We start from the raw sequence: 127,541 nt of genomic DNA, 5'->3' as shown, positions 1-127,541 counted from the left end.
GAAATCACTGGGCGCCTAAAAATCTTCGTAAGTTAGTCTCAGGTCTCTTCCCTACCAGATGGATTAAAATAAATAAGGGAGATTTTGTGAGGGTTTTTTTCCCATTTTTCTGTTGTTAAGGACAGCAGGATTGTAAATCATCCTTTTCTGTGGGAGCAATTGAACCTGGTTCGAATACAGCAGAAATATGCAAACTAGATGAATGTCATTTTGCCTACTACTGTTTCTAGGGCCCAAAATACATTGGACAGGATTTGAGGTCTCAACAGCAGCAAATTTTTTTTTTTCAGAATAACTTTTTTTGGAGTTGACAGTAGTGTTGTGTCCTTTTCAGTTTGACAGTCAGTCTCATCCACATTTAATGCTTTTGAAAGATGAATGCATAACCTTCAATTACTAAAAGCAGAAATCAAAATAAACCAGGTTTCAAGTTTAATCCATTATGCTTTTCCCCATGTTTTCTTGATTGGAATGAGAGTGTTTCCTAGGAGACTTAGAGGTGAGTTTGCATTCTTTTCCTTGAGAAAGTTGCATGAAGCATCCTCTGTTTTCACATGCTTGTCATGCTAAGTATAATAAAGAAAATCTTGTGAATTTTTCCCAGATGGGTAGAATTGGATGCTTAGATTTGGATAAAGCAAAGGAAGAGAGCCTAATTCACCAGCTGAAGACTGATGAGTTGGCATAAAAACTAGATGAGTCCTTTTGTGGGTTGAGCTAGAGTATGTCCGTGCAAACTCCTAACCGCTGGTTCTCAGGACTATGAATTGTGGGGAATATAAGATTCTAGCTTTTTACTTCATGTTTTTCTGGTTAATTGTGCAAAAAGTTGTCCTTTTAGAAATATCAGCCTGTCCTCCTTGCTATTGTATGTCATATTAGAATATAAATATATAAATAATTTCAGAACATTTTCTATGACTTTTTTTGTGGGTTTTTTTTCTGTTGCTAAGGTGATTACTTAGTGAATGCATTTAATTGATTTTGTTCATCCATAATTGTATGGCCACAGATAAATCCAAGCAGCAAGGCACCAAATCAGAAGTCTGCATTGAGTAGTGATCTGTTTCTTGATATGCTCAATTAAGACCAAATAAAATATGCCAACAGACAATGTAATTCCTTTAAGGAGTATTTCTAGCTTGAGTGGTAACATGCTTTTACATCTATATGATTTACTGTCCCACTCTGTCTGTGTAATCCTCTAGTTCATGCTCTTTACACATGGCAGTTACCAGACCACAAATGTATTTTCAGGCTGAACCTTTCACCCTTTTTTTGCTGTAGGAAAAACGATTGTATCCCTCCTTTTGGTGTTTCAGGGAATCCTGATAATGATTAAATTGCCTCTTGAGATTCCTATACTACCAGTTTCTAGCATATCTGTAAAAGAATATTCTTAGCATCAGTTCTATTTAATTATTCAGGGTATTTAACCTAATTGTGAACGAGGAAAAAAAGTCACTTGGTAAGGTTTTGGGGCCTTTATCCTGCTGCTGAGTGCACACATATGTGCTCCTGGACATAAAGAGCTCGGAGACTGAGAACAAGGTACCAGGGTTACCCCATGTGTTTGCAGTACCTTGACCTGGGAGTGGAGGTTTGATGAACCACCCCTCCACAGCAGGAAGCACCAAAGGGAAAACATGGGCAGATGCTGGCACTGTGGTGTTTGGGCTTCTCCTCATGTCAGATAAGGGGCTCTGTGTGGTGGTGCAGGCTGCTGGAGCCGTGCTGGATAATGCCTGTGGGGAGTTAAACCATCCACAGGGATTCTCTCCTGGTTTCATTCTTCTAGCACTTAGATGAAGCTGCTAAACTGAGCAATATTAGTGGTGGGCAAGGAAATTCCCTGTGCCACAGGCTCCAGCACACAGCTCTAACAAGCCTGCTCTGTATTTCTGGCTGTATTTATTTTGAATTTGCTGCTCAATTTTAATGACTGAATAGATCTCAAAGTTGGAACAAATCTGCAAGTGACAGGACCCTCAAGGTGCCCCAGAGCTTCAGCAGCAGTGCTCATCCATGGCCTCTCAGCTGCCAGCTGGCTCCCAGGTGGCCCAGGGGCAGGGTAGGGGGGGACATGACACCCACCAGCAGGGACTGGAGACCCTCTGGGACCTGCAGTGGGAGCGTGTGCCGTGCATTGGCAGGGCAGGAGTGCACACAGCTGCAGGAGGCTGGCCCTTCACCAGGCAGCCTCCATATGTACATCTTTCTCCCCCTTCTCCAAAAATTAATACACCCAAAAGTAGTTTAGCTGCAGGGATGCACTGTAGATTTCCTTAGTTTAAATGAAGTGGATCAGGGACTATATCCCCGGCTGGGGTTAAACAGGCCATATATTGTTGCCTGCCTTTTTACATCTGGGAATAAGCTAGTTGCTTGTTAATGGTACCTAGCAAGTGAGAGAAGAAAAGTGGCCTTAAGCCTGACTCTGGCAAGGAGAAAAATCAAATGGAAAATATGCATTTTTAATACGCCACTGGGTAAGTATATAATAGAACAACATTCGTTGTAACCTGATATCCCTCAGGAATGAGGGAAAAGCTGACTGCTTGCTCCACTGAGCCAAAAAAATAAGAAAACATGTAAGTGCAAGTGTGCAGTCAGCAGCATAAGGAATAACGCTTCAGAAAGCTGAGAGCAAAGCTGGAGTTCTGAATGTTAAAAGCCTAACAGTTTTACATAGAAACACAACTTATTATTGGTAACCTCTTTGTAGGGATGTCTTCAGTGACCTGAAGAAAGTCCATATCCTTGGCATTTATCCAGCCACCGGATAGCTGTTGTGGCAGAATCTAAGGAAGTACTTCATGTTAGCCATCTTCTGATTTCTTGCTGGAAACTAAACATTTTGGATGTAAAAATATAATTCATTACAATAACCAGAATGTATTTCCTAGGGCCGATGTGGTGTTTTCAGAGGTCTGATGTCTTATCAAGGCCTGTAGAGGAGCAGCATATTGCATTTCATTTGAATATCACTCAGCATATACAACAGCTTGGAAAAGCAATCCTGCATGACCTTCAGGCACCTGGCAGAGTACATTTTTGGCACAGCAGGTGGAGAATGAGGCATCCAGCTCCTGTGGCTGATGATGTGCATGGGTTCCCATCCAGAGTGTGCTGGAGCTGTACTGCTTCCTGTCCAGCTGTGAGTGCCATGCCACTGGGAATAGCTGGTGAGCAAAGGGCCACAGCCCTTGGGATGTCAGTACAGCAGCTGAATGCTTGCACTTCCCTGGGGAAAGGGCAGGGCTGCTATGAGGTGAAGACCTGTGCATTGAAAATATGCTCCCCTAATGAACAGAAAGTTCCTGCAATTATTTGGAAGGAGGCTGTACAAGTGTCATTTTTGAAAGACAATGATAGAAATTACAGTTGCAGGGAATTGCAGATGTTCTGTGAAAAGAAATATACAAGCCTAAAATTGCTCCCTGGGAAATAAAGTAAGTCTTCAAAATTTTCAGATGTCTTGATTTTCTGCAGCACTTTTCTAGGCAACATTCAAAAGTGGATTAGCAAGTTGTAAGTATGTAGGCTGATTCCTGGCTATAGGAATTAGACAGAAATATTACTCTTTCAGCTCTTCCCAGGACAGCCTGGGCCTCTCTTCTCCCCAAGGTGCTCTGGGGTCTGCACGTGACAAAGGCTTCTGCAGAGACTCCTTCAGCAACCAGACCATTTCAGGTGAGGGGAGTCATGTGGCTCCTGTCCCAGCATTGCCTCCCTACCCTTGGCTGAGCTGTCTGTGGGTAGTGCTCAGGGTTCATGTCTGTTTGTGCCTCGGAGGGAAGCTTGTCTCTAACTGGGCACCCACGCCTGCCACCCCTGAAGAAGCATCCCACATTTACACATGACGTTTGACTTCAGTGGTGATGGAGCTGGGCCTCTGGAGAGGACTTCAGTACCCTGTATTGCAGAAGTGCCATGAGATGCTCCACTCCTGCCTAGATTTTACTGCTCTGCAGTGTAAGTATCCAGAAAGGACTGTTCATGCTGTGGCTTGAGTATGGGAGCCATGAGCTTTCTTGTCCTCATGTCATTTGAGTTGTACTGCTCTAAGTAACCTGTCACCCACACCACTGCTGCCCATGCAGCCTGGGTGCAAGGCAGTGCTTCTCTTCATCCCACATTAAAACCACCCTTGACATGAATACTGTTAAATGCCAATGCTTTGGGGTGGTCAGGAAGGCTTTGTAATAGCACCCCTTGTCCTCAGGGAGGGATTTATTTTCTCCTTTGTTATACTGTGGCTTTTTTTTCCCTAAATGAGGAAAGAGCTAGGTGCTGGAGGAGAGCACTTGGTGACAAGCTGGTGGCTGCAGCCACACAAGTTTTCAGCAGATAGGTGAGCCAAGAGGTCAGGCCATGCCCAGAGGAGATCCCTCCTCATGGCAACTCTCACACAGCAGGCAGGGAACCTGGCTGCAGTTGGAGAGCCTGACCTGCATGTGCATCACGATGCCCTGGCACTGAGCTGGGCAGCAACCAGATCCCTGGATTCTTTGGGCAGGTTAAAAAAAAGGTGGCCTTATGTCTGTGGCATGAAAAATCCCTGGTACTTCACAGACTGTGCACATTACATTGTTTTGGGTTACCTAAATTTCCCTCTCAGTTTTGGATGGAAGTGAAACTCTTATGTGCTGTCAAAACTGGCAGGGGAGTGGTGGAGGGGGGAGGAGAATTTTGCACGGCAACATCTTTTTTTCAAACAGATTATTCAATCAAGTAACTGCAACTCACAGGTTTCCAGTTGCTCCCCTAACTGCCCTCTGGCCGGTACTATGAAAGAAATAAACACATTCAACTTCTTTTTGTGAAAAGAGAACATCTGTGACCCATTATCATAGGATGTGGAGGCAATCTTGGAAGCACAGCTCTGGCAAATTTGCCATTCAATTCTCCAGGAGTTTGGCATTGCTGTTCTCTTCTATTTCATCAGCATGTTTATTTTTGTTATAGTAACACTTCAGGACTTAAAAAAATAGCTGCAGCAATAGTTTATAGTGTTTTAGTAAGCTTCTAACAGTACTGTTTCCAATTTGGTTGTATTTTTAAATGTGTTTTACTTTTGTGCTATGTTTTTTCAATGTCATCAATGCGTCTTCCTCCCTTAAGAGCATCTGCACACATGTGGAAGTGCTGCATTCTTGACAGCTGTGCTTTTTTCTGACGTGCTGTGGCACTAAACTGATTCTGGTTGCTTTACACTTTGTCCAGGCTTCACCCCTTTAAGCTCAAATTTTCCATGCCCGTTATCTGCCTCCAACTAGTTTATGTTCATTATTTTCAATTGCAGTGAAAAATGGCTCCACTGGGCTGAGGACTGAGGTTAAATAAGATGACATTTTACCCCCAGTAAAACCTTCTACAGCTATCAAAATTGAAAATTAGGCACATGGTAACTCTGCTGTGGCTCACACCGTGTCCTTTTCCAGCCCATCAAGCTTTGCCTGCAGCTGTGCCCCCATGAAGTGCTGTGGTCTTAGGAATGAGATGCAGCCTGCGAGACGCGACATGGCTCTGAGTGCTGCTGAGGTGTGCCCAGCCATAACTGAACAGCATTTGTCATGCTGTGAAATCCTATTTTACTGTTTTATTTCTAAACCTGCTCAGGCACCATGGCTTTTTTACAAAGCTGGTATTTATTACACCTGTTTGCTACAGACTGTCCTTTCAATCTACTTATAGGCATCCTGTTTTTACATGGATCATTGCCATTTTTGTGGGGGTCTCCCTCTCCTCATCATTTTCCCTGGTGATCAGGAGCATTGGGGGTTTTCCCAGGGAAGCCTGACAAGGCAGGAATGGGAACTTCATGCCACTGCAGCCCAAGAATACCTGTAACCTTCACCACCTGAGTGAGGTGGCATGGGTAGGGTGGATGCTTATTTTTGGGATTCAAGAGGATTTTCTCCTCTCGCCTTGAGATGTTACCAATGCAGTTTCTCACTGTGGTTATGCAAACTGCATGCCCTTGCCTAGAAATGGTGACAAACAGTGTTGTACATTGAAAAATGAGTGCCTCTTTGGGAAACCAGTTTTACTGATGCCTGTTTTACTGCTCTTTCCCTTTGCTCGTAGGTAATGTAGTTCTGCATTAAATGCTGCCTTTTGAACAGCCCTGGGATGTGCAAACCACGTAGAACAAAAGCTGGGCATCTTGTGGAAGCATGGCTGCTGCATCCTGCCTTGTTTTTATTGTGTGTGCTCTAGCTGTTATTTTCTTTTATTCATAACAGCTTAGAAACACACATATCAATGGCTTAGAAATCATTCCAGAATGAGAGAATAAATATGCAAAGGTACAAATCTCAAAGGCAGAAAAAAATTTAGAATGCTTTTCTTCCCTTTAGTCCAGGCATGACATTCAGTGGTAAAAACTCAATGTGCACCCCAGATTTTCTGTTCCCCCTCCTCTTTTGTGCCTAGGTACTGCCAGGCTCTCAGAGCAGCGTGTCATGTTTTCTACATGATGCCATCACTTCAAACCATGCAGTGAACTCATGGGTTTAGGGAGTCCAGCGTCATTGTCTCTGAAGCTTTCAAAGCTTCGCTTTAGTTTAAATGCCTCTTTAAGCACAGACAATGCTCCAGCAGGCTTGCTGAAACTAAATGAAGCTTATAAAGCTTTGAACGCTATTGTAACATGGTGGGTCCCGCAGGAGACTGCAAAATCCTGCTGTGTGCAAGGATCCACCACGCTTTCAAGTGGATGCAGTGTATGTGCTAAAAAATGTAGGCAGAGCAGGGCAAGGAAAGGACAGAGCACATCAGCATATTTTTTTAATTACCTAGCATTTGATTGATACCACAATGGTAACAGTACTTTTAACAATAAAAATATTTACTATCCTTTCTTCTTCAGTACACAGAGGAGTTTGGGATATATATATATATATATATATATATATATATATATATATATATATATATATGTATGCATGTATGTATGTATACTTGAGATTCCAGAGCAAGTGGGGGTTTTTTTAATAGATCACTTAACCATTCTGCTTTTCTTGTCAATATTTCAGAAGCTGCACCATTCAAATAACTTAATATTGTTCTATGTTCATCAAACCTTCTGTGTGATCATATAGATGCTTCCTTTACCATGCAGATTTTTTCAATCAAAAATGCATGAGAAGAGGGAAAATGAAAAAAAAATAGGCCAGGTAAGTACCCTAGTTTTCTGTCTGTGTTTAATCACAACCTAGAAAGTCAAAGCGAGCTGGCAAAAATTCTGCTTAGAAACAAGATGTTTGTTTTCCGCAGTAACGAGTGCGGTGTCATTAACAGCTTATTGGGGCAGTGCCGCTGCCTGTTCGCTCTCCCGTCCTCAAAGAGGCGATGGATGGGCTGCTGACCCAGATCGGACGCGTAAGACGAGAGCGATTCCTCCCTGACAAGCCCCAGCAGAGACAACTGGTCATTAATTGTAAAAATTCTGCCAGCGTGTGGTTTTAGAAACAATTTGTACTTCTTTAATTACTCTGCCAGGGCAGGCTTTGTCCCAGACACTCTTATCAGGCTGAATTAGTCTTTAAAAGAATTAGGCTCAGCCCAGCTCGAGCTGCACTCACAATCTTCGCTAAGAATCTTTGCTCGGAATGGGGGGGCGAGGGGGAGCGTGCAGTGGTGGAGCGCATGACAGTAATTGTCACCAGAAGGAAGAGAGAAACTCTTGTTCCCGTACTGTTTTATTATTCTAATGATGCAGAGGGGCCCTGGCGGAGATGGCAGCCCCGCTCTGCTGGGAGCTACACAAACATTGAGCTGGAGGGAGAGTGCCTGCTCCCAGAACGCCGGCTGGCTAAGCAAGGCAGCGGGGCCAATGCCAGGGAGAAAAGGGAGGGCTGCTTATCTTCAGCTGTCCCGCGGGCAGCCGAGCAGACTTTTATGGCTGTACCCTGCCAGATTCTCTCTCGCTAATTTTTTTTCCCCTTCCTGTGCATTCAGCCATGCGCTGGCCTTTGGGGATCACACAGGTGTGCGCTCAGGTTTGAAGGACCTGGCTGTCCTTGTGTGGGACGGAGCCCTTGGTGAATGCCCTGGTCGCCCAGCAGGGGTGTTTGGGGAAAGGCCGTCATTTGGGGCGGAATGAGCTAGCTGGGCGAGGAGATGACCCAAGGCAAGACGTTATCACCTCTCGATCTCTCTTTGGGATTTGTAGTCTTATCAGGGGGAACTGCCCAGTGCTGCACTTGCTGATAGGGCTGGCCCCGGGCGTGGGGATGTGTAGCCATGGGGCCGATAACAGGAACTTGGCAAGGGAGGGAGGCCACTGGGGAGGAGGACAGGCCCTGAGCTCCACTGGAGCCTGATGCAGACCCTAGGATGGGCATATCAGCTCATGCCAGTGGGGCTGGTTTCCCTGCTGGGGATGGCAAGGTGAAGGTAACACTGCAGAGTGAGCTGACCACTTTCTTGGGGCTTTTAAAAGGAAAATATACCCCCTTCAGTGCATACTGCCTCTCAAACTGCACCTAATTGAAATACCTAAATATGCTCAATTTATGTGGAGCATTGACTGCATGTGGTGCAATACATGGCTGCAAATGATATGATTGCATACTATAAAGTCTTCTGCTGGGCTCAGTTCCCCCAGAAATTAATTTTGCCTAGTGTTTCTGTAAAGTCTCACATCTTTTTTGAAAGGTAAGTAACTATTCCCATGTTGCAAGTAATAGGGATTTGTAATGGCATTTAGGGCTGGATTAATTTCTGTGTGCTTTATGATTTGCAGAAGTTTACAGCACTATTTCCAGACTGCTGTAGGTAAAATTTAGCTCCTTTTCCTTGTAGTTCAAGGGCAAGGCAAACAGTAAAAATAAATATTTCAGCAGCATATCCTACTCCTGAAAAAACAAGTCAAAGATTTTAAAGTACAACAGCGCAGGGAGTTGTTTTGCATGAATACTAAGTATGTCTACAGCCTCAAAAAAATCTTCTCTAGCTGGAAAACAGCATCATCAATAGGTCTGTGAGCTTCGAAGAGCAGTGTCATGTTTGCAGAGAGCAGGAGGTGCTGCACCAGGTTCACAAGCTGGACCATGCCCCACTAGTGCATCATCCAACAAGTTCCTCATCCAAATGTTTTAACAATTGTTTGCTTTGCCCTGTTTGCTTTGCCCGGTGAGTGGGGTGAATCCATTCGCTCCAGATTAGTCAGTATTTTCTGAGGAACAGAAGAGTACCCTGGTAGCCCATCAAAGAGGGCCAGCAGGGACTTGCCAGGCAGCCTTTGTTTCCCCTTTCACACCAAGCTCCTTCTCACCCGTAGGTCTGCAGTCAGACTAGAGGAGCGAAGTTGGTCTAAAATGGAGTATTTCCACATACATGGCATGAGGTACATCTCATCTCATCTCATCTCATCTCATCTCATCTCATCTCATCTCATCTCATCTCATCTCACACCAGAGGAAGAGTCTCAGGTATATTTTGCTGGTAAAGGGATGCACAGAGGCACAGGAGCAGCAATGTAATTAGGCTGCCTGCTCCCCTCTGATGCCTGTTACACAAGTATCTCCCCATACAATCACATCATGGCCCTGATTTCCTCCCAGTCCTGCCCATTGCATCTAAAAAAGCCTCCAGAAAGCGAAGTGTTCTGCTGTTCAGATTGGTAAAAGCGGCTCTACCATGACTGTAGAAAGCCTTGCTTCCCCTGCTCCCCAGCCCTTTCCAAAGCTGCAAACATATATCCCTTGCTTTACACAGAGCAAGGGGGAACCATTTCCAGGGTGAGTCTTGTCCCAACCTGGACTGCAGCTCAAGCCAACTCTCTCACTTGACATTTTTAAACCTGCTTAGCTAAACCAAGACTGTCTAGGAGTTTCCCTTTAAACCCCAAGCTGTATCTTGCCAGACCCCTTCCTGCAGGCACTGAAAATGGAGTTGACTTTCAGACAGGCAAAAAATCATCAACTCATGCTGGCACAACTTTTTAAAAACTTATCAGGAAAAGCTACTAAGTTAAAATAATATTACTCTACAGCTCAAACGACTACTCCAACTGGAACCAGTAGTTGCAGAAGCAATGGGAACTGTTCCCTACTGAATGCACAGCACGTTCATGGTGCCATGCAGCCCCTGGGTGGGGTTGTCATATAATGAGGAGGTACTCTCTTTTTCTCTAAAGCAGGTACTCAGGCACCTGTCCAAGCATAGACACATGTTAGTCGACACAGAAACATCCAACCATTCCTATTTTGAAAGGCTGTGTTTCTCTGCCAGCCCTGGGGTGCTCTGGGGCACAGGTGCAGGGGTGCCACAGTGTTCCTCTGCCCATGTGTGGGAAAGCCCAGGCAATGAGGTTAAAGACACAGGGGGACAGCGTGGAAAACAAAAGACCTGTCTAACCATTAGGGAGCAGGAAAAAGAGGAGGATAGGGGCAGGAGACAAGGCTGCATTGCCAGCTGTACTTTGGTGGTTGTGCAACATCAAATGCCAAAGTGTTCTTTAGGAAGAGAGTGGGCACTTCTTTGTGGAGACCCACCTGCATCTGCAGTCAAACCTGAATGGCCTCTGGGTGGGAAAAGCTTTTCCAAGCACTGAGCAGAAAGGACATTGGGCAGGTGACCCACCACTGCTGGGGACCAAGGTCCCAAATGTCCTCATGTGTTGTCTCAGTTCAGGACTAAAAATGGTTTTTGTAATTTCTTTAGCTTTATTTATGAGCCTTTGCTGACCGAGTCCCATGCTGCCAGTGTTTGTGTGAGTTACTATGTATGACTGGTAAGGGGAGAACCAGATGCAATCTGGGGCCCGTGCAAACCTTGTTAGCAGAGTATTTGCTTTATTTTTTCTCCTTGAGGTTTGCAGAACTAGTTTAACAACTGTTTTTTCCCATAATTAAGGCATCTGAGGGGGCTTTTTTTTTTAGCAGAAAAGACTTTTAAAAAAGCACTTTAAAATGAAATTAGAGGGTATGTGAAATACATGTTAAAACCTTGTGACCCTCACAAAAATCTCTGGGCTCTGTTCTACACTTCTGTTTTGCGAACACTGTGTAATTCCTTGAGAGATCCAACAGGCACCTGAAGAGTTGCTTAAGACCAAAACACTGTTGCTTAAGAACAGCAGCAGCGACCCTAAACATATAGTGCTGCCAAGCAGTGAAGGAATACTGAGGCAGATTAACCGGACTGGTGGCACTGGAAGAGGCTGCCCTCCCTAGAGACCTGCAAAACCCATCTGGAGGAGTTCCTGTGTCACCTGCTCCAGATGACCTTGCCTCGGCAAGGGGTCGACTCTATGATGTGCAGAGATTCCTTCCGGTCCTAGCGATCGTCTGATAACGATCCTGTGCAACAGGACCACCAGATCGGGGACTTTGTCTTCCCCCCTACCACGCGCCCCCGCCTTCCTCGCTGCGCTCTCCCCTCCCCCTTCGCGCGGCATCCTGGTTCCTTCCCTTCGCACTTATCGTGCTTTTTTGGTTCTAAAAATCACCGGGGAGAGCCGGGCCCCGGCGCGGTGACATCCCACACGGGCCTAAGGGCGGGCGGGGTGTAGGGCAGCTCGCGGTCCGACCGCACGGCCGAACTACACAAAACCGATCCGTCTTTCCCACAACGCCTCTCTCGCCTCCCTGTTGCTTTGCGGGGGACTCGGCTGCGGCGCCTCCAGGAGCGGCGGGACGGCCGCGCTCCTGCCGGGCCATGTGCGCGGCTGGGGCGGGGCGGGGCGGGGCGGGCGCAGCCGCGCTGAGGCGGGGGCGGTGCCCGGTGCCGCCGCCGCCCGCCCCGCCCCAGCCGCAGCTCGGCGCGGCGCGGCTCGGCATGGCGGGGCTGCGCTTCCCGCAGCACGGCGGCTACTGCCGCGCGGCCGCGGCCATGAACCTCCTGCTCGGCGTCTTCCACGTCCTCCTGCCCTGCTTTCGGCCCGGGGAGGCGCAGGGACAAGGTGAGAGCGCCGGCGGGGCAAAGCGGGGCGGGGATGCCGGCACTGCCCGCTCCGGGCTTGAGAGCGGAGCCGCCGCCCCCGTCGCCGTCCCTCGGGCGGCTGCCGCGGTGGCAGCCCGGGGACACAAATGGGGCCGGGACGCGGTTCAACTCTCCCCTCGACTCCGGTTCCCTTCCTCCCGGCCCCGCGGTACCCGCCGGCCCACGCGTCTCTGCCGGGCCGCCGCCTGCGGGCTCCGGCCGCCCGCCCCCTGCCCATCCGCGCTTTCTCTCTCTCTGCCCCCGCAGCCATCGAGCCCATCCCCGGCGTGGTGGAGCTGTGGCAAGCCGAGGAAGGGGAGCTCCTGCTGCCCGCCCAGGTGAGGGGCGCGGGGGGGGGGGGGGCGCGGAGGGCCCGGGGCCGTTGCGGGCGGTGCGGGGGTGTTGGGGCCCGGCGGGCGGGCGCGGGGCCGGCGGGGCGGGGGCGGCCTCGCTCGCCGCTGCTGTCACGGCGCAGCCCCGGCCCCGCGGGCCCCCAGCCTGGCCAGCGGCGTGCTGCTTCGGCTTCATTTATTTTCTGTTTGGGGTCCCCCCCCTTTAATTATTTATTTATTTTAAACTAGTGCTTTTGGGGTCGGAACGCACTAGACGGGCCTGTCGTGAATATGCATATATTTATATCTCAGGCCTGCTCAGGTGAAGCCATTTTCCCCCCCTCAAATGACACATCATTTATGGTGCCGTTCCTCTCATTCTAGCGCATTTTGTTTTTGTCTTGTTTAGCCGCTTTCGTTGGGCAGTAACAAGATGTGATAAATTCTGTGCTGGCGAGAGGAGCCAATATGGTACAATGCCCGGCGGGGCTGGTGAGCGAGGAGGGGCGCTGGGAGCGGGGTCTGGAGTTTATGGCATTTGAGGCAGTCATTTAACTCGCACTGATGGACTCTGCCATATGTTGAGCTCGGCCTTCTAGACTTCCAGGCACCAGGCTCATAAACGGGAAGAAGCAGTCCTTAGGGACATCATCTTATATGAGGGGCAAAACTGGGTAATTTATTTGTCTTCAGCCCATATATCATTCTCTGTTTAGTGCTCAGCCACTGACACTCATTAATGTAAGGAAAAATAGCAGAAGTGCTGTTTCTTAGCTAGCTAACAATTGATGCTGCTTCCCAGCACCCAGCATTTTGTACTGTGGTGTTATGAAGTGTTATCTATTGTATGTCCAAATGATTTTATAAGATACATTTGTTGTGCTGTTGAGATTTTGCCTGTTGCAGATGTGGTAGTAGCTAAGGGGAGGTGTAGAGTCGCTGTGCAGAGATGCTTGAGGAGCACAGCCTTGTGCATCTGCGTTCTTTACAGTGGAGATGTTAAGATGCATTAGATGTAGAACTGTGTAATGTAGTCATTTTTAGTTGCTTCTCATAGCGAAGCTGCAATTGAGTGATGATGTGATGTTTACTTCCTGAGGAGATTAGGTCCTCTTGGAAAACACTTTGTTCTTGAGCATCCTCATAAAAATATGCTTTAGCTTGGCTAAAGAAAAACCAGGCATAAATGACCCGTGAATTTGGCATAGTTGAGCATATGGTCTCGCTCAGTTCTTGCAGCAGTGAAGACAAAGCTGAGGCTGCTGTTCCTCCATCATTTCTGTAGAGGTTACAGGCAGGAAAGAAAGAAGTCTTCTGGCTTCAGTTGTGATGGAGTGAGAAGTAAATCACAATAGGCTTGCTGATTTAGGAGGTTTAAAGTCAGATGAGCTGGTCTCTGAGTACTGGTGGTGCATTGACTGGTTTGCATGGGTTTTCCCCTCTGAGCTTGAGGACTACAGCAGCATCTGATGCATGAGTGCCTACTCAAGCTGAACGGAAGGACTGGGCTCCTCAAACAGGTTTTAAGACAAAAATTTGGTTACAGGCTCTGATGCTTACTCTTTTGTTTCCATCCAAATGTGGATTTGGGCTTTACCCAGCCCTTGTTGGGCTTTAGCCCTGTGGCCACATTTGAAACCACTTTTTCCATTTGTTGTGGTGAGGAGGAAAAGAGGTTTCCCAAAGTCCCTGTGGATGTGGCGAGGGACCCTTTCAGCACCTCTTTTATGGAGCGGTGGCACTGGTGCACAGTGGCTGGTCATGGCTTTTCCCTGGATGCCCAAGGAGTCGAGGGCTGCCCATCCAGCCACAAATACCTCTGGCTGGTATTTGTGAGGTCCTAAAGAAGTGTCAACATCGTTGCCCTCCTGGGTGACTGCTGGGATGGTGAGGGGCATCAGTGGAGAAGCCAGCATCAGTTCCTGAGATGTGGAAAGTCGCTACATCTGTTAACATCTGCTTGCCCTTTGTTAGAGAGATGTTTAAACTTGCAAGAGGTTTATTGCTTGTTGATCACGTTTCACTTTAAAAAATGGTCTCACCTACTACTGCTGCAAGGAGGTTTTCCATGTTCTCTTTCTTGCAAGAACAGAATTTTTCAGTTAAACCCTTGATGAGGATTGTTGCCCAGTGTTCATGTATCACAGCAGTGGTGATGTGATGGTGAGGGTGTAGTAACAGGGAGAACGTCCTTGCTTTTGAGTGGTTAATAAATGTTGTTTGGTAGGGAATATCCAAGAGTTGCTTCATTCCCATGTTTGAAGATGGGTTTTGATGAAGACTTTGGGAAGAGGATTGTTCTGGCCCCTTGATTTTGTTTTTCCTGCTTCTTTTTGGAGGGAGTGTGGCACCAATGAGGATTTTACCTGCAGAAGTGAAAAATCCAGGGAAGGAACTGTGCACAATCCTCTGCCAAAGCACCTCCCTCCAACTGCTTTCAGCAGGAAAATGGATTAGGTTGCCCTGTCTGCCAGCCCTTTAGCCTGTTTCTGGCGAGTTACCAATGCTGTCTGTTGGACGTTTTTCTCTTTCTGTCATGGCTTTACACTATTATCTTATTTTCCATGCATCATCAACTGCCTGCCTGTGACAGAGCAGTTTTGAACATTCCTTGCTGCCTGCAGAATTTGAGGATGAAAGTTGGGTGGATTGGTAACCCATTCAGCCATCCGGTTGCCTGCGCATGCTTTTGTTCCAGGAGCATGTAGCGAATAAAGACATCACGTTAAGGGGTGAGGGAGGGGAAACAAAGCGTTTTAATATTTGTAATTGCTTTCTAGGCCTTTCACAGCATTGCTTTGTCTACGTGAACTGCATGAATTTGCATGCTGGAGCGCAGCCGCCCAGGGCCCCCGTGCCTCCACCCCGCCTGGTTGTTCTACCTTCTGTTTCCTCTTGCTTCCCTTTCATTGTTTGTGCTTCTCGTGTGCCCCCTCCCAGCTTCCCTCTTATACGTATTTGTGCTTTTCCTTTTTTCTCCTCCCCTCAAGCTTGTGGGATTTTGATTCTGGCTTCCTCTGAAGGCTGCAGAGCTGTTTGGGGATGGCTCAACTACTGCTCCTGCTCCGCAGCCGAGCCCGAAGGGTGCCCGGAGCGCTGCAGTTGGTGACAGTGTGCGTGGGCTCGCGTGCTGGGGCTGAGGGGGAGCTGGCTGTATCTAGCCTGCTGACTGTCTTCCACTGGTCTGCTGCTTCCTCCAGCATTTCAATGTTTCTTCCTGGATTCCCTTTTTAGCTCTGAGACCAGCTGGTTTTTCCCAGTCGGATGCGGTGGCTGTATTCCCTTGTGCCCGTTTCTTCTTTCTTGTTGAAGGTGGTGTGAAGCGTGGAGTAACCACGGAGCACCCACTGGCCTTGCTCTCCTTCTCCTTGCTCTTAACCTCCCTTTCGTAGCATATGTCCCTGGGATGGGCAGCTGGATTTTTCTTTGAAAACCAGTGGGATTTTGACATGGAAAATCTTGAGTGTGAGAGACTTGATTAGAGCAGTTGTGGTTTTTATAGGTCCCTTATAATTTTGTGGTTTTGCATGTTTGTTTGCAACTTGTTAATACATACTCAAGTAAAATGCTTGAGAGAAAAGCTCCTTTATGTGAGACTTGACACCCAAGCCGTTCACTACTAAAGGCTGAAAAAGCTCCAGATATTTACAGCCAGGTTGTAGCACTTCAGTGCAAAGCTGAAGGGCAGTTAGTTATGTTTTAAACATAACATATACATACAAGTGTAGGAAAGAAATACAAATGGCAATTGTTGTTCAAGGCTTCCACCACTTAAAAGAGGTATCAGAGAGTGATAGTTGTGTGTTTCTGTCTGTGAGAAACCATGTAGGTGGTTACTGGGAGCATTTGAAGGCAGGGGCAGGCGGGTTGGGTACCTGCAGAGCGCTTTCACTTTGGCCCCTTCAGTTTGGAGGGAGGGACTACCTTAAAATGAAGGTTAATGTTTTAGTTCTTGTTATCACAGCTGAAAATGACAGCAAGTCATCAAAGTCAGTGTGTACCAAAACTGTATTTTGGTGTCAGTGCAGTGCTTGACTGATGTGATGGGTTTTCTGCTGTTCCTGTGTGTCACATGTAGGAGATGAGCAAGATGTTTCCTTAGAGGAACACCTTGTGTACGTTTCAGTTTGGTTGCATATTCTAAGGAGATTACAATAACTTCTTGTTTCACTTTACTGTGACATTGTTTCAGGTGTTTGAATTTTAGAGGAAGATACAGCAGTGTTTACTGTATCATAGTTGTTATAGGCACTGAACAAATACAGAACTGCTGGCTGAGTTTTCATTAAAAGGCTCTGCTCAGGTTTGAAAGATGTTATTTTTCTCTTTTCCCAAGTAGTAGGAGCTTGTCTTCAGTTTCTGTTCTTCAGTGCAGCTCAGGGGCTAATAAGGTTAATTGTTCTGCTGGTTTTGAAAGCTGATGAAGACCTTGATCTTACGTATATTCATCAGAGATAGGGGCACTGCAGTGTGGCATTAACGAGCCCATGGGCTGTGCACAAATTAGTTGTACAGAGTCACCTACTTCAAAGCAGGGTTTGTCTGAAGACACACAGTTTGTGTGAAAGTCTGAGACAGGCTTGGAGTGGGAATTGTGTTCCTCTTTGGGCTTTTAAAAGGCTTCTCCAGACTACCAGCTGAGCTTCTGGATGGTGCTGATAGGACTTGGGGCTGGATGGCCATGCAGATTATGCAGTAGCTGTCAGCTCAGACTCTTGAGACTTGTGTGACACAAGAGGGGTGCTTTCAGGGGCTTTCCAACAAAGATAAGCACCTGCCCCATATTCAGGATACTGTTAGGAGGAAGGGAATTTTTTTCTTCTTATAGGTAGACTGTTGGGAACTGCATTTTGACTTTGAGGAGGTCTTGCTGCTTTCCTTCCCCCTGTAGTCCTGTAGTTTGAGAATACTAGTTTCAGTGTAAACCTTCATGCACATGTAGCCTGGATCACACAGAGGAGTGAAGACAGGAGAAAGCTGAACATTGAGGTCTGTGTGTGATCAGAGTTGAAGGTGATTTTTAATTTTGTTTTCCTTGCACAGTTGAGATGTGCTGTGGCTGCACTGTAGACTGGGAAGTTTGCTTCATTGTTGCTTGGTGAAAAGTGAAGAGGAGAAATAGTAAGGTGGCTAGTGTTAAGGGTGAGCACAGAGTAATGACACAGACCCAGGTTTCTGATGCCTGGCAGATGCTAAGCCATTTAAAGGAGGAACTAAGTTATTTAAAATGAGGATAGGTTGCTATCTGGCCGTGGCAGAGGCGCTGTTTCTGGAGAAGGTGGATAAGGAGTCCTCTAGTTCTGCTTGGTATTGTACTGAGGTCCTAAAAATACAAAAGGAGCTTGGAGAAGCTGGAAAATGTGATGGGTTTGTATCATGCCATCCTGGTTAAGTCTAGCAGACAGGCTTTGCAAGGTCTCTAGAGGAGATGGCTGGGTCTTCATGGGGGCCAGGTGCTGGGACCTCTAGGTAGATCTGAGCTGAAGAGCTTTGTTGTGTCCTGCAGATCCTGGACAATTAGCATGGTGTTTCTGACCTCTGGGCAGACATACAGAAAGATTGTCAAGTCCTCAAATTAATTTGTACTTCCCTGTCAATCTTGTTCCAGATTTGGTTATGTTATGGTGGAGGCTGTGCTGCTTCTCTTGTATGAGCTGCTTGTGACAAAAGATGGAAGTTCAGATGTGTCTGGTAGCTTTTGGCAAGATCTGTATTATATTATCCATAAGGTCATTATTTTAGACACAATAATTATTAGCATTAATGTTAGCATTCAGCATATTTGCTGCCAGAGTGTGGTTGTAGTTTTTCCTCGCTACATGAAGCTCAGATCTTCAGAAATCCTGCTGTCTGTCCCATTCAGTAGGCAGGTAGGACTGCCTGATGTGCTTAACATCTGAAGCCTGTAGAAAGATGTTTTGTGTTTACAGGTGTTTTTTTTTTTCCAGTATGTGGTGAAAATAGGTAAAGTCAAAGCTGGTGGCTTGGGGCCTGTTCCGTGATATGCTTACGTGGGAAACATGTAGGAGGGGTGGTGGAAAGTACAGCCTTTTAATTTTAAAAGATTTTTTTCCCCTTACCTTTTCATTACTAAGGTCTCTAGTTTGTAGAGTTTGTAGAACCATCACCTGCAGAAGCAGAAGCTGGGCAAGCTCACCAGCTGTTCCTGGCAGGATGACTGTGACCTCCTCCTGAAAAATGTTAATTGCCCTAAAGTTGTCCCTGGTTTCATCAGCAGGGGTTGAGTGGCTGTAACACACTTCATTTTGAGTTGTACCTAAAGCTTTCCTGGAGATCTTGGCCAGTTCAGAGTAGCTACCTCCTTGTTTTACATGGATTTCCTGCAGGGAGCTCATTGAACCAACACTTGAGTTCATTTCTGTAGACAGCTCAAGGTGGTTAGTGGTGAACTCCAAGCTGACACAATTCAGCTGCATGTCTTAAAAATTACCTGAGTGCAGCAGCTGAGCTAAGATGATGTGTTCAGAGCTTCTGCTCTCTTTGCTTTCTGTACATTCTGCTAATCAGTGATAAGATCTGGGTTTGTGACCTCACCTGTGCCAGTTGGAATGTGGTACTCTGCTTTTGGCATTGACAGGTGATCTGCATTTCAAGGCATTCTGCATCCTATTTCCCCAAGTACTGGCTATTGAAATTTACTATGGGGCAGAAAATTTGAAAGTAGAGGAAATAGTCTTTCTGTAGTTTCAGGGTAATTGTTGGCTTTAGATTCTGTGTGTGAGAGGATTTTGTACAGATGCATAAATGGAAAATGAGTCTGTTCGGTCAGCGTTTGGGAAGAGCCAGCAGAGTACCTAGGTTAAGTCACCATTTATCCTTTGCAAGATGAGCTAAAACCTCAAATGGGATGTCCATCAACCACCTTACCTGACTTGTAAAGGAGTTATAGGAATTCTAAGTTTCTGAATTTGTTTTGCTAACAAGTCACATGAAAATCCATCTGTGATGGAGTTAAAGTGGTATATATGTCCAGTGTAGCATGTTGCTGTTCTGAGATTCTTACACAGTATTTTCTCTGTTTGTCAGGCTGATTCGGAGGAGGATGTGGAAGAGCATCCACAAGAGCAAAGGTAAGCTAAACTCAAATGGAAGCAAGAGCATTGAAGTTCATTTTGATTTTTGCTTTAGGAAATACCAAAGTGTAATTAGGGCAGACTACTAAAACATTACTTTTTTCTCCTGCCTGTTAAATAGTTCTTTATTACTTGAGTTCTTACAATTTTCTCAACTTAATGTTAATATTGATTTATTAGCAAAACCAGAAAACCTGTGCTCTGCATATGCAAGTACAAAATACCTTCCTGCATCTTTTTCTCCTAATCCTGTCTCTAAGATGAATTTACTTCTCATTGCTTTCACACAAAAAATTAAATGTTTATTAATTGTTTTGTTGTATATTTTGTAATTAATTTTTTAAGGCAAGGAACAGTGGTCCATTACAAAATTTGTAAATGTAAGCAGTCTTGGAGTGCTAATTTGCACCAAGGCAAGGAAAGAGGTGAGGGAAATTTAAAGCCAAAGGTTTATTAATGTGTTGCTATGGAACAATAAATATTCTACCCTTATGTCTTGAAATCAGATACATAATGAAGCTCTTCAAAACTATAGTCACAACTCTGTGGTTTCTGTTAATATCAGGCCTTCTGTTTGGAAGGGATGGGTAAATAGCATCACAGATAATTTTTTAAAGATGCATTTTGTTTCCTCTGAGCGTCCAGGTTAAAATGCTTGGACATCTACCAGTGAAACACTTCCTTCCTTTGGTATGTGTTAATGTGGTTACAGCTTTCAGTACCATGCCAGCCAGAAAGATCATAAGACTTAAAACAAACATGTGGAACAGCACTGTTTTCTGATGGCAGCAGTCAGCCACAAATGCTATTCTCATTTATCTCCAGTCTTTGCCTCTTGCTCTCTTAGTTCTGAGAGCAAACAGATCTGATAACACACAAGACTTGGGAGCTGGCAGAAGGAGTAAGCCTGGGGAGTGGGATGGTTATGATGGGTCTGTCTTGCACTGCAATGCTTCTTCACATGGCTTTTCCCCTTGCTGCCCCATTGGGAGCCTTCTCATCTGAGCCCAGCATCACATTAAGGCTCCTGTGCCTCATCTCCGTGGGAATTACAAAGATGGTTTGGAAACAGGATGTGAGAATTACTGTGGCTGCTGACAGCTGGTGCTGATTACTTGTGCTTGCCTAAGTGCACCAATTCCTACCTGCAGAGGGGATTTTTTTTTTTCTTACCTCCTCTTGTGAAAAGAAGGGTAAAATACTGAAAGCTGCATTTCACTGCACAAATACAGAAGTTTCTGATTTTTCTTTTCATCTGGGAACTGTTATGTTTTGGATGCAGAATTTTTACTGTGTAACTTTATTACCTGCATGCTTTCTTTATTGAGAGGTAGTCAGAAGGAAGCAGTCTCTAGTGCTGTGCTTAAGTTTGTTTCTGATTGTTTCCTTAGTTGTCAGAGAGATGTAATTTAGATGGAAAAAAATTCTCTTCTTGCCTATTTTTCTCTGGAGGTGGATGGGGTAATTGGCTACTATGGCAATAATAAAAATATTGAAAATAATTAGTTCTTGAGACTCAGAGAGGAAAAAGTGATAGGTGATTTGACTGGGGTTTTTTTTACATCATTCAGGTGCTTAAATTTTTTTTTCTAGTAATTATTAATTTTCAAAAATGAATTTGTTTTTTGGGAGTAAAGTTTGTAGAGGTTCACTTGCATGGTGGAAACATCCTTCTGTTGTCATACTGAAATGCTTCAGGAAACTTGCCTGAACAAATCCTGGCTTGTGTGCATCTTCTAAACTATTTTGGTTTGCTGCTGTATGTAAACACATACATAGACCTGTGTGCGCTTTACAAACGGAAGGAATGTTATAGTGTGGACTTCACGAAAAAGAGGCAGCAAAGATACCTTGGAAATATTAGAATTTCTTAGTTTATTTCTGGATTAATTTTCATTCCTGTAGCTTACATTGCTATATGGTGAAATCATGGGGATTTCCTTTTCCTGTAGCAGCAAAACCTGAAGCTTGCAGCATCTTCATCTCATTGTCTGACTGCATGCCCTGGGGAAATCAGCTGAAGCTACTGTAATTTGATGTGAAGCCCCAAGAAGCAAAGCACCTTAATGTACGGGATAAGCAGAGGTTAAAGGAGATAGAGAAATCAGAAATTTCCCCAGAGATGAGGGGAGTATAGAGAGTTCATAATCTTGGTGTATAAAGGAGAAAGTCTCTTTCAAAAACATTGTTTTATTCAGTTTTTGATTCTAGGTTAGTGGGTTCCTTGGGAGCCTGTTAACCTACTTTGAAAAAAGCAAACACAACAAAAGCAGTGAAGTATTAACAGTGTGTTAACGGACTTCCTGTGCATGTGCCTCATCAGATCTTCCTTTTGGGGTGGTCTTCTTGGTTTGCTGCTCTTGTGGCAAGTGCACAAGGGAGATGAATGTGGTCTTACCGTTTCTACCTTAGGTTTAGCTTTAACAAATAGAGAAATTTGCATGGAGGTGAAAGACATTGTCAAAATAGTAATTTTTGTGAAGAGCTACTTCAGAGGTGAATGAGAAATGGTTGATTAGGTCCATAGGTTTGCAGCTGCCCTGAGCAAGGAGATCATTATCAACTCCTTAATTTCCACCCTATGATTCCTGCTATTCTGATTGCTTGGATGCTTCCACGGGTTCCTTCATGCTGTTTTGTGTCTCTCTGGATCAGATTCTGAAATAAGAAATGCAGCATAGTAGACACTTGAGTACTGCTTCAGGCCACAGACTTTAACACAATTAAAGTCATGTGTATTTGTACTAGCCTGTCAAAAAGCTTTGAGTTTCCTTAAAAACCTTTTCTTACATTTGAAAGCTAGGAGTAAAAAGATGCCTTTCATAACAGTCAATGACAGATGTTGACAAGAAAAGGTTTTGTTGTTGTGTTTCGAGGTTAGTTTTTTGTTTTTGTTTGTTTGTTTGTTTGTTTTGTTTTGGGGTTTTTGTACACCTGCCCCTTAATCCAGGTGATTTTGGTTGCCACAACTGGCAGTTACAAATTTTGAAGGTTTAGATTCTTGCTAAAGCAGCAAAATGAGTCAGGACCCAAGGGAATGGCCTGAAGTTGTGTAGGGAGGTTTAGGTTGGATATTAGAAAAAAGGTTTTTCAGTTTTTCTTGTTGGCCACTGGAACAGGCTCCCCCAGGAAGTGGTCAGAGCTTCAAGCCTGACAGAGTTCAAGAAGTGTTTGGACAGTGCCCTCAGGCACCTGGTGTGGGTCTTGGGAATGGTTCTATGCAGGGCCAGGAGTTGGACTTGATGATCCTTGTGGGCCCCTTCCAACTCAGGATATTCTATGAAATGCAGAAGTCTGGCACAAATAAAGAGACAGTACTGTCAGGTGACGTGCACAAATGATGCTATCAAAATTTTTAGCTTTCTTCTTCAAGGAAGTAGACTTGGACTACAAAAAAAAAAATTTCATGTGTATGTCATTATTAGTACTTGGATTTTGAGGACTTCTGGAGAAAGACCTTTGAGAATGCAGTTTTGCAGCTGGGCAAATTAAGGAATATTTGCACCAGAATAAACTGCTGTACTCAAGTGGAGCACACGTTCTTAATATGTGATGCACAGTGATTGTCTACGAGAAGGGAAATCCAAATCCATAAAATACTAGAAGTATGGAATGAAATTAGCCAGGAAGAGGACATTTTCCAGCCTTTTCCTATGGCAGGGCATACTTTGCTTAGAGTTGATGGGTATCAAGTGCTAGGAAAATTCCAAGTGTGATGCATTTGGCTCAGTCGGGCATTTCTGTTGAACCTTTGCCTTTGATCTCTGGAGAGCATTTGACCCTGTGGGCTGGAGCTGCTTGGAGCAGTAGGTGGTATTGGCTCCCAGTGGGCTCCTGCTAGGGTGTCAGTGCAGCCTGGGAGTGACAGCTGATGCCCAGCACTTTGACCTCTCCTGATTGCTTGGTGGAATTACTCCTAATCCTGTTGTTTTTGCTGTGCCTGTGAAATAGTGCTCCAGATATGGAGGAGAAATTGAAGGTAGAGGTAGCAAGGGAGCAGCTTAGTAGCTGCCTGAGAGAGAGCAAAGCAATGGAGGTGCACAGACTGCAGAATTGCTAGGGGGTTTAGGGAATACTGAGGAGATGGAGTTACAGTGTTTGTTTCAGGAAGAATCCGGAGTGGCAGTGGGAGAACGAGCCTCCTGTGCATTTTGAGACTGTACATTGCAATTCCTCCCTGGCCACAGCTTTGTCTCTAGCCAAGAGGCACAAATGAGCTCTGGCACTGTGGATGGAGTATTAAGACACTTCAGAGGTGACTCATCCTTCCAAAAAGCCTGTGGTCTTAGTGCCATCGTTTTTGACAGTCCCAATTAGAAAGTAGTGGCGTGGGACTAGTGGTATGCCTGTGTGCCAGATAACTAGCTTGGGTGGTGGCTATGGCAGGAAAAAAAAAGATTGAAAAATAAGTTAGGATCAACCAGATTTTCTTTTTCCTTCTGCTTTTTTTAACTGAAATGACTAAAAATTGGTTTTGTGCCAGCAGAAATGTATGAATATTAAAAACAAAGGTTTATGTTGTATTTATTTTTAAATATTTTCTATTAAAATCAAAATCAAAGTGAGTATGCATTGAGAAAGTGTTTCAAAATGAAAAGTTGAAAAGTAGTTCTGAGAGTGTCAGTGAGTGCTTAAGATGTCTGAGAGGAACCATCTTAATATTTTCAACCTAAACTTGTATGGAGTACCACTGATCATTTAGACTGTGATTAAACTTACCCCAAAAGTAAATTTAACTACATGAAGACTTTTTCTAGAATATATGCTTGGTCTTAACTTGTAATAGTATATATATATATATATATATATATATATATATATATATATATATATATATAAATAAGCTGCTTTTATTAAGAGTTTAGTGTTTTTAAAATTTTTTCTTTTGCAAAACAAGCAAAAATCCATGTGTGTATTAATAAAGAAAAGAAAAAGTGGAGTTTCTTGGGAAAAAGCTTTTTAGTCCCATTACTGTACTTGCATAAGGTACAATTTCTGCAGTATGCACAGAATGTATGTTTCTAGTGGTTAGCACTAAAACCTTCTTCAATACTGGCAAACTTTTGTTTTTAATTGATAATCATGGCTGTTGTATCCCACTTCCACTTTGTCTAGATCATCAAGGGACTACTAATTTTAAGTTTTACTGGATGCCTAAAGAAATGAAATTTACCTAATCCGTAGAAGTAAGGGAGGAGAATTAAGATGGACACACCCACCTATAACACTTGGGTAAAAATCCCTAAGGAAACACCTGTAGGGAACACAAGGTATTGTGAAACTGGACTAAAAGTATTTTACTGAAAAGAATTGCAAGAAGTCAGTGAAATTGGAGGTTCTCTTGTAGATGAAGAAACAGATAGTTCCTTCCATAGTAATCAGTGTTATTCTTTCTCTCCTTCCTTATGCCTCTGCCAGGCACAGCTAGGGTGGCAGGCTGAACTCCTGCTGCTTTAATTGTTTATCTCTGTTTTATGTGGCAGTTGATTTACTGATGAACTTTGCCTTGCTGAACTTTGTATTAGATGCTGTTAGGAACAGCTCTTCATGTGGGCATTGCTTCTTCCAAAATACCTGTCCTTTTACAGAATTATATTGCTTGCCTGATGGTACAAGGAACCATCAAAAAATGTGCTTTGTTTTTTTCCCTGGGACATTGCATGGCAGTGCTGTGTGCTGTGTGTTTCTTTATTTCTAAATTGTTTTCAGACATTTCATAAATGAGACAAATTGCCCAGGCCAGCTGTACAGTGTTCCATACCAAACTGAGGAGGTGACCCTGTGGCTTTCTCTGATCATGAGATAATGGCACATGGCAGTCTTGCACTTGTTTGCAAAGAAATGTCAAACTTCTGTCCTCAGTGTAGGTCCTACTTGACCTTGATGGAAATACTTTAAAGGTGATGTGTGGCCATATTTAATTACTCTGAGACTTGCTGTTGCAGTCCCACTCATCATCAAAATCTTGTCTGTTTGCATTGAACAAACTGCTGGAATGTATATTTCTCTCACTTTTGCCCACTCTCTTGGGCTGGAGGATGTTAATGGCTGGACCAGACACTCTTTGATCTATGTTAGCTTGTATGCCATCTAAAATAGACTTTCTCATCTGTGGGTGACAACTTGGCTTTGAGAAATGAAGGCAATCTTGGTATGGAAGTTGCCAGTTGGCATTTCTGCCTTTGTTTGGCTCATGATGCCTTGAAAAGCCACACAGGCTTCTATGGAAACACCAGTTTCTATACTGGTAAAAATAGCAGGCTGGGGCTGTGAGGTCATTGTTTGCACAGGGATTAGTGTGTATGGAGAAATTGTGTTTGTGGATATGTGCTACTGGAGGAAACTTTCTCACGTGTAATGATCTGTTTTAAAAGGACAGACTATACGTTTTGGTGCCCTATGTAGTTATTTCTTTGTCTTCTTCTGTTAATAATGTCTTCACTTTCTGTTCTCTGTATTTTCTGCAGATCTCTTGCATACTGTCTTACGGAATCTCTACTTTTTTTTTTTAACTTCTGTCTCAGCCATGCCTGAAATGGTTGTAGTGTCTGTACTGCCAGAGGAAGAGGATGTCTTGCACTCGGTGGCCTGGTGCTCTCCCTTGCCTTGTGCAGCCCTACAAGTTCTCTGGATTAGAAGAATTTGTTTTATTGCCAGGTTAACATTTACTTGTGATCATTCTCTGGTTGGTTTCCCTGTTGCTCTTTGGCAGCATCAGCTGAAAACGTGCACGTAAGTTCTCCCTCAGTGTCTACAGGCTGTTGTGTGGGACGGGTGCCCTGTGTCACCTGCAGGATGTCATCTCTGTTCTGTTTGTCTCACGCTGGTGTGGCACTGCTCCGGACCTTGTGGCATCTTTTTGCTCTTTCCTCAGTCCTTCAGACCTGCCTCTTCCTGCCCCTGCCTTTTGGGCAGACTGGGAATGGATGGTTGTGTGGTGGTACCTGTGCCAGGGCTGCTCCCTTACCTGCAGCGCAGGAGGAGCTGGGGAGGAGCCCAGCCAGATCTGCACTTCTGCTCACTGTTGGTGAGATGAGCAGGCCAGTCCTCAAAAGTGTGGGGCTGAGATGGACAGCTTCTTGTGTGTTAGGAGTAACACCTTCAAGTCAGTGGCTGTGGAGTGGGAGTGGGGCAAAGCACTTGCACTGGGATGATGGATAGCCTGGGGGACAGCTCCTGGGTTTTGGGTGGATGGTGTGGAGAATCACACAGTGGCAGCACTGTGTGAACAGTTGCTAGCTGGTGCACGCACGTGCACATCATTTGGTTTTTTGGGGTTTTTTTTTTTTTTTTTTTGGCACTTGGTAAGCTCCCCCCAGCCTATGTTTTGGGATAGAGCCCACCCAGAATGCATGCCCTTTAGAGTTAGGACAAGCCTGGTCTGAGCAGGTGGGACAAGGGCATATAGTGTCTTATTTCCCATTGTGTTTGGTTCAGTACTGGCTGCAGAGCTGTGTGAGAGCAGAGGCAGATCTCGGGGCACAGCCTGTTGGTGCAGTCATTCAGCAGACACATGGGGAAGGTGAGCTTTTAATGCCAGGCCAGTTGCATGCTGCTATGGCTCTGCAAGTCTGCTTGGGAACATGGCATTTTTCTTGTTAAACTTAACCTGATTTGTTTTGAAAAAGGGGATGTTGGGACACATTTTGTGTGTTTAGAGAAGAGGGAAAGAAAAGCAAAAGTAAACAGCTGCTGTGGCGTGTTTGTTCATGTTCGTTTGTAAACTTGGTGTCCCCGTAGCCTGTACTTGCTGCTTGTTTAATATAAGTAGTTCAGAATAGGAACTTTCTTATTATGCTTCTACTTTTACATTTTAATACACTGGTAATGGATTTCAGATGTCTGTTAACCTCAGGCTAATCCTTCTGATTTGTGGGCAGTGGGCCACAAAGGATTTAGCTTTTGGTCTGTGTGTTTATTATAAATAAATTATTTTCACCTCCATAATAGCTGTTGCTTAGTTGCCTATAAGAAGACTTAATTTGCAGTAATTTTACCATTTTGCAGTTAAGCAACAGACATCTGGAATTGTAGACCAGTGTCAGCAGTCTGAAAATTGACACAATATAAGAATTTAGCTTCACCACTTTTCTACTCTTGCAGATTGGCAAATTGTGACAAAATAGAAGAAAACCTAAACAACAGTTTGCTCACTTGTAGGAATTTATGTGCAGTCTGCTTCTGAATGACCAACCTCATTACTCTCATTTGATTATTATAAGCAGAGCATGAAAGCTCTTGAAATCTATCTAATGTAGTAATAAAGAGCTATAGGCACACTTGTTACCTGACTTTCATCTTTGTGGATACTCAAAGGTGACACAAGCCTAGCTTTTAATGACTCGCGTATTTTTTTTTTGACAAGGAAAGGTCCTCTAGGAAAGCGGTGCTCATGCCCTGGCTGTGGCTCTGACTGCATGACTTGTGGGCACATGGATGAAGGAGCCTTTTCAGTAGTTTAGGTGTTTGCCATAGTATAGTGGTAGTTATAAATAGTTGTAAGTTCAAAACATATGTTGTCTTTAGACATCATTCTTTATCCACTTTCTTCAGTATGTGCTTTGGGAAGAGACTTTTTCTTTTTGGTGGTTATTGCAAAATACCCAACTCCCTTTTTCATCAGGAGAGAAAGGCCCCATCCACTTCAGGGAGGGGAACAGTATATATCAAATATTATACTTGCATGTGACAATGGTGTGTATTAACTCTTTTGCAGAGTTCTGAGTACTCACCACAAATATTTGCTTTGTATTTGTAGAAGTTTGCTTTCATCAAATAAGCTAGTCACCTGGGAGAAACATGTGATCATTGTGAATAATTTAGGTGTCTGCTTGTTGTCTCAGGGGTCCACCATTCTGTGTTGTGTCCAGGCTGCCAACTGAGATAAGGAGGATAGAGGGCAAAGCTGTGGTATTAATTGTCACCTTATTTTTTTCTCCACCTCCTGGCCCCAAAGTGGTGTACAAATAAAGTTGAGGGGTTTTTGTTGTTGTTGTGTTTTTGGTTTTTTTTTTTTTTTTTTTTTGTTTTTTTTTATTTGTCTTGTACCTTTTAGAAATAGCAATGGAAATATAATTAGGCAAGGATAACTCAGGATATTTTGTGCGTGTGTACAAAATAGACCTTACTTTCTGTAGAACAATTTGACTTTATATAAACACGGGAATTTCTCACACACAGAAGCAGCTTTTTTTGCTCAGAATTATGAGGAGAAGAAGAAGGAAAAACAATTTCTTAGAGGAAGGTGAGAAGTAGGCCTCTGTTCTTATTTTTACTGAAGTTCTTATCTTCCATGTCTGCTTCAAGATACTGTTGCAGAGCTCTAGCTAGTTGTTTACCATCTGACCCACCTGCTTACCAGAACTCTGCAGATGGCAAAATCAAGAAATTTAAAGTCCAAAATAATGCTTCTAGTTACTGCCTGATAAAAACCAACTTCAGCTTTAAAACTTTGTGAGGACACATGAAGAAGCTGTAAAGACTTGGAAATAATAATAAGAAAGATGGTGTGTCCTGTTCAGTGCTATCAGAAGTATGGGCTGTGTTGTTGTTTGTTGTTTCGGAGTTGGATTTTATGAAAAAGAAAAAGTTCTGTTTAAAATGTTTGTTTGTAACAGCATGTTCTGTGAGGAAATATGAGAAATGCAGAAAACAACTCAATATTTATTAAGCCTAAAACATTTTTTGGCCAATGCGATGGTGCCAAAAAAAAGTAACATGGTTGCACTTGCATTATGAAAGAGCTTGCTCCCTTTGCAGTGCTAAGATTTGAAGCTGGTCTGGCCTTTGGAGACACTTGCACATCAATAGCATGATAATTTGACGCACATGAAAATGCTTGGGAAGACATTAAGAAGCCTGAGTTTTAAAAATATGTGTGTGTGTGTGTATGAAAAAACAGTGACCTCAGGCCCAAATTGTTCTGGTATAGATTTTTGCTAACTCTTTTGCATGTATAAATCGTTGTATATTGCTTTTGAGTTTTTAAAATTGCTATTCATTATTTTAATGTTTCTCTCTGTATCCTATTTATTTTCTTTGAGACAGTGAAGCATAATTCTGTTGTTGCATATGCACCTCTCAAAACAAAAAGTTAACTTTGAATTGGATAGGGAGTCTCAGCTTTACAAAGTAGATAGAGATAAATGATGACTATCTGCCCTGTTGGTAGCACATTTACATTTATCTCATGAGGAGAATTTCCCAGCTTTTTTAAATCATGTGAATGTTGATATCTGATCTAGTAGAAATTGAATAATCTCTCTTTTTTTACTCTTCTTTGTTGTACTCTGAGACCCCTGAATTCTGCCATGTTCCAACAGTTTCCCCTCCTGAATTAATGGAAGGCTTGATTGAAAAGCTTTTGAGAGTTCCAGGAGAGGATCCAAAAGGGAATTGTTATAGAGACTCAGATTTCTAGGAGTTCTGGGGACTGGCTTTGAGTCACTGTCAGTGCTCCTGTTGACTCCTGCACACTTCTTTCAGAGCTGACAGTGGCTGTCAAGGAGTGAATCCAAATGTTAATACTTAACACTTTTTAAAGTTTGTTGGTGCTGAGGTCTGACTTTTCTTGTGAAGCTGCTTCAATTATTTCTGTGATTTCTGGTTATTATCAAAAGCAAATTGAAAAGATAATCACAGAATAATCTGGTATCCTGCTTCCTGCTGGTATTCTTTTTCTAGTGAGTGTTTCCAAAAAGCTCCTCTGTGGGCAGCATATGGGGTTGGTGACATGAGGCAACTCTTTGCAGTCCTTCAGCTGCAGGTATTTGTTTCTTATCAGTGAGGACAGGAACAGGTTCAGCAGCCATGTGTGAGACAAAATTCAGTTCAAACATGTGTGTGCACTTCAATGCCATCTCCTGGCATTTGTTGGAGCAATGTGTTGTGCTGCCAGTTGGGAATGCACTTGGAACAAAGTGGGACTTTGGAGACTTGTTTGACTCTGAGCCAGCAGTCTCAGTATGATGTTTAGCACTGGAGAGAGAAAAAACAGATGCATGCTTGTTTTTTTATTATTTGTGAGGAGGATCCTTTGAATGGCTTCCAAGGTCTTGAGGTTCCTGCATGTTGTGCTGCCTTTTTACTCCACGGCTGTAGCGCGCTTGGACGAGAGGTGCAGTTTACACAAACAATTGAAATCGCACGTGCACTGGATTTTTTAGGCTCTCGGACTTCCTTGTGGCTTGTGTCAGCACGCCAAAGTGCACCATGTTCTCAAGGCTTTTCTGGGTGGGAATATGTGGAAGCTGTCAATTACTCCTCTGTTCCAGGCCGGCGGTTCATAAACAGGTGTGGTCTGTGGGGACATTTCCCTCATTTAAAACCCATCATTTTCACTTACACTTCAGTGTTAGCTGTTGTCATTGCACAACACAGCTGAATCCTGAGAGAGTTGAATGATAAAAAGCTAAACTAGTTGAATTCTACTGAATTATCTGACAATACAGTTGATAAATTTTCTTGGATGATAAATCACAGTGATTCATTAATAAAACGGTTGCATTTGGTAGAAAATAAAGTGTAATTTTAAAGTTTAAAGTAATTACTTGACTACTTCTTGGGGTATGAAGATGTGCATTGCATGAAATGTCACAGTAGTAGGTACGAGGTGTCATCCTGAAAGATTTGGTTGCTTTTGCAGTAGTTAATAATGCAGAAATTATTGTGTGAAGTTGTTTGCTCTCTGCTTGAAGAGTAGGGACAATCTTACAAGGATTATTAAAAGGGTTCAAAATTGAAATATAAAAGGTTTGTCTTTTTACCTTAGAACTCTACCAAAGTTATTGACAAGTGACTGTCATCATGCACAGAGCTGGACACTCATGGTTTTGGTGCAGTCAGGGCATCAAGCACTAGGTCCTGGCTGAAGCAATGCCATACAGGTCAGCCCCTGCACCATGCAGTAGCTTCAAATGCTGAGCATTTTGGAGTAGTGATGCTGTCACTGTACCTGAGTGCTGCCCAGTGCGATGGTTGCACTGGTGTCCTGATATTAAATCTCTGGATGGAGGGGCAGTGGGGTTTTGCTCTGGGGTGTGGCAGGAGGACAGGGGTGGTTTTGTTTCCCCTCATTAAGTTCTCACTGTCTGGCTAGGTGCCTGTCAGTGTTTGTCTTGCAGCAAACTACACTATGAGGTTGCACTGAGTGCAGTTTGTTCCCCTTTTTGTCCCCTCTGAGCTCATCAGTTTGTGTTCTTTGGGGGCAGAGGCTGTGGCTGCACCTTGGGTCCCACTGGACTTCCTGCTGCAGAAACAAAAGGCACTCTGCAACCACCAGACCTTTCCCTGGGAGTGCTGCTCACAGGTCACATCTGCTTTGGTGCATAGGGCTCTCCTCTTTAGACTGATTCTTCTTACCAAAGCTCAGAGCAGTGTGTTGGGTAAGACAAAACTCAGCTGAAACAGGATGCCACCATCCATGCATGGTTGCCTGGCTGTGGGGAGAGAGGCTGGCCAGCCAGCAAGTTGCACATGGCACTGGAAACTGCTTGGATGTGATGCTGAACATGACTGGGCCAGAATTTGGCAGCAGGGGAAGGACGGGGTGTAATTGCCGGAAAGGCAAAGGCAGGGGCAAAGCATGGTGACAAGTGAAAAAACACTACAGACTGTGAACAGAACAAAGCAAGGCAAAAAGCCGTGCCCTGATAAAAACACCAAGTGAACAAAGATACCGGTAGGTAGGGAGCAAATGAGAGCTTGCTCATTTCAAGTGATTGGCAAAACTGATAAGGGACAACAGCAGATTTCAATCTTAATAATGAAGAGAAAGATACACAATAACAAAAGGGAAGTGAAATGAGAGAAAGGAGGGAGTGAGTGATTCATAACTGTGTGCACCTTGGGTAGCCACCACCTCCGTTCACGTCAAATGATTTTAAGGGTCTCTGCAAAACAGAAACAAGTCTCTTGGCTGTGGCTGGCAGATGTGTGCAACAGTCCTGCTGCACACTGACTTGGTGTCAGCTATTATGCAGTCAGTGAGTCAGGCCTCACTAGTGACATTGTAGGTCACCTCTCAGATTTTGCCTTCATAAATTTAAGTTGCATTGTCCTATCGATTGCAGTTGTGGTTAGCATTTTAAAGTTAAGGTGTCTGCATGTCAATAAATGTACAACAGTAAAGACCTGAACACAGAGATGCTAAGTACACTAACCATGTGTAAGAAAAAATTGTGTAATTCTTGGTTTGTTTTGTTGTTTTGGTTTTTTTTTTTTTTTTTAATGAAACTAGAAGAACAAGAAGCAATGTGCTGCCTTTGGCAAGCGAGCAGCCCTGTCATATATTGTAGAATAAGTTTTGCAGTTCCTTACTGTGTTGTGGATTTAACATGCCTGCTCAGTTTTTGTGCCTGCCTGCTGGTGCTGTGGGCCATGTACATCTCTGGTTTGTGTCTAAATCTTGATTCCTGGCAACTGAAGAAGGGCAGAGAGCTGAAGGGCCTGTACTTGACCGACTCCTTGACCCGTGCTTTACGTGCTTTGTTGCTATTAACTGCCTTTCTTCAATAGCTATTGTCTGATTTCTGTCCTGGTGTGTTCTGTCCTTCACTGGAAGCCTTTGCTGCACGCCTGCTGCCTGCAGCTCCCGAGGTGCCTGCTGCCTGCTTAGGTATTTCTGTGGCCCATCGCTGACCCAGTTTCTGCAGCGTTTAAACTGCCCTTTTCAAAAGGGGACATTTCTGGCCTTTGTGAGCGTTCTCAGTGTTGCTGGGATAATGTGGCTGATCCCGCAGATGCGGGTAGTCACTTTAAAACAAACACACACCCCTGCCCTGGTCCCCATGCTTTCAGTCTTGCTTGGATTTTTTTTCTCTCCTTGTAAATAAAAACAATTATTCATGCTTTCTGGTCATTGAAGCGATGGGCTGTGTTTTGTTGTTTCTGAAACAATCACTGAAACGTTTGCTGTGCAGGGAGGGCAGGGCAGTGCCCAGCCATACAGAGTGTACGCTTCCAGATTTTAAGATGAGGACCTTTGCCTTTATACCCAAGCTGAAGAAGCTTGTTTGAGACTTGGAAAACTTCAGGTTGTCCCATGTCATCTGTGACTTTCCCATGCTGCCTGACTTGGAGGTTAAGCCGTTCTGGGTGTGCATACTGGTTTGGGGACAATGACACTTGGCTTGAACATGCAGATCTTCTTTATTTTCCCTTTAACCACTGAAAGCTTGCAAGCTGTGGAAGGGTAAGATCAAGTGTTGAAAATGTGACTTTGTGGTAACTGCAAATCCACATTACCTACTGCTGGCCATGGTTTGGGGCAGCACCTTAAGTTTCTTTATTTCCTCTATTTTTGCCACATTCGTGCCAAAAGCCACATCTTCCAACTTTACATGATTGAAGATCTGCCTTACAAAGCCATATTGCTCCTTTTTTTGTGTAAATTATTGCCATTGAGTGACAGAAGAAGCCTCTTCAGAGGCTGGACGCACTTTGCTGATTTTTGTCTTGCTCTTGTATGTCCATCCACATATCCAAATGCTCCAATAAGAAGGGGCAAAGTGCTGTGTGTGAGTCCTGCTCCTCAGTCCACCTCAGCTGCTCCTCTGCTGATGAGAAGCCCCTCTGGCTTCAGTGGGACCTTCGTGTGTGTTCCCATGTGGGACCATGGCATCAATTTGCTTATCTTGAAGAGCAAGAAGTGTTGAGAGATGAATGGCCAAGACCAGTTAAATACACCTTTGGGCTGCAGAGGGATCTTTTTCGTGTCTGGAGGAGCTTTTCCTCTCGTGGGCAGCTTGAGAAACCCCATGTTTCTTCTGCATGCAGAAGCAAAGTGCATCTTTTACTGCAGTGGAGGCAGATGTCTGGTTAGAGGCTTGTCAAGGAACTAAAAATAGCTTTAGTAGTGCTTTGCCTTTGGTTTCACAGGTGAACATTTCCAGTTGGTGAGCTCTGATTAGCTTCCTAGCTTTGAAATAAAGGACTAAATGCAAGAGTCTAGGGGAGGTAGAGTTTTAATATTGTACTTGATTGCAAGTACATTTTTAGAGGGTATAAAATAATCAAAAGCTGACTTCCTGCTGGTTTTTTTCTGCTAATTTTCCTCCCTTTCCTCAGAGCTATCCTGCTGAAGGAAACAAATGTTAACTTGTGGACTTTAGGTGCCCCTTACTGGAATTCAGAGCCATAACATACCTGAGGTTTCTTTGGTGGTAGACATTTTGTTAATAAACCTGTGAAGCAGGCTGTGTTTCATATGGTTCTGTGTTGTATAATAGCAGAATGCTGCAGCATTTTGTACATCAGAAGAAATTGGCTGAGAGCATGTGCTGTGCATTGGTTTCAACAGATCCCAGATGTTTTGTAAGGACCCAATGGTTTCTGTGATAAGTGTTGCAATTACTAATCCTGGTAATGCCAATTTTTTGTTGTTTTTTTGCCAGTTTGAATTTTCTGGTATAAATTTTTTCATATCTGTGTGTTTCCTTTAACAGCATAATCTAGTGAACCATAAATACACAATAGTACTTAGGAGTAGGTCAAAAACACACCGTGAGCATGCTTGTTTTTATTAATAGCACTAAGTCATGGGGCTGTCTTTCCGTTTTGCACACCCCAAAGCAGAGTGATGAGTGACACAAGGCAGGAGAGCTCAGCAAGCTGCACTTTTCAAAAGGGGCAGCCTAGGAAATTGTGCAGGCTCTCCGCAGTGGTGTCCTGTCACCTTGGGGGTTTACAGGCTTTAGGTGAAAAAGTGTGACACTGTGCAGTGTCTGACACTGTGCAGGATTCCCTTTTCTTTGTCTGACTGCAGGAGGGGATGTAGTTTGAAATATAACCAGAGTTTTGTATGGGAAGCTAGAAGAGAAAAGCTCTTTGTTTGAGAGTAGGTTTATGACTGGGCTGTTGAAGCATAGAGATGATGAAAATGCACAGTGCTATCAGTTAATAAATGCCAGTGAACAAAAAAATTGTCTGCATATTTTTATTGCTATTTTAAGAGGTTCTTCATAAGGTTCTGTATGTTGTGTCCTATCTAAAAAGAATTCCACACATCACATATGGCATAGATTCAATGAATTAGTGCACCAGAACAGAAAGCTTCACCAAAGGATGCCGAAACATTTGGAGGGGGCCTAAAGAGGATGTAGCACATCCCAACTGGGAGGGGTGGAAAACAAGAACAAGAGAGTGATGCTCCTGTGAGAGTGTTGGTGGTTTGGGGTTGAAACTCCTTTTTCACTGTTGGTATTTGGCTAGTGACTTTAACTTTTCATCCTGAAGATTGGTAGTGGCCCCTGGAGTGTGAGGGAGCAGCTTAGTTTCCTTGGCATGCATAGGATGTCTGTGTGACCACAGCTTCCCCCTGCAGCACCACACTTGCAGTACCTTACAGAAAAGTGTAGCCTTGCTTCTTCTCCATATATTTTTATTTGCATCATATTTTCACATTCATGTAGTACAGCTTGTGAAAATGCTTTTCAATTACATGAGAAATTGTGTATTTTTTAGGAAACTTATGCAGTTTAAATTTGTGGTAACAAATTTGAAGCACTTGGAGATGCTTCAGAAAGTCTTGTATGAAGTTCCATCTGCTAGAGGAGATAATTAAGTTTTTAATAAATTCGTCAGTCAATAGTGGCAATAACTTCTGTCCTTATAAAACTGAAACATAGCCCTGAGAAAGCTTGTCTTGGTCTATTACTCAAGCAAGTGGTTTGGTAAAAGGATTTTGCAAGTGGTGCATGGTTTTAAGGTTTTGAGGGACTTCCCCAGCATGTTTGTAAAATAAATTACTGCCAGTAGAGTGAAACTGTATATTGGAGTGTTTGCTTTTTTTGCATTTGTAGCATTTAACGCTGCCTTTTAACGTGCTTGGAGATAACTTATGCAGTTTTCCATACTGAGCTCATTTTGGTTGTCTGTCTTCATACTGGCTAAAACAAGGCATGGTATTGAATGCTCCTGGGTAAATTGCTATTCTTAAAGGTTGATGCTCAAAGATTATACTTTGTTTTTAAAAATTTGGGCTGAAATTCACAAAAGAGGAAAAAATGCAAAGTCCAGATTGATGCTTTCCACTATTGGGGTACTTTTGTAGCTTTGAGATGTGATTTTAGTGACTTTTCTGTAACTTCTTTTGAGGGAAACTGGTATCAGATGCACTGTCCAGATCAACAGGAATAAATTAAAAGCAGAAGTTACTACTTTTTAAAGTCCTAAGTCTGAGTTTTCTTGTGTTTGCTTAGTTTCCTTTTTAGTTAGCATTCTTTTTTTCTTTTCCCAGGGAGGAGCAAGGCAAGGGGAAGGATTGTGGGATTTTTGGCACTTAAAGGGTTCAGTGCAAACGTTTCCTATGGGCTGTTGAGATCCATGCTGTCCTACAGGCCTTTCCTTATAAAAAAGAAACTAAAAGGCTTGGATTAATGTAGAAACAGCAAAAGGCAGCTCCAGTAGGAAGATTATCACTCTTAATTACTGTAGGAAGATTATCACTTCTTAATTACTAAGCAGGTCAAGCTTATCAGTGACCACAGAGCTCTTTGATGCATTTTGCTGAACTGCTGCAACTTAAAATGGTTTCTCTCAAGATAGAAATTTTTGGCTGTGCTTGATGTAGAAAAAGGAAATGGTTGGGTGCAGTGAAATTTGACAAGAATGTGACTTCCTATTGCTGTGAGCTTTGCAGCCCCACAGTGCTTCCTGTCGATGCATCCTTCTTTTCTCAAGGCAAGTGCCAGATTCTCAGGGCTGGAGGAAAACTAGTTTCCCTGGCATGTGGAAATTAAACACTTGAAGGAGGAAGGGTTACTACTTACTTGACAGAAGCTGGCCCTTTGCTCTTCAGCTTGGAGAGAGTTTTTGAGTAAAACTGGATGTGCTTGATGAAATGAATTTTTATTTTTACTGTTAAAAACAGAGTTGCAGTTGGTATGTTTAAAAAGGTGAGGTCACTTGGATCTCTTCCTTCTCTACTAGTAATTGGTCTGTAGGCATGCTGCAGGGAAAGCAAATAGGTTCATTGTTACTTTTGTGGGAATTAATTTAATTGAGGCAGGTGCGATAGAATTTGCTTCTTCTGAAATACCTGCCTCTTGTTTTGTTCAGTTTGTAGTTATGTTAATACTGGCCTGTGCTTGAAAACTGCCCTTCCCACTAAAATTTTCTGCTGTCATTTTGCCATTGCAATGACAGAAATAAAGGCTTTGCTACCTAGTAAGTAAAAATAATTGTGTTCTTCTTAGGTAAAAGGCAGGTGGGTTTGTGGCCTATCTCCTGACTTTTTAAAGGTTCTTTTATCCTGCCTCTTTCATGGGGCTGTGCTGTGAATTTTGACTGCTTTCAATAAAAGGCTTTGAAAACTGTGGGTAGGGAAGAGTCATTTAAATTTCATGGTATTTCAGCTCAAGGCTTGCATTAGTGCTTTGGTTTTTGCCAGAGGAGGCAGCATGCTGACACTGTGGAAGCCTTTTCTCTAGGTACTTCCCCATGCACCCTTTCTCTAGGGTTCGTGGTTTCAAAGTGTCTGAAAAAGGCTCTGAGCAGCACATCTCACTTGAAAATGTTTTATTTTCAGTTCAGAGATGCTGGGCAGGAGTGTGGCTGGAGGACCTGATCTTTCAGAGATGTGGAGACTGATAGCTTCTCTTGTAGAGGTTTTGAGTTTTGTGAGAGTTGGGCAGTGTTCTTCAAAAAGCAGCCATTTCTGTACATGAATTAAATAGGACAGGGTGCTTCAGCTTTGGCTGCCCTTATTCATTGTAGTTAATGGAGTAAGGTGGGCAAAAATTAACATCTCAGCAATTATTTATGATCTTAGTGGCAGTTTTTTAAGAACAAACCTGTGTTACATAGGCAGTCTAAATGTTCTGAGGGTTTTTTTTGAGGGTTTGGCAACTAGAGGGTCAGCAAATTATGCAAAAAAGTGAATTTGGCTAAAAAATTTTGATGTTTAAAAAGGAAAAAAAATTAGCATGAGCTGGTTTTGTGATTTTTGGTTTTATTTTGCAAACTCACGGGCTAGAAGCAGTCTTCAGAGAGACATGAAAATGCAGTAATTTCATTAAAACCTCATAAGTCCAGGACCTGGTAAAGACAAAACATCAAGAATACCAAGGCTCCTGATGGAGCCAAAACTGTGTGTTTGTGTTGGGCAAGTGGCTCTTTTAATTTGTCTTGGGAAGAACTTAAAAAAGAAAAGAGTGCATTATATAGTTTTAATTTTAATGGAAGATTGCTGATTTCTTTGAAAAAGATAAATTGTAAAGAAGCTTATAAAAGAGAAAAGCAAGCTAAAGATTTTATTTGAGAGCAGTTATCAGAGTTTACCTCATGAAATATTGCAGAATGTAAATGTAGTTGTTGAATTATATGAAGCCAAAAATAAAATGAAGGTGGATGTTCTGCCTGGCAGGATATTTGGGATTTGCTGGCAGCAGTAGAGGTGCTTCAGAGGAAAATGTGTTTGATGTGCATTTTGAACTAGTGGGCCCTGGACAGGCATCCAGAACAAGTAGCTTGGTTGCTGTCTGTCCAAGATGTCTAAAATGTCCGTGGTCCCCCTGGAATATCTCTAGTGAGTTGCTTGAAATTCGGGTAAGTAAAGAATTCCAAAGAAGCAATTTCAGAAAATAATTTCAAATGAATTCAAGTAATTGTGAATTAACGTCTTAATTTACTACAGATTTCAGTTATTTCAAAAGTTGGGGATTGATTTATGGTAGGGAGTAATTCCATTTTGCTCTTAAACACACTTTATTGTGCTGCTCCTGCTACTAAAATGCAAACCACAGGTGCAGCTGGGGAAGAAAGCCTTTTCTTTTCACCAAGATGTTCTCTGTAGCACTTTGTCCCTCACTGATCATCATCTCCCCTAGATTTCTTTACAAGTCTTAATCTCAGTTTTATTGTGGTCTGTATTTAAATTCTTTGGAGTTAGTTGTGAGGCTAGAGAGATAAGCCAGTTTTTTTTAATCTGTGTCCTCCCATTTACACCCCATTGAGAAATGTGGCTTTAAGGCCTATCGGGTGAGATACTCTTGAGTTTGATCATTGCAGTTTTTGTTGTTTTGTACCGAATGAAACTGAAGCACTGCTGGCTTAGGTAAATGCTGTGCAAATGGTTTGTGTAAATGCTATTGCAGAACTTGGTAGAAAAGGGGAGGAGCACAGGCAGTGAGAGGAGAGAAGGTTGCCCAGGAAGGTGACCCATGGCTGTGGAAACACCAGCGCCAGAGGATGGAGCAGAGCAGGTGGCTGGAGCAGAGCAATGCATGAGGGACCAGGTGGAAGTATGGAAGTAGTAACAAAATGGTTTCTGCTTTACACAGGCTAGGCTTACCTACCTTTTTACTTCACTGCCTTTGTAAATAAGTCATCCGCTCATTGAAACTTTTGTGGGCAGGTCTTAGCTATATGTTGCTTTTCCAACTTCAGTAGTTTAAGAAATAAAAAAGAAAGAAAATGTTGATAGACTTGCCTTCCTCCTTAAATTATGCCATAAATTATGGGATTTGTTTTTAGAGAGCTTGTCTCATCCATTTCACTGGTTTCTTCTGGTTTAGCTGTCCTTGCCTATTTTCCTGTAGCACAAACATGCAAAACAGCAGGTATACATGCACATGTTAGTTGCCAGATAACACTGTTTTGGCCTTTCCTGCTTTCCACAGTCTGGGATTCAGTCCTTGATGCATGCAGTGTGCTTCATAGGAAATAAAGGCAACCATCCTTCTTACAGAATTATAGAATGGACCAGAAGGGACCTCAGTCTACTTCAAATATCCCTGCTGTGGCAGTGACAGTTCTACTAGACTGGATTGCTCAGAGCCCCTGTCCAGCCTGGCTTTGAACACTTCCAGGGACAGGGCACCCACAACTTCCCCTGGGCAATGCGTTGCAGTGCCTCATTACCCTCACAGTCAAAAAAGAAAATTTCTTCCAGAAGAAGCACAGCTCTCTGGTAAAGCATGTAAGTGAATTCCTAGTGATGGGTTACAAATCCCAAGCATTCAGAAGCAGTGAGTCAGTCCTCCCTGTCTTCCTAAAAAATGCAGTGCTAAAAATAAGGGAGCCTTTGGGACCTCTAGGTTTCCAGCATTCAAAATTCTCATTTGGTCATTCTTTTTCTTTAAAAAGTAAAAAAAATCTAGAGAGACTGAATGATTCATGTATTGTCACAGGTTGGTACAGGGCTTCAGGAGAAGTCCTGTAAGTCTCTGGAGCTGAGGGTGGCAAGTGTGCCTGCTCTTCCCCACGTGCCAAAGCCCCACAGGGACACACCATGTATAGCTTGGCCATGAGCAGTGCAGGGTTATTGCAAGCTGGACAATTTCCTGGTTTCTGAGGACTCTTTCTGTCTCTAGGAAGGAAGTTAAGGTTACAAAAAATTCATAATTTAAAAACCGTTCCTGTTTCTGGTTTTGGCAGAGTTCAGAGTTGCCTTGATAGTAAACTCAAGTTTTAATTTTGTATTTCCAAACAATTTCATGATCTCTTTCAAAGGCACTGTGTGTCTCTCAGGAGCTGCACTGTAATGTTCCTAATACTGATAGCTGCTTTTACTACCTTTGGTAAAGGAGAAGTTGAGAGAAGGGAGGGATTAGGGATATGATGAACCAAAGCTTTGCATTAGCTCTGCATAACACTTTGATTCAGCTGCTTTTTCTATTTCTATATCTATTACCCCTTAATTACCTCTTTTCATTTGTCAGAATAATTTTTTTGCATCAGCTGCAGTCAGCATGATTAAAAGTATCTGTGTTTGATTGTTTCCCTATGTGTTCCATTCTGTGTTTTCTTTATCACATGTAGTTTAGAGGAATTGATGTAAAATTAGTCAGTAAAGAGAGGTTTTATTTCATTTTCTCTATTTCAGCTTGCATAAAAAAAGTACTTTCCTGTACAATACATACATGCTTTCACATCTCAAAACCTCGTCTTGTGGGTTCATTAACATGACTGCACTGGTCATGCAAAGTGCTAAAATGCTCAACATAAGTAAAATTTTACTTTTATCAATATACTGAGAAATAAACCACCTGTACTGCCTAAACAGATACACTCAAAAAGGACCTCTTGTGTGTTCAAGAATCCAGTCCTTTTTGCCTGCTGCTTCCAAGAAAACCCCACAGCCATAAAGCAAAAGGCCTGACAATAAAATGCCTTGCCCTGACTTGCTTTTTTCAGCATGTGCTGTTAACAAAGCATACAAAAAGGAAGGAAGAAGAAAGGGAACCAAGTAGCATTTGTGATTATTTTCAACTACAGACGTTCCTATCTGAATCATCAGATAATATGCATGCTAAGATAGTATAAAGTAATCAATTAAAGAATTAAAGATACAAGGAAGACATAAAAGAGCTAATAGAAAAAAAAGCAACATTGGGATAAATGTCCTTCCAGGAAATGTCCTTCACTTTTTGTCAAATGCAGCTTATTCTGCAGATTGAGTATTTTATGTGTATAATCAGATGAATTAACTCAGTTTTAAAATTACATTTAAAATAAAGGCAAAACAAACAAAAAACCCCAATGCAATCTCCAGCAATTTATTGAGATGGATCTGCTCTTTTGTTTGGATTTTTTAGGAGAAATATTTCTCTTGTGATTTTGACCAGTGAAATAGGAACAAATCTCCTGTGAAAAAAGATCTGTTTCTGTTGGAATTTGGGAGAAGCATAAGGCTTTTGCTTATTTTAAACAAATGTTTGTAATATACATTGCATAAAAATATTAGGCTTTGGGACTGTAAATACTGACCTGGTTGTTTACCTGTATTTACTTAATACATCACAGCCTAACAGAACTGAAAGAAGCAAGGGCAAAACAATATCAATGCTGTATTTATCAGTGCTCTCAGCATCCCTATATTAGCATCTCCTTTTGATAGTCCCAAACCAACAGGACACCAAAACGTTCTTTCCTGAATCAAGAAACACTGTGAAAGGCTGGAGCTTCTCCATGTTCAAACACCTCTGGGGCTTCTTAGTGGAGGGAATATGGTAGCTTAACATTTTACAGCTCATGCACCTTTTAAAAAACAACAAAAAAATTCCCCCAAAAATGCTGCCCTAGAGTTATGTGTTCCTCTGCTTGCACAAGTGATTAATGGTGCTTGCATTCCTCCATCCTGCTCTTCTCCCCTGGTGTCACCCCTCTTCCTTACCCTACCTCCCCTCCAGCCCACTTTTTTCAGTTCCATGTCCACCTTTCTCCCTGGTAGGCATTCCTGATGGTTGTGTGCACATTTGGATTTCTCTCTCTCTCCTGGGTGTTTTCTGCAAGCGAGGGTGATGACCTGAAGTTTTTGTGGGCTCACCCTCACCTTTCCTGCCAGAACCTGTCCCCAGAGCCTCCTGGTGCTCTGGGTGACCATATGGTGCCCTCCTCAGTTTTTCTTACTCTTTTTTCCTGGAAATGGATAGTTCAGGGTGTCAGGGTTTTAGATATATTGTGTGGATGGAGAGGAAGAGGGGCATTGCACTGGTGGGCTGGGAATTGATAATAGCACCATTTAAACTAGAATTTTGATGCATACCGACCGTTCAAAGTAATTGCCAAGAATTTCCTTGCCCTCCTCTGTTTCTTCCTCCTCCAGTTCACTCATGCTTAAAAGTATCCTCTGAAATGTTGGAATTGAACTGCTCTATCAAAATCTGCCATTCAGAAGATGCTGTTCAACTGGTCTGCCAAAAAGAGATGCCATGGAACATGGGGACCAGCTTTGTTAGATGACATGCTGAATGGGATGCTAGCAGATTTTTAAAGCACTGAAAGAGTAAAACTGGAAACTGGACCTTTTCTGTTGTGAAGAGGCCTGTTTCTCCACACTTGTTGTTTCAAGACTTCCATTCTTAGGCAGATATTTCTGTCTCTCCCAAGCCTGTGACATTTTCATGAAAGGATCCATGTACTTTTTTTGGACACATCATCTGTAGTTAAAAGAGCAATTTTGGGCATAATTTGAGGTGAATCTATTGGTAAGATGATGTTCTTAGAGAAAAAAAAGTAGGTTTTTTTTTGTTAGAAGTGACTTCAAATTTTAAATGTCTAAGTAAATTGCCTTGGTGTTTATTTCAGTGTCAGATTCCCCACAGAGCTCTGAATTGTGTTTGGAACATGGGGATGCAGAATGGTGTTCTGCCAGCTTCCAGCTGCCTTTTAGAGACAGAAACTGGAGAAGTGCACTTCTAATGTAGATGGGCCTGTCTCTTTCTCTGTACAGTGGTGCACTTCAAAGCACGTCCTAGTTGTTCGATTGTCATGAGCAGAATGTTCTCCTGCCTGTTCCCATTATTCCAACCTGTCATCTTTTCCCTTGAGGGGAAAAAAACCCAACCCAAAGCAGTGGTAGTTCTCTTTCTACCAGTTCTGTTGTTGAAGAAACTCAGCTCTCAGGTTATGTTTTGGCACTGCTTTGGGGCCTCTGATGAATGGTGCAGCTGCCCTGGAGCTGGACGGTGGGCTGGGTGATGGGCATGGTGCCACAGGAATGTGGCTGTGCTGCTTTCTGGGCCAGGCTGGAGCTTGAAGTGACTTGGCAGCTTTTGTGGGGTGCAGAGCAGAAGCTGGATGTCTTGTAATCACAGGACCATTCCTGGTCAAGCGGTGTGCAGGGATGCTCCAAAGTTATCTCGGTGCTCAGGAGCCTGCTCAGAACCTGCACAGGTCATTAACTGAGTCTTGGCTTCAGCCATGCAAGGTCCAGGCTGCCATCTCCAGAAGGAATAAATGGCACCCCTGGGATCTTCCTGCTGCTACTCTTACAGGGATTTTCCCTTTTTTTTTTGACTAGTAGAAGGTTGGCTGAACAGCAATACAGTGCATTTTTAAGAGCCAGTGCTACAGCATGGCCATGTTCACCTAGACCAAATTAAGTGCAGTCTCCAACATCCACTGCTGCATTTGCACCCAGCTGGTGCATTTGGTACCTATTGCAAAGAGCAAGAATTGAGAGGGAAAGAGCTGATGCTGCTAGAATTCCTCATAAGGAGGACAAGTCTTGGAGAGCTATTGCCAATTACATGAATTGGCAGAGAGAAGCACTCAACTTCTTGCTGTTGTCAGGAAAGATTTTTCTGGTGGGAAGAGGTATTTCAGCAGTACCTGTAAGATGTTGTGGTGAGGTTCCAGGTCATATTGTAGTGCATTAACCAGTGGCTTAACTTTTATTCTGCTGTTCATGTGTATGCATACAATAAAAGGATTTGAGGGCCTTTAAGAAACATGTCTTCCTCAAATCTGTGGCTTTTACTACAATAGTAATTTTAATTTGTATGTGTTACAACAGTACTCAGACTTAACTTCTGAGTATGTACCTGAGGCTGAATTTTGGAAGGGGAAGAAGGTGCTGGCTGTGGCAGTGTTTCTAGGAATGGAGCAAGAGTGGGCTGCTGCAGAGACAAGGTGGTTGGAAGGAGGCTGTCACTAGCACCTCCTCAGGAATGCTACTTGGATATATTGCATTCTGCCTGCTACACTAGTGAGAGAATTCTCTCCATCCTATGATTCTATGTTTTTATAAAAGTTGTGGGTTTTCATAATAATAAGTATTATTTTTCCTGACTGGTAATAAATTATGATGTCTGTTGCTTTAGAATATCACAGCAGGATTTTGTACACAGTAAGAGATATTAAAGGTGTAATGTCACAGAACTACATTTTAAAATTGGGAACCAATTGACTGTACTACCACAAATTATGCAAAGCAGCTGGATACCTAATGAGACCACAGTCCATCTCTCCCTTCTTTGACTCATCCTTGCTAGGATGCTTATTAGCATCATCCAGTAAAGATGAAACTGGTTCTGGCTATTCAACATGCAGACTGCTTCTGGGGAAGCTTTTAACAGGGTGCCACTGGGTATGCAGATAAAATAAAAAATGCTAGGCTTGTTTTTTATCACTGTGGTTTTTGGGACTTGTGGAAGACAAATTTTAATTGAGAAAATGATGAAGATATCATGGAATTTCTATGTTACAGAGTATTGAGTAATGTTGAAATAAGCTAAAAATGTCCTAGAACTAATAGGAACTTTACTGTGACTTTTTGTAGGGCAAAGGAAAGATGATGGTATATGTGCTTCACAGTATTTTTTATTCTGTTCTGCATAGAAGAAGCAAGCTGGCTTTTACATTACAGTTACAGCTATATAAGCACTTCTTCTATCTCTGCTTTTGCCCAAGCTGCTATTTACTTCTCTACCTCTACATCTCTCAGGTGGGCTTGTCCCAGTGCTTCCATAGATATTTAATTGGCGAGTAATCTGTTCCATGCTGACGTAATTTTCATTCCTCAGGACTCTTCCCAGTTGTTTTCCCTCTGCAGTCCACTGCACAGCCCCATAAACAGGTGCCAGCATGGCTGTGGAGACCTGTGCAAGGAAGGAAGCTTCAGAATAGAAGGAGTTAAGAGCCTGCAATGTATCTTCCTTCCCTGCAGATTGTAGCATCATGCCCACTAAATATTAATTGTGGCTTCTTTTCCCTTTTTTTCAGCTTCTCAGCAAAAATGCCTCCAAATGGGAAGGCCTTACATTTTCACCCATCAGTTCTGCATTTTGGAATGCAGTGAGTATCCTACATGATTGTTATTTTGGTTAATAATGAGGTGTGGAGGAACAGCTACACTGGGCTCCATTTGGGTAAAAAGCATTAGCTGGGATCATGCCACTATCTGAAAAACAGAGAAGTAGTAATTGCCACAGAGCTGGAAGTACATTTCTTGCCTTGCAGTGTTTTGTAAGTTAAAATCAACATAGTTCTGAGAAGGAGGAAAAGATAATTGGCAATATAATACATTCTGGATGTACATTTCAGGTGATTCTGCATGGATGTCAAATAATTGCTTCATGCTGGTTGTTCATTTTTGAAAGATTGCCTTTCTAGTGGAGGAAGGACTTGTTTTTTGCCTCTTAATTCAGATAACAAAATCCAGTCCCAAGCAAAACATACTGGTAGAATAAATGAGGTTTTTCTTAGTTGTCTTTTAAGAAAACTTTAAAAATTGTTCTTAAGTGATAATGAGACTTTGATCTCTCAGTAACCAAAAAGAAACACAGTCTCCTTGTGAGTAAAAGGAATACTTCAGAGGATGCACTGGAGGAATGTCTGAGATGTTGGGGTTTAGGGTGTACTAGCTAAAGCAAAAGCCTCAAGACAATCATTGCTTTAGCTGACAAAACAAGACTTCAGTTATTTAAATATTTTTATCCAAAACTTTGTGCTTTGTAAGGGTTTTTTTTTTTTTTTAAACTTCTAGTTACTCCAGTGAGTTTTGGCCAAGTGTACCCCACATCCCAGTGTTACATATTTGCCTTTGTATACTAAAGGCAAAATTTGTTTGGTGTGTTTCCAGAGATAAATTACAAGTAGGTAACTGTTGCAGATGAACATGTTTTAGGGTAATCTCTGTTGTTCCTTTCATGTGCTTATAAAGTGAATCATTTATCTTTTTTTTTTTCTCCTGCTTTAGGTTACTGGGGATACCCAGAGCTAAAATGCTGCATGCCTACAACCCTAGTAGAGATAGAGATGTTGTAGTCAATTCAGTGTTTACAGCTACTAGACAGTTTCATGTGTCTCCCGCTCATAGCCGGGTGAGTGTTGATTTACTTTTGGAAAGTATGTAATGGCCAAGTGCCAAGCCTTCCTGCTTCCTCTGGCATGAGCTCTTCATTCTGTGTTTTTGTGCTTTTTTGTAGGACCTCCAACTCTTTTTCTGTTTTGCTAGTGGTTTTTTTGTTCACTTCTACTTAGACTTGTTTGGGAGAAGCCATCCAAAACCTACAGTAGGAAATGTGTTTGACAGTAACAGAGGAGGAGAAGAATTTTTCAGTGTTAGAGAGGCTGTTTAAATCACATTCTGCTTTAAGCAGCATTATGCAGTAATCCACAGGCATGTGGGTGTTCTACAGCCCTGAATTTTCAGTCTTTTGAACAGTCTTGCATATTTGTCAGAAAAACCTGCAGTGAAATGTTTTATGTATTTTGCATTGCAGTAATGGGCATAATTGCCTTTATGATCTAAGACCATTATTTCAACTCTGATTTTTTTTAACAATATAATGCATGTTAAGAATGAATTGCTGTGGTCTCAATTGGATGAAGCCCAGTTTTTATCCTCTGCTGATGTGCAAAGGGGTTTTATTATGTTTTCATCTTATTTTTGCTTTTACTATAGCTGAGTGGCTATTACTGTGCAGACATAAATGTCATTGTTATTCCACAGTTACTGAGAGTGTTGCCCAAGTTCAGCTTGGCTGATTTGCCTGTGTATCACAGGGGCACTGATTCACTTTGCAATAGCCATCTCTCTCTGTGTGGGGAGGTGTCTGTGTGCATTCACAGGCTGTCCGTGCTGCAGGGTTAATATCCAAAAAGAAGCCTTGGCTGGTGAGGCCCCATGCTAGCTGAGAAACTCCAGCCATAACTTGGCAGGCTGCTGTGTAATCTCAGCTCTTTGTAGTAAGAGTTGAGAGTTGTACACAGATGAATCTTCTCAGTGCTGAGGTTCTGCTTAGTGGGATTGGCAGATGGGGATGTACATGTGGAAGTGTCCTCTGGGCCCTGTGACTGAGTGGGGAGTGTGTGATCACTGGCACCAAGCAAGCAAGCAAGCTTCTTTGTGCTCTCTGCAGGTGATTCCAGCCATGGGAAAGATATCTTTCAGAGTACTCTTCCTGCCCACAGAAGAAGGCAGCATTGAAAGCTCATTATTTATAAATACCTCATCTCATGGAGTTCTTTCATATCAGGTAACTGCTCTTATTTTTCATATCAGGGAACTGCTCTTATTTTTAGCTTGAGTTTTGGATTTTCTTGTGTTTTAAAAATTGGTTTTCATAATTTTAGGGACTTTGAAAGTTAATTGAATTCCTGATACGGATCAGGTGGGGTAATGTTCCCAATTCATCCCTTTTACCAGATCATGCTAGTGTCATGATCACATACATGTATGTGGTTAAACTTACTGCTGTTAGTGGGGCCAGTTGAGGTGGTAAAACCAAGTGTATTTGTATGTGTGTACTTAAAAGATCATGGTTTAATTGGTTTCATATATTAGTGTAGTCTAGACTGCACTGTGCTGGAATACATTTGTTGGGAAAAACCCACAAGGAATTATTTAAGGTGGTTTTCAGCTACTCTGCAGGATTTTATGTAAACACATTGGGGATGTAGCATAAGGTTAGAGGTTTAGGCCCATAAAACATGAAAGTTGAAGTAATGTTTGTGCCTTAAAGCTGTCTGTTTTCTGAATAACTGGTGAATTTAAGAAGGTCTTCAGCTTTTAAAAAATTTTTAAGGGACACTATATACTCAATTCTTGGATTTTATTATTTTGAAGAAAAATCTTAACTCTGAAATTAGTGATTTAAAAAGAATGACAGTTTTAATCAATCATCAAACTATTTCATTCCTATACTTTGATCTTGTACTGGAAAACAAAGCTCCTTAAATAAAAGCTTAGGTAAGTTCAGTTGAAATACTTGGGATTTTAATACAAATGTTGCAGTTATCTAGTATTTATTAGAGGTAATGCCACATTTGGCAGGAACATATCAAGGATGAGGAAAAAGTGCATTTTAGAGTGATTGACCTTTTCTTTTTGACATCTCACCCTTCTCTGTGCCCTTAATTTACTGCCCAGTCAGCTCAGCCTTTTATCAACACGTTGCAGGGAAGCAATTGTCAGTGCCTCCTCAAAATCAGTTTGTTTCCTGTCGGACTGCTGCAAAAATCAGTAGCAGGCTGGTTTTCCTGGACATTTTCACCAGCTACCTGAGACATAGCAAGTAGCTGTCCATGTTTTCAGCTCACATTAGGTTTAGGAGTCAAAAGGAGGCATGACTTGAGTGTTTGATGCACAGTTACAGTGCTCTTGAGAGCCCCAAAGCTTTGAAACATCTGATGTTTCTAATGCATTTGTTCGAGAGTATGTTCAGAAGAATCACCCAAATGGAGACAAGGCACCACTGTATTCTAAATACCTCAATTAAAAAGAAAAAAAGGCATATTCCTTTTGTTTTGGTATTTTCTATCTGTAGTCAGAGATCCTCAGTGAGCATAAAATGCATTTTATTATCCTCTTAATTAAAAATACGTGGATTTTTCCTCTTAAAAAACAACAAATATATGCATACAAGTGAAAAGCCCAAAGTAATTTTAGTTAGCCCCTGATGATCCCCTGCCTCCTTGATCTCTCTTGGCTCCACACCCCTCAGTTATTGTGCATCTCCTTGTCAATAAATTAATCTTGGTGGAGCAAAATATAAATGCAGTAGAGCCATCCAAATTACAACTCTTACAATGTTCTGAAAACTGCAGTCTTTAAAAACCAAAATAATGAAAAAATATTTTACTCAATTTTTAAGGCAGAGCCATTGAATTCAATATTCAGTGGGACTAGTAACAAAGTTTTCTTAGAAATTTCCTCTTTCCTAAATGGTGATAGATGTATTGTAATTGCCTGGAGAATAGTAGGAGAATGTAGGTGCTTCGTTTTTGAGATAACCTGATGTCCTGCTAGTGAGTACTTTGTTTGTCTTTGTAATAGTGCCTGAATGAGTGATGATTCTTAAGTGCCATTATGTCTATGATAACTTTTTACGTTGGAACTTTATGTTTATTGTCCTTTAAAAGAATTTAATGTGAAAAACTGATCTGTTTTTGGGAAGATTGTTGTCATTAGCAATGTAGTTTTGGAAGCTGCTGTTAAAACTGAAATTCTAGATATTGATGTAATGACCTTTTTCTTTTAATACCAGGTTTTTGGAACAGGAAGTCTGGTGTCTTCTCCAGAAGAACTTAAAGTACAGCTAGCAAATGCCTACTTACTGCTTCCACAGATTCAGAACATCCAGGCATCACACACACTGGTACAGTATACATTGTGAGGGGAGAAACCCAAGTCTGTTTAACCACAAAGATTTTTGACCTCAGGTTGTGAGGATGCAAGGAACATTAGCAAAAAATCCGAGTACCAGTGACCGCAGGAGAGAGATTGCAAGATGCAGGGTTACTGTGATAGCTGCTTCATGAGACAGTCTTTGGCATTTAAACTATTCACACTTGTTGTTCTTCGTGCCCCTATGGTGGGGTACCCTCTAAACTGTGCTGACAAAACTATTTGTGAGGCTCTGCTCTGACTGAACTAGAGAATTGGTCTGCCCTAAACAAAAAAATTAACTTTATACCATAAAATTGAGAAGGATGGGAAGGTGTATTGGTTTGTTCTGTTTTTCACTTCTGGCCAGTTCCCCATGCGAGTTTCCAGCAGGGTTACACCAACAATTAGCCACAGTTAAAAAGCATGGTGTGCTGCATGGATGAGACTGGGAGCTGGGAGTCAGGCTGCAGCATCCCCTCCTGCCCCTCCTCCCCTCCAGTGCTGAAGATACCAGCTTTGCTTACTGGGAGCAAAGGAGCTCTGGAGAGCACAGCCAGCTGAATTTATGAGATGTAAATACTGGAGTTGAAAGAAGTTTAATGATTTCTGTCATTTGGTTGCAGTTGCAGATATTTTCATAGTCTTCCAGTCCATACAGAACCTCTCAAGTGAATAACTAATCTGAAAAACTGATCTTTCAGATTTCCTGTTGTATTATACACAGACATTGTTTTTCCAAAAACATACTTAGAATACCTTAGCATGTAACAAAATGTAATACTTTATCTAAATGTAAGCTGCGTTAATTGCCTTTGTGATGCCTTCTGTTCTGAGAAAAAACACCAGCACAGATTATATTTTTCAATCTGCTGTGTATATATTAGGTCAATCTTACCTCTATCCAATGTTAGTGCACAGTTTCTTTCTCTCCCTTTCTTTTCCTCCATACCAGTCTCTTCCCTGTAGTTGCACAGTTGCACTTGCTTGTGGACAAACAAAGACAGACTCTTGGAAAGGAAGCAAAAGTCTTCAGGTTTTGTAATTTGGGGTGCTAGAGGTAGAACTGAGAAGGGTTTTTTTTTTTATGCTGTTAATGTCTGCTTCTTCATATCTAGCTCAATGGGTTGTTGTCAGGTAGAATCTGAAAGTTGCATACATGCTCTTTTACAGTTCATTCTGAATTCCAGAGTGGAGGAGCTATGGGCTACATTTGACATTTTTCTCACTGTAGAATGACAAACATTATCCTATGTTTTATTTGTATGGAGTACAAGTTTGAGGTCATGTTTAGCAGTGCAGCATGATACCACCTGGCACTAATCTTGTAGGACATGAGGTGGGAGAGAGCATTGACTCAATATTCCAAGCTCTGGGTGTAGTTTTTCTGTGCTGTGTTGTAATTAAGGTAACACTCTTCACTGCATGTTATCAATTTGAGCAGCAGTGGGATGGGCTCCTCAGCTGTTGAAGATTATAGATCTAAATATTGGACAGGAGTTTATGGTTTGAGTTTGAGTTCCTCTCAGAAGAATGTTTCTCTACAGCTAGCTGTCCTCTCCAGAAGTGCCTTTTTTCAATTCATCTCCCTTACATTCTCATCCAGATCTCATTTAAAAAAAGGTATGTTTTGTCCAGTTTATATTTTAAGCTCAGAAGATGTGGAAGGAAGAGAGGTTGATGAGGTTTGAGTGAGTGACTACACAAGGGCAAGCTGAATAACTATTACACGTAGAATGGAGTCTTGTCGTGAAAAAGCATTTAAAACAAACCAGTCATACTCACTTAGTCATATGCACATTTCTTTTCCCCTGTTTATTTTTAACTGACATAAAATATCTATTTTAATAAATTCAGGACAGCATGAGCCTCATTTGCACATCCCTTTTCACCTTGGGATGATTGAGTTCTAACCTTGCATGACAGCTTTTAGTTTGAAACATGGAAGGTGTCCTTACCTCTGAAGTCCACTTATACTGCTTGGAAACCTCAGACAGAGCGCTCCATGCTGTGTGTCTGTATTTTGCCTTCTATTTTAAAGGTGGTTGTGTTTAAATTGTTAATTGACATCCTTGGTCATCAAGGCCAAAAAATCTTTGACATCATTTAGTCCCATTATGTGCTAGGTAGAGTGACTTACCAGAATTGCTGGAGGCCTTGTTACCCCAAATACTTACTTTGATGGTTGGAAACCTACACCTGACTTCCAATTTAAATTGCTTTGTGGCCATTTTATATATAGAGATGCACATTTAATTTATGTAACTTATCCTGCTTCTGACACTTAGAAGTGTTTGTAGGTGGCATCAGAACTTTCACTTTGTCAAGCTGAAGTGTCCATGCTCTGTAGCATCTTTGGTAATGGGCTGTCCATTTCTTCACCAAATTGACCACCCCTTTTGGAGCTTCTTCAATTTGAAACTATTTTGAAGGTCAAGGCCAGAATTGTAAATAGGGAATATGGGTAAAAATTCTGCCACTATAGGCTGTTTGTGTTGGAAATATAACATATACCTGGGGATTACAGATGGAAGTTTACGGTAATGTTTCCATTGGAAATACAATGTGCGACAGGTTTGTGTTTGAATTTTTTGTTGAAAATGAACTCCCATGGATTTTGTGTGTTGTCTTTATCTTTTAATGGGCAAAGCACAAGGGCCTTTCTTTTTTCTTCTTCGTTCCCGCGTATTTTTTAGCAGAAACTTTTGTGCTTAATAAGAAAAGAAAAAAGCAAACTTGCCTTTCTTACTGTTGAATGTCTCCATCTTTCTGTGACCCTTTTCAACGTTTGAGCTTTTGAAGGGTTGGGATTGGCATGCTCTGCCTGTGCTCCTGGATCCCAGGATTTCTGGGTTTGTGGCTCACTTGTTGGGAGGAAGAAGAGCGGTGTCCCACAGTGTGAATCCGTTGTACATCCACGTGGCCACTCAGCAGTGGCTAGTTACCACTAAGCCGTGACAGATGGTGCAGCCCATATAGGTCATCTTTGTTTACGCAGCTTCTGGGTGTAGTCTTTGCTATAGTTGCCTGGTTTTTGGCATTGTTTAGTATTTGGACAGCACTAAGAGGGTAGCTACATCACTGCCTGGCTGTGTTCAGGATGGTGGAAATGTCAGGGGAGGAGTGGCATGCAGGGTGGAAGGTCTTATCGTAGGAGACACACAGATACCGCTTTGCTGACTGCCCAGAGGAGGTCAAAGTTTATGAACTGACAGCTTGGGAAATACTGCAAGTACTGGCAGAAATGTAGCACTCCTTAAGCTATGTTTTGCTCTGGTGGGCAGAGGATCATAGAAGCAAACATGTCCAAGTGTGGTGCTTGGGTGTGGAGAGGGAAGGAAGGAAGACAGTAGAGCTTTCTTGGTGTGCTATCCTGATAACTGCCTGCAAAAAACTGATGAAACTCTGCTGAATCATTATTACAGGGACAGCTTATTAACACCATTCAGAATAGAAATACCACTTTAGGGCCAGGGATTGTCCAGGACAGGAACTTTGAGGGATCAGCCTACAGGAAGAAGAGGAGGTTTGTTCTTTTTCAGTGAGACTGTAGACAAACTCCAGGAAGTGATTTGAACTCTACAGTCCTGGTAATGATGCAAGAATATATCCAAAAATCTTCGAGACCATTTGTGTGGTTTCTGTCAGTTGTCTTTGTTCATATAGGATTTGTGGGTGCTGAGTATGTGTGTACATTCAAGTACGTATGCCCGAGTACCTAATACAAAATAGAGGCACCAGGTAATTAAGTGGCAGTGCTTTGCAGAGCTCTCTCTGAGATTTCCCTGCTGTGCCTCTCCTTTTTAATTTGCCCCTGGTGCAAGCACTGGCTGCATAACTCAGCTCTCTGCTCTGATTCATTAGCAGTGGTGTTTACAGTATAAATGGAGTGATTGCACTGCTGGGAGATGGTCCTGGATTTGTCTGTTTGGAAACTCTGCCTCTGACAGTGTTTCCTTCTCAGATGCATTATCTTCTCTTTAGGGTTAACTCAGAGCCATCCTGCTGGTGCTGTAAGATATTGGGCATATCAGTTATGCATTATTGTTTGCCTTAGAGAAATGCAAATCCATTTCCTGTTCTGAAGATAGCCTCACAAAGAAATAAAAATTTCTCTTAGAAAACAGATCAACAGCAAATATACCCCAGTAGCATTATTTCCCCCTCTGTACATTTGAAACTTCAATTTTAAGGACAGCAGTTCTCATCTTAGATCTATGCCAGGTCAAGAAAAACAAAGACTGGAAAAATACAATCTAGCTGATTTTTTTAATATGGATGTGGGGTCTTAAGTTACTTTAAATGACAGTAGTGTTTTTCAAAGAAGCACTGAAAAGGGAACTTTAAGCATCAGGTTTTATCTGATCAGAAAATGACCTCCAAAGTTTTAATTTTATTGCCTTGTTAAAACTCCACTAGCAGCCATGTGTTTGTTTTTTTGGTTTTTTTTTTTTTTTTCCTGCTCTCACAATTTGATACAGACAAAACATCTGTAAAAGAAGAAAAGACGTTGCAGGGGTTTGAGCCCCCAGAAAGCTGTGCTGGGGACTGTGTTTGACTGTGTTTGAGTTGCCACTAACCACATTTACAGGGGCTAGGTCGCCCTCTTGTGTGAAGCCTCAGTCATTTTGGTATGAAATCCTGTTGAATTTGGAATGCAAATATTGGCTTCCTTTTGGCAGTGCTTTTATAAAACTGGACCCCATGAAATGCCACACATGTGCTGAATCTCTCTACTCATGTGCCTGTCCTATTTTTCCTGTACTAAAAAGGCATGAAATAGGATGCTAGATACCTTCAAAAATTTCTTCAGTTTTGCTTTTCACCATCAAATTATTGAAATTGTTTAAAGTCAGTTTCATCAACACCTTCAAAAACCTGAACCTGCAGATACCCTACTCAGATATATCAGTATCACAAGAGAACAGAGGGTGGGGGTTCCACATTAGCCTCAAAATTAGCTTGACATTTGGCTGTAAGAAAGGCACTGACAGAGTGACAGGTCTGCCATTCTGATTCTGGCTTTTTTTGTTATTTTGTTTTTTTTTTAAATTTAATTCAGAATTGAGATATACTGGCTATGCAGCTTGTGCCAGTAATTTGGCAGTGCAGATTTCCAGATAGCTTTCATGGACTATACTGGGCTTTGTTAGTGCTGTTGCCCCATTAGATTTATGAGTGCTTTACAAACTGCCACAGTCAATGTCATCTTTTATTTTATTTTCTTTTCCTATTCTAGTGAATAAAAAGGCAAAACAAGTATTTTCTGTCTGTCCATTTTGGCATGAAGCCTGTGTATCAGACCACATCCAAGAAGCATTATGTCCTTGGCCTAGATACTGTATTTCAGTGTCCAATCAGCAAAGAAAATACACAGAAAACAAGGAAACAAGCTTTTATATTGCACACAAAGGCCCTGTTGAATACAGGTTTTTTGGTATAAGAAAATTTGTAAGAGTACTCATGCAGATGCTGTATAAATATTTAATAATCAAGTGTAATAATAGTTTGATAAGTAGGTAGATATTGATGGAGTGTTGAGATTCAGAGACTGATTGCTGAACTATTGTACAGAGTAATTGTATTCATTAAAAAAATTCCTTACATTGCTATGTTACATATATGAGGATTGCTATGTTACATATATGAGGAAGCAGTCCTATTATCTTTATAAATTATGGTATGTGAATTGGATTTGTATAATATTTGAAGCAATGTGTTTGATGTTTTCTTCACTTTTCTTTCTTACAGACAGAAACTATGAATGCTAGTCTATTACGGGTTCAGCTTGAATGCAGTTTACCTAATGACACATATCAGCAAGTTAAGGTATGTTTTATTATTGTTTTATATCTATGTAAGTCTTCTTATTTTAAGCCCAGCTTAGAGGGACACTTTCCACAGCTGTAGAACTTTTAGCAAAAATGTAGTTTTCAGTGTCTCAGTTTAAAGGGGAATTGTGCTTTTATAAAATTGTATTCTCTGATACAAATTAAGTGTCACACATATCACACAAAAATCTTTAGAAGAGAAGGAGATGAAAAATTATACCCACCACCCCATAAACCTCACATAAAAACAAACCAAAACCACTCCAACAGGCTAAGCATTCTGATGGGTAGGTGTTGTACTGCTGACGTGGGGCACAAAAATGATTAGAGTTCTGTAATTTCTTTTCTCCAGAAACTTTTCACAAGTGTCTGGTTCCCAGTGAGAAGTGATCAGTGAGCTGAGAGGCTGAAGCCTGGGCTGTTTCTCAGGGGAGCATGAGGGCAGCTGGGCAGAGCTGAGGAGGGGCTAGTGTGTTAGCAGAGTGTGTTAGCCTCTCCAAAAGCACTGAGCCCTCAGGAGAGGAGGTTGTCTCGTGTCCTGGGCGGTGCCTCCCGGGTTCTCCTCCCGTCTCTGGGTGTCCTCACAGGATGGGCAGGTGCTGCTCAGTGCCCACGCCGTGGGTGAGGAGCTGGCCCCGCACTGTGGCCAGTGGCACCTTGTGCCCCAGGAGCAATGAGGAAATTTGTAAGAGTTTGAGCAATGAGGCCCAGGCTCCATAGCTGTATTCCTGTGTGGAGCACGTGTTGCACATGGTGGCATTCCTGAGCCGCTTCACTTCCCCGTTTGGTTCTTGCGGTGCGCAGCGCATTGAGGGGCTTGAGGTGTACCTGAGCACTGGAGCCTCTGTGGAGTGCAGCTTCCTGCCCTGTGCTCTCAGCTTCCCTAGGGAGGCTGTGTGGAGTGCAGCTTCCTGCCCTGTGCTCTCAGCTTCCCTAGGGCGCACCACGCCTGTGCCCCAGTCTCCATGGCAGCCCATCTCCTGCTCCTGGCAGCTAGTTCAAGTGCTGGGGGTCTCTGATGCTGTGTGAGCTGTGATCTCATCCTCAGGCACTTCCCCACCCCTGCTGTACTTGCTTGTGCCACTTGAAATCTCAAGAGTTGGAAGTGTTCTGCTGCACTTCTGAGAGCACTTCCCATGCCAGTTTTCTCCTCCTAATCCTCCATCCTGAGCAAATTAGTCCTCCTTTAGTGACCTTTGTCGTTTGAATTTAGTGACCTTTGTGGTTTGATGCAGGACTAATTAATGTTGTTCACTGTTGGTTGTCTAGTTCTATTTTGCTTTGTTGACTTTAATTTTTTTTTTTGCAAAATGGTGTCCGTGTCCTTGTAGTTGCTATGACTTAGCTGTGTTAACAGCAGCCACTACTTACAGACAGAAATAAAATCCTATTTGTATTTTTCTGAAGTATTCTAGCCAGACAACAGTGTTTTCTATTAAGAATTGTACATGTATGTTTGTTTTTTTAAAATTACTTCAGTGAGAAATGGAGACAAAAGCACAGGATTTGGAAAAATTAACTATAAACAGACCAGTGAACATGAACTGTCTTCCTACCATTAAGACACATGCATCAGTCTGTTTATGGCACATTTTATTGAAGGCAGAGGATTTAACAAAGGAAACTGTTTTACAGTCCCTGAGGTGAGACTGACTAAGACAGTTTATAAATTTGCATTCTCTCAAGGTTCAGTGTCTTTTTTAGTTGTTTTTGTCTTTGTTTTTGCTGTGCTCTTTGTACCTGCACTGTGTTGGGTTTCTGCTGAGATTTTAGCAAAGGTCCTAATTACTTTTGTTTTGCCAGCACTTTGGTGCTGGAAACCTTGTCTCTTAGATAATAGCTTTGATTAATTTCTCAAAGTTCATTAGTGTAATGAATTTTTTCTATTCTTCCCCCATCACACACACACCATATCCCTTTGTCTCACTCCAGAGTTGCTGTTTTATGTCTGATGACCCAATGCTGCTAGAAATGAGCTTAACAGTAAGAGTCGAAAATGCCCAGCAAGATTTTGTGGAGCACAGACAATACTTACTGGAGAATCTTTTGATAGTTTATGTAGCAATGGAAAGAACAAAGACCTCAGGTAAGTCCTAAATCTACCTGTTAAGTGTAATTCAGCTTGGTTTTATACATAATTTGTAATTTGACATCCTAAATTGAGGCAAATTCAGTGACAACTTAATTTCACAAGTAAGGGAAGCCAAGTAAGTTCAGTTAAACACAGCTAGCAGAGAATTTGTGTCAGGCAGAGTTATCATAAACAGTTTTCTTCATAAAGGTAACAGTTGTAAAGTTGTAAACTAGATCTCTTTCATTCTTCAGTCCCTCGTGTTTAAATAGTGTGGAAAGATGACATGGTCCTTTTAATTCTATAACTGCATTTCTGGTTTCCCATGAATTAAATTGACCATAATGGGATTGTGAAGGCAGAGTGGTTTATATGGTACTGGGGATAGTGGCCATTATGGAAAGTAGGGTAATGAGATAATACAGATGTGCACATCATTTGTTCTTGTAAGCTAGAATTCCACAGGCAAAACAATCAACTCCTTGCAGTTTCTTTATGCTGCAAATCCTCTAAATCCAGGGGATTTTAAATTATTTATAGAGCCTTGCAGTCTAGTAGAATAGCTTTTTTTAGACATTTCTGCCACTTTTCCTTTCTGATTGGAGAATGAGAAACTGCTTAAGAATCCAGATTAAAATAATATTTTTTAACATACTTGTTGAAGTGGAACATGATCTTTTTGTCTTTTGAGAGATGCATTTCAAAATCTAGTCACAAAACAATAGATACAATATACACAAAACAATATCTATGAAGTGTTCTGTTTCCCTCATGCCTGTTCTGTGATGTGGTATTTCAAGAGCTGAAACTGAAATACCCACTGTAAACCTAGTTTCCCTGCCAGTGAGATGCCATGGCTTTGTTATGTTGAGTTGTGGATGTACATTTATTCTAATGCTGGTAGAAAATTGTTCCCATCTGTTCTGTCAAGGGTGCTCACTGTTAACACTTTTGATGGTTAAAGTACTAGAAGTATCTTTTAGGGCTGTTTTCTGTTAAATATAGTGCAATTATAAGTCCTGTCTGTGCTAGAGGTTGGTCCTATAAGCCTTTTGGATTAGCTGTTGGTGGGACAGCAGGTAGGCATGGTCTGCACAGGGGAACTAACCAGCTGGGAAGGCTGCAGAGGAGAAGCTGTGGGGTGTGTGGAGCTCATAATCAATACCTTGAACCCTCTTTTGGAAGCTCACACTTGCAGTCTTGCTTTCAAGCAGCTGAGCAAAGCACACACATTATTAGAAATCATGGCTGGTCAGGCAGGAGAATGTCCTTTCATGTCAGCCTGCATACACTGATTTAATGCAAGTATAAGCAAGGGCAAAAACTTAGTTACCTCCCTTGTGGAAGGACTGTAGTATGATGGTCACCTCTTACTCTGTCCTGCTGCCCTTCTTTTGGTCCTCTACATCTTCCTACTGTCCTGTGGATGGGACCATAGGTGCCAGTGACCAAAGGTGGTTCCCCAATATAGCAGTACCACCTTACCAGCAGGTGAAAGCTGTGTTACCCTTGTCTCCTGTTGCTTTAGGCAATAGTTTGCTACCTGCTGGGTAATAGACCATTCCTGATTTGAGCCCAAAGTGCTGAATCCAACTTTGCATCATTTCCTGGAGATGCTTGCATTTTAAAGCATTTTTATTTCTCTCTTGAATGTTTGCCAGCTCAAGATGTGAACAGTTCGTCCTTTTTACAAGGGTATCTGTCACACAAAGATTTTAAATTTTAAATTGGGATTGCTTCTCCTGTGAGTGTCTGACAAAACAAGTGTTTCTGTCCTTGGTGATCTTACCATGGTGTTTATTCCTTTGGACAGGTCATTCATCAGTAGATCTGTATATCATGCATTCTGGAAACAGCCTGGTGCATATACAGGTAATCGTGGGCTTCAGGAAGTCATAATTTAGGGTGGTGAATTTGATTAGGGAATTAGCTTTCTCTAATAGCAGATTGATTTTGCTGGTGGCAAATGTCACACTTCTAAGTTTTAAAGTGTGCCCAAATGTCTAGTAGGTCCTTGAGATGACATGTTGTAGTTCAGTGATGGATTATTTTTTTTTTAATATGTAAGAGCTGCTATCTTGAATAAAAATTCATGTGTTGATTTAGAAGATAAGAGAAAATGGCAGATGGTGGCATGCAAATTTGACAAGAAGATAGACTAATACAGGAGCTGCAGCACTAATAAGGGTAGTACTGCTATAAAAATAACTTGTCTTGTCTTCCTGCAGGACATACGGCAGTTGTCACAAAAATACACATCCCCTGTGGAGTTTGAGCCAGTACTGCTATCCTCATCATCTACTAACTTCACAAAAGTTGCTTCTATTTCTTGTAAAGGTACAGGTAACCCATATTTGGAGATAATATGATTAAACAGGATTTAATTGCTGAAAAAAGGGTAGTTTTTTTTCAGCAGAGACCCTGAAAGATCTCAAAATCATCTTGTCTAGACTTTGTTGAGAAAGGGGATGAATTCTTTTTGCTAATAGTTTCCACCCTTTTTTGTGTATATGTGGTTCTTCTTATGCTGGTTGAAGGCTCTAAGCTATACATACTTGAAAACGGGGCAAAAACCAGTTTCTGAAATGTTAGCTGACTTTACAATAAGCATAATTATTGAATATACTTTTTCAACATCCTTTTATGGTTTATGTGGGTTTTTTTCTGTTTAAAATATGTTTTCTAAAAGGCTATTGTGCTTGGGTGGTCATTTTCTATGACATTGCTTGGCAGGACCATTGAAGAGACTTGCCTGAAACCAGACATGTTTGTAAAAGAGCAGAGATTGGCATTTAAGCATTCCTGACTCCAGCCTGCTTCCTGTTCTGGCCACTAGACTGCAGTGTACAGACTTGAAACATTAATGAAACAGGCTGCTTTCATAATGACATTGAGACATGTTTTCCTAGGGAAAACATAGATGAATAAGAAGAAAGAAGGGACTGTTATGTTAAGTGATTCTCTTTTTCAGAGGAATTTTTCATTTGTTGAAAGAAGGCAGTGTGCTCTGATTAGTAAGAATGCTATGCCAATGACAGGTGGTTAAAATTGCTCTTCACAGCTTTATTGTGTGTGTATTTTTGAAGGTGTTTATCATTCATGAATATTTCTTATGGCAAGGTTTGAGATCTCTGAAAAAAATTGAGTCTTAGGACTCAAACAATTAGATATTTTACTCACCTGTGTGAGCATTGCACCAGCAAAGGTTGCCCTTTTTAGTGTTCTTGCAAATCTTCCCATGAAAACAATTTTGGATATGCTTGTGGCTGATGTATTCCACGTGTCTGCTCTTTCCCAGCTGCATCCTGTGACAGTGAAAGTCTTTATTCTGACAACAGCGAGAACTATCTTTTGAAAGGCACTACAACACTCAAAGCCTGTCTTTTCTGTCCTGTGATGGAAGGGTAGGTTGGCAGTGGATTTTTGTTTGTTTGTTAACATGCACTGATACTATAATAGAAATACTGTGCCTTACTTTTAAGAGATGACGTTAACTTTCTTTGTCACTCTGATTCCAAGGTCAGTGAAGAGGCTTCTTCCTATTGTTGCTATGCCATTTGCCAAATGTCACAAATTTAAAGCAGTAATTCTGTATTTTATCCCAAGAAGAATTTTAGGAGCCCGTGAAAATATGTGCTTTAGGAGCTTATATCATGTAAACGTTGCTTAGTCTATGATAAAATTTCCAGCATCTTTTTTAATGCAATGCAGAAGCTGGATAGTCTTAGAAAAAATGTGAAGTCTTTTCCTGCTTCAGTCATCTTTTGCTAATTTCATCCAGCCTGCTGTATCATAAAGCAATGGGCAATGTTGTACTATAGCATGACAAGAGGGATAGATACTTTGCATGTCTCTTTTACATGGTTCTTGTGAATTTTTACTCTCATATATCATTATTCCCAAATAAATAATTTTGTTCTTCTCTGGGAAAACTTAGAAGAGCCCCATCATACACGAATGCTGTGTTATCTTCTCTTGTGTAGGCCACTTGTGTACTCAAGGACAATAGCAGATGTATTTGTATTTTTGATGTATTTACTTATAGGTATTTTGATGTAGATCCTTCTGCAGCACTGTTTCATATAGAACCACATCATAATACTTCAGGATATTGGTCCATATGGTTTACAAACAATTTTTACTTCAGCATTGAATTGAATGAGGTCTTCATAGCCAGAGAAACAAAGAACCTAGTTAAGGTAAGCTTAATTTCTTCTTTGTACAATGTTTTGTATTTGGTTTAAAGATATGGACTTTTGACATACAAAATGGGTTCTTTGAAGAACTTTGTGTTCTTAGAACTGGTTGGAATCCATTAAAAATAAAGGTTTATGTACGTCTGTAACTATTAGGTTACTGTCTCAAGAGGCATTATTCACTGTCCAGCTTACTTTTGTATTGTTTTATTGACAACTGTTCCTTCATTTGAGTTGCAGCTACAGATGCATCAAATTACAGACCATTGCTTTGTTCTCAGAATTGTTGAATGTGTGTGTTTGTGCTCTCTAGGATTCAGCATTTCTTCATAGTGGAAGCCTTTACTGCATAGATGACCTTTAAAGCCAATGATTTACTGGCACAACTGCTTGATTCAAATCAGGCAAATCTGGTTTAGGAATAAGCACACGATATAGGCATCTAAATGGCTTTTCTTATGTTTGATATTGAGATTTGTGTACGTGCACTGTTTGGATCAGGTATGAGCTCATATGGCCATGTAGTAACAGCAAAAACACAAAAGACAAGAAAGTTCGCATTTTTCAAGGTACCAGCTGTGTCAGAATGTGCTGTAGTAATTTTAATTCAGCTGTTGTTTCATTCTTTTCAGATTCTGAACTTTGCTGAACCTCTGACTCTACCTCCAGGCTGCTGGAATGTTTTTTCTTTGAAGCTCAATGTGAAAGACACTGTAACAAATGTGCTCTCTAGTATTTGTTTGTCCACAAACGTGGGAGTGATGTTCGAAATACCTCTGCAGATATATTCGACTGTGTCCAAGGTATGGTGTTCAGCTGTGTGTGTTGAATTGTTATTATGCACTGCAAACCCAGCTGCAGCAGTGTCTGTCAGGCCAGAAATCTGTTCTTAGTCCTGAAACAAAAGCTCACTATCAGACCACTCTGTTAGACCGTTCTGAAGATTGAGAGGTTAAGTCCCCAGAGTTGAACAGCAATGGAATTATTGTTCTCTTGGCACTTAATTATCTTAATTCAAAATTCTCTTATTTGACTCTATGAAATTATGCACTGAGAAAGTGAAATTTGTTCTCTTGTTTTGTCATGTTTTTGTTTTGTTTTTCCAGCAGGGAGATCTTAATTTTGAAGCAATTGCCCACTGTGATATTCAGTGCTACTTGGGAAAGTCTGATTCAGGTAGGTTTGTCTAAGGCTTTTTTTGGCATCTGACTGGTTTTATTGTAGAAAATTCATTTTATTTAGCAGGACTTGTAATGAGAATATTGAGATTGTTCATGCAAGTACTTAGTTTTACATTTGTTTAAAAACAAATGTCCTGGGAGTATATAAATGGCTGAGGGAACTGAGTACACGGCGCACTATTTCAGACATCTAATTCCATAGCATGTGCTAAGCTATTGTTCTGTCTTGAAACATTTTTTTTTTTAATTTTAGTATTTAAGACTCTCCTATGAATTCTCATTGATGATGTATTGCCCTTTTCTTTCTTCATACGTGTTTTCTTGAGACATGTCGAAGTAGAATGGTAAAACTGTCCACTAACTCAAGTTATTAGAAAATGTGCATAACCTGGGCCCAGATCCTGGGAGTTCTTTTATGAAAACCAAACAAAAAAATTTACCAATATCTGCTTATATCTAGAGTTAAATTTGAAGGCCTCCTCTTTATCTCTTTCCCACAGCAATAATTCCATAGATTTCAGCAAATATGGTTTATCAGGCTTGTAAAACAGCATCCTTAACACTGTATCATATGAAACAGAAGGAAGGGGTCTCTTTTTTTCTGGGACTGAAGAATCCATCTCCAGATACTGTAATGCTGGGAGCTGTTTTAAGTACCTGACTAGCATTTAGCAAAATACAGCAATAGGTTTAACATGGCATGATACTGTCTAAAGAATGTTGAACCTGTTAAAAGCTGGTTCAGAATAGTGGTTTTTGCTCTCTGTGCAGTAAGGAGTTTCAGAAGGCAGCTGATAGCATAGGCTTTAAATATTTGAGCACTCTCCTGGAAAGGTTTTCAAGATGATGTTTCCTAAAATGTGTCTTTGTGTGAGGATATGAGGAAGGCGGTGGTAGTCAGTCAGATGTGAAAAGGAGAGTTGAGGTGACCAATAGAAACATGTGACTTGAACACTTACTGAGACACTTGCATGCTAAGGTCCGTATCTTAGAAGAAAATGTTTGCTTTTTTGGTTTTTTTTTTTTTTAATCTCAATGAAGGAATATGGCTAATACAACTGAATACTTGTTGCTTACTTTATTTTCATTCTAATAATACACATAATGAGATCTGTACTTACAGGTATTCTGCCTTCTGCTTTAGGATACTACTGTTTGTTAAACAGAAATGTGTAATGCATTAGCCTGGAAATACTGACCTAAAGAAATTGTAGTTAGATTATTCCAATAATCACCAATCTCAATTCATTACTTTAAACATTAAGGATTGTAAAATAAAGTACATGCACTTTCAAAATAAGTATTTTTTGTTTTCTTTTTAAAGAAGCTTTCTTTTCTAACTACTTTCTGCTGTGTGAAAATGCTTGAACCAATATGAGTGTAACTTTCTAAAATACACTAATCTTTAGACTGATGTAAAGCTTTGCAATTCATCTTAAGAATAATTTGAGAAAATTATCAGCATCTAGAAAAGAAGCTAAAATGAAAAGACTGTTTTTGCCAAACTGGGAATTGTTATGTTCCCTGCTGTGCCATGCTACTATATTTTTGAACCACTATATAGCATATTATCTTGGTACTTTACTGCCATCAGTGGACAGTACTGTGTAGACTGCTGATGACCTGGTTACTCTTCAGTGGCATCTATTAGGAATAGCAGCAATAAAAAGGTCTCACTAAAGCATACACAGCCTGTGCAATGCCCATTCTCTTGTTTGCATGTACAGTTACTTTGGTTTTGCAGATGTATTTCTTTAAACAAATCTGATATGGAAGATAATATATATATATACACCCTTGCTTATTCTCACTGTGAAGGGAAAAAGTGGGTTGGCTTTTTTGTTTTGGGTCTGGATGCTTTGCAGATACTGATTACTCATGTTCTCAAGTAGATTGATGGAAGGAGCAAATATTATCTCTGTAAAATCTGAAAAATCTATTATCCTTTCAGCAAATCTGCTTTGGCAGAAGAGTCTCTCTCTGGACCGTTCTGCCTGGGACGTGGATTCTGAGCTTGCAAGTGACCTTTATGAAAGATGGCAAAAAATAAGACGTGGGGAAGCATGCAGGTCTGTACAGAATCTGTTGAGGTTCTTCATTCAAGCCAGTAGAGTGTTGTAAGAAAGAATATTTCTGTTCTGAAGTATTCTTAATTAGAACAAAACATTCTGGACCATTTTCTACACTTAAGTTAGTTCTCTTGAAGCACATGGAGTTTCAGAGCATCCCAGACTCCCCCAGCTTTCATTTCAAGGCACTGCCAGCCACAAGTAAGCTTTTCAGCCTAAAATGTAAATAATATTCTGACTCTAGTTATCTCACCAGGGCTACCTGGCATGAAGGCAGTCCAAGCATGTTTTACCAGCTCATTTATGGAGTTGCATGAGTCCTTCATCATCAGGTTGTATAGCAGTCTTAGCAGTCTTCTCAGGGTCTTTGAATGGCTTTCATGGTTTTTAGTCCCTGGCCTACATACACAAAAGTTAGCTGTTAAGCTACAGCTTTATGGACTTTCTTTTGTAGAGACCATTTCTAAGGAAAGATAAATTCATGCAGTTACAGGTCCTGGCAAATCATCTTGTAGTTCTTTGTTTGAAAGAAAAAAAAAGAAACTAATTAAGTTTTCTGCTTTTGCCAATAAAGCAGGAGAAGTATTTTAGGATCAGCTCGCTTTACTCAGCAGAAGAACTCTGAAGAGGAATCCTTTGCCTTTTTCTTGCCACGGTTGACTACAGAGCCTGGCCTTACACTCAACTTTAATGCCACAGCTGTTAAAAGTAGCATGGTGAGGATGGTTGTTATTACACTTTTTTCTGAGTTGTGTGTTTAGCTTTTTTAAATAACAAAGTCTGTGGTTAATATTTGGTGCTGCTTACATTTTCATATTGCTTATGAACTGGTGTTTTGATCTCAGTTAAGACACTAAATTTGTATCCCTTTGGTTCTTTGGTAAGTTTCCTAGCTTGCTAGTTGTAATACTTTAGTACAAGGAGAAGAGTAAAGCAGTGTAGGTTTTAACCAACAATTTTTTGTTATTGTTAAACTTTCCTTGTGTTCATTATATAAGTTACATGTTTGTGGTAAAATAATTGAACATGGGACTAGGGATAGGGTGTGTTGTCATTAGTGATGCGTGCAAGGCTGTACAGGATGGCCTTCCTCATGCCACTGTCTTGTCTAACAGAATAATAAAACATTTATGAGAGATACAACACTTGCAGAGCAATGTATCTTCCAGCCACACTGACAGTTATTTCTTTCTTGTTTGTCAGATTTAGGTTTCTACTAACCTAGCCTAGTCCAGAGTCAGTCATATGGAAATAGTTTTCATATGCACATATTGTGAATTACCTTAATATTCCATTTGTCCTATTTAATTGTTAGTCATTACAGAAATTTTTATAACCTGCTTGCATTCAGACTTCTCTAAGAAGGGATGGCACCTCACTAACTTTCTTCTGTGCTAGAGCTTTGTTCACATCTGTCTGCATAAATCAAAATCCAAATGAAAGGATTGTTTGGGGAGTGGGGGTGGTCTGTATTTTTGTGTATGTGGTTCAAAATGCACTCTTAGCTGATTTTGCAAATTCTGACATTGTGGTGACATGTCCTGCTGTTACATGCAGTCATGTGCATGTATGATTATACTGCATTGACACAAAAGCCAGATTGAAGTCCCTTGAAAATGCAAATTGTATTGCTATTGTTGAATTATTTTACCAACCAGTTCTCAAATATGTAGTTTTTAACTCTTTCTTTTCCCCTCCAAACTATTTAGGTAAAATATTTCGTACTAAGAAACCCTTCATCCTTCCCAGTTACGTTGCAGCTTCTGCCTCTTTCTTACTACCCTGATCCCCAAGCTTCACTGAGTCTGCTGAACAAATGGTAATAACTATCTCAGGATACTGTTTTCCCTTTTAAAAGATCTTATTTGCTATGCCTTATGATTGTTACTTATTGGGTTTTATTTAGTTTTTCAAAGTGTAACTTAGATGGGGATTATGTTCTGACCCATTTTGGAAGACAGAGCCTTGTTTGGGGCAGCTCCCTGTATGGTGCATGCCTTTATGGTGTACCTCATCATTGATAAAACACAAATTTAACATGTTTTAAGCAAGTTTGTGCCTGCCAGATATATATTATAGTTGTTTATCTTCTAGTATCTGAGGCTTAGTGCAAGCTGCCCAGGTGAGGTGAAGAGCTTACAGGGTTGGGCTTGTGCATCTCCTCACAGTGCTGGTTGGTATCTATAGAGTCTGTAGACAGATCAGTGAAAAGAAGGTATCTGAACCATCCCAGAGAAGAGTTTTCTTCTTAGTCTTTTCTTAGGTAATAACCCTGGTCAAAGAGGAAATAGAAACTGGGAAGCAAAATGCAGATTCAGAGGGAGCAACCTCAGCATAAATATTTAGGGTCAGCTAAGTAAATGTTTCTGCATTGTTTTAGCCTTTCTGTTTTAGATTTGAGATGATGATCTAATGAGAAATCTAGAGGAGAGTTAGATTAATAATAAATGGATCTGGTGAGTGAGCTGAAGCTCACCAAAATAAGCCCTGTCACACTTATCTTTGAAAAAATGTTATAGTTGGTAGGTGTGTGTGGTTAGAGACAGTGGGATTACTCCTGTGCTTAGGTGTATCTTGCTTATTTGGGGTCCCAATCCCTGTGTAATTGCTTCCTTAACCTCATTCCTTTACATAGGTACATGCATGTGCATATATATGTCTTTGTATATATATGCACATTAATAACTCCATCTGTTTGCATACTAAATACTATTTCCACATAGACTCTTTCTAGTGGTTTGCAATTACATTTGCTCTGTATTTGCACACTTGTGTTTCTGCAGATCTTCTAACTTCACCAGAAATCACATCCATTAACTGGTTCTTTTTAAGCTAATGTCATAGATAGTTATGACAAGTGAGTTTTCATTCAGTGGCTGGAGGTCCATTAGTCTATAATCTATATTTTATGTGTTGGTTTTCTTATGTTGGTTTTTAATACTTAATGTCAAATGCTTATAATTTGCATTTGGACAAACAAATCAATTGTTTTAAGTGAATTTGATTTGCACATTATGTGATGGAAAATAGGAATTTGTCCCAAACAAATCATGAGCAGAAAGAGGGATTTTTGAATAAATTATATGAGATTTAATGATGATTATTTCTTAACAGTTATGTGAGCAGAAAGAGTTTCAGGGAATTTGTGTTTGTGTGGCTTAGAAATTCTATTTCTTGACTGTTATCTTTTACAATATTCTACACTGGCAGACCTAAAATGCCCAGCCATTTGTCTGTTTTCCAAATGTGTGTAATCCACATAAAACTGATTTGCAGCGTATTCTTTTGAAATGCAGACCCACATTTCCACCATATTTCACACTGCCAAAATGCAATTGTAATAGTAGTCTCTATTTAAGAATAGATGCCAGCATGTAAAAATAAGTCAAAGCAGTTCTGACAGGCTGGGTTTCAAATGCTTAACTTTTTGTTTTGGTATATTTAGGTTCGGCATAAATGTGCAAGCTATCAACTTCACAACCACCGAATTCAGGCTAATGGATGAATGTTCTCACAGGGTAAGATGGCTAATTTTGATAGAAGTGGTCTGACACACTAGAGAAGGATTTTTCTAGCTATGCTACTTCTGGGTTCTTCCCAAGAGCAATTCAAAGCAGTTTCACAGTGTTTTCTTGATTCTTCATCAGGTTTGTATCTTTGTAGTTAATTATTTTCAGGATTTGGGTCAGTTTTGAATACAGCTGTGGGGAGGAAGTACATGCATGCCTACAAGTGTGTGGATGTGCTGTTGGGGCTTCACCCTTGGCTCCAGGCTGACCATGAAGTGTCAGGCTGTGGAGTCAGTGATGTCAGGAGCAGGCTGGTTCTCTTCTCAGATCAGGGAAGTAGTGTCAGGTAGTTCATGGGAGGAGGAGCTGGGATTTCTACATATCAGCTTCATGCCATTGCAACTTCTGGATTCAGGTTTGGAGTGTCATGGTTCTCTCTGGTTCCCATTGCCTCATTTTTGAATGAGTGTGGTAGCACTTGACCATGGCACACCAGTGCTGAGCTGTGCTTAAACCCTGAGATGTTGTGTCATGGATGACAGACAAAATGCTGTATCAGGGATGCTGGCATATTCTGGTGACCAGAGTACTATCCAGAATACCCAGAGGATCTCTTCTTAAGACTTCTGGTTTGTACAAAAGGCCAGAATTAATGTATTTTCCTTGCTGTTTGGGCATACTGCAGCTTCATCTTTATTGTCCTGTATAGATACAGGTTTCTGCACGTATGCTTTAAGATCTTAATGAAATATTTGTACCTTGTAAAAAGAAAAGACTATGTTTGCTGCACTAATCAAAGCTGACCTTTCCTTTCTGGCAACAGTTATAAGAGTTGTTGTAAAAGAGAGGAGACAGCAGTTTATAAATCCTAGCCTGTAGGCACACTCTGAAAAAGGGAAGGTAGTGTAGGGGGAGGAGTGAGCTTCCACAGTCCCACACACCGTACTCTTGGCCAAATGGAAAAATAGCTGTGGATCTTCACATCAGTGTGTGCAATACATGGTTTTCATTAGGTTTGAAGAGCTAGGGGGAACATGCATGGTTAGGTAGATTTTCAGCACATATGAGACAGATCTTGCCTCGTTAACCAAATAAATAGTTGCTAATATTTAAATTTTTGCATTTGATGTCATTTTCCTAGTCATTTTATGTGCAGTGAATTGTTAGGCTCATCTTTGTAGGGAGTGACATGGGGAAGTTTGCAAACACCATACATTACTTGCTTTTAATGAATACTGATTATTAAATGCAGGTTCTGATAGTTTTTGTGCATTATTTTTCATAAAAAGACTAAGAATAAAAACATTTTGAACTGAAAATGATAGAAAAGCTGTTAGTACAACACCCATAAACTGAGAAACAACCAAGTGAGAGCCCATTTTGGAATCTTTATGGTTTTTTTGACTGCTATAGGTATCTGATCACCCCTTTCAAAGAAGGGACCTCAGTTCTGGAAGAGCAAGTTATAGGGCTATTTTCATTTTTCAAAGGCAGAAAGAATAAACAACAGTATTAAAAAAATTTACATTATTTCCAGACTAAGTGAACTTCTGGTAGTTCTGGTTTTCAATTAATATAGTTGAGAATTCTCTTTGGCTTCCTTCCAGTGACTCAAATTATCAGCATATTTACCAGCAGTCCCTTTCTCACTTCAATCAAGTTGTAAGTCATGCACTGAGGGTATAATGGTTGCCACATTTCCCTGTGCAATCAATACACTTCAGTTCTTGTGTTGTGAAGTGTTTCAGGATTTCTTGAATATGAAAGACACTATATAATTTCTTTTCCATCTGAGGAAATAAAAGCTGTTTTAAATAATGAAGTAATACATTCCTCATAATAAGTGCAGTAATATGAACTTTTGCTCAAATAAAAAAATCTTATCTGATGTTTTATGTTGTCAAAAGGAAAGACTTTGGTATAACGAGTTAGTTAGCAGTTTCTGCACCTTGCCAGAAATATTCTGTGTGGTGCTAAGTGGTGATACAGTGCTTTCTTTATTGACATCTTTAAACACACATGTTTTCTGTGAGTAAGAAATGCATTTTTTGTTTAACAGAATGCACATCAAGAGGACCTCATCAGCAAGAAATGCAGTTCTGAGATGCTTTGTTTAAGGTTACAGCCACTGGAAACCAGAAAAGTTGGTGTAATTTTTACGCCTCTTGACTACAAAAGAGTAGCTTCCCTTATTTTAATCAGGTAAGCCAAATTTTAGTTCTAAGTGAGAATCAAGCAGCTCAATGTAAAAATGAATTTGCCAAGTCCTGGCACATAGACAAATGCTCAAAATTTGAAAGTCAGAATACCTCTGGTTTAATAAAAATTGCTTAGAGTGTGTTTGTGCCTTATGTCTCAGTCATTAATTTTCTTGATATGTTGTCAGAGGGTTGTAAAATGCATGTGACTGTACTGAGGCAGTTTTGAGTTAAGACAGAAACACATTGTATGGCTTTGCTGTTTTCAACCCGACTCAATAATGATAGCAGTTATGGATCCAGTGAGTCTTTTGTGCAGCCAAACTTTGGTTACCTTTGTAGGAAAAGGGAGTTTATTAATTGAAGAAGCAACCATTTTCACTAGGTGACACAGTTGTTATCTAGTGGCACTGGTCACTAAACTTGCTCCTTTTACTGTCTGAAATTCACTAGGGGCTGGTTCTGGAGTGATCCTGTCTCTGTTTAGGAGAAAACTGTCTAGGTTTTGCTCCTGATTCTACACTTGTTATCTTGGTTTGGCACCTAGAGAGCAAAGCCATGACTTTGCAAACTTAATTTGTGCTTTAGTGGCTGACTGCTTGATTTTTATTTTATGGCAGAAACAACTTAACTGTTCTGGATGTGGTGAATGTAGAAGGCTTTGGAGCCAAAGAATTGCTTAAAGTAGGGGGAAGACTCCCAGGTGCAGGAGGATCCCTTCGGTTCAAGGTGCCAGAAGCAACACTAATGGACTGCAGACGACGTGAGTAAGGAGACACAGGTCTCTGCTTGTGCAGCTGCCTGCTTTGCTCTGCACTGGAACTCTTACAGAACAGTAATGTTACAGAAACAGAATGGTCAAGGCTGAAGAGTTTGGCCCTGAGAAGTGTAGATTCTGTTTTGTCAAAACTCTGACTGAAAATAGTTAAAAGTTTTAGAAATACACTACTGCAGAATAGTCTGTATTAGATCTTGGTCAGTTATGGGGTTTTTTTATTCAATTGTAAGTAAAAATAGCAATTTATTTATGAATGTAAGAAAATAATTTCATGCACTGTAAACTAATTGCTCTCTTTTTTTCCTTTAAGAACTGAAAGACAGCAAGCAAATTCTATCCATTACGAAGAACTTCAAAGTAGAGAATATTGGGCCTCTTCCTATAACAATTTCATCAATGAAAATCAATGGTTACAGTTGCCAAGGATATGGATTTGAAGTGTTAGACTGTCGGGAATTTTTCCTAGCTCAAAACTCATCACGAGAAATCAGCATTGTGTAAGCACTGACAAATTTGTTGACAAAATAACTGAAGTGGAAATTTGAAATAATTAATTTCAGAAACAGACACTCCAATGGCATACCACACACAAAATTTTGAATAGAAATTTAGTAAGAATTTCCCGCAGGATAACAGTAACGAATGGATTATATAATACTGGTTCTTTATATAACCCATTATTTTTAAAAAGCAGCATACATGCTTTTATCAGTGCATTATGAAGTAATAAATTAAAACTAAACAGTTGCCACAATTTTTTATTTGCTTGTTATTCTCTAAGCTTGTTCCAAGTAGCCTGACCACAATCTAGTCATGTTTTCTCAGCATTGCACATAGTCTAAAACTGATTCTTTTTAAACTATCCTTGAGTGAAAGATACTACTGTGACTTAAGCAAAAGTAAAGTTAATGTTACTGTAGTAAAGTAATTGTGGTTTCCCATACAACAGATTTACCTCTACTGATTAGAAAGGCAAGTTATACCTTCTAGCAATCAAGTAGAATACTGAGATGGGTCAGGGAAGTAGAAGAAGAGACAAATCTGGTGTTTCTTCTGCTTTCTGTATCTTTCCAGCTTTGCACGCTAGTACTACCTGGCCCTTTCTGAAATCATGCTGGCTGTATGCTGGGCAGCTGTGCTTTTGTTGATTAACCTGAGTTGATGATGTATATTGCCTTGATAAAAAGAAAACATGTCACAGTAACAAGATATTGTGAAGAGTCACAATAAAGCCACATATTTTGCCACTTTAAGATGACCTAATGCCACCTGCACAGTTTAAGCAGATAGTGGACACTTAATTTAAGTATGCTTTAAAAAATATTATTAAATAATATTATTTCATATAACTAAACTGTTATTACTGGATTAATAAATTGATAATTCATAGTAATAATGAGGCAATATTTTAGTAATTTTAAGAATGCTATTAAATTATTGGTAAATTTTATTAAATTAGTTTTCTTATTATTGTTGTTGTTGTTCCTGTTGTCATCATCGTATTGTTTGTATTTTTGTTATCAGTGTGACTTCAGAAAGTAAAATTCAGCCAAACAATGAAAAAGTAACACCACCTCTGTTTTTCCTGACAGATTCACTCCTGACTTTACATCTTCATGGGTAATTCGTGAGCTCACACTGGTGACTGCTGCTGATCTGGAGTTCCACTTCACGCTCAACGTGACTCTCCCTCACCATCTGTTACCGCTGTGTGCGGATGTGGTGCCAGGACCCAGCTGGGAAGAGTCTTTCTGGAGGCTCACTGTCCTTTTTGTAAGGTAAGGCTTTCCTCACAGCACCCCAGAGCTCCTACAAGATGCAGTGCATGTGAATGCCGTGGTGATAACACACATGGGCTGATGCATCCCTGACTGAGATCCCCCTGCACACTGTGCTGCTGCTTGTGTGGTTTGGACACTGGAAACAGTCAGAACACAAATGAAGTGACAGCAGTGACCACTTTGCCTGCTTCTAGATGCAACAGAAGAAGATTACAGGGATCTGAAAAAACAGGAATTTTTCATTCTGTTTTCCTGCTAACAAAATTTACACTGCATGATTGAGATGGTGGTTTGATGAATTAGAAAGATTTTTGCTTTGATCCATATATGTTTGATGCAATTAGTACACCATGGAGAGAGAGGATATTTTGCATCTAAATTTTTAGTTCAGAAGTATGATGGCATTTGTAGCTCATTTTATGCCAGCATTTTCTCTAGGAAAAGAAAGAAACAGTATTTAATAAATACCTAAATAATGATGATGACTATCATAAATGAACAGTGGGCTGATAGGTCATAATATGATATGATGTAAGACTACAACACAGTTACTTCTAAATTACTTTCAAGGATTATCTCTTTTAGAATGAGCTTTTTCTTTGCTCTATTTTTTTTTAAAGTTCATGACTGAGTTATTTTATCGAGCTAATGACTAGTAAGGCCTATAAGGAAAAAAAGGAAAAGAAAGTACTATTACAACTATAATTTTTAAGGCTGTATTTTGAGTTTGTCTGTCTTTTTTTGTAGAATTTACCAAAAAAATACTTGATAAGTGTATCTTGTTAGAAGCTTTTTAACCCTTTCACTGAATATTCCTGAAAGTTGTAGACACCAGTATCTGTTGTTTTCTTTGGCAGTTTGTCCCTGCTTGGAGTGATTCTGATAGCCTTCCAGCAAGCCCAGTATATTCTAGCAGAATTCATGAAATCAAGACAGAGGCCAAATCCTAGTGCTTCACCACAGCAGAACAGCAACTCTGTTGACGTAATCAGCTCTGATTCCTACAAGTAAAAATACTTTTTTTTCTTTTTTTTTCTTCTTTTCTACTGTGTTTATTGTGGAGTGGTGGTTTCTGTCTGACCCTCACTGATATTGCTGTGTGCTGGTTTAAAGTGTTCCAAGCAGCCTTTTTTAGAGAACTTCCACCTCAAACCAGGAGGAATGGAGGAACTCAGGGGTTTATTAATCTTGACTATTGTGAGTAATACATAAGGTAAAAATTGTGTGATAAAGTTAAAGGATACACCAGGTGTGACAGCCATGGAGAGAATGGAAAATGTATTGATTGTTCTCAATCTGACCCTCTTGAGTGGTCAGTCAGGCATTTACTCATTGAAGCATGTAAGTGTGTTGGAAGTCTGAGCAAATACTTAGAGTGTTGCTCAATTCTCACTGAAATCAGAATGTGCTTAGCTGGTATGGTAAATTAAAGACCTAAAGCAATTTCATGGCTTATGAATATACCCCCCCTTTCTTTTCTTACAACAATATCTCATAAAACAATTCATGATGGCTTTGTAAAGAAAAACAAATCCCTTTTTTTTTTTTCCCTCAAGGGGAAGCTGCAAGACATTTATGGATTCCTATAGTTCCTCAGATAAAGGTAAAGGGAAGGGCTTCCTGTCTGTAGGCACTTCTTCCAGCCGAAGTCAGAGTGCGGCAAAGAGAAGTCCTGCGACCTACAGCCACTCTCAGAAGAAACACAAATGTTCAGTTTACTACAGTAAGCAGAAACCAAACACAGCAGCTGGCAGTGCCATTGCAGCTGCTGATGAGAAACAGAATCAGATTGCAGAGAACCAAATCTCAGCACCAAAAGAGGACATTTGCACTGATGTTGTCAGTGAGAACTGGGTAACTCTGAAATATGCAAATGGCATAAACGTTAACAAGAATTTAACTCTTCCAGAAGACTTTCTGGGTAAAGAAGAAAGTACACTGAAAAATACAGTTCTCGTTAAAAATACTTCTTCAGAGTGTGATCTGAAGGAAGATCTTCAAACATGTATGTTTCCTAAGGAAACTAACCTTAAAACTTCAGAAAATCTAGCTGAGCTCAAAGAACAGGAGTTCTGTTCTGTGAAGATGTCCAAGAAGCTACCTGAAAGTCACTTGCCCAGAAATTCACCTCAACAACAGCCAGAACTGCAAGAAATAAGGAAAACTAGTGGTAATTTTTTCCTCAAATTCTATCAGTCTGAATTACTAAGTGAAATCTTCTGATGAGTTCACTGTGATCAGGATTTTGTCTTTTGCGTAGGACAAGGGAATTGTGGTGTTTCCTATGTGTTTACTGTGCTTTGTCTGTTTACATTCCTGAGGAAGCAGCTTACATTTAAAGTTGTTTTATAAATCGTAAATTTGCTTGGTTTACAAATTTCAAGCTTGTTGCTGTAGCATTTTAACTGCTAAAATAATTGATGTCATAGATCTGCTTATAAGACACAAATTGCCCTTGTCAGATATTCAGAAGGATCCCAGTTTGCTATTTTCAGGTCCACTGAAAATACGGTGGTTGAATCACCAAGCAAGCACATTCAGAAGCAGATATTCAGAACTCCTCCGATAAAACCACCCAAAATAAGGAAAACTTTATCAGGATAGTGTGAACTTTTATTGTGTAAGAATCTGCAAATCAGTGTTTTCCACAGTAATTGCATAGCTGTATTTTTTTAATCTTGTTTTTCTTTTTTTGAAATTGTGGGGCTAGGCTGCCTGGGAAGTCTCACCTCTTAGCTTCACAATTCAAAATTTTAAGAACAGCAGAAGTACACCTGGGAGAAATCAAAAGCAGGATAGGAGAATGTATCCTCTGGAAGCTTGGCTTTACTGAGGCACTTGGCAAAGTAATTGAATGGTGAAAACTGGCATTTGCTGTAGCTGTGGCAGTTTATTTAGGGAATGAGCCATCAGAGAGGGATTTCAGGCCCTGCTGTCTTGTGTAGTTGCTACCATGGGCTTGTTGCTTCTTGTGTTGTTACCTGTGAGCTATAACAGATACAAGCGTGCAAGCTCAGGTGAAGGCAAGATATTTTCACTCATTCTTACAAGGTATTTTGAGATACATTTTGAATATGAGTATTTTGAGGTATTTGTCATATGCTCCTAAAATGCATTGTTGCTTATTCTTTGCTTTGAATGAGGAGATAATTCATTATATTCAGTAGTAAAGCACTAAAGGTAATCTCTCTTGTTGTCTATTAGCAGTTGTGGCTTTCTGCACTATCCGGCATGTGATATTTCTGTGTTTCAAGACATTTAGTAGGATGTGTTAAGTCTAAAAAGTACCATGTTGCAGTGTTTGTACTTTGATTATCATTACAGACCTGGTTTTGTGCAAACAGGGAGTTCAGGACCTCAGGTACTCACATGTTTGTATGCTGGAGAGCAGCAGAGCATTCTTTAGAGCTCTGGCACTCTCCCTCACCTGGTGTTTCATTCACATGTGCTCCTTTTGCAGTCCTCATGGCTGCCTGTTCCCCTCCAGAGGAGAGCTGGTATCTGACTCAGAGCTGGGATGTTGTGCTTGGTTGGCAGGAAACTGTAAAAACATTTGGGTGCGCTTTTCCCAGTTGAGAAGGCCACTTCAGTTCAGTAAATGATGACATTTCTCACACAGAGCAGCTGAAAGCCTTGGTAGCAGACCACTGCGGATGTAGTGCAGTCTCTGAGATACCTGGAACCAATCAGAGGCAAAGTGAATTTTGTCCTGTCCTGGCCCAGGCAGAGCAATGTGACTCAGCTGAGCTAGTTGTTGAGGCAGGCTTCCTCTTGAATCTTTCATCGTTTGGACTCTTAGATCAAAGTAATTCTTCTTCCTCATAAGCCTCTCAAGTAAAAGAACATTTAGTATGGAACCCATGCTAAAGAAAGGATGACTTCCCTTTGTCTTCACAGTGAATGCAGAGGACACTTCTGAGGTGTCAAGCACCAAGTAAAGGCTGCCCTTTCTCCCTACTCAGCTTGCAGGGGTTTTTTCCTCTTTGTTTTTTAACCCAATGTTCTCTAGCTTCAAATTCTACCAAGTAGCTCAAATTCAGATGAGATGAGCAGGACTTGTGTAATCTTCGTATGCACTGGGAGTGGTGTGCTCATGACCATGAACCAGCACAAAGCTACTTTTTGCAGCTGCTGTAAGAGTTTTTACATTGTATTAGCTTTTGGTTTTAAAATTTTCCAGTATCATCAGCCTAGACATTAGTCTCCTGTGTTTTGGAAAGCAATACAAAGCTGTTTTTAAAGAAAGGTATGTGGTTATGACTGAGAGCCCCTTCTCTTCCCATACAAACAGTTGTTATTGTTTAATTGTAGGGAATAGCCAGCAAGTGCCTCTCAGGAATGAAACAGAAAACTGTGAGACTTCAAAAAAGCAGATCAACCTAAAGCCTTCCACAGAGAAAAAGATTAGTAAGGGACCCAAGGAAGAGACTCCATGCTGTGCAAAAGAGGAGATTACTTCTTCTGAGGTTGGTATTGTGATCTTTCTCCTTTTCAAATTTGAAATTCTCTTTTTATAGTTTATGTACATATATATATACCTACAGATATGTGTGTGTATGTAGGGACTATTTTGTAGAGTCACAGACCTGAAATGCTGTAAATCAGATGAATGAGGAAGAGTGCAATGTGCTGTCCCACATCCATTGTGTATTCATGCTGCTTTATGGAATGGTGAACAGTTTGGGTAAAAATCAAAACAGCCATATCACAGCCAGGGATTGTTACTCTTAGAGCAGGCACAAGCATACTGGAATCTAATGCCAGCTGTCAGCCACACTAATGATGTGGGAACATTCTCTGCAAGGGAAGTGGGCATGTTGGCCTTCACTTGCAGACCTGATCTCCAAACCCAGGGCTTTGCATCAGAAACTTGCATTTGGGAGTACAGCAGGCAGAAGCCCTTCAGCAGATTATGCAGTTGCTGAGAAGATCGTTCTTCACCCCTAGTTTCTGAGTATGATAAACACATCAAGACTGTACCTTTGTTGCAGGCAGCATAAAACACTAAAAGAACTTCATCAGGCAATTAGTGAACCTGAGAATCTGGATTATGTTTATATTCTGTGTACTGGATATAAATCCCATGGCAAAAAGGTGTAAGGAAGAATTGCTTACATTGCTTGGGGAATATGTGAGAAAAGACACGGTCTTGTCTTGCTTTGGGAATTGTTGTTACAAACTTCTTTGCCCATGTGGCTGGTGATGCTCAGTTTGTTTCTTGCATTTCTTGAAATGACTAGTATTTGCTGGTAACTTACTCCATAATTTCCTCAGCTGTAATTCAAATGAATGCCTTCCCCCACTGCCTCCAGTTGCTGAGGAAAGGGAGGATTTATTACTGCTGAACTTGCACACCAGCTGATCATAAATCTGGCAGATGTTTTTTGTTTTTAGCACATTGGGAATTTTATTGACTGCTTTACTTTTTCTCCCTCCATTTTTTTATTTCCCTGAAAGTCAGAGCTAGATGCTGTGAAAGGGAAAATGCTGAGTTTGGGAATTCAGAAATTCCTATCTCATCATCTCTTGCTGTCTTGATGGACAGAGTCTTGGAAAGGCTGGTTAAAGTGATGGTGCTGGAAAGAGGATGTGCTGTGGAAAGCTACTAAATCATGAAGTAACTATGCATTTGGGTCAGGCCATTCTGTCCAGAGAAATTTAGCTAGAAAAATCCAGTGGAGTTCATTGACTAAGTTAAGTTCATTTTACAATGTCTCAGCTTGTATTTTTGCCTTTAGCAAGAAGATGCATATAGAAAGAAGAAGCCTCAGGATAAAAAGGAAGGAAATGTACCAAATATGAATTGGAATAGAAATAGAACATCTAGGAAAAATAAGAAGAAGAATGTAAATATATCCACAAGGTATGTATTGCCTCACCAAATCATGAAGAAACCCAGAGTTGCTGTAATGTTTCTGCAGATTTTGCATAATACATTAGGCAGGATTACTTTATCTATTTAAGTAGACACACATTAATCCTGTCCTGAGCATTTACTTTTAGGAATGTGCACTACTAAATATCACCAGCAAAACAAAAAATTTTCAAATATTCCCTGTAGATAGATGCAGCCCATTCTGCATAGCCGTGGCAGCTCTCTGTTAGGGTCTGGAATGTGCTGTCTCTGAAGTTAGGATGGTTTGCTTCCTTCCCCTTGTGTAGTGTCTGGAGAAGTTCTGGTCATGTGTTTTCTTCACTGAAAAAAGGAAAATAAAATTGTTGAAATCATTCCATCTTCAGGAGAATCATCTGCTATATTGAGTAACTGGAGGGATGTTGTCCTCTACCAATTTTGGGAGAGAAATGTGTAGAAATGAGAGAGTGGCTTTCATTTTTGCTATTATGATTTAAACAACTAGAGCAGCACTAGATTGTAAAGAATATTGAGTGAGCACTGTGGAAAGTTACTTTTTTCCCCCTGAGAATTGTGTTAATGCATTTTGTAAATTACTTTTAATTATTTTTTAATATATTTTAAATTTAAGTTGTATGAATTATTTAAAAATACTTGTTACAAACTCCTTTTAAAATAGAAACACTACTGAGGAGAAAATCCTACGCCTTCCCCTCCCCCAGTCCTTTGAATTAAAGTCACAATCCTACAAAGCCTTCACAGACTTAATTTTTATTGCAAGTGCTTCTATTGAGGTCAGTGGACTCTAAAAGGAGATTGTAAATCTGAAAGGGCTGTTATATACACATTTCTGTTCATTTTGTGGGAAGTCAGTGCATGTGTAAATCTTTGCTGGATGCACACCTTTGTAGATAGGAAGGATAAAAAATGAGCAGTGAAATACTGAAGTTTAGTGTCTGTTCCCTGAACCAATTCAGCAGTTGCTGCTTTCTGAGTTAAGATGGAACTGTTCCATTTCTGCAGAAATTTGACAGCTGACTTTTAATCATTTTTCCTCAATACTCTCTGATTATGGTATTGGATGTAGACATTTCATTCCAGCTTTACTAGCAAAAAGTTAAGATTGCTCCAGATTGGGATTTTACTCTAGTTATAGTTGTGCCAGTGAAATGAGCACAGGGCACATTTTTCTTTGCATCTATATCTTTGTACACTGCTAAACTGTGCTTATCACTGCAACATCTGATTGCCTTCTGCCAGGTGCATTAGAGAATGGAATTAAATATGCACATGTCATTTTGTCTCTCCCCCTGAGAAGTAGTAGTCTGTGTGGTAGGATATTGCATTTTTTGAAAGGTTTTTTAGGTTTCTGTAAAGTTGGGGAATAAGACTCCCAAACCTACTGCTACCCCTGCACTTTGCCTTGATAGCTGTGTGAGTTGAAGTGTTTAATGCCTGGAAAGGAAAACTGCAGATGAAATGTAAAATGCAAACATGTTTTTTTTTTGGGGGGGTGTGTTTCTATTAGGGTCCCTGAGCAGAGTGAGTTGAAGCATATGTGCAGTGAATTTGAAAGGCCGGATCTGAGAGCGAATATTGGAATAAGAGCCTGGTGTCCTCAGAACAACGGGGAAAATTGTAAAGCAGACCAAAAAGCTGGGAACTTGTCCATACAGGGAGAAACAGGTATGCAGTCTTAATTATCTTAAAATGGGGAAAGAAACAGAATATTAATTTTGTGGCAGTAGAGCATTCCTTACTTGAGAGACCTGTGCTTGTCTCCCTTTTGAACCCTGATGTGAAGATGACAGGACTGGTATGACACAGTGCCTGAAATAATAGCTGCTGACTTCTGAAGGGCTCTGCATGCTTCTCCATGGGGTTGATTCATGGTGCAGACCAGAAAGTGAATCAGTCTGAAGCAATGATCCATCAGTTCTTGGTGAAGGAAAGACAGACTGGTAGTCTGGTTTTGTGTTCAAATAAAGCTTGGATACCTGCTTCCTGCCTTTCCATCAGGATTTTAATCATCTGTTTTCCCTGGCTTTAGGGAAGAGGAGATCTGAAGGAAGTTATCAATTTCTATAGGATTGTCCTTTGCATCTCTAATGAGATAATAAGAGCATCTATCACTTATGAATTCATTACTTGCACCATTTTATCATATGCATGTTCCTACAGCCAGGATATGTTTCATGTCTGCTGTATTAAGTATTTATTTCAAAGGACAGTATGCACTTCCTCTTTGAACCTATGGCCTATAGCAGCACTGTATCATCACTGCATTCATGTTACTGGGATATCATGTAGATCAGAAGCTCCTTATGTTAGGGGCTGGTTTAGTTACTGAAGCTACCAGCAAATATTTCTTCTCTCATCAGTAAATTCAGAGAATCCATGTAAATTCATGATTCAGATTACTTTTCCCTGACAAGACTTTCTTAAATGTTGTGTTGGTTTTTTGATTGGTTTTTTGTTTTGTTTTCCCCAACTTTTTAGAAAACTTTTATCAGCGGTCCAAAAAGAAGTGTTTGGAGAAGTTTTGTTCTGATTCAAGCTCAGATTGTGGAAGTTCGTCAGGAAGCGTTCGTGCAAGTCGAGGGAGCTGGGGTAGCTGGAGCAGTACCAGCAGTTCAGATGGAGATAAAAAGCCAATGATTACTACCAGGCATTTTCTTCCATCCAGTAAGTTTTGCAAACAGCTCCTCTTCACAGTAGAGCACAGAGTTTTAGCCTTCCTGCCGATTGGAAAGGCCTACCACAGCATGGGGCACATAAACTCATCTTTTGTAGAGCACCCCTTAGACACACAAGGAGGGATGTAAAGAACTTTGACAAGAAGTGCACACATTTCATAGAGATGAAGATTACTGTCAGGCTCCTCAATAAGCAATATGCACAGTTGTCATGGAAGGATGGGAGAACTGAGAGGCACTCAGAATAGCCAAAGCAATTTCTGCCTTTGATTCATCACATTATCTGGGGTTTTTTAACATTAAAACTATTTCAGTAATGCACAAATGAGGAATGTGTGAAAGCAGTTCAGATTTGAGGAGCTGGGTTTGGATAGGTGTATTTGAGGTGTAAATAGCCAGAACACCTGAGCCACTTGACTAGTATGAGAAATGGGAGCTGAGCTTCTTTACTGCAATTCTTGAATACCTGAATATCACTAAAGTAGTTGAAAGTCATTGCCATAATTATCCAGAGTGATGTGGCACGAGAAGTAAATTTTAAAGTACTAAAGTGACACCAGGATATGTTTCATGTCTGAAGTATTAAGTATTTATTTGGTTTGGGTACCTGCAAAAAGATGGTTTGAATTATTAAAAAATATCCAGAAACTTCATGTGTATTTGTGTATGTATAAAATTTGACATTTCTTAATGATAGTGTGTGATCTGTCTGAACCTGTGATTTAATAGATAACAAATCATGTGTATATGACTTTCCTGTTTGTTCAAATTATAATGCCTCCTAAGAAAAAAGAAAATAAGTCATTCTAAATTCAGACTTAATTTGATAGTAACAAGGAACCTCTCCTTCAAGAGTGTGGTAATCACTTCTAAATCATAAAATACATGTTAAGACTATGGACCTAGGTAGCATGCCTTGAAATTGATGCAGTTAGTGATAATCCAGTGTGAGAGAAAACTTGATTAACACCATTGATAATTCTGTTTGTGTGGATGTATATTCTGAGCATTCTTCTTTTTTAAGGATCTTTGATTTTCACAGTCATTCTTTTCTTTAGGAGAGAATATTTCACAAAATGATTTTCCATCTGAAACTCCTATCACTCTAAATCTGTCTCATAACATCTGCAATACCAGGTAAAAAAATTGAATCTACACCTGTAAGGCATTAAAGAAACAACACCAACTTGAAGCCTTGTCTCAGTTTGATAGATAATACCTGTTGGCACCTTTTATCTTGTAATTTTTTATGATCATCTGATTGTACTTACTAGTTGGAAGAAGAATCATCTTCAGTACCTGAGAAGATATAAGCAAAATTGATTATGCTGCATAAGTACAATAAAAGCTTCCAAATGGAAAAAAAATGGAAATTGGTTTTCCACTTTGACTTCTTCCAGATCCTAGCAACTTATATTTCCATTACTGCTTAGTTGTATTTTTTAAAAAAAGGTGGGAATAAGACTTTCAAGTTGATGCTATTTTTTTAATGGGAATAATGTTCTCCTAGGATATACAGCATGAAAATTGATTCCTCCCTCCTCCACATTCTTTTCTCCCTCTTTACTGCAGTGGAGATAGCATCTACAAGTTTTATTGCTGTGAATCCTCATTTCACTTCTCATTGACCACTCTCTGTTTTTACAAGGAGAAATACTCCAATCCTTTTCCTTTGGGATTCTGGTGCTTGAAAATGTTTTCTTTTATTTGTTTTGACTAGTTCCTTTGATGGGTTGGCTTTGATAAATACCAAATTCACACTCATGTGTCTCTGGGTGTCTTCATGGACATAAAAGTAAACTTACCTGAAAGTTGTTCAAAAATTATAAGAGGTCCTACTGATGTTCACGAACTGCAGCTTGTTTTCCAGTTTTAGAGAACAGCTGTTGAATTAATTTGCAATAGGTTGATAACTGGATAATAAAAATGGGGTAATTAAGGTGTATTAATTTCATTCATTTTGCATGTGTGATAAGTAGCTGGCTTTTAATTGGAAAAAAACTTTTAAAAATTGCTCAGTTGTAATTCTGAAATAGGAAGAATCAGGACAGTGGAAAAGCAATAGCACAATAGCAGTTATGATTGTCATTAGAATGTTTTCTACATCTCTGTATATTTCCTTTGAAATAGTTTGGATTATGAGACTTAAGAAATGAAATTTTCTTTTCATTCAGCAGAGACATGAACAGCATCCCCCAATATCCTGAGACCTTATGTCCCAATTTCACTGACATAGCTGCAGATCCTGACAAAAACAAAGGTCAGTACTAACAACTGGAGCTGTTTTTTTCACACTTTGCCCAGCAGTTTTAGTGATGTTGCTAATTACACATGCACCAACTTGATAAACACATTGTTACTAGAACTTACTTGCTTCTAAGCAAGTTGGGTGCAAAGTTAGCAAATGAAGGTTTAAAACCTTGACAGTTTTTGCTTTTAACCTTGATATTTTTTTGTTTCATCTTCTCTGTGTCAAGACAGCATTTAGCTTTCAACTCATGTTCTAGGTCTTCTTTCTTTTTTTCATCTTCTTGCTGTGTACAGATTAATGTCCAGAAGCAATGCAGCTGCGAGATCAAGAGCACTGCTTGCTGTGTTAAAGTGAAGCTTGGCACCAAATCAAACATGACCATTTTTCTCTCTAAATATCCACAGTTGGGACTTGCTCTCTTTGACAGCAATAATGAGTGAGGTTGTGTAGCACTGTTAAAATTCTTGCATTTTCATTGCTTGTATCTCAGAGGGAAGTAATATTAGCTTTTTGAGTGGGATTCATAAAAGCATCATGCTACATGGTGAGGTGGAGTTTGAAAGCTGGTCAGGACATGTGGTTCTTTGGGCAGCAGCATTTCCTGCCCTTCTGCTGTAGGTTTAAACTGTCTGATAGGATATAAATGCTGAATAACCTTCTTCCATGGTAGCAATATTGATATGTATCATGTGAAATAATGAAATAGAGCCAACTTTGCAAGCATTGTCTCATGGAAATTGCTAATTTGATTTTTTCTTTTCTCCAGCTGCCAGTTCTCATAGAGTTGATAGGAACCAAATATCTGTGGGCAGTCAGGACACGCAGTCCGTGAAGAGCAGCACAATGAATATCTGTGCTAGAGGCTAAATACAGCATTTAATAAGTTCACAAATTGCCTGGTCAGGAATGGCTCCAGTGTGTTAGAAACCTGACCCTGTTCCTGCTGCATTTGTGTAGCTGGACTTCAGAGGTGATTAGTGACTAGTGACTAAGGGGTGGGCACAAGGAGGCCAGTGGGGATTGCATCCCTGCTGTTTCTCCTGCTCTGTGGAAGTGTGCCATCTAGGCACTGACAGCTGAACACTTAAGGACCTTCAGTAGGAACTTCTTGTCCTGTTTTGTTGAATTCTGGTTTCTCGGTTCAGGTCTTACATATATCTTTTTTAAAAAACAGAAATATTGAGATGTGTTAAAAGACGGGCCTTCATCACAAAAAAAAATTGCTTAGTAACTCTGGATTTTTTTTTCTAGCAGACAGTCCTTATTGGGGATCTGAGAGTAAAGTGTCTATGTGATAGAATCTTAGGAGTCTCCTTCCTGTTACTCTGTATTTCATTCCCCTTTCCTTTTTTAGGTCTTTACCCAACAGGAGACTTGTGGCCTGCCCAGCCAGTCTGCATGACAAACAGTTTGAACTACAACCTTGAGAATAATATACCATGCATGATCCAAGAAACCCCCTCTGTCCACAACAGGCAAGTTACATTTTGTGTAAAAACTACAGATAATGCTTTGTTCAGGCTTCTGTAATGCAGAGGACTGTACTTTACTAATAATTTTTGTAAAGGCAGATGATAGTTAAAATAAAAGTCGTTCTGCCACTTCAGTCTTAGTTCTAGTTGTTAATGCTCTTCCATGAGTACATTGTGATTAATTTTACTAATACAAATTCACTGCTGTCCCTGTTCATGTATAGATATTCTAGAACTTTTTTCAAGTTTAATTAAATACTTTTGGAAAGCTGTTAAATGCTTTAACTCATTTTGCAGGCAGAGGGCCTGACTTTGAAATCTGTTGCACTCTTGCTTGTAGCTTGTGTATGCCACATGGTGTGTTATGCAGCGTGTACTTGTGTTAAAGGCAGGAACAGACATTTTTATAAAGACCAATATTCCACTATAAAAGTGGTTTAGGGATACAAGTTGGTATGTTTCAGGGTCTGTCTATATTTGGGTTGATCTTCCTGTGGTAATGAACTTGATTAGCTCTTATATTTTACACTGCTTACCCAGCAAATTTTAGTAATGAAAGATGTGCCACAAACTAGAGAGCAGAAATACTCTGCCACCACATAGCAGTGAAATATGGCCAGTTCTTCAAGTTGTATCCTGTCATCCAAAATGACAGGAGAAGTACCTGGGGGTCCTGATGCACAACAAGCTGTCCCTGAGCAAGCAGTGTCCTCGTGGCCAGGAAGGTCAGTGGTACCCTGGGGTGCATCAGGAAGAGCATTGCCAGCAGGGCAAGGGAGGTGATCCTGCCCCCTGTCAGCCCTGGTGAGGCCACATCTGGAGTGGTGTCCAGTTCCGGACTCCACGGTCAGTACAACAGAGATCAGGAGCTCCTGGAGCATGTCCAGAAAAGAGCTACAAAGTTGTTTAAGGGTCTGGAGCATCTCTCTTACAAGGAAAGGCTGAGGGAGCTGGGCCTGTACATTGAGAAGGCTGAGAGGGGACCTCATCAATGTCTGTCAGTATCTGCAGGGAGGGTGCCAAGAGGATGGAGCCAGGCTCTGCTCAGTGGCGCCAAGCAACAGGACAGGAGGCAGTGGGCAGAACCTGATGCACAGGAAGTTCCACCTGAACATGAGGAAGAACTTCTTCACTGTGCAGTGACCACACACCAGAGTGGATGGTCCAGAGAGATTGTGGAATCTCTCACATTCAACCCTCTGGACACAATCCTGTGCCATGTGCTCTGGGATGGCCTTGCTTGAGCAGGGAGGCTGGACCGTGTGACCCACTGTGGTCCCTTCCAGCCTTGCCCATTCTGTGACTGCCTTCATACACCTATCTCAATTTGGACTTCATAAGCAAAAAATACATGCACACCCATGCAATTGTGTATTGATATTTAGTAGTGATAACTTCAGATAGCTGCTTGGCTGAATAGTAAAATTGAAGTAGAGCAGCTTCTTATGAAATCCTTTTGCAGACTGGATCCAGAGTTGGACTACTTCAGACTTGCTGTGTAGCAGGGCCTATTTTATTATTGGCATGTCTTTAGGAATTACTTTTGAAAAAATCTTCTTGAAATTATTTTAATTAAAGAAGTATAACCCCTAGAAATCTATGTGTATCTTAGAAAATGCACTGTTTAACAGGACTTTAGCACATTTGGTTGGGAAAATAGAAATCTCCATTTTAATTGTTATTCTCAAGCACTCAAATGTATTATGTCTTCTTCTGCCACCTCAAATCACATAATACTTGATTGTAGGGAAGAAGTACAGTTATTTTCTTTTTACAGGGAAGAAAGTTGAACCCAGCTAGGCATTGCAGGATTCTGGTACTGTCATTACAAGTTGTTCATTTTCCCAGAGGAAAAAGAACTCTGTGAGAGAGATTGCTGTGATTGTGTAGTAGCATAGAGTAGATACTGGCAAAATTGACAGGTGGTATGTGAAAAGCCTCATGATCAGTTACAGGTATTTTGCTGATCAGTTACAGGTATTTTGCTGACAAGAGCTTTACAATAAATAAGTATTTCTAAGTAATTTTCAGAAGTTTTGCAAACTTTTTCTGACTGCAGATTTTGTTTTTCTTGAGACAGCTTCATTGACTGGAATGCAGCTTGTGACAGCCAGTTTTCCAACATGTATTGTCCACTAGAGATGAATGAATATGGTGCTTTCCCAGAAGGTAGGATGAAATAAAGCTTATTAATTATAACAGAGCATGGTTGTTTTCCTCTCACCTTTTATAGAACAAAAGGTTGAGCTGTTCTATACACGGATGTTCATTGCTTTCAACTTTACGTTTTCCAGCAGTGTGTTCTGTAGTAATAAACAATGACTGCATGTGGTGGATGAGAATATTGGCCTTTGTATAGAGCCTGAAAAGGCAGTATGCAGGACTTCCAGAGGGAATTGAGAGAAATGTTTGTGCTTACAGTATTACACATATCTTTTTGTACAATCTTCTTTGTTTCCCCTCTGGCAGGCTTCAGCCTTCCAGTGTGTGAAATACAAGGCCTCTTGTGACCAATTATCTTTCCAGGCTAGAGTTTCTTGGCTTGGGAAGCACACTGGCAGCAATCTAGAATTCTTTAGCATTACCTACCTAAGTACTAATGAAAGGTCAGACTGCAGAATCCCAGGCAGCACGCTGATCCCTTGGGTGCTTAGAGCTGAGACATGTTGGCGGTGAGGCCTGTGGAGGTTCTGCCATGCACGTTCTGTCTCTGTTCTCCAGCAGAGGGACTGCCAAGTCTTTATCCTGTCCTCCTGATAACAATTTGTTAGTGGGTCTCTAATACAGAGTGGTAGTCCTGTTGACAGAAATTGATACACTTCACTGCTGTGCTACCCTGACGCTGCATGGAGTCACTGAAGGATTAGGTCAGACCCAGCCTGACTCACTCTCAAGAAGATTCAGCATTCCTCCACAGAAATGTTAGTAGTGTTTTATATTGCATAAGTCTTACTTTGTCTTCTTGATTTTATAAATTGAAGAGAACATGAACTACCCCAGTGGCTTCCCAGGTACTGCAGCAATGCAGAACACAGCCTTCATTGACCAGAACTGTCCCTCCACCTGGAATGCTCCTCCCAACATGCCACCTGCCTGGGAGCCTGCCAGTTATGTCAACTCCACAGTGAGTATTGTCACTGTGAGGCACTGCCTTTGTGTGCTCCTTCACAGCCTTCCTCGTGTATTCCTGTCTTTTCCCTACCTGTTGCTTACATGTTCTTCATGAATCTTCTAAGTATTCTGATGTTTGTGTTTAATGCTAGCATTGGTAGCCCAGGTTTTTCCCAGCTGTTTGTCACGGATGTTATTGACCTTGTCTGCAAAATTTTGAGATGATCCTTTTGCCTGAAAATTGACTAAAATCAGCTTACACATGGAAAAATATTTTGGGCTTATGTAGTCTACTGAGACTTTTTTCTGTGAAAATCAGTGTGTCCACCTGAGGCTAAAACCCAAAAAGTGCAGACAGAAAAACCCAGAGAGATTTGAAAATTAAAGAGCTGAATGGACAGCTGCTCTCAGGTACTTTAACAGGGGGTTTTTTTGGTAGGAAATTCAAGCGATTTAAGCTGAATTTATGCAGATTTCAGAATCCTGACTTTAACCTGTTATACTCCAGACTAGCCATGTTTGTCATCTCACAGTGCAGTGTAGTAACTTCAGTTCAAGGTGGTCTTTAATTGTAACTATCTTCTCTTCTGCTCATTTTTCAAAATACTGTATTTTGGTTTTTTTTTAAATTTACTATAGGTTTATTTTGAATGAAACTAAGTAAATAAAGCAAGAAATATTTTCAACTGTAAAAATGAAAATTCGTCTATGTTAAAAAGTGGCAAAACTGGTAGAAGAATTTTTCCTAAAATAAACATATATTTTATTTCATATTTTATTCAGGAATGCCAGGAAAAACAGAAGGTAGAGATTGGAAAATGCATTAGATAATTCAGTTCATTTCCCTGGCGAGCTTTTCTCCACAATACATTTCAATGTTTCATTCAGTTTTAAAAGTCCCAAGGCTTCCATGACCTTCGCTGAGAGACTTCCTTGCAAACTAATACATCTTGCCCTCCAGGAGGTTCTTTATAAGCTTTCAAAATTTTCTAACTAAATTCCCTAGCTCCCAATTACAGTCTCATTTTTCACACTGAATATCCCTTTCTGCTCCCAGCATGCACAGTCTTTCTGGACTGACGCATACTTCAGCCCATTTCTTGTCATTTCTAGGCATCGTTCTCTTTTCATTTTAACTCTCAAAGTATGCATGGTGATCTTTGTGTGTCTTCCATTTCTCCTCTATTTCCCTCAACAGTCTGACCAGAACTGAGTAGTATATTGTTCTTAGAGTAATATCTGTGCTGTGCAGGGAGGAACTCATGTGACTTCATTCAGTGGAGGGCTTTTAAACACACACACATACACACACACATACATTTACATTAATGCTGCTGTAATATTTTTGGCAGCCATATTTCTTTGTAAACTCCTCTGTAATTTTCTACTTGTGGATTTCTTAAATTTCTGCATAAATCCTGCTTCCTCTCTCCCATTTAGTACTTAGCATTTCCAGATTTTCCTTGGCAAATGGTCCATGTTGCAGTTTCCCATGCTGGTTTTATCTTGCTCTGCAGCCCTACCTCTCAAGCACCCGAAGCTTGTCTCCAATGTCTGGACTTTTTGGTTCCATCTGGGCACCCCAGAGTGATGTTTATGAGAGCTGCTGCCCCGTCAGTGCCACGACTCAACATTCAACCCACGTGGAGAATCAGGCAGTTATGTGTAAGCAGGAATACTATCCGAGGTTTAACCCCTTCCGTGCCTACATGAACTTGGACATATGGACTACAGCAGCCAATCGAAATGCAAATTTCCCACTTTCGAGGGACTCGGGTTATTGTGGAAACGTGTGAAAGGAATTTGATTTAAAAATGTGAATAAAGATGCTTGCAATTTTGATTACTAGAGTAAGCTGGTTGCTGGATGGATTACAATGTTGGTGAATATTTTGGCACTTTTATATTGAAAATAAATTTTTTTTACTGAAGTCTGAGCATTCAGTGCATTTTAAAAAGTACAGCATATTCAGGATGCTGTTATTGTCAGATGAAGGCTACAAATTTGAAATTCAAATTTTTTATCATCATCAAGGACAGTATTAGTTCTTAAGAGCGTCCATGAACCTGTAGTGCACATGTTTCTTCTGAAGTTTACATTCTGTGGTATAAACTAGGAGTGGTTTAGCAGTTGTGGGTACAAACTTACTTACACTCATAAGTAATTACATCTGTACCAAATAGTAGCTGGGGACCTACCTGTTGATGCAGATCAGAGAGTTTCCAAATGGTGTCAATTCTAGTGCTGATACAGTTGTTAGTGAGTGCAGACTTTTGGCAATAGGAAAAAGGCTGAATTGTGGCTTGTTTATCTGGCTTCAAATTGCAAGCTGTCACTTGGACAATGTTAAGCTTGTGCAGTGTGGGTGAGTGGGCATTTCTTCCAGGAACTTTTCTTGTGAGTGACTCCTGGCATTTTGTGTTGTTATTTTTAGCTTTCATGTTGCAGTAGCATTTTCAGTGCATTTAATTGCACTTGTTTAAAATGCCAAAGCTTGAGCTGAAAGAAATGTTTCTTTGAGAGCAGAGTTCACACCACTCTCCCAAACAGAATGATAATGTGCTGGCTTATGTTAGGAGACTAAAACTGAGCAGCTGAGCAAATGCTGCCACCCATGCCAGGACTCAGTCCACCATGATGTCTCTGCTTACCCCTCCTGTAGAGCCCTTTTCTCTGCATGGCAGAGTGTGCCTGGACATCAAAAGGAGGCGGAGGCGTCCCTTAGGTTCAGAGATGTCCTTGGCACAAGGGCACTTGTCAGGCCTGAAGAGAGAGGTGAAAGTGGATCCAGTAGCAGTTTTGTACAACTGCTTAAAGAAGAGCCATAGAGATGGCAGAACCAAATTCATGTTGTGGTGGCCACAGGCATTACAGCAAGTGGCCATGGTGATGGATTGCTCCATGGGAGATTGAACATGAGGAAGAATGATGTCCCTTGGAGGGTGATGCTGCAGGAGAACAGGTACCTCAACCGGTGAAGAGATCTCTTCTTCATGTTCATGGCCTGGCTGAATGAAGCCACATGTGACCTGCTGTACTGGAGGTGGCAGTCCTTTTCCTCATGGGAGGTCACACTGGAGACCATCAGGGTCTAAACACTATTTTGAGGATTCTGCAAGCTTGAGCAAGTTCCTCACTTTTTGCTACCTAATTTCATCTTGCCTTTTGTTCACAGAGTGACTGAAAGACAAGAGCTCTGTTTGACACTAAGAAATCAAGGCTGTTTTATGTTTTTATTCAAAGACAGAGCAGAAAAGGCACTGCAAAATAGTTCACAGCCTGCATGCAAGGCTACTCAGTAATCTCAGACCTAAATTCTGGCCCTGCTATTCTCTTTCATTGCTGAGCTATCAGACCAGCTCCTTTATCTTGCTGGTTTCATCGAGAAATGCCATCCCAGGGCTTGAAATATTTTAGCCAAAACAGTGCATTTCCACAAAAGGTTTGTTTCAGTAAATCAGTAGTTCCTGCAAAGTAAGCTTTGTTGAAAGTTACTCTGCCAACTATGCTTTCACGAGTGTTTGGGTTAGCTCAGAAGGTAATCAGGCAGTGGTTGGGAAATTCAAAAGCTCCTACATTTACCTGCTCTAATTGCTTGTGTGCAAGGTGCTCCAAAGCCTTCCTTTGGTTTCAATGTTAGAAAAATGAGATCGTTGCTGAATGCTTCTCTGAACTGTGGTGTTTTAATTGCTTGGTCAGGAATTAGCACCTGGGTCTATGGCTGCTTTCCATGATGTGTTGTGCTGGGCAGGAATCTGTTTGACTCGAATTTAATCGTAATTGCTTGTAATTCTGAAGGGAAGTTCACATGTTCCTATGAACTTTGATGCTCCTGAAAATGGTACTAAGCCATGAGAAGTAGTCATAACCACTGACATGCTTTCTGTGCACCTCTTGCCTATGGTAAGAGACTTCAGGAGGAATAGAGTGGGAGTATAAACCCAATAAATACAGATTTTAAAAAAAAATGATCCTTTGGTTTGAAATGGAATGAACTTCTTTATTCCTTGGATAATATTACTTGTTGTATAGCATGCATGGATTTTGGACAAAAAGACACAGGAGAGAGGAGATGATGTGAAAAGATGTGCTTAGCTGCCTTAGTTTATTCTGTTAATTCCATTCAGTGTTTCAAGGATATCCTTATTTTCTGTGCACTGAAGAGAGGCTTTTCCTCAAGTTCCAGTGTAAGGACATGGTTTTCTTGTATCTGCAGCAAACAACAACCTGAAGCCCTGCGGAGCTCTGATAGGCACTGAGTCCCTGTTGTAAGTAAAGTGTATGTTCTAAACAGAGTCAATCACTGGAAAAGAGAGGAAAAATTATGCAATAAACTAAGCAAAGGCACTGGAGAATTCAGGGAGAGCAAAGCCAGATAGGAATGTTTGGAAAAGAAGACCTGTGTGAAAAATTCCATCAGTCTTGTTAAAAGTGCAAACAAAAGACAAGGGGAATGAGCCACAAAGAGCTTGAGAACTATTGCTAAGAAAGGAAAGAATCATTCCCTTTAATCAAACCAGAACAGATCCAGAAGTTATTCCCCTAGGAGCTATGTAGTATTAGGTATAGTTTTTCATATAACTTTTCATGACAATAACTAAGGAATGTAACAATCTCATTAAGGTTACTAGAAATAATTGCTGCCATCAGGAGACATCTGTAGCTTAATTAGCAATCCACTTGAATGCAAGTAGGATTGGGCTCAGTTAAAAATCTTTCCTCCTACAGTACAGGGAAATATTAAATAAATAATTGCTTGGTACCAAAGTGATTATAGTTCTGCTGGAGTGAACTGGAGAGGCTGCTCTTAAGACATCTCATTGTCATGAGCAAAGTAATTTCTAGCTTCTTACCTTGTGCTTATAGCAGCACTGGGAGCCTCACTGATCTCTCTGAAAATGGTACTGTTTTAAGAGACTTCAGCAAAAGTTTTCTTAGTTGACCAAAGAAATGCTTAAAATTGGAACGGGAATACCAAAAATACCAGTATAAAAGAGCAGTAGCTTGCCCAGTTCACTAGTAGGGCTGATGATGGAATGGGGGGAAATCCCCATGGATACAGTTCCAGGCATTCAGTATTGACTTCTGTCACCATGTGAGCACTACATAGTCTCAGGGCATTCACTGGTTTCCCAAGAAAACTGGGACAAAGTGACAGTCACCCCTGCTTTCTGCTCCCAGCAGGTTTGTGGCTTCTTATATGTGCATTGAGAACTAGGGATACCACATTACCACTGTCCTTGATTTTCACAGGCCATACTGGCCAAGCCTACCTGGTTGGGCCAGTATTTCCATTATGGAACCAGAGAATATTTCTGTCACATTTCCTGGGAGTCTGTTGGTACTGAGAGGCAGCACCTGGACAAAGCCAGAATCTGTGGCAGGATATTTTCCTGGGCCAGCCTTGCGCTGTAGGGAAGGGGAGCATCCAATGCAGCTTCCCTGCAGGAGAGGGGAGTGCTCTGCTGGGACCCTGCCGGGTGGGGCTGGCACAGAGCTGAGCTTGCTCCTGCAGGGAGGCATTTGGAGAGCCCAGCAGCATGGCTGCCACCAGTCCAGCAGGGGAGCCTGCTTTGAGCTCCATGGGAGCAGCAGATGGGCGAGGCCGAGCTGCAAGTGCCACCTGTGGGGCTCGGAGCTGCAGGGACAGGGCTGTCCCCGAGGCAGGCCCACATGGGGAGCACTGTCGTTGTTTGCTCATCTGAGTTTGTCACAGGTACAGTGGTGATTGGCAGATCTGTCCTACAGCTCCTGCAGCTGGAGCTGGGCATGCAGGACTGTTCCAGCTGCTCACAGGAGCCATGACCAGTACTGACAGAATGAGCCTGAGGGCTCTGAGGGCAGGTGAGAGATCTGACTGCTGGGAGGCAGATGAGCTCATTGGAGAGCTGTTAACTTAATCTTCTGGAAGGGGTGGAAGCAAGGGAGGTTTCCACCACCTACACTAGAGCTGGCAGGGCCTGCAGCTCCACCACCCAACTTTTTTCTGCCTCTGGAGAAGCCTTTGTGACTCCTGGGAAGTCATGGCCTTCACAGCACCACAGGTTCCTGCAGAGCCGTCTTACCAGGTGAGCTCCTGGCTGGTATTGACAGTGGTATCATTTGTTTTCTTCCCTTTCATTCTTGTGAAACACCCATTGTTTATTTTTCTTAGTCACTGAGTCACCTCCTTCTGGTTTTGCCCTTTTCACATACTTGCTTTGCTTTCAGCAGTTACTGGAAAATGTGCCCAGTGGCACTTCCCTGTCACCATGGGTGTGTTTAGCTTCTGCCTTTGACTGCCCCGTCCTGTTGTTCAGTCTCTCTGACCGCTTCTATAGAGAAAAAGGCTCGGGGCAGGGTTTATCACGTCCTCTTCTGCAACACACTTGAGTGGAGTAAAGGCTCACTGTCTCCCCAAGACTGCTGTGCTGCCTGGCCCTACTCTGTTCCTATGCAGTGCAACACTCACCGTGCCTTTCTGGCAGAGGTTGGTGTCCCAGCAGGAGAAGGAGGTCCCTGGTATTGCTTGGGGCAGTTGCCCAGTCCTGCACGAGAAGAGGCTTTGCTGGGCAAGTCCCAGCAGTGCTTCCTTTGCAAGCTGAGGTGTGGAGGAGTGGAAGACAGTGGGTGAGCACTGTGGAAGAACAGAGCATGGGAGAGGATTTGTTGTCCCAGCCCTACAAGGTGGTCTCACAACTGAGGTCCTGAGGGCTTGCACCTACCTCTGCAGCTCATTACTAATGTGTAGACACAGGCACTCCTGACCTGCTGCAAACTGAATCTTGCTGTTCCTCCCTTCATCTCCCGAGTGGGTTTCTCTGCAAAATCTGTCTGCGCCAGCTTGACTAAAACACCTCCTTTGGAACTGTGGGCCATACGCTGTACAGCTCACTTTTTCTGCTCTGCTTCATTTCCTACTGAGTTCTTCAGCAACAACAGCAGCACAATCCCTCAGACCTCTTCTACACCTGGGGTTGCTCTGAAGGTTTTTTCCCCCGGTTTTATATGGATGTTACTCCCTGGGCTATGGGAATTTTTAGCAGCCTTGTTTCGAGGTGGTGGAGGTCTGGGTGATTCCACATGGGCCCCTGCACCTCTCTGCAGATTTTACTGCTTGGAGGCTGCCAGCAACCTGCACACATAGGGACCATGCTGGCTTGGAATGCAGGACCTGCCCAGTGTACAAACTAGTGCCAGAAGAGTTGTGGATTAGCTTCTCATCTAGCATGATTAGTCATGTCAGCTAAATTGCCAGCAGCCAGGCTTGGCTTGCAACAGAGTGCAAGTGTTCGTGTCTCTTGGAAGGACAACGTCACCCTCACGAGTGACCAAAAAGGCCCCATCCTCTTCAGTAAATTCAGCTCTTGTGCAAGGATTTTGAGAAGGCAACAGATTTTACCCATGACTGTCCCTGCCATGCTCTGGGTTATGACTTCTGTACCATGGGCTGACAGGCTGTGCTAGACCTCTTCTCCAACCACTCTGGAAAAATGATCTGTTTGCTAGAAGCCATTTGGTTTTAATTTTGACTGGATGTACAGTTTGTGAAGGAAGCTAATGCTTTCACAGGTCTTTGTTAGCACAGATGTGTAGGGAGCCTATGCCTGGACCCTGCTCCAGCTCTCAGAGACAACATGGAGGGTGGGCTGCCTTCCCTGGGCTGGGCATCAGCAGGTGCTATTTCAGTATTAGAAATAATATTCAGTAACAGTGCAGGGCTATTTCAAAGTCGGAAATAACCTCCTTCTCATGCAATGCTGGGGTGCTGCAGCAATGCACAGTGTCTTACAAGAACCTGCTACCATGGCTGGTTCTAATTTAGTGAGAAAAATATTTCACTTTATTCACTGAACACAGCCTTGTTAGATGAAAGGTGATTTGCAATGTGGTGTAGGAAATGCTGAACAGTGCAGTCCAGATGTTGAAGATGATAAGGAAAGCTTGCAGAAATGTCAGGAAATGCTGTACCATTCCCACCACTCTCCTCAGACCTGTGAGACAGTGGAGCTTATTGCTCTCTTATCAGCTGCATTCATATGAGAAAGGCATATGAAAGGCATCCAGCAGTGTTCCTCCAGCTGCTTGCAGGCAGGCTGGCTCATTCTGCCTCCAGCCCCTCTCACGATGGCACAGGTATGTCCTGGACAGGGCACTTGGCACTTGTGAGGGAATGGAAAATGACCTCATTGCTGCCTTGTTTCTAAAGCAGAGTGGGAAGCCCCTCTCCTCCTCAGCTTCCCCCACACTTCTCAGCCACACAAGCCACAGTCTGTGGTGTGAATGGCTTCTGAAGCTCAGTGGCAGTTTCGTATTGACCAGCTCTTCCCAGAGCTGCCTGCAGGTTGATCAGTCCCTCTGCAGACAAGCAAGCAGCTGTTAACCAGAGGAGATGCCAGCCCTACTTCTGTTGGTAAAAGCCTCTGCTTAATCCCAGATTGTCTTCCTCCTTTGGTTATTAGCCTTCAGTTAGGCACCTTCCAGTTCCTCCTGTTGGCTAAGGACATGGGGCATTCACTGCGTTTGATTTCAGGCTCTCCCTGTTAGCACTGTTATAGTTCATGCATTTGCCAAATGATTTAGCATACCAAGTTTCAGTTTTTCCCATCTGTATGTCCTTGGCATGCACTGCACTCTCCAGGGCTGCTAGAAATCAGACCAAAGGTGTCTTTTGCTTAATCAAGGTTCAGTTATCTAATTTTTGCTAATCAAGGTTCAGCTGTCTAATTTTCCCACACCAGCCCTCTGGTGAGCACAGATGTGGCTGAGCAATTTTCTCCTGACCCTTTGCTATCACCTTCACCTCTCACACATCACACCAAGTGCAGCTGGTCTCCCTCTCCCAGCTTGCAGGGTTTGCTTTTGCTTTTGATTGCAGTCTGGAACATCACAGCTTCGCGTGGCCTGGCCTGAGACATCTGTGGCTTGCAGGGTGGGATACTCCTGATGGTAAGCAGAAACCTGGGACACAAAGACCTGATGGAAATGCCCAGGGGTGGACAGCCTGCTTAGCTCACAGTGACACACTTTCCTGTCTGTAAGTACTTCTGCCTTCTGAGTGAAGTTTGCAGGCAAGATTATGAGTTTCTCTTGTAGTAGCTGAACTTCATGACCCAGTTTAATATCCTACAGCAATGTGCAACTGGTGATTGCCCTCAATTCACAATAGCATTAAGGACAGATAGCTTTGTGCCTTTTATAGATGAACTGCATATGTGTGGTGGAGGGTTTATTTGGATTTGTTTTAAGAAGTAATCTTTCTATTTACTTCAAAGGTTTTTAATAACAATTCTGTTTAATACTGATAAACTACAGTTAGTTGAGGACCAAATAATTACTTATACAAATGCTTCACAATCCTTAAGTGAATATGAATTTTTTAAAGTTAGTTTCCTTAGTAAAATGTAAGCCTGGATGCATCTTCCAGAATGGCTGACATGACTGATGCTCAGTAAGCTGCAGGTTTGATTTTGGTTGCAAGAACTTCATGTGCCATTTCATATAATAGAGAAACCGGAAATCTAACCAAGTATTGTTCTTTATGATGAGCTGATCTGAGGGATGAGTGAAAGGACATGGCCTTTGTTCTGTCTCCTTCTCCTTGCTTCCTCTTGTCTGAATAGTCATATATCAATTGAACAGCCCCATCAGAAGTTCAGCTGTCTTGGGCAGACCATCACTCATATTTGATATAGAGAGTTTATTAGACAAGTCCTCAAAAAACTAAGTATTGATTTCTATGAATAAAAATAGGAAACAGATGGCATCAATTCCAAGTGGTAAAGTGGTTTTTAACTAGTCCAATAACTAACGTTCTCAAATGCCTATAAAATATTACAGTTTTATCTTAGCAAAGATCAAAACAACAATTTTAAAGCACTTGCCAGGCATACACACCCATGTGTTCCAATAAATTACAGACTGAAGGTATCCTTACAGTAATGGGACTGAATTTGCCAATTTCAAATTCCCCCCTGTACTCCTGCAGTGAAAAATGCCTAATGACTGCTCTGGTTGGGGTTTTTTTATTATTATTTTTATTACTATTACTGTGGACCCAGTGTTGCTTCAAACATGCTGCAGGTATTAAGAGAAGTCTGCAAGTCTGGGATCTGAGAGAGAGCCTGGTAAGGAAGCATTCCCTGAGAGGAAGGAGTAGGAAGCTTCTGGAGCCTCCCAGGTCTCCTTAAGTGTCTGAGTACGTCAGCATCTACTGCTGTTTAGATCAGTCTGCTTACTCATGAGTAACTCTATTAATTCCTAGAAAAATACAGGTAGAAGACAGACATGGCATGCCCAACACAGATTTGCACAAGCAGGCTCTGCACTGCAGCACAGTCTCAGACAGGTTGTGTGTATGATGAGTAAGATGACTGAACCCATGGGAACTGCAGCACTGCCTAGCAGCAGGTGGAAATGCTGTGTGCCAGCTGCTGCAAACTCCAAAAACCAGCCTCAGCTGTACAGTTTATTCTGAAAACTGTTTTCCAGTTGTACAATTTATTCTGATGGCAGAGGAGGCCATTTGTCACAAGCTGGAATAAACCTTTTGGAGTCCACACTGTGTGGAGTTACAGTTGAGCTAATGCTTGCCCTTGTGCAAGATGCTGACTTTGATAAGTTGGTCTGCGCAACAGCTGCTTCTGCTTTCTACAAACACTGCACACTGCTTTGCAGTCTGTCTCTCTCTGGTGCCTTGCTGCTCTGCTCTGAGAGCCAAACCCTGTGCCAGGGGAGGGGAATGTTGCTGTGTGTGCCAGGACTCTTGGCCCCTTTTACCTTACTGAAACTTGCCTGCTCAGGACATAGGCTTCTCTTTTGTTTCCCTAGTTTGTGTGTTACATGAATGGTTGTTTTTAAAAAGTCTAACCTTTTACTTAGCTTGATTGAAAAGTGAAATTTTGGCAGTGGAGATGGAAATATAAGCACACTTGAGAAATCTCTGGATCTGGTAATGGTACCCTTCCCCTGCATTCCCCATCAAAACAGCCTGGAGTTGAGTTTCTAGAAGCTCTATATATGAAGCTGAATGTCAATGTCACCTCAGAAAATTTCACCGCAAAAACCCTGTACCAGGGATTTTTTTTTCCTTGATTTTCATCTTTCCCATTAGACTTTATGTATCTCCTGAAACAAAAAGAGAAGGAAAGAATGTCAGCTCTCTTTTGGTGGGTAGGCTTAGGTTGTAGAAGAATCAGCAAGTCACAGTTACTGACATTTATGTTGAGATTTAAGAATTAGAAAACAGTCCTACCACAAGCAAGAGAGAGACTTGGTGAAAATTTGAGATCCTGCTGCCTCTTTAGACACAAAAGCATTTAGCATTTACTTTTTGGATGTCCCATATTCAACTGACAGTGGTATCTGGACACCCTGGAGTTTGGATACCATAATTCCTGTAGGATTTCTGTGTCTGCTTCTGAGTATACTCAGGATGTCTCAGCACAGCTGGTGCTCTGACAATGTCATCCATCTCTGACAGTATCCTGTGGTTAGGTGCTCACTCATATCTTCTTTGCCCACATTTTCTGCAAGGCTTAATCCAGTTCCTAATCACTTGGCTCCTTCACAAAGCTTGTCCAGAAGAAGCGACTCCTTTTGTTCTGTGTCCCAGCTATAGTAGCATTTACAGAGGTTTATGAAGCACATTAAAAAAAATTCCCTCTCTCTGCTATGGAACTGCAGCAGTCATGGTGTATCTTTCCTGAATTTTCTTATTGTCCTGCATTTTTTGCAGGAAAAGGAGCAGTGGTGACAGCTTGTCTTGGTGATTTCCTCCTGCCATAGGCCTCTTGAACAGAAGGTTACAGCTTCCCAGAGCCAGGCAAAGCCAGTCCTTCTGTTGCAGGAGCAGTCTTGTCCTGCTACCTGCAAATGTATAGGGTAGATTGGATGTATGTTATTGTAGGGACCCAACTTTTAGCTGCTTTTCCACTGGTGGGGACAGGGAATTAGAGGATCTTGTTGCCCTTCTGACAAGGATCTTCCCCCCTGGAAGAGAGGGAACAAGGATGCCCTGCTCCCGGACAGGCAGCCCTGCAGTGCCTCAGTACATTCACTGTCTGATTTTCCCTTTAAAATGCAGTAAGAGTTCATCTGATTGCAAAGTACCTGCACTGCTATAGGTGTGGCTTTATCTACAAAGTTGTTTTCTTGCACAGCAGAAGTCATAGGAAAAGCAAAGGTTGGAGGGGAAGGAAAACCCCTGGCTGAACTGTGGAATGGGAAGTGGAAGCATTTTAGGACAAACCAGCTCTGAGGCACCATGGTGAGCTTCCCACTTCCCCATGCCTCCAAGGCAACTGGGTGAGGCTCTTGTTCTGCATGTGATTTGCAAGGCTTGCTGAGCCAGCCCTAATGTGGCTGCACGAGACCAGCAGCTTCCCCATCCCTTCCTTCCCTGCTAGAAGTGTCCTTCACTCCTGATAGGCTCTCAGGGAGGTTTTACTCCTCTTTGGATGGCAAGAATTTGGCCTGAGTAAGGCAGATCCTTGGAAAGACAAAGCAAGGTCTATTAATCATCGTCCATTTCTTTATTTATTTTGGGTATTTCCTGGTTTCAGTGTCGTACAATGTTTACCAAGGACGAGCAGCCAAAGTAAACCACATGAATGAAAAATTGCAAATGAAAGAGCCAGCAGCACGGCACAGCTGGTCCCATGCCTCCGAGGGCTTCAGTCGTTTCAGATTAGGTGCACACTTGGCATTCTCCTGCAAATATGCCTGCAAAGAATCATCCTGGAACAAACCTGCCTCCATGCACAGCAACTGACAGAAAGCTGAGGCAGGTCTGGAAAGACTCTCTAGCAAGAGGGGGGATTAATGTGCCTGCTTGTTAACTCTGGCAGAGTGTGCAGTCGTCATTGTGCCAGCAGAGCTAGGGAGAGCAATTGGAGAGGGATTATTTTATGATTGGTGGCATTCCTGGGGAATGGGGCATTTATCTGGGGCCTTCCTGCAAGGAGTAAAAAGCAGAGGGGAGCACAAAGCAGCTCCTTTCACAGATGGCAGACTGTTTCGACGTGAGGAGCCAAAACGGATGGAAATGTTCCCTTCTCCCTTAATCCAGTTGCAGACCCGACTCACCCTGACTGAGTTTCTGGTATCAATGTTGTCCTGTTACTCTGTGAGAAGTTATGAGCTCACAGATTTCTTGTCCAGCAAACCAGCTTGCCAGCTCCTTGCTGAGTTCCCCCTGAAAAGGAAAGGCTGCCCAGCCAGGAGGCAGGATTTTTCCACCTGCAGAAACAGGGAACAAGCCAAACTCATTCACAGGCTGTGCTTCATCATGAGAAGTATGAGAAATACTTTTTTTACAGAAAAATTGAGACCACTGAACAGTAGGGGAGAAGAGTCCAGCCAACCTTTACTTTATCCATCCCTTCTTCCATTACTTACTGCATTTTTGTTAGTGACTCTTGAAAATTCTGATCAGCTGGAAGGCCTTGCAAATATCAGAGGGGACACTGTCAGAGGCAAACATGGAGGCACCAGAGAGATCTCCAAGAAAGATGCCACTCAACAGAGGGTTGTACATCTCAGTATGTTCTGCCTGGCCTTTCAGTCCCAGATGTGAGCTGGGAACAAAGAGTTCAAGGAATGAACCCCAGAGAAATAAAGTACTCCAAAGAACAGAATTTAGAGAAATTTGTTGACACTATTAATCATGGAACATTCAGGAAATTAATTTTAAATGATGTCATAAAAATAGCATGAAAGAAGTGTAAATGTAACATAATTTCTATAAATAGAAAAGAATGTTTATGCTGACACTAGTGTAAGTTACAAGCTGAAAACAAACCAGGTGGCCAGTCTGTTGGGCAGACATTGGATAATAAGACCCAAAGAAACAAAGATCTTCTTGTGCCCACAGGTGCAAACTTCACGGTGAGTTATGTGTTGAAGGACTGGAATCAGAATTGATACAAGGTAGGAGAGTGCATCTAATTTGATGTTCTTTCCTATGGTAAAGCAGATGTAAGGTAGACAAATTCTATTACCTTGTGGCTATCTCTCAACCAGCTTATTCTGGTCCTGCAGTTCAGAGCTATGGAGATCTAGCTGTGGAGCTATGTAGTTTCAGCTATGGAGATTGAATTTGGTTGTTATTTGCTGATTTTTTACCTATATTTTCTCTGATTCTTCTTCCTTTGACAACCCTTCTGTCCAAAAGCTGTGAAATGCAGAGAAATTTACTTGAAAGCATGAGTTACAATGCTTTCCATACTTACTGAGATATACACAAGTCTTTTTGGCATTGCTACAGCCCTCATTTTCATTGCTACAGCACTGCCATGCTCTTCCTGGCACATCCATGTAACTTACTTGGGATGTTGGAGAGACATTCAGCTCAAAGTTTGTAAATATAGGTATTTCAGAGCAGTAGAAAACGCCTTGGTTTTGAGGTTGATCATCATGGCATGTGTTTCTTTCTGTAGATAGTGTAATAGAGACAAAAAGGCATCTAGCAGCACAGGCACAAGTTACATGGTCTTTTCTGAATCTGTCATTACTAAACTGGTACTGTTACAGTCGAGAAAACTTACAGAAGAGCAAGAAAAGCAATCTGAGGATAATTTAGAAGGAATTATTAAAATAGCTAAGTGTGTGCTTGAAAATCAGCTTGGACAGTCTGTTTTCAATCATGTTCAAATTCAGAAAGAGAATGGTCCAATATTGGAACTAGCTTATTATTTGAAGATGGTCTGGTGGCCCTATCAGAAACCACACAGATTTAAAATACTTACTGACATCTTTTTATGATCAGGCTTTTCATTTTCAGTAAAAATTATGTTTTCATGCATGCTTACAACTCGGTTGAAGTCAAGCTTCTAAAAAGTTTGTTTAAAAATTATACAATTGCAAAAGAAGGCAATAGAAACAATCCCTGCAAGAGACTCACAAAACATGTTGTTTTTCCAGTGAGTGAAAAAAACCCTCGGAAGTAGTACCTTAGATATTTTTGTATTTTTAAGAAATGTGGCATACTGATAGGCTATAAATGCAGAAAAGCAGATGCACTGAAGAAAGAACTTCTGAAGTATTGAATAGCTGAGAAAAAATGATTTGGAATTGCCTAGTTTTCTCTTTCTGAAACCCACTGTCATGTCTAAAATATTTCATGGTATCAGATACAGGGGGAGAGAGCAGCTGAATGCAAAGCCTGAACTACCTGTGCAAAATACATCCTGGCATTATCTTTTTTGGAACAAATACAAAAATCTTGATATTTTTATAGTACATGATAATGATCTGCTTCATTTCCTGCTCAGATTCTTGCCCAACTGTTAAACACAATTGTTTTTCTATTGTATAACAAGCAGTTAAATATGTATCTCTGCACCCCAGCAAAGTGCTTTCCACCTCCATACAGGAAACAAACTCTAACTGGTTCTGCAATGACTTGGTCCCATTCCCAGGACTGTTTCCCTTCCATTAAAAAAAAATTCAAAGAAACAAAATCCCCAAAACGAAACAGGAAAAAAACCCCACTTTTTTCAGCCTACTAGCACTAGTTAGGCATAAGCACAAAATATGTCCATGCATTCCTCTGAATGAGGCAAGACTAGGTTTGCTGGACCTTCCCACACTGGAATGCACCAACATGCATGTCCCTTTGCCCAGCCTCTCTTGAAGGAGCTTTTGCTTGGAGCTGAGCAAAGCTTTTTTCCTCCTTATAGGAAATTCCGGTGCCAGGATGTTAAACCCCAACTTCCTCACAACAGCCTGCCAGTGATGGTTTGTACCCGCTGGGCTGTGACAGGGTATTTTCTCTCCTGGTGAGATGAAATGAAGCAGAAGCTGTCCAAACAGCAAGCATAAGAGATCCCATTCCTCTCTGGTCCCAACCCTGCCCCCCTGGTATTGCAGCTTGTGCTAGGAGCCCATAGCTGTAAGTGTTTGTGACTCTGTCCAAAATCCTGCAAAATCTTTGTTTGGAAACAGGAATGGCACCTCTTCTTTTAAAAACTGGAAATATGGCTTAGGTGTCCAAACATCATTCTGGACAGCCCATATTAGATGACCTCTAGGTCTAACAGCCTAGGATACAGCAAAGCAAACTGAACAACACAAAAGAGTGAGATAGTTAGTTCAAAACACTGTGTGAGTGGTACTTGAGAAAGCTACACTGAAGTATTTCCTGAAGACCTCTAAAAAAATTTAAGAACCAGCTTTGTACGTTGATAACATTGTACCAATCAACATTATGAAAATTGCAGAAAATATGATTTCTAGATTATGTCTGTTTTTAGGGGATGGATCACCAGCAGCAGCAAGCTGGGAGCCTACCTGCCCAATCACATTTGGGTTGAACTCTGAGCTCCCAGTACCACATGAGTTGTCTCAGAGTGCTTATCTCGGAATAAAAAATATGTGTGGTGATAACAGGATTTTGTGTGTTTGTCACAGTGGTCTTCAGAATAGGGTGTCAAAACTTGCCTTTTTTCCCACTGTATTACTGGAAAAGATATATTTACTGTATATCCTAATATTTCTGTAAGAAACAAGTTTTTTCACTGTACCTAAAAGGGAAGATAAGAAAGGAACTGTGTTGTCCAGCTTTGCCTTGCATGTAGGCTGTTTCCTGTTGAAGCAGTTTCCTTGGGAGTCAAGAACTCACCCGAAATATTTTGGCAGAGATTACATGTTTTCTCTTGTTGAGTCATGCTGTTACAACTACTCTAGAAAAATGAAACTTTCCATATCATTAAGATAACTTTTGATGTCTTAGCGTGCAAACTTCCCTGCAAGATGCTCCTCAGTTAAGGTAGAAAATCAATGTTGTGTTTTTCTGACTGAAAGCTTTCAGGAAGGATATGACAAAAATAAATCCACAACTCTGCTTCCTTGGCAGAGGCAGTGCTGTAGGCTGGCTGCTGAATGACTAACCAGTTATATCATTAACATGCTCTGCTACAACTGCAGGATTGCCCAGAAGAAAAACAAAAATAATTGGGTCCTTTGCAGTTAAATTTCAAGTCTGAAGATCTAACCAGAGGATTGAACAGCTGGCAGGGTAGGCCTGATACAGAACACAGCAAAATTAAAATGGTTTACTTTTTGTTATTGTGTACCTTTTTGTTGTAGCTTGAAGATGAATACCTGAAGCTCTGCAAGACAGATTAAAGCACAGGCACCAGCAGTGCATGCAAAGAATCTATTCCCAGGACCATGAAAGGATGCCAAGCCATTCTGCTTTCAATTACGTGAGTATTATACCTCCTGCTCCAAAGACTGCAAGGACAGATTTGACTTTTGGCTTTTCCTTGCCATCGTTTTCTGGGGACACTTAGGGTAAGCATCCCAGGTTCAGCCTGCCTGACACTGCTGCAGCCAAGCTGACATACTGACACATCCTGGTTTCCAGTGGTAAGTATGAGGAAGCAGTTTTGTGCTGTTTACAAAGATTTGGAAAGTGTGCTTTCTGCTTGCATCACAAGCAGAAATAGTTTCATGGTCAATAGTTTCATTCCTCCCTCCCTTTTCTACTGCTTCTGCTTTTTCTTTGAGGCAGGGATCTGGGACCTGGGTTAGGTCCCCTCTGCACTGCTCACTTGTCCTTTCTCAGCAGAAAAGCAACAGGCAGCTCTCAGTGTGGACACTGACATAGAGAAGGAAAGAGAGGAAGGGGGCGGGGAATGCAGGATCCTTCCGTGTGAGACTGGGAACGGGAAGTGCTTAAAGAGTGCATCATGCCCAGTTTGGGTACTGCTTGTGCTGCTGTTGGATAAAGGGGAACATGTAAAGCAAGAAAGCTTCAAACATAATTGCCACATCTCTGTCTTATCCCCATCTACTGCTGGTAAAGGCTCATGCAGTGTCTCTGCTTGGAACACCTGCAGTTACAAAGGCAGAGCTTTGTTGCAGAACCATGTGCTTCTCTTAGGAAAACGTAGTGTAGGTGGAGGCATGGATCTTGTTTCAAACAGTATTAAAGAGGAAGGTTAATTATAGCATAAACTTGGAAGGGGAGAGAAAGCACCTTAAAGGTGCATCTTTGTTCAATGCTAAACATGCAAGTTACTCTGGAGGAAAAGCAGTTGAAGAGTATTCTCATCTTAAAAGACAGCAGCTTTCTCCTTCTTTAGAGTCTTTGATTTCAAAAGAAGTTTTGAGCCATGCTGCACCTCAATTTGAAAGGTAATGCTCTAGGAGGCAGGTGGCTGGTACCTTGTCTGTGTGCGTGGAGCAGCTTGTGGAGAGCATTTTTGCACATCCTCAAACCTTCCTGAGTCTGGGTAATGTGATAAACCCTGACAGTCGCCCTGACATTTCTTGGCATTTTAAGCAGCTTGCTGAAATGGACTGCTTGGTTTGTGAACTGTGGCGTAGTCACACCAGCGACTTCTTTTTCTGAGAGAAACCAAAAGCCTGGCCCAGTGTAGATCCATCTGTAATGAGAGGTGGCTGAGCCTGTATGTTAGGAAAAAGTGGCTTCTTCTGAAAAAACAGCTGGTACATACCTCAATTCTCCACAAATGCATGGTGATAAAGCTGTAACAGACAGAAGAGAGTGCCCATTTCACACTGAATCATGTACATGCTCTTCTTCTCCAAAACTCTTCTCAAATTAACGAAATTTTTTTACTGTATGGGAGAGGTGCAGTTTTGAAGACAAAAATATACAGTAACATGTCTCATTAAACCCAGAGTTAATATTTTGAAAACTGAAGTCTTCCCTGTTGAAGAGCAAGAACCATTTCAGCTGCTAGAGGGAAGAGGTGGCTTTGGGGAAGTTGATGACGTCCTTTCACTGAAAGACTATTTCCCTCCCCCTCTCTGCCCCACAGCTTTGCCTCTATTTTACAATGTTATGCTCATCAGCTACCCTCTGTAGTAGTCAGAGAATTCAAGGGTATCTCAATTTTCCAATTTCTTTTTCTCTTAACCTAATGTGCAATGCTCATGTCAGTGCAGTGGGACTGAAGGTTGCTATGAGGTGCATTTGGGCTCTCTGTGCACTTTGCCACCCTTGATCACACAGATGCTTCTGTGGGCCCTCTGACAAGTGGTAGGAATCAGTCCCTCTGTCTGCTCTCAGGCAAGTACTTCTTGGTGCAAGAGGTCAGCAAAAGGTGACAATTTCTGAACACAGAAAAGAAATGGTAACTGCAATAGGAATGTTAGTGTTTGAATTTAAAGGACTTGCCTTTCAGAGCTGGTAGGATGACTCCCTGCCCCTTTATGTAAACAGCATGCTTGGCTATTTGACCAACCATGTATTACTTCAGTCAGGTTAAAATGAATGCCATCAAACCTCCTCTCTCAAAACTGCCTTTGATGTTTACAGAGAGATACTTTGCTTCAGACTGTGTCTTCTGCTTCAGAGAGAATATCATTCCTGTTATTTATTTTCTGTTGACAACATATGACTGTAGTGTCCTAGGAAATTAAAGGATGCTGAGTGTTTCTATAGTACTCTCCTTGACTAAACAATTTGACTCCAACACAATATAATATATGCATCACTCTATATATTGATAATGTCTTACAGACTTACATAAGTTGGTTGAGCTGAGATGTTCTGTTTTTCAGCACAGTGAACAACCCCCAGTGCCTACCAGACAAAAAGTATTGAAAGTAGAGATACAGGGAAATGGATGCAGTCTGCCTGGGAACTGTTTCTGCACTTAATAGTGGAGGAAGTGATTGTGAAAGAATGACTTGCGCAAAATGGTTGCATCAGCCTTTCCAGCAATGGGAGCTGACTGACAAAAAGAAGAGACTGACACTAAATTTTATCTTTCAAAGAAGAGAGTTCAACTACAATCTCTTCTCATTTTTTGTGTCCCCAATCAGCAGCAATGGTAGAATTGGTTGAAAGTGAGTTTGAAGGGTGAGCCATACATGCTGGACAATCCTGGACTCTTCAGAAGCCATGGTTTCCTCAGGGGAGCCACCACTAGAGAGAAGAGATGCAAACTGTTATGATTCACTGGCTGCCTAGTTAAAGGACACTGGGAAACTGGGAATATGAAGTTTTGTTTGAAGAGAACAATATTTTGAGGCTGAAATATTTTCTCACTTTGGGACTATCGCCTCATCAGACCTGTCAAAAATTTCCAGCTTTTGTTGTGCTTGCAGGTACAAAGTGACCATTCAGATGCCTTGACCAGCACACAAGGAGACTGAAACACAGCATGCAGTACACAAGGTAAGTACTTAACCTCTGCTTATTCAGGGTTTACAGGTAGTGTTCATCTGCACTACTGGAACTGTTTGCGGTTCAACCTTGGTGGAGTGTTCTTTGGCACCTGTGGCAGGAAACACAGCCCTTCTTTACATTAAAATCAGTATTGTTCTAATTACGTCCACTGTTTATGGGGTGACAGTAACATCTATATCCCATCTATTACTGGTGTTGTTTTACAGAAAAGTCTGATAGCCTTCATTTCATATCAGGTTGTTCTGCCTTTCCAGTAAAGAATGTGAACTGCTTACACAGTGTGCAAAAGGGTGTGGCAAGAGCTCTGCTTTTAGAAGCCCTGAGGCTGGTGAGACTCCATGCAGGGGACCCTCAGATCTCTTCCAGGAAAGTTTGTGCTGTTGGAAACCTCAGCCCACTGGAAGGGCTGAGAGGGAGAGCAGGCTCTGTTTGGGCTTCTGCCTGCCATGTAGCCATACAGAATGGGCAGGCTGATGCTGCATGGGCTGTGAGAGTTTGTAATCATAGAATCACAGAATCATTTTGGTTAAAAAGGCCCTTAAGACCATTGAGTCAAACCATTAACCTAATACTGCCAAGCCTACCACTAAACTATGTCCCAAAGCACCATGTCTGCATGTCTTTTAAATACCTCCAGGAATGGTGACTCCACCACTTCCCTGGGCAGTCTGCGCCAGTCCTTGACTGCCCTTTCTGTGATTTTTTTTCCTAATATCCAGTCTAAACTTCCTTTGGTGCAACTTGAAGCTGTTTCCTCTTTTCCTATTACTTGTTACCTGGGAGGAGCGACTACTGACCCCACTCACTACACTGACCCCCAATGACTACAGACTCATTTCAGGCAGTTGTAGAGAATGATAAAGTCCCCTCTGAGCCTCCATTTTCTCCAGGCTAAACAACTATATCTCCCACAGCTGATTCTCTTAAGACTTAAAGTCTAGACTCTCCCCCAGCTCCATTGCTCTGCTCTGCAAAGGCTTCAGTACCTCAATGTCCTTCTTGAAGTGAGAGGACCAGAACTGAAGACAGGATTTGAGGTGTGACTTCACCAGTGCTGAGTACATGGGGAGTGGTCCTGTTAGTCACACTATTTCTGATCCAGGCCAGGATGCCATTGGCCTTCTTAACCGCCTGGACATATACTGGATATTCAGCTGCCTGTTGACCAGTACCTCCAGATCCTTTTCTGCTGGGCAGCTTCCCAGCCACTCTGACCATAGCATTTAGTGCTGCATGGAGTTGTTGTGACCCAAGTGCAGCACATGGTACTTCATTCTGTTGAGTTTCATCCAGTTGGCCTCAGGCCATGGATCCATCCAATCCAGCTCCCTCTGTAGACCCTCCTTACCCTACAGCAGATCAGCACTCCCACCCAACTTGGTGTGGTCTGCAAACTGAGTGTGCACTCATTTCCCTCATTCAGATCATTGATGATCTAACCATCTTCCGCTATTTGGAGCTGAAACATCCAGCTGTAACTTCTTTGCTGAGAGGGAGCATAATGTGAGAGATGAAAGAGGTGAGTGCCATAGAAAAGCAGGATACTAAGAATGGTCTTTATGGTTCTCGACAAGTGATATGGCTGTGCTCCAGGGATGAGCAACACACCATGGTTGCAGGTCTGAGAAGGTCAAGTAGGAGAGGGAGACTAACATCACAGGATAGCATTTAAAAAAAAATTAATCTGAGATTATTAAAAAAGTGGTGCAGCAAGCATTTCAAGAGTTTTCAGCTGCTGTTTGAAATTAAAATTTGACCCTACCATCTCTTTTTTCTGTTTCCTACAGCAAAATGTCCATCCAAGCAGACCACAAATCAAGAACTACACACACCTGGCAAGTGTTGGCCATCTACATGGCCTTATCTGCAAGCCTCTCCGAGCAACAAGCACTGAAGCAGACTTGTCCTTCATGCGATGCCACTCAGCTTTGCAACTGCTCCTCCATGGGCTTGGAATTCATTCCCCCTGGGCTCACAGCCAAAATCACAGGGTTAAACCTGGCTCACAACAGGATAAAGCACATCCAATCCCAGGACCTGAAGCAGGCTGTGAACCTGAGAGCCCTGCTGCTGCAGTCCAACGAAATCAGCTCCATAGATGAGGACTCCTTTCAGTCCCTGGAAAAACTGGAGTTCTTGGACTTATCAAATAACAGCTTGGCTCACTTGTCCCCTGTGTGGTTTGGGCACCTTTTTTCACTCCAGCACCTCCGTCTTCAAGGCAATTCCTACAGAGACCTGGGGCAGAGCCCCCCCTTTTCTAGGCTGAGGAACCTGAGCTCTCTCCACCTGGGCAACCCACAGTTCTCTGTGATAAGGCAAGGGAACTTTGAGGGCATTGAGTTTCTGCACAAGCTGTGGATTGATGGTAGCAATCTCAGTCAGTATGAGCAGGGAAGTTTGAAATCAATTAAGCAGATTAATCACATGATCATAAACCTAAGAAATAGTAATATATTCTCAGAAATTGTTAGGGACCTTGTGTACTCTGTCACTTGGCTGGAAGTGGCAGAAATCGAATTACCGGTTGAAAAAAAAAGCTTGGTGCAGAATTCTACACGTCCTTTTAGGATGCAAAAACTCACATTTAAAGAAGCTTTATTCACAGATCAAACTGTCAGCCGAACAATAGTGTCACTGAAGGAAATCACCTCTTTAAAAGAGTTACAGGCAATCAACTGTGTGCTTGAGGGGAAGGGAAGATGGAACACAGAAGAAATTGCAAGGAGTGGACAAAGTTTTGTTGAAACCATAACGGTAATAAAGGCAGTGATTCAGAATTTTCATTTGTTTTTTGACCTGGAGGGCATGGAATCACAAATAAACAAACTAAAAAAACTCACTATCACAAGCTCTAATGTTTTCATGGTACCATGCAAACTTGCAAGAAATTTTTCATCACTTCTGTATCTGGACTTTCATGAAAATTTGCTTGCAAATTATCGTTTAGATGAGACAATCTGTGAAGGTTCCTGGCCTTCATTGCAAACTTTAAATTTAAGTCAGAACTCTTTAAAATCTCTGGCGCTGACTACAGTGTATATATCTCGATTACCCAAATTGATTAATCTTGACATTAGCCAAAATATTTTTCTTGAGATTCCAGAGGAGTGTACATGGCCAAAACACCTGAGATATTTAAACCTGTCCAGCACTCACATTCCTAAAGTAACACGCTGCATTCCTCAATCACTAGAAGTGTTGGATGTCAGTGGAAACAACCTGAAGGAGTTTGGACTGGAGCTCCTATCTCTGAAGGAGCTGTACCTCACAAGAAACCAGCTGAAGACGCTGCCGGGTGCTGCACCCATTCCAAACTTGGTGTCCTTGTCCATCAGAAGAAACAAGCTGAACAGTTTCTCCAAGGAGGAGTTTGAGTCCTTCAGGAGAATGGAGCTGCTGGATGCCAGTGACAACAACTTCATCTGCTCCTGTGAGTTCCTCTCCTTCGTCCACCACAAGGCCGGGCTAGCCCAGGTGCTGGTGGGGTGGCCGGACAGGTACGTGTGTGACTCTCCGCTGGCGGTGAGAGGGGCGCAGGTTGGCGCTGTGCGCCTCTCCCTGATGGAGTGCCACAGGTCCCTGGTGGTGTCGTTGATCTGCGTCCTGGTGTTCCTGGTCGTCCTGCTGCTGGTGGCCGTCGGCTACAAGTACCACGTGGTGTGGTACCTGCGGATGACGTGGGCGTGGCTGCAGGCCAAGCGGAAGCCCAAGTGCGCCCCGCCGAAGGACGTCTGCTACGACGCCTTTGTCTCCTACAGCGAGAACGACTCCGAGTGGGTGGAGAACACCATGGTGCGGGAGCTGGAGCAGGCCTGCCCTCCCTTCCGCCTCTGCCTGCACAAGCGGGACTTTGTGCCAGGGAAGTGGATCGTGGACAACATCATCGACTCCATTGAGAAGAGCCGCAAAACGCTCTTTGTGCTGTCCGAGCACTTTGTGCGGAGCGAGTGGTGCAAGTACGAGCTGGACTTCTCGCATTTCCGCCTCTTTGATGAGAACAACGATGCAGCGATTCTCATCCTCCTGGAGCCCATCCAGAGCAAAGCCATTCCCAAGAGGTTCTGCAAGCTGCGGAAGATCATGAACACAAAGACCTATCTGGAGTGGCCTGCTGGTGAACAGCAGCAGCAGGTGTTTTGGGAAAACTTGAAAGGAGCCTTGAAGTCATAAAAGTCAGCAGTCCCCATTTCAACCTATTTCCACAAAAGCCAGTATATCACTGTTTGTTGCTGCTAAAATTATTTTCGTATTTTTCCTTGTAACTGCAACTGGCTTTGTTTTATGTAGAGATAATTGTCATTTTACCAGCTGGAAAAGGCCTGTTTTAGCCTTTCCATTGATTTGATGCTCTGGTCTTTAAAAGTCCCTGCGAATAACCATGATATTTGGAAGCCATGTTGGACTCCATATACTTTTCTAAGTACATTTTGCTGAGTGTGGGGTATTTCTGTACTTTTTACTCCTGTTACCACTCTCCCCAACTGGTTTCTAACAATGCCATTGTACTTTTCAAATGAAATTAAACACCATGAGCATTAATCAATATTTCCCTGTGTCCATTTCTTCCTGGGAATGCTTGTTTTTCTCTTCATGATCACCACCACTTTCCTTTCTACCTACCCACAGAAATAGCCAAAGCCTTCTATTTTTGGATGTCAGACTGTGTTTCTAATGTGTGGGCCAGATGGTGTTGCAGACTGGCTCAGTTTTAAGTTTTGCTCTTCTACTTTGCAGAGCATATTAATGTAATCACTGGGCCATGTAAGTCTGACAGTTCTACCTACCTTCCTTTGTAGTCGGTGGAGAAAATCACAGGGATAAGAGGCAGTTCATCTCTCTACTTCAGTGTAAGGTATCTCCTAGAATTATCATATTGCTCTCCACTGATTACAAAGGGAGTCTAGACAAGCAGGTAGATACAGATGTTTACATCAAGGTAGTCAGTCCCACACTGAGTGCTTGGATTTCCTGTGTTTTAGAATTTCTTATGGGAACCTGAAATTTTCTCTGAGGGGATTAAGTTAGGTGTGGTTTCTCTAACTCAACTCATTTTCATGTTCCCCATTGCTTGTTTTGCTGGAGTTTAAGTACAGGAAAGTCTAGATCTTGATTAAATTTTAGACATGCAGTTGTTTTGTGGTGAAATACTAAAGCCTTGGTGTATGGGCTGACTAAGTATTTGAAAAATAGCAACATTTGTATATTTGTATATTTTCTGTTGCTATATTTATACATCTTCACGTATATATGTGTGTGTATGTGCTTTTATAAATGTGTATCTATTCACACTCCTGTGTGTATGTGTACATGTGTCTACACGAGATAATTTCTGTAGGTGCAGCCTGTAAACACCACTTTCAGTTCTGTTTTCCTGTTACAATGTCATCTCCAGGGCTACCAAGTCTGCTAGGAAGCAATCTTTCTGTTAACTCTCTTGGAGAAATATAGCTCATGGCTTAATCAAGGCTGAACTTCAGGTAGTTGATGAGTGAATCATCCAAGAGCAAACACTGAGCCCTGATAAAATAAATTAGGAGAAATGTGTGCCTAGAGGTAAGAAGGGAAATAAATCTTGCCAGTCATTACAAAGAGAGGGTCAAAGAGAGATGTGGGAGAAGCCTTAGTTTTCACACAGTACACTCTTACCATAGACCCAGACTTTTGTTTGTTGGCACATTTAAAAGGACTGATAATGTAACTGCTCTTATGCCAATCAGATCACCCAGGTGGGAATTCCCCTGCTTATATTGTCAAGGTTGAGAGGTGAAGTGGAAACGGAACAGCGGCGTGAGAGCAAGCTGGGCAAAGGACGATCAGCAAGAGAGAGACAAAACACAGCATCGGTTGACTGGCATTGGAGCTGCAGGTGGCATTTCTGGGAATCTTTTTGGCACACAGGTGAGTTTTCAGGTAGGTGAAGGCTGGACATGTGGGGAAAGACAGTGGAGCTCCAATGCCAGAGCAAGAAGCAAACAGGGAACCCTGGGAAGAGGCATCTTAATCTCTGCCACCAATCCTCCTCTGCAAGGGGGATCCAGGGTGCTCTGGGCTGCTGAGCAGGAGTGTGGGGTGGGGAGGGATTTCTGGCTGCCAGCAAAAGCAGAGCAGGAAGGTGCAATCACAGGCATCTGGCAGGGATGCATGGCAGGCAAAGGAAGGTTCTCCTAGAGAGATGTGACATGCTGATGAGACCAATGTCCTCTGGGAAGAGGAGAGAGGAAAGCAGCAAATGAGGAAGAGACAAACTGGGTCAGACTGCAGCATTTCTGCACAGTTTCCTCATGGGAGGTTGCCTTGTCCTATTTGTCCTATTTGTATGTTGTGTCCCCTGGGTGTGGATACCAACTGCCCAGGGAAGGCTGGGAGTGAAGGTGGGGTGCCTTGGTTTCAGGAATTCAGCCAGGAAAGAGCTCACTGAACAATGGCGTCAGGACATCAGCTTCCTCCTTACCTAACTGTGACCTGCTGCACACCTTCTGTGCTGGAAGCAAGCAGAGGCATGGCTGTGTGTGTGCATGTGTGGCTGTGCATACGTGCTGTGAGGGCAGTGCTGGGGGCTGGGAACTGGGACATGCATAACCCACACACTGCCAGGTGGAGAGCAGCAGCCTTCCCCAGTCTGCTTGTGGTTTGGCCTCTTCGCCAACCAGTGAAGAGCCTCCCTCTGCAGGCTCCATAGAGCTGCTCAAATTTACCTGCCCACATGTGGCTGGGTAGTGCTCCCCAAGCTAGAATCAATTTGCACGCCATTGGTGCTTTATTTTAGGTCTTACATTAACCTTCCCCATTTGTGAGGTTTATAGAATCTCATTTTGTTGTCAGTCATGGTTTTGTTTAAGAATGCATGTGTATTTCCTCAAATACTTCTACTCATGTGGGCCAGGGGAAATAAGCTTGAGCATGTCTGACGGCTTGGACCCTTTCTCCATAACTCAGAAACATTTTGAATGCCTGGTTTATCACAGCACCTTGTGTGAGTTTACACAGCATCTGTGTAAGTTTATGTATTTTTAGTTGCATTTCAGTTTCATTTGGGCTTTTTAATTCCCAGCCCAACAGGGAGAAGTGATTTCTTCATAGGGCAATGATATCATGGTCTGGGGCTGCATGGGGCTGTGCAGAGGCCTGAAATTACCTTGTAAATCAGGTTCTCAAGCAGAATCATTAGGCAGGAATCAGAAGGGGATGAGAATGGCTGAAAGTGAATGAGGGTGGGAATGGGATTCCTCTGGGTGTGTGTTCAGATTACAGATAAGCAAAAAACTTGGAAAGTCAGCATCCTGAATCACCAAATGCATTAAAGTCCTGCAGTACTTGGATGGTTTCAGGCTGGTAAGGTGGAGAGCCATGAGGCTCTGGTGGTAATTCCTGTGCAGTACCTGCCCAGTTCCCTTGTGTGCTGCCAATTTTCCACCTATAAATAACCTGCCTATAGACAGCTTCGGACTGATCAGGTTGCCTGGTTGCTTCATTTTCTAAAAGTAAGTATTTGATGACAACTATAAAAATACCACCCAAATCTGTTGCTAGTAAAACTCACACTACTCCTAGATGTACTCCTTTAGCCTACACCCTGCATTATTCCAGTTACTCTTGGGAGACCAAAAAGCCCTGCAAAAGAGCCTCATCTGGACAGAAGATGAGTCTAACTACAGACCACCATTTTTTGTTTGGGATTCATGGGATCAAATATCTAGGTATCTAAACTGTGATACCCAATTTTAAGGTAATTGGATAATTACTCTTGGAGTTATTGCATCTTAATCTGGGTGTCCAGGACACACTATATTAATTGTTCCTAAAAGATGTTCTTTCTCTACATTGACTTTGGAGGACATGGTGGATGACCAGATCAGCTGTGGGCATCTAAAGACAGGGAAGAGAACCTTGTTCTTCAAGATCCAAAGCTCTACATCAGAGCCAGACAGAGATAAAAGGAAAGTAACATAAAGGGTAAAAATGTTTATAGTCCTGCAGGTGGGAGGAGATGGAGTGACTGAAAAAATTATCCATAACTTTTCCTCCCCTCCCCATATGCTCAAGCCATCTCAGTCAATTTTTCCACTTTTGGATAATCTTAAGCAGTTATGACTAAAAATAATGCAGCTGGAAGGGTGGGACTTCTCTGTATTGACTTGTATATGTGGGTCAGCTACTTTAAAACAAATCAGAATATTAATTTAGAGTATATCTTCTGCACAGAATCCTAGTGGGATGACTGAGGAAGAAAGCAGTTCTAAAGGAGCCAATCTAACCTGATTAACTTGATAGAGAGCCCACAAAGATTTTGTGAACTCACTGATTGGCCTCTTTGGGGATTGTTCACTCTTTCCACCCTCAATAAGATACCTACTGAGGTAGGTGGGTTTTGTGGCACGCTGGGGAAAATGACATTTTAAAAATGCTTTTTGATCCTTGTCACAAAAGGTTATATTTCGATATGCAATAAAGGTTTTAAAGGGAAAAAACCTCTCTTAGGCTTCAAAAATTATTTTTTCAGCTCCTCAGAAGGATAGAGGAGCTAAAGGCATCCTGTTGGGAGTAAAGACAAGCTGGATAGTGCAGGAATATCTGAAAAAAAAAACCAAAACCCAAAAAACTATAGCTATGCCAAATCATCATTATGAAAACTGTGAAAGTAGAGTAACACAGGATCCTTATCCGTGTGGCTTCTCTTGAATCATTTCAGTCCAGAAGGCCAGAAACAGGCTGTGGGGCTGGAAAAAGCTGTCTAGTCCAGTCAGCTGATCGGATCTGAGCCCCTGGCTCTTCCTTGTGGCTTGCCCTGATCTTCTCTGTGCCACAGGTTCCCAAAACAGTAAAAGGCAGTAGCAGAGGAGAAGGATGTGGCAGTAAAAAGGAAGAGCTGAGACAGTAGGCAGCAATGGTCAGTTTTACAAACTTAAATTTCATTAGCAGGTATCAGACTGATGGCAACGTGAGAGTCATCCAGGCAAGTGTTTGTTTCCCTGCTCACTGGACATTTACAATCAGAGTAGGAAAAGGCATGTAATATGAAAAATGGACTGAAACAAATGCATTTCTTTTCTTCCTATTGACAGAATAGAGATTAGACATATGCTTGAAGTAAGTATCAAACCTGAATGCTACTATCTACTGTAAGATGCTGACTCTTCTTGATGTAACCAGGATTTAAAACACGTACAGGAGACCCCCTGTGGTAAAAAAATGGATATACAAAATAATATTCACAGATTCAGAAGAAAAAGACATGAGGTGAGATTGAAGTATGAGGGCTACTTATTAAACAGGAGGAGGATCAGGGTAGTAAATGAATCTGTTTCAATTCTGAACTGTGTTAAAACCAAATATTCTAACAGTGCCTTCAACAAGACAGAACAGTAAAACTTAGATTTATCCGAAATGCAGCTATGCATCTTATATTTGCTCTGATTGTGTTTCATATTTTAGGCAATATAATGAGTGCACACACCTGGCAAGTGTTGGCCATCTACATGGCCTTATCTGCAAGCCTCTCCGAGCAACAAGCACTGAAGCAGACTTGTCCTTCATGCGATGCCACTCAGCTTTGCAACTGCTCCTCCATGGGCTTGGAATTCATTCCCCCTGGGCTCACAGCCAAAATCACAGGGTTAAACCTGGCTCACAACAGGATAAAGCACATCCAATCCCAGGACCTGAAGCAGGCTGTGAACCTGAGAGCCCTGCTGCTGCAGTCCAACGAAATCAGCTCCATAGATGAGGACTCCTTTCAGTCCCTGGAAAAACTGGAGCTCTTGGACTTATCAAATAACAGCTTGGCTCACTTGTCCCCTGTGTGGTTTGGGCAACTTTTTTCACTCCAGCACCTCCATCTTCAAGGCAATTCCTACAGAGACCTGGGGCAGAGCCCCCCCTTTTCTAGGCTGAGGAACCTGAGCTCTCTCCACCTGGGCAACCCACAGTTCTCTGTGATAAGGCAAGGGAACTTTGAGGGCATTGAGTTTCTGCACAAGCTGTGGATTGATGGTAGCAATCTCAGTCAGTATGAGCAGGGAAGTTTGAAATCAATTAAGCAGATTAATCACATGATCATAAATATAAGAAGTATTAATACACTCTCAGAAATTGTTAGGGACCTTGTGTACTCTGTCTCTTGGCTGGAAATGAGAGGAATAGCATTCAGTAATGCTGCAGAAATGCAAGTATTGAGAGTCATGTCTTCATCTTTTGCAAAGAAAATTTCTTTTAGACAGACTTTACTAACAGATGCTACAGTGCCTGAGATTGTCAGCATTTTAGAAGACATGCCAAAATTAGTGGAGCTAGAGCTGGTAGACTGTAGACTCTTGGGAACTGGACAGTGGAAAATGGAATTTCAAGCAAAGAAATCACAGACACTTAGAGTTTTCACAATAAAGAATTTAGCTATAGAAGAATTTTATTTGTTTACTGATCTTCAGGCTGTGGAAAGTCTACTATCTCTTTTTACAAGAGTCACAGTTCAAAACACCAAAGTTTTTTTGGTACCATGTAAAATTTCCCAACATCTTCGGTCATTAATATATCTTGACCTTAGTGCAAATTTGATCGGAGACCTGAGTTTAGAACATTCAGCCTGTCAGGGTGCTTGGCCATCACTACAAACTCTAAATTTAAGTCAGAATTCACTGAGTGACTTAGAAATGACAGGTAAAAGTTTATCTCATCTAGCAAACCTAATTGTTTTAGACATTAGCCAAAATAACTTTGGTGAGATTCCAGAGGAGTGTACATGGCCAAAACACCTGAGATATTTAAACCTGTCCAGCACTCACATTCCTAAAGTAACACGCTGCATTCCTCAATCACTAGAAGTGTTGGATGTCAGTGGAAACAACCTGAAGGAGTTTGGACTGGAGCTCCTATCTCTGAAGGAGCTGTACCTCACAAGAAACCAGCTGAAGACGCTGCCGGGTGCTGCACCCATTCCAAACTTGGTGTCCTTGTCCATCAGAAGAAACAAGCTGAACAGTTTCTCCAAGGAGGAGTTTGAGTCCTTCAGGAGAATGGAGCTGCTGGATGCCAGTGACAACAACTTCATCTGCTCCTGTGAGTTCCTCTCCTTCGTCCACCACAAGGCCGGGCTAGCCCAGGTGCTGGTGGGGTGGCCGGACAGGTACGTGTGTGACTCTCCGCTGGCGGTGAGAGGGGCGCAGGTTGGCGCTGTGCGCCTCTCCCTGATGGAGTGCCACAGGTCCCTGGTGGTGTCGTTGATCTGCGTCCTGGTGTTCCTGGTCGTCCTGCTGCTGGTGGCCGTCGGCTACAAGTACCACGTGGTGTGGTACCTGCGGATGACGTGGGCGTGGCTGCAGGCCAAGCGGAAGCCCAAGTGCGCCCCGCCGAAGGACGTCTGCTACGACGCCTTTGTCTCCTACAGCGAGAACGACTCCGAGTGGGTGGAGAACACCATGGTGCGGGAGCTGGAGCAGGCCTGCCCTCCCTTCCGCCTCTGCCTGCACAAGCGGGACTTTGTGCCGGGGAAGTGGATCGTGGACAACATCATCGACTCCATTGAGAAGAGCCGCAAAACGCTCTTTGTGCTGTCCGAGCACTTTGTGCGGAGCGAGTGGTGCAAGTACGAGCTGGACTTCTCGCATTTCCGCCTCTTTGATGAGAACAACGATGCAGCGATTCTCATCCTCCTGGAGCCCATCCAGAGCAAAGCCATTCCCAAGAGGTTCTGCAAGCTGCGGAAGATCATGAACACAAAGACCTACCTGGAATGGCCTCTCGAAGAAGAGCAGCAGCAGATGTTTTGGTATAATTTGAAAATAGCTCTAAGGTCCTAGACAATGGCATGAGAAATAAATATGTAGTGAATTTACTCTGGATTTGTTTCACTTGCCTGTTTGTTCCATCACTTATCTGCATCTCAAGAACAGAAAGCAGGGCTACTGCAAATTCTCACACTTGATATGAGATAACTACTTTTTGAAGCTATTTTTTCTGAATAGTTGTACAGGTTTGGGCTGGAAGAGAGTTAATATTCTTCATAGCTCCTTCTGTGGTGCTGTGGTATGTATTTGTGCCCAAAACAGTCTCCATAACAGAGTGGCTTTTTTGCTATTGCTCAACAGTGCTTGCACAGCATCAAGGTATTTTCAGTTTCTCACGCCATCCTGCCAGCGAGCAGGTAGGTGGTTTGTCATAATTTGCAGGGGCACACAGCGAGGACAGCCGATCCCAGCTGACCAAAAGGATGTCCCATACATAATGTCATGACCCATGACAACATCATCAGCACTAAAAGTTGTGGGAAAGAAAGACTAAGGGAGGATGTTTGGGGATACCATATTTGCCTTCCCAAGTAAAAGTCCTGCTTTCATGGCAATGGCTGAACATTTGCCTGTTGATGGAAAGTAGTAAATTAATTCTTTCTTCTGCTTTGCTTGTGAACATAGCTTTTACTTTACCTGTTGGACTGCCTTAATCTGAACTCCCAAGTTTTCTCACTTTTACCCTTCAGATTTTCTCCCCTGTTCCACTGTGGGGAGAGTGAGAGAGTGGATGTGTGGTGCTGAGCTGCCTTTTGAGGTTAAACAAGAGTAGTTATCTACACATGTTAAGCAGCAGTATGAGCAAAAGCTGTTTCATTTAAATATTTAATGATGAAAAGTTGTTTAGATATACAGCTGTGTAGTTTATACATCTTCATCTTGGCAAAAGTTTCAGGAGGGAAGTTGCCTAGCCAAGGGTTTTTCTACATTCTTTGTAAAAACCACTTCTCATCAAATGGTATAAAAGTCAGTTTTTGCAGCAAATAATTTTTTCCCAGCTCTCCTAGTCAGTGAAGCTAAGGACTGTTTCTCTGTATTTCATTGTCACAGAAAATTAAATGCCCAGATATCCTGAAAATTGTGGTTGCAAGGCATAATGTAGAAATGTGCTTTCTCACTGCAGTTCTGTCTGTTGTAGCTTTTAGTTTCTATAATTTCCTTTATGAAAGACATTAATGGAGGGTGATTTGTGTCTAATTTCATTGTACTATATGTTGCAATAGATGCTTCAGAGTAGGGTTCAAATACTCTACTGACTTTTACAAGTGGAGTTTAAGCTGCTGTCAGCTACAGTTGGGAAACACAAATATTGTCCTTGAACCCAACACTACGTTCCTCTCTGTGCTCAGGAACCTTAACATAGGCATGAAAAGAGTGTTTCCTACCTTTTGCTCTCTCTGTAGATGTAGTCCACAAAACTAGAGTGGGTGGAGAACATCCCACATAGGACATTGTGTTTGCTGTCAGGTGGAGTTGTGATTTCCTGAGAAGGTTACTGTCACAAGAGTCCTAATTGAAAAATTGAACAAATGGAAGACTGTCACCAGACCCATCCTTCAGAGCTGATGTAGAAAGAAAGTAATGTTTCTGTGATATTTTTCTTGCAGCCATAGAAAATTCTGGGTGAACCCTAATATCTTGATTCTGATAGGCCAGAAGGACTATGAATTTCTGGATTGGTTCAGGACTTGGGCGCAGCTTAGGACATTTCCAGGCCATATAGAAGCAGGTCTTAAAAGCTTTCAAATGGAAACACCTACAACATTTGGCTGTAACTGTGATGAGACCATGTCCAAGTTAGTGTTTTTATTGCTTTATTGGTCTTGGGCATCTAATGTAGTACAGAAACGTGTTCAAACACCTCACTGTAACTGAGCTGTTTGGAACTTTCCTCTGCACAACAAAGTGGCAGTGAGAGCAGGGTATCCCTGTTCTTTGCCAGCCGTTGGGAAGGCTGAGGACACACCAGCTTCCACTACACCCACAAGCAGGCAACTTTGACAGCACAATGAAAATTAACAGCTTATTTACATGCATTTTTGCATTTGTTAATGTAGGCATAACACAAAATAAGAATTACTAACTTGTTACTTCATCTAAGCTAAAAAAGCCACCTTGTTTCTATGTATTCAAGATTTGCTCTTTATTTTTTTTAAGCTCATAATTTTTTTTTTAGCATCTAAACCTTTTTTCACCTTTTTTGACTTTCACTTCATAAAATATCTGCTTTATTCTTATATATATATATATTAAAGTTTAAATTAAGTAAGTTTATCTCTGATTTCTACTAACAATGTAGAGGTTCTTAAAATACTGATCGTGTTTAATCTGAATTCAGAAGCTACTTCTGCTATCTATTTCTTCATTCTGGGAAGTCTATTTTTTTTCTAGCACAAGCTTCCAAAACATGATGTTTTCATAGCATGATGCAGAGCCTTGCTGTAATGCAAAAAGAGACAAAAGCGTTTCTAGCACATCAGAATTCCACCAATTGCCATTTTCTCTAGTCTTTTAAAATTAAGTACAGAATATGCATATTATTGTAGGCAGGTAAATGTCCAACACTTTTAATTTTCACCAAAAATTAAATTCTGCATCCTATTCCAGAACTATACTTACCAGTGAGTAGTAATGCCTTGGATGATGCCTGCAACAATTGACTGCCAAACCACCAGATAGCAGAGACAGTCCAGAAGCTGTCCATAAAATATTTGGGTGTTCCCACACAATCTCTTCATAAAGAAACTGGAAAGAAAATGCAACAATAGGTAAATCTTGGGGATTTTTTTTAGTCAGAACCAAAGATACAGTATTGGGTTAAATTTTTGAAATAACTTTTTTTTAGTGTTCATAATTGACTTCCTTAACCCCCTGTAATTTAATCTCCTTTTTTTTTTTTTAATAGAGGTAATGTTAAAATTAAGTATTCTATGGTTAAAATAGGCTCTAAGAAAATAAGCTAAATATTGCTTTCACTCAAGCAGTTTTCTACAGAAAACTAAAGCAGCAGAGCTTCAACTATTTTTTTAATAGCTTAAGGGAAAATCTTGTTTGCTAACTACTAAAAGGGAAAAGTGCATTACATAATTTAAAAGTTCTGAAAGTGCATTACATAATTTTTTAAAAATGTTATTAAAGAACAAAATCCACTGCATGGTCTTTATAAAATTATGATTTATATTCTTTAAAGTGTTCTTCTCATTATAAAAATTAATTCTGGATGTCTTGAAATCAAGAAGGAAAATATATATGTACTTTTCTGTTCCTAGCTTCCTTGGGGTCTTAGATAAGGTAAAGCCAAACAGACCTATCATCTTCCCTAAATATAATTTTTCCTTAATAATAACAACAGATTTTCCATTCATTTATTGTGGCCATCTCATCCCTCCACTGCAGAACAAAACAAGAATTAGTAAGTAATCAGGCTATGGTTTAGAAAATCCAAATGAAAAGCACACGTTACAGAGAGGGTATGGATTGCTGAACAACCCCTTCAAATCAGCTTTCTCAGGGCAGTGTGGGCGAGTTTGGTTCTTGCCAACAATAAACCAGCGGTGCATGCAGGATTCATGAAACCCAGTATCATGTGTATCGTTAAATAATCTTTCAAATGCAAAAAAGACTCAATGCCTACATCTGCAAATCTGGTCAAACCATCAGCAGATAATTTTAATGACTGAGTGTGGACATTGCCTGGTTTTATAGCCAAAAAATTTCAAATTACTTAAAATATTTGGACTATTTGGAGTTATTGTAAAGCTGAATCCAACGTCCTGAACATCCAGACTGGTATTCATATTTTCCAGCTCACAAGAAGCCAGGATACTTTTATGAAGTGCAGAAGTGAGTGATTAGTAACATTGTTCCAGCACATATTCAATACTTTTCATTTTGAGTTTCTGGAATGCAAGATGTGAGTCACTGGCTCTTCTGCCAAGCTCCAGGGTACAGGACATTGGTTAGAAGGGTTCCACATCTGCCTTTAAACCACCTGGCAGGCAGCCCCAGGCACAGCTGGAGGAAATCCTCTGCAATGCACAGGAGTGGAGCCTGAATTAGCTGGCCTGGCTGGTGGGTCAGCATGCCTGGTCTAATGTCCTGCCAGGCACACCCACAAAGGCTGTGCATCAAGGACCTGGAAGGTGGATTTAAGCCTGAAACTATAGGATTATCACCACTCTTGCATCAGTTTGTCAGCCAGAAATCTGCATGGCCTCAACTTGTGTAACAGGACTGAAAAATAGTTTGGGTTCCTTTTTATTTTTGCCTCTGCACAATGTTGTTTCTGAATGTGGTTTGAGTTCCTTTTTTTCTTGGTATTTATTGTCATCATTATTTTTTAATGCAGCATAAAAGAGGAGAAAACAATAGTTTCATAATTAAATGGAAAAGCTATCCATGATTACAGGACAGCTGTTAGGTATTTTCAGTGATCCCTTATTTTTTTATATCCCCAAAAATTTTCTGTCCTCAGACTGCACAGATGTCATTGGACAAATTTCTTGTTGGTATGCCACTGATGTTGTAAAACTGTCAAGATCAAACTTACAGGAAATAAGGAAGCCAAAGAACAACAAAATATTTGCTTAGTGTCAAGGATGCATAAACACATTTCAGCTGCCATCAAAGATAAGGACAGCATGAAAATGGCTACAGTTGCCAGGGTTTACTACTGCCAGGATGTACAGTTACCAAAGAATAATTAAAATCTTACTGCTGATGCAAGAATTTTAGCAACCATCTGCTGGATGTTAAGTAACTGGACATAAGGTGATTATGTCAGCATAATTCTCCTTTTTGAAAGGGGAAGGTAGGAGCTATAAAAAGGGAAGGACAAGAAGAGTCTTTCACAGACTTTGGAGGAGGAAGAAACTGTGTAGTTTCTTGCACATAGGGATTTGCCTGTTGGAAACCCCAAATCCCCAAAGGCCTGGCATATGTCAGTGGCTACTGCATTAAAAGTGTTCTCCTAATCATAAGACTGATGAGGGACTTCAATCGTTTTTCTGTGGCACAAGAACAGTTCTTCTCAGGGAAAGAGAGGTTATTTTACTGCAGGAGTATCCCCTAGACCTTATTCTCATGAACCCAGGGCAAAAGAGATTCAAGAGCTCACTTCTGGTCCTTGCCAGTGGTATTGGGGTGATGTACCTGGCAGGCACAGCCGTGGTGGAAGCCATGTAGGCAGGACAAATCTCCACAGTCTCTTCCCATCACTCCCACAGTACACTACATAAGAAAGCAGTGTCACGGCAAAATCCACAGAGTCATCAGACTTCTCTGTCATAAGACCACGAAAGATTACTCATATTCTTCACCAAAATGCCAGAACTTCTTAATGCACCTAGAAATTTTACCTGGATAGAATTTGAATTTTCTTTATGTTTGTCCAGTATTTCTGCATCCCACTCAGAGCTGCTGTGCTGGACTCAGTTTGAGCTGCTGTCTGACCAGGAATTCCAGGGGTTCCTCGAGAACAAGTAGATCAACCTCATAATGCATCTGATGTAAGTCAAACACCTCCTGAAGAGGTTGCAGATATTGCAGCCCCCCTGTTCCTTTAATCAGCTGCTCCTTTAAGTCTCAGAACTATTGCCCGTAAATTGTATAGTTGATTAATCTAAAAGTATGTAGCTGTGGTGGAAAATTCTTGGCAGAAACATAGCAGTCTTGTGTTACCAATACTGTTCAGTTTTATTCTGTTGAAATATTTTCTTTATCTAAATTCCCCCACCGGTGTATTTTTAAGATACAGTTACAAAATTTGTCCGCTCTTATTTTAAGGCTTTTACACTGTGTCCTGTAGCAGCAGAAATGACAATCCTTTTTAATGTTGAGAAGCTCCAGTTTAATGACATTTTGTAGCCAGGTTTCAGTCTCCCAAGACCTGTTGCACATAACACAGTCTCAGAGAGTTGACAGGACACATTGACATTTTTGCAGGCTCTGTTGGGTTGGGATGTTTGGGAGTAGGGGATTAAATACCAATTGCTGCATTTTAGCAAAAATTTTGCTCTGTGGAATTTATATTCAGTGGGCTCTCTCGGCTACAGAAATTTAACATTTCTTTGATTGGTATTTAACACCTTATTGGCATTTGGCTACTCTTGTTCCTTCTGAAAACAATGAAATGAATCTAATTGTTCTGTATAATAAGACTTTAACTAAAGTCCCTTTCTATAAGAAAATCTGTCAGCTTGGCCAACCTGTAGCAAAGCTGAGTAGCTGTGACTCCAAAAGTAGTTTATAACCTGCTCTCAACATTGCTGGCTGTCAAGCATATTCATATTTTAAGTGTTAGGGTGTTGGCTGCTGCAAAACAAAATGAAAATTAGCCCGTAGTTTGGAGGAAGCAATAACTCACTGGAGTAAAAGTCTTTGGCAATAGTCAAAATGGAGAAAATCTCCAAGCAACATTTAAG

At 41.6% G+C, this 127,541-nt stretch overlaps 3 protein-coding genes across 6 annotated transcripts; all 3 read left to right on the top strand.

The window, feature by feature from the left end:
• The first annotated feature begins 11,787 nt into the window (after positions 1–11,787).
• On the top strand, positions 11,788–91,557 carry TMEM131L (transmembrane 131 like). 3 transcript variants are annotated; one of them, XM_058803632.1, is made up of 35 exons: positions 11,788–11,914; positions 12,202–12,272; positions 19,314–19,357; positions 45,806–45,877; positions 46,782–46,905; positions 47,947–48,063; positions 50,074–50,184; positions 55,944–56,021; positions 57,956–58,109; positions 59,908–59,966; positions 60,323–60,431; positions 61,393–61,498; positions 62,140–62,293; positions 62,923–63,093; positions 63,397–63,466; positions 65,423–65,540; positions 66,115–66,256; positions 67,250–67,359; positions 68,986–69,058; positions 71,109–71,251; positions 71,868–72,010; positions 72,336–72,522; positions 73,618–73,803; positions 74,664–74,813; positions 75,363–75,976; positions 78,118–78,272; positions 79,545–79,669; positions 81,189–81,346; positions 82,160–82,345; positions 83,415–83,493; positions 84,531–84,616; positions 85,962–86,082; positions 88,160–88,248; positions 89,061–89,203; positions 90,708–91,557. In XM_058803632.1, exons 1-35 carry the CDS (start codon positions 11,791–11,793, stop codon positions 90,984–90,986), a joined length of 4,851 nt encoding a protein of 1,616 aa, XP_058659615.1. In that variant the 5' UTR covers positions 11,788–11,790; the 3' UTR covers positions 90,987–91,557. The 3 variants fall into 3 exon arrangements, with proteins under 3 accessions (XP_058659615.1, XP_058659616.1, XP_058659617.1); XM_058803633.1 differs by lacking the exons at positions 11,788–11,914; positions 12,202–12,272 and adding an exon at positions 14,866–14,998 and having other exon boundaries at positions 90,708–91,556; XM_058803634.1 differs by lacking the exons at positions 11,788–11,914; positions 12,202–12,272; positions 19,314–19,357; ... (2 more) ...; positions 47,947–48,063; positions 50,074–50,184 and adding an exon at positions 57,503–57,666 and having other exon boundaries at positions 55,998–56,021; positions 90,708–91,556.
• Positions 91,558–106,106: 14,549 nt separating this feature from the next.
• On the top strand, positions 106,107–113,857 carry LOC131556669 (toll-like receptor 2 type-1). Of its 2 annotated transcripts, XM_058803455.1 has the most exons (4): positions 106,107–106,186; positions 106,258–106,376; positions 109,255–109,324; positions 111,124–113,857. In XM_058803455.1, exons 3-4 carry the CDS (start codon positions 109,311–109,313, stop codon positions 113,507–113,509), a joined length of 2,400 nt encoding a protein of 799 aa, XP_058659438.1. In that variant the 5' UTR covers positions 106,107–106,186; positions 106,258–106,376; positions 109,255–109,310; the 3' UTR covers positions 113,510–113,857. The 2 variants fall into 2 exon arrangements, with proteins under 2 accessions (XP_058659438.1, XP_058659437.1); XM_058803454.1 differs by lacking the exon at positions 106,107–106,186 and having other exon boundaries at positions 106,267–106,376; positions 108,706–109,324.
• A 4,922-nt stretch (positions 113,858–118,779) lies between these two features.
• On the top strand, positions 118,780–121,131 carry TLR2 (toll like receptor 2). Its single transcript, XM_058803820.1, has one exon. The coding sequence runs from the start codon at positions 118,780–118,782 to the stop codon at positions 121,129–121,131; it is 2,352 nt and encodes a 783-aa protein (XP_058659803.1).
• Positions 121,132–127,541: the final 6,410 nt, after the last annotated feature.

This window comes from Ammospiza caudacuta, chromosome 4 (assembly GCF_027887145.1).
Source record: "Ammospiza caudacuta isolate bAmmCau1 chromosome 4, bAmmCau1.pri, whole genome shotgun sequence".
Lineage (NCBI taxonomy): Eukaryota > Metazoa > Chordata > Aves > Passeriformes > Passerellidae > Ammospiza > Ammospiza caudacuta.
Note: the sequence above shows the minus strand (reverse complement) of the source record. Positions and strands in the feature narration are given on the sequence as shown.

Excerpts from the sequence above, each read along its gene's own strand:
- TLR2 (XM_058803820.1), top strand. The coding sequence starts at position 118,780 with ATGAGTGCACACACCTGGCAAGTGTTGGCCATCTACATGGCCTTATCT.
- TMEM131L (XM_058803632.1), top strand. The coding sequence starts at position 11,791 with ATGGCGGGGCTGCGCTTCCCGCAGCACGGCGGCTACTGCCGCGCGGCC. Across the intron at positions 59,967-60,322 it reads ACAGCCTGGTGCATATACAG|GACATACGGCAGTTGTCACA; the intron begins GTAATCGTGGGC and ends GTCTTCCTGCAG. Across the intron at positions 79,670-81,188 it reads AATGTAAATATATCCACAAG|GGTCCCTGAGCAGAGTGAGT; the intron begins GTATGTATTGCC and ends TGTTTCTATTAG.